The sequence below is a fragment of the Canis aureus genome, chromosome 11, assembly GCF_053574225.1.
Source record: "Canis aureus isolate CA01 chromosome 11, VMU_Caureus_v.1.0, whole genome shotgun sequence".
NCBI lineage: Eukaryota > Metazoa > Chordata > Mammalia > Carnivora > Canidae > Canis > Canis aureus.
The window spans coordinates 4,512,644-4,634,539 of NC_135621.1; the positions used below are offsets into that span (position 1 = coordinate 4,512,644).

The 121,896-nt window shown below is 38.5% G+C and overlaps 1 long non-coding RNA gene across 1 annotated transcript; it reads left to right on the plus strand.

Annotated features, from left to right (window-relative positions):
- The first annotated feature begins 57,364 nt into the window (after window positions 1–57,364).
- Window positions 57,365–117,017, plus strand: LOC144323297 (uncharacterized). The gene is made up of 4 exons (XR_013388711.1): window positions 57,365–57,541; window positions 97,012–97,120; window positions 112,415–112,595; window positions 116,666–117,017. It is a non-coding gene; the product is annotated as an uncharacterized LOC144323297 (long non-coding RNA).
- Window positions 117,018–121,896: the final 4,879 nt, after the last annotated feature.

A 121,896-nucleotide genomic window follows, 5' to 3' on the forward strand; every position in this document is an offset into this window, starting at 1 on the left:
ATGCACCCAAGATCATTATAGTTTTAATATTTTATTCATGACTTAGGGTCATCATTATTAACATTATTTGTTAGGTTGTCTTATAATACATAGACAGTGTTCACCCCTCACAAATGGAGGTGTTTTTCTAGAAGGTTTTCCAGCTATCTTTTTCAATTAGTTGTCACTTTTTACTGCTGTTTTTTTTAGTTCTTTGATCATTCTTGTTGCCTCTAATCTTATGTCTGCTGTATGATAGGAAAAGAATGAGGGTCACTAAGGCTAATCATGCTTTATAAGCTGATAACCTCAATTTCACACACAATATTAAATCAGTTGTCACCCAAGAGTGACTTAAGAACTATTATATAACATGGATGGCCACTGAAGTTGTTTTCACTGATGTTTCTGAGTCTTTTTTCATTTGCTTCTGGTTTTTGGTCATATGACTAGGCTGACAGAGTAGAAAAAAGAAGATGCACAAGTATTAGTTCTTTTGTAATTTTTGGAAGTCATCTTAGAGTAAGTATTACTGAAACTCATTTGGAAACTAAAACAAAGGGGCAGCTCGGGTGGCTCAGTGGTTTAGCACTGCCTTTGGCCCCGGGGCCTGATCCTGGAACCCCCGGGAAGGAGTCCCACGTCGGGCTCCCTGCATGGAGCCTGCTTCTCCCTCTGCCTGTGTCTCTGCCTCTCTCTCTCTCTCTCTCCCTCTCTCTCTGTTTCTCTCATGAATAAATAAATAAAATCTTTAACAAAAAAAAAAAAAAAACTAAAACAAGTAAACTTGACTTAGAGGATGTATTTGGGAAATTGTGCTCTGGTTAACTGAATTTTCCAGCTTACTGAAAGGATAGTCTGGAAATCCTTCTTATTGTTGTTTCCTTATTATATTAGTCCATTTAATCTTCCTAACAGATCTACTGTGTGGGAGAAAATATTTTCCTGATCAATTCACATCTTGCAGTTTTTTATTCAGAGTAGCACTAAGTGAAGACATGAAGCGCAGTGGCTTTGAACCATACTGTAGCTTTGACACTATTGCTTAGTATATATGTCAGGTATGATTCCTGTCCACTGCTATCTTGTTCCCCTGGAAAGATTACACTTTCTACCACCTTAAGATGAGGCATGGCCATGTACTTCCTCTGGCCAAGGAAATAAAAAAACAGACGTGATGTGTGATATTCTGGGTGAAAGTCTTTAATTGCCATGCTTGAATGTTCTACTTTGGTTTTTTCCTTCCATAGAAATAATAGAAGCATGTGTCAAGGTGGAGACTGTGCAGCCTAAATAGGTAAGATATAAATCTTTGCTATTTTAAGCCACTGCAATTTGGGGATTTCTTGGTACCTCAACATATTTCAGCCCTGCTGGGTGATCCATGGTAGAAGTTGGCAGATTCTGAAGGTAATGCCCCCCTCCCACTCTCTATGCCTCCCCTCAACTGAAATAATTTCTCTTCTTTTTGTTTTATTAAAAAAACACTTCTATTGCTTAAAAAATGATTAAAAGCCATTGATGTAGGAGTTTGCCCTTAAAGTGCATGGAACCCTAGGACTTAATGGATTTTAAAATGTTCACTCTTTGAGTTTTTTTTTGTGATTGGCTTCTCCATAAAAGTAGAGTGCAGCCAATGTTTAGTTAATTGAGGGTTTCAATACATTCTGCTTTTCTCTAATGGGATACCCAAGCTGTGTTTATAAATTGATGTTTCTGAAGATTGTATGTGGTTTATGAAATGAGACTCATTGGCTGATGATATATATTATAAAGCATAGCCCTGACACATATTAAACACACAGTTGATAGGACCATTGAATGGGAGCTATTTTGATAACCACAGCTTATCATTTCGTATTGTTTTATCATTTAAAACCTCAATCAATGCTCACACTGTCTTCCATTTAAAGCCGACATTTAGTATGCTACCGGAATTTGGACTGAACAATGTTACTTGAGGGTATATGGAGATTCTTCAAAGATGGATTGAGTGGGACAGTCACATTTTTACAAAATAGACCCTGAAAGGAAATTATATCAGACTCAGAATTCATTATTGGAAAATACCTCTTAAGAGGCTTTTGTCTCTGGGACTCGAGTACAAAATTCCTGAGGACGGCGGAATCCATTCATGTGTTAACTGTTTATTTAAAATCATACAAGCTCATTTTCAGATGCAGACAATTTTTGATGACTTAAATGAAAGGGAAGAGACACGTGGGATATACCAAAAAATGGACAATTCCCTAACCACTTAAAAGTGATACAATGATCAATAAAAATGCAGAGGGAATGAACTCTTGGTTAATTAAAAATTTTAACAAGAGATTTAAAAAATACCCAGATGTTTTTACTTTGACAGTTTGAAAAATGCTTCTTGATTTAACAAGTAGAAATTCATGGCTAATATTGAATCTTTTCTTGAAGATTGAAGCTCTTACACCACATTAGGTGTCATTAATCTGGACATAAGTGGTCAATGCAAAAATAGAGAATGTGTAGAAGATTGGGCTAAAGGTGAATAGATCTGGAATGTACCCCCTGATGTGCTGGTTTAAAAAGGTGAATTCATGCTATGGGTGTGTTTACTGCCTTTGTGCTTGAAGCAATGGCTGAGGTGGAGGATGGAATCAGGAAGTAGAAAAAACTGGCAAGTGAGGAATCATTTAGTTGGGTTCGAGTTGATTGAAGTTTTATATTATGTGTCTCTGTGTTGCAGATGCAAAAGTCTCCACCACTCTTTCCTCATTTCTACCCCAAGTAGTGGTCAATTTGTCCCTTGTGCAGAAACTTGGGGCAGAGCGGTGGTGGGCAGGGAGAGTTTATTTGGAAGCAAACATTTTTTGTTTTTAAATATATGTATTCTAATTTCCAATTGAAATTCTCATGAGATGAGGAGGTCTGACTGCACTCCTCTAGCTCCAGCATCAGCAGGGCTGTTTGGGAAGAAGCTAGTCTTCTTGGGCATTTTCAGGGAAAGTAAGTTGGGCCAGATCTTATGATTCAGCTAGCTCCTCGAAGCGAACTCCATGAAGTGGTATGGTGAAGGACTCTAAAATAAATCATAAGAGTTTTTCGTTATGTTCAAGTTAAAGCTCATAGGATGGAACTATAATTATGACTTTCTTCCGTCATTATTGTGTCTCCACACATTTGGTTTTGAAGATCACCTGACAGAGTTATCCTGCAGTCATGCTGCCTTATTGAACCCAGTATAGACTGAATGTACACACTTCCCATCTATCAGATCTGTATCACTGTGACTATTGTCCCAGCCTCATGGTTTTGTGTATTACTAGCACGTCTCTTGACTGAATTAATTGGTTCTGACAGGATCCATATATTCGATCTATGTCCACATGGCATTAAATCTAACTGTGGGAAGTGTTATCATCACATTACAGTTATTATATTGACAGGCAAATTTTCCTGAGTAGTCAGTCATGGAAATGGAGAGATTGTTCATTTTCTGAAATGCAAGATAGTTATAAAGAGGGCAGTATAGACTAGTGGAGAGAGCACTAGATGGATGATCTTGATTCTTATTATGACAGAAATCCATGAATGAAATGTGTTTTCACATGTGTTACCTTGCTAACCTTCACAAAGAGGGAAATACTTAGAATTTTCTTTTCCTTTGTAGATATCCAAACTATGATCTACTGATACAAATACAAGTACTTATAGATATCAAGAAAAAAATGCTATTCATTCACATGTGGTACCTAAAAATACTATGATTGCAGAGGAGGAGCTCAAGGATTTATTTTGGGAAAGGTGAGAGATGATGAGCTAAGGAACAGAGAGAGATGAAGTCACAATATATTTTAGAAGGAAATTAAGAAAAGTAGCCATCAGGATTCTATGTCCCTGCTCGATAAGTTGTAGGAAAGCAGTGAGGCCTTTTTTTTGAGGCCTTTTTTGACTAATGCAGAACATTTAGATTTTTGAAATTTGTTAATGAAATAAAGGGTATAAAAGGAAACATATACTTCATACATTTTTTATGACTTATTTTCTGTTCTATTCCGCATTAGGTAAAATTGTTCAACTAGCAACCAGACTTGAATTCATTGGCACAAATAAAGAAACATGTCAGCAGTTCAGGTCTTCATAAATTGATGAGAGATAATGGGATCTGGAGTTAGAAGGAAGAGCCCAGAAGTTTCCAGTGAAAAGAGGTTGCTTTCTTCAGTTTAGAGCAGGTGAAAGGAGCAGAACAGAAAATATGTTTTTAAATGATTGAATAGAGAGCATCAGTGCAGGGCTGGGCACCATTCTAGGCAATGACTAGGCACATGTTGTTAGAAAATTAATAAAAGTACCCCCGGGTGGCTTGTGACATGGGTTGAAGAGGTCTGCCTAGAACTTCAGGGGTCAGCCTCGGTGAACACAGAAGTGCCTCCACATTGAAGTGAGCACGTAACTGAGGTCTTTGTTCTTCAGAAAAGATGAAATCAAGATTGGATTAAGTTTAGGGGCACCTGGGTGGCTCAGTGGTTGAGAGTCTTTCTTTGGCTCAAAGAGTTATCCTGGGGTTCTGGGATCGAGTCCCGCATCTGGCTCCCCACAGGGAGCCTGCTTCCCCCTTTGCTTGTGTCATTGCTTCTCTCTCTCTGTGCCTCTCATGAATAAATAAATAAAATCTTTAAAAAAGATTGGATTAAGTTTCAACAGAGATTAAAATTAATTTCTATTAATATGCTAAGCATATGAGTTATAACTTGGTTGTAATGTTTCTTTAAATCTTCCTTCAAATATTGTGCTCTCATGATGTCAATAAGCAGGATAATTATCATTATCTATCAATATAGATCTATCATTAGATCATGAATTAGGCTTAAATTAGTAATAGTAGAAGTGTCTTCCAGCTGACCCCGGGGCCCTGCAAATAGCCGCTTTGTCCTCGTTCTTGTTGAGGGGCTGCCAGCTGGAGATGCGGCCCAAGATTTCAGGAAGGCATGCATCCCAGAGAGGACAAGAGGAAAAGGAGGCCTTCAATGGTACTGCTTGCCTTTCTTGTTTTTAGAATGGATTGGTGGAATGGAATGGAGGGTATAGAGCCTCTTAGCTCAAGTGGAGGAATGGGATAGAAATTTGCAGACCTACCAGGGAAGGACAAAGATGTTTCCTCCTTGGTTTTAAATAAAATTCAGAAAAATAGGGCAGCCTCGGTGGCTTAGTTGTTTAGCACCTCCTGCAGCCCAGGGTGTGATCCTGGAGACCCAGGAATGGAGTCCCCTGTCAGGTTCCTTGCATGGAGCCTGCTTCTCCCTCTGCCTGTGTCTCTGCCTCCCTCTCTCTCCCTCTCATGAATAAATAAATAAAATCTTTAAAAAAATTTAGAAAAATATTTAAAAATCTCTTGTTTTCTGATTATCCTTTTAAGCAGGTCACACAATTTATTTTCCCCCGAAAAAGTAGCTGTGTTCCTAGCGAAATAGAGTTTACAAATATTCATGAAAGATGATTCTTTTGGGCTTACCTTTCTTAGGCATAAGAAATGTAAGATATGTCTTTGGTAAAACTCTATGTCATCTCTATGGCCATCTCTTCTCCTTCCCTGTCCTTAATGGGGCTGCCTTCACCATGCTCTGAGTCATGGATATCTGGAATCAAACTTAAAATCACCGTAGGGAAGTAATCTGCAGGTTGGGAATCATCTCAGGGTAGTATCTATTTTATTTTGTTTTGTTTGTTTATTTAGTTAGAATGAGCGTGAGCTGTTGGGGCAGAGGAAGAAGGAAAGGGAGAGGGAAAATCTTTTCTTTTCTTTTTTTTTTTTTTTAAGATTTTATTTATTTACTCATGAGACACACACACACACACAGAGGCAGAGACACAGCGGAGGGAGAAGCAGGCTCCCTGCGGGGAACCTGGTGCGGGGCTTGCCTCCAGGACCCTGGGATCCCGACCTGAGCCCAAGGCAGATGCTCAACCACTGAGCCACCTGGGCGCGCTGAAGATGGAGAATCTTAAGCAGGCTCCATGCCCAGCACTGAGCCCCAGGTAGGGCTCATTTCACCCCCTGAGACCATGACCTGAGCTGAAATCAAGAGTTGGATGCTTGACCAACTGAGCCACCCAGGCTCCCATAGGGTGGAATCTTGGCAAACCAATAGCTGTCAGAAGATTGGGGCTGAGGCTGCTGCTGCCCACCTACCATCTCCCCATCTCATCCAACTCCCACTTCGATGTTGGCCATTATTTCCTCAGACTCAATTCACCCTTACTTAACTCTGGTGAGGGTTTAAGAGGGCTCCAAGTGGCTATCCCAAAGCAGCAGAGTGCCAGGAATGTGGTCCTTGTTTTGCCTTTGCCAACTCATCGCCTTGTCCAAACATGGTAACAGAATCTCACCATCTCCATTGTTCTTCCACTCTCCTCAGTCAGTCCATCTCCTCAGGACTTGGTCCCATGTTCATCCTGGCAGGCTTATTTATCATTTGGCTCATCCTTTTCTGGTTTCTTTGTGCTGCTTCTGTCCCTTCCTCATAGTGGCTTTCCTTTCTCACAGGATAACATAATCTTGTCTCCGGCTTCTTTGGCGTCCTATACATTCTATCTCCATAAGTTCAGATGGGATAGAAATGAAATCTTTGATTATGCCTTTATTACTATTATAATTTTTGGTTATTGTTGCTCCACAGAGAAGAGAAGGAACTCCAGGCTTGCAGTTGAGGTGGATAAGATGCAGTTAGTGCTTTAACTCCAGTTAACTCTTCACCCATGATATGGCAGGTTTTTATTTATCTAACATTAAATACATAACACAGTGAGAATTAATTTTCTTCTGAAGACTACAGTCTGGTCTATGTAAGGACTTAATATTCCTCCTATGTTTTTGACCCTTCTTGCTAAATAATAAATCTGACTCTATTAAATTAAAAAGTATTTGCCCCTTGCTGACCTGGTTTTCATTAGAAAGTCTCCCCTTAGGTTTTACAGAAAATGTCAGAGCTGGAGTCATACATGATGATGGGTGGCTCACAAATCAAGTTTCTCTCTGACACTCAAGTTTCTACTCTCTTCCAAGGGAAGGGGATTTTTTTTTGGGGGGGGAAGGGGATTTTATTCTAGCCCACCAATTGTGGGCTAGAGCCCACAGTCATGGAGTGATCAGATTTTTTTCGACTTGTTCATATGTATTCTGATTGCATATTTAACACATATTTTTAGGACATTTTGTCCTTTTCTGACAAAGGGTAATTGAGCCACAAGCAATGACATAGACTGTCAAGATCAAAGGAAGAACTTGTACGAATTTCTTCAACTTCTTATTTCTTTTTAGCTAGCTATATCTGATCTGGGAGGAAATGGGCATGATGGGATACTAGATTGGACTTACAAATTATTTAATTAATTTTACAGAATGAGATTGATATTATGGATATACATTTATCAAAAATGTTAGGCAGCCAAAGATTAAGAAAAACGTGAACACATTTATGACCAGATCTTTAATAACCTAAAGGCCTGCGTTATAGCTTCCATCTCTGTAGCTCTCTTATGTATGTTTCATTTCAAAACTAACACGTTGTTCAGATCAGCTCCATAGGCCCCAAGGAGCAAGAGCATGCATGCACGTGCTCACGTGTGCACACTCACACACCCTCATAAGATAATAGTAAAATGTTTTCTTCTGTGTCCAAACTGCTTTCTTTCCTTTGAGTTCTTATTTCATACATTTCATCTTGCTTATGCAATCCAAAGGGAAGTAGGCTATATAGGAACAAATGCTGAGATGACTAAAATCTGACTTCACAAACATATGCAAAGTTATTTTGATGACAACTGCAATAGAAGCCCTATTGATGGGACTAAATTGACTTTAATTTTTGTATGATGAATGAATCTTAAACTGGGCTATGTAGTCAATTTGGTTAAATTCTATTGCTTTAGTCAAATTTTCAAAGAGGAAAACTTAAGCATGCAGATCACTGAAGAGGCTTTGAATTTGTGTATATATCAGAGAGTAGGAATTTATTTCTCCCTGCCTGTAGAGGCAGAAGAATCATCAATTACTCCTGGTGTATATTTATAAAATAAGAGAACTGGTTACTGGCCAAGGTTTCTTTTCAAAAACTGCAGAGAAGGCTTGTGATAAAAGCCAAAACCCTTTTGAAAAGGGGCCTTGGATAGGCTTCTTTCTATGAATAAGAATAAAAGATGATTTCCCCCTAAGTCTGTGTGACTAAGGATAACAGATCTCATTTCAATAACAGGGTTTCTTTCTTTCTTTCTTTTTCTTTCTTCTTTCTTTCTTCTCTTTCTTTCTTTCCTTATTCTTTTTTTCTTCTTTCCTTTTTTTTCCTTCCTTCCTTCCTTCCTTCCTTCCTTCCTTCCTTCCTTCCTTCCTCTCTCTGGTATTACAGAAACATATAAACAACGATACCCAGTTTGAGAGAGCTTAACCTCAAATATTATTAACCACAAGTAAGTTGATTTTGTGCCTCTCTTTAACACAGCTAAATTTGACTGTTATTAAAAAAATGATTTTAATTGCTCAGCCATTAGAAACGACAAATACCCACCATTTGCTTCAACGTGGATAGAACTGGAGGGTATTATGCTGAGTGAAGTAAGTCAATTAGAGAAGGACAAACGTTATAGGTTTCATTCATTTGGGGAATATAAAAAATAGTGAAAGGGAATAAAGAGGAAAGGAGAGATAATGAGTGGGAAATGTCAGTGAGGATGGGCACACGAGAGGCACCTAACTCTGGGAAACGAACAAGGGTTAGTGACAAGGGAGGTGGGCGGGGGGTTGGGGTGACTGGGTGATGGGCACTGAGGGGGGCACTTGACGGGATGAGCACTGGGTGTTATGCTATATGTTGGCAAATTGGACTCCAATAATAAATAAATAAATTAATTAATTAATTAAAAAATAAAAAATGATTTTAGAGTATTTTTATTCAATAACTGTTTATTGACCACATTCGATAACTTATGCACTGCTTGATATTTGGTGGCATCAAACACAATGTCTAAAGCAAGGAGTTCAAGGAAGAAGGGAGGATTGTATGGTATAAAAATAATTACAAAAGGGACATGACAGTTTTTATGATTGAGACATGGATAAGGTGCCACTAGGCTCCAGAAGAAGGAAAGCCCAGGAATTAGGCAGTATGGTAGAGACAGTGTAGACTCTAAAGTTAATGGGCCTTGAATACTCGTGTTCTTTATTCACCTTGAGAGTTCTGATTCCATTTTCCTCTTTGTAATGCAGATTAAAACAACTACATTTGAGGGTTGATAAGATTATTGGAAGTGTGCTTAATGTGCCTAAAATAGTCCCTGGGATATGATAGGTGTTCAGCAGCTGTTGTATCATCATAATCGTTATTAATATTGTTGGTAGTTTTATTGAGGGGCTGGTACTTAAGGAAATCTTCTTCAGTGTTTGAGTTCAAGGTCATTTTAGATAGAGGGACCAGGTTAGCAAAAGCACTTTGAGGTAAAACATAGGGTATGTATATGGACAACAAACCTCTCAAATGGAAGCTGGTAGTTGATGATGAATTTTGCTTCATTTATTTTTGGTTTTGCCCTAATCTATTTGCCTGTAGAAAACCAAGCCAGAACACCCTCATTAAGCATTCTGGTTCCAATCTACACTATGTCCCACTACTTTTTACAAAGCCTATATCATTATTGGTTCAACTTTTGTTTAAAATGTCTTCTCTCCAAATTCTATCGATCCCATTAAGTCTGTTATGAGTTGCCAAGCTTTCTATAATCCTCCCAGAAAAAATAATCTATTGTTTCTTTGATTCCCATAGCCCTTCGTCTCTGACCCCATGTTAATTTACCACCACTGGTGCATTAGGTTCTCTGCTAGGCACTGGGAAATGCTGACTGGAATAAGCCCCTAATTTCAAAGGTCTTATGATGTACTCTGGGTCACAAACAAGTGAACAGATAACTGTAACAAAGTGACACAAAAGAGCTAAAAACATGTGCCATGGTATCACTTGGGAGGGGCACTGAGCTTCGTCAAGAATGGCTTTCTAGAAGTGTTGACCAGTTTGAGACCTGAAAGGTGAGTGGTTAACCAGCCCAAATCAAGTGCAGCACAGTGCACAAAGGAGAGCTATTCGAGGCAGAAAGGGAGGGCATAGCGAGGAGGAACACAGCTCCTCTAGCACAGCATCTTCCATATATTAAGCACTCAGTAGACATCTGTTGAATGAATAGGTTCTTATGGAGAGGAACTAAGGCTGGTAGCTAGCTGTCAGAGGGCACTTTTTCCTTTGTTATAGTAAGTGGTTGTTATAAGGATGCAAAGATGGCAGGCGGGGAGTAAAAGAAACTTTCGATTAACTTCACTTCCTTCGCAGAATCTCGCAGACATATAACCAAAGTGAATTCATAGCTTTACATAAAAGTATGTATGTAAGTAAGTAAGTAAGTAGAAAGAGTAATGAACACATAAATATCGTATCTATTTTAAAACATTATTTCATGGCCCATTATCAACTAAACATAATTCCTATAAAAAAAGGAATAAAACTTCTCTTTTGGGTCTTGACTTTGATACCTAGGGCTATCTTTGTGAAACTATTAGAGAAAAGAAGAGAGAAGACAGAAAATGCTGAAGCTTGAAGAGGAAATAATATAATATATTTTAGGGAAGGAAAAAAATTAGAAGAAAATTCTCTGCCAAAGTTATAAATACAAACATAAAAAATTGTACTTATTTTAGGAATATGCATTTTTAGAATTGAAAAAAACATTCTCAGATGACAAAGCTGTCTTCAATATACAATGCTAATTATTTAATGTAATTTTATTATTCATTAAATTAATATTATAAAATAGGTAGAATTCATCAAAATAATATTGCCTACCTTCTGGATTCTCTGTGTCTGAAAAGAAGTAAAATATGTAAATGGTGCATTTAGGAATATCTGTAGGGGAAAAAGCAGTTAAGAGTTTTTGTTAGTATATGACAAGGACAGTAACAAAGAATAATCAATCTAATACATTTGACAAAATGTTTAGCTATATCTTTCACACTCCCAAGGATTGTAAATCATTAAAACAATTTCATTATGCCCTTAGGAGCCACTGGCATTCTAACTGATAATACCTTAAGTCAAAGCAAATTAGAACATCAAAGTAGCTTTTCCCACCAAATAATATGAAGAATATTACTCTTTCTGAAATGAGAACAGAAAGTCTATGACATGATTTCCACTAAGTGACAAGGAAGGTTTTGTGGAATCTTCATTTCCTTTGTTCCTTTGAGCCAGGTGTATCAGGAGTGACTGAATAATTACGTGTTTGCAGGGCTTAAAAATATAGTTGAAATAGCTTTAGTACTAAAGAAATCACCTTTTTAATGCATTAATTACCAGCGGAGAGAGTTCTCACTTAAAATTGCATCTAGTACTTTGTCAGTCACTTTTAAAATATTCTTTGCAAAACATATACACATTTTTCATTATTTTTGATAAAATAAATGTTTCTGTACCCATGAATTTTCAGTATCACCAGTTTGTGCAGCTGAATGATTTTTTCAATGACCACAAGGCAAGAATGAAATAGAAAAATGGTTAGATTGATTCAGGTTTGGAGATTTGCCAAGTATTTGCAATGGAAGAAAAATGGAACAGATTGTTGAGAATATTGGCAAAAAAGTGGATGGAGCATGGATTCCAAGTTGAATATGGAAGGTTTATACCTAGGAGAAAGTTAGTACACAGACAAAGAAGAAGGGCAGCAGGGTTTAGAGGATTCTATGAAATCAAGCAACTGAGAGACAGAGTTGGAAGAGTGGGAGGTTTCAGTATAAGGCATTTGGTTTGAAGATTCCAGAGGAAAACATATGTTCTAGTTTCCTTGCATTGCAATTTAACACAAACTCAATGACTTAAAACAACACACATTTATTGTCTTACAATTTCTGTGAATTAGGAGTCTGGACATGGTTTAGCTGGGTCCATTCCTCAGGGTCCCACAAGGCTGTAATGAAGGCATCAAGCAGGCTGCCTTTTCGTCTGGAGGCATGACGGGAAGAAAACACTTCCAAGCTCACTCTGATTGTTGGTAGAAAATAATTTCCTTGAAGTTGTGGGACTGAAGGCCCAGCTTTTTAATGGCTGTCAGCTAGAGTTCATCTTTAGTTCCTAGGAGCTCGCCATAGTTCCCAGAGGTCCTTGCCAGGAGGGTTTTCCAATGTGGCCACTTATTTCATCAAAGGAGCAAGGAAAATTTTCAGAATGTGTGCTGACAAGATGAAATCTTATATAACTTAATGTAAATCTAAGGAGTAGCATATCATCATCTTTGCAATATTCTACTGATTAGAACCAAATCACAGTTCCCACCCACATTTAACGGGGAGGAGATTACACAAAAGCACGAACATTAGGAGATGGGAATCATGGGGGGCCATCTTCGAGTCTGTCAACTTCCATATATAATGCCAAAAGATCGACTAATTTCTTTGTTCTTGTGCAGAGGCAAGAAATGATTGATCCTTATGGGCTGGTGTATCATGGGAATTGGCAAGATTTTAGGAGACAGAAGAGAATGAAGAAAGCTGAAGAAAAAATAGGAGGAAAGAATGCTAGTAATTTGGAAGTCTGTTAGGAATTACTGTTGTTGGAGTGGAGTTATTCTAAATAATTTTGTTGAAAAGGAGAATAAATACACAAGTCCTTAACCCTATAATTGGCTTGCTATTTTAGGTAAGCTCCATTAAAAAAAAAAAAGGTGTGTGTGTGTGAAGTTTTCTCTTCATTTACTGAGAGGATTAACTGGAAAATTTGATTTGAATAGAACATAAAATGTTTATTTTTACAATCCTGTTTTTAACTGCATAATAAAAGACATGCATAGTAATACGGCAAGCTTTTAGAATCTAACTCTGTTAAGTGAATTTTACGGTTGAAAGGAGTGATGTAGATTTGAAAAAACACATAAGAAAGTTTGAAATGCAGATTCTTTGTTCATAACATTCTTTTATTCCCAAAGGCAGAAATACTCTCGAATCTATTTACAAGCTATTTGCCCAAAAGAGTGGTTGTCTCTTACAAAAGTGGGCCACTTAATTGTTAGCTCTTCCTTTTTTGTGCAGTATTAAATTACAACTTGGTAGGCAGAACCTGAAAAATAGAGCTTTAATTCATGTTATTGAATATTATTTTTATTTATTAATTTTTAAAAGGATTTTATTTGTTTATTCATGAGAGACACACACAGAGAGGCAGAAACATAGACAGAGGGAGAAACAGGCCCCCTGTGGGGGACTCGATCCCTGGGACCCGGAATCACACCCTGAGCCAAAGGCAGACACTCAACCACTGAGCCACCCAGGTGTCCCCTTGTTATTGAATATTTTTTATTAAGAATCCAATAAATCTGATAAAACTTCTCAGAGTTTATCCTTCTGCTGCTTCCCTCTGTTATACTTCTAGACAGTGATTCCTCCACCTTGGATACGATCCTTGCTCCTCCTAAAATGAGAAGAAACATCGAAATGTGATTAAAGCAACGACTGGTCAGACCTACTGACTTCTTACTGGCTGGGTGATGCTAAACGAGCTACTTAAACCCCCTGGGCCTCAGGTTCCTCATTTGTAAAATAGGTTTTTGTGAATATAAAATGTGATTATAAATGTTAACAGAGCTTGGTTTATAATAAATAATGCAATTAATGTTAGTTATCTATAGGGTTAATCTCTGGCCTTTTACTTGCTATTGACTAATTTTCTAATCATTCCTTATATCTAGTGAAAATGTTGGCACTCTGGTTCTCAAGCCTTCAGGCTTGGACTGAACTTTACCACTGGCTTTCCTGGGTCTTCAGCTTGCAGAAGGCAGACTGTGGGACTTCGCAGCCTCCATAATTGTAGGAGTCAGTTCCTCCTAATATAATAGATCTCCGTCTATGTGTCTATGTATCTGTCTCTATGGAGAACCCTGACTAATACATGCTGCTGACTTGAAAACTACGTTTCTACATTTCACACATACCCTTATTGCAACTGGATACATTCATCCAAAACTAATCAATTGTTGGGGTCTTTAAATTGCTCCATACCTCCACCCTGTTTATTATCTTAGCTTCTATTTGTTTGAGAAATAAGCTGGAAATTTGATTATCTCAAATAATGAGACTTACAGTCTGGAATATGATGCTCAGAGAAAGTAATTGGCTTTTAATGCTCTTCCTCATGATCCCTAAGGCTCTATTTGGATTCAATGGATATGCCAGAAGCACTTGGAAATTTGTCTCTTAAAAGCTTTAATAATGATTGACTTTATTTAGAAAAATCATTCACTAACCCCCACTTTATTTCCTATGTTGAATATTGAAATATAAAGTTATTTCCTGTTAGTCATATAGCAAACTGGGCCATGTACGCCTGTTTCAGCTACAGCAATTTACTTCTGCAGGGTCAAATAGTTTTAAATGAAATTGAATAAACATGGGGTATTCAGACACTATGGATTATATTTAAATCATAGGCCTTACATTTACATGGATTTGAGACATCATTTATTGAAAATAACATAGCAGGAAGGCTTTCTCCTTCGATACCCTCGAAGTTAATATTTTAGAATCTCATGATACAGGGCTGACTAGTTTCTGAAAAGAAAAGAAAGAATAAACCTGTAACAGTAATTTATCATTCTTGACATTTTCCTTTCAGTTTAATTACTGCTGAGCAGCAGAATTGACACTTAATAAAAGGAAGAAGCATTTTTAAACCCTCCTAGAAAATCTTCACCTTACAGGAGCATTGGAAAGCTGTGAGATACACCTGACCACACCCATCATTTTATTTTGTCACTGAATTTCGAAGGACACCATTACAAAGCTTTCAAGAGCCTGGGACGTGGGGAACCAGAATATACTGATAGTCAATAAGACACCGGCTTCAGAGACTCCAACATGTCTTTAATTCTTTTGAGATATTTTTTATCCTGTTCTTTCTCATTAAGGTGATATGGAACCCTGTGGCCAAAATTTAGAGGGAAGCTGCACTGTTCCCAAGTGCCTCATCTAATTTCAAATATCCTGAAAAACTCAACTTTTTGTTCTTTTTTTTTTTTTTGCCTGAGTGTTAAAGTTAGGACAAGGGAAAGACCCTTGGGTGATGACAGAAGCTATAGCCCCCAAAACAATGTAGTATAATGGGACCTGGAGGTTCTTTTGGACCCAAAATTCTTCCCTATCACCTCCCCTGATGCCTCAAATTCATTTCTTTTGAACACTGATTTATTTTCAGGCTTTCAGTATTAAAAGTCCCTATTAAAGGATCATTAGCTACTCTGACAGCAAGGCCCTTAGGGTATAGAACAGGAATTGGAAGGAGACTCTCCAGGAAGATGATTAGGGAAGATGCTGAACCCTTATTTAGCTCCCTGTTATGTAGTAGGCACTGTTCCTGGAACTTTCCCAGACATTTTCTTATATAAATCTTCCAACAACTCTGTGACTCAGGTACAGATAAGAAAACAAAAGCTCAGGGAGGTACAGTGACTTGCCCAAGTTCACCCAGATGGTTAGTACCAGGTAAGACTTATCAAAGACAAGCATAACCAAGGTACCCTCTGTACTCACTGAGTGGTACGAAGGTCTATTTTATATAATGAACGATTCCTAGATCATTGTAACAAATGGTAAGAGCAGCAAGTCACTCCCAAAGACCTGAAGCGTAAGGGGCATTTGAATGTTCAAGGAGTTGATCTCGTTGAAATTTCTGCTTTAAAAAAGTAAAAATTCTCCTAGAATGGAAAATAACCATATAGATTAAACACCCCCAGAGAGATAACAAAGCAATATTCTTCAAGTTTAAGAAACATTGTATAATTTATAAATTTAACACCAGGAATAACTGCATCAAAACCTATGAGTTAGTAGCAAGAGATGTAGGTTAGATGTGGCAAAAAATGACACTTAGGGGAAAGAAATCAATTTCCATTAGTCAAATTCATGGATTAAAAGACTGAGCATGCTAGATTAAAAGTAAAAGTTAATGGAATTTTGAAGTAATTCAATAACTATTTTAAAACACTAGAGCTACACAGTGGCAAAACAGTTGCAAGATTTTGGAGGAAAATGATGAAAAGCATAATTATTTTTTGAATTGAATGTTGTTGATGTCATGGAATTAAACATCAATTAAACAAGGAAAAATATTTAGTGAGCTCTAATTAAATGTTCAACATCTCAGTTCTCTTTGACAATTATTTCCCTCAAAAAAAAAAAAAAATCAAGAGACAAACAAACAATGCACCAGATAGCTGGGTGTTGTGCAGATACTAGGGTGGAAAGAATGGTCCTCATTCCCCCTCTAGGAGTTCACAACCAGTTGTGGTGGTAGATAATGTGTATATATATATTACGTATTGAATACCACGTAAAGTATTGTAACTGCTTGAGACTTTTAGATCTTATGCTACGGCCAGTTTGTGAAGGGCCAGATTGACATTCATTGGTGCTGTTAGTTGTGTTATTTGAAGCAGGGAAGAGTGTGGGTTTATGATCCCACGTCCTCTGATTACCTACAGCCTGGTTAGGACAAGGCTAACACACTGGGATGTAGGTTTTGATTCAGCCAGACTTGTTCTGTCTATGGGGAGACAGACTAGAATCTAAAGCAAACAATTCACTTAATGCTTTTTCCTCATTTCTTTTTACTGTTCAGGTTCTCCTAACATTACAGTATCCACGGTTGTCCCCTCCTTATCCATGCTTTCACTTCCTGCGGTCTCAGTTATCCATGGTCAAACCTCAGTCCAGAAGCAGATGATCTTCCTTCTGATGAACTGTCAAAGGATGAATAGTGGCCTAATGCCATGTTGTAGGCCCGTCATTGATCTCACTTCATCCCATCACGTAAGCACTTTATCATCTCACATCATCCCAAGAAGGGGGAGTACAGTACAATCAGATATTTTGGGAGAGAAAGAGGGAGAACACATATTCGCATAACTTCTATTACAATGTATTCTTCTATGCGGCTTATCTTAGTAGTAGTTATTGCTGTTAATCTCTTCCTGAGCCTTATTTATAAATTAAACTTTGCCAAAAATATGTATGTGGGGGAAAAATGGTATAATTGGGTTCAGTACTATCCGCAGTTTCACACATCTTCTGAGGAGTGTGGAAAGTATTTCCCATGGATAAGAAGGAAATGCTATACTTTAGTTTTAATGACAAAAGTCTGCGATGATTTGTCTGGGAACTACAATCCTTTCTAGTAAGCTTATTCCTCTTTAAAGTTAAGGTGGTAGGGGTGCCTGGGTGGCTCAGTCTTTTGAGTGTCTGCCTTCAGCTGAGGTTGTAGTCCCAGGGGCCTGGGATTGAGCTCCTTGTTGGGCTCCCTGCTCAACCTGGGGTCTGCTTCTCCCTCTCCCTCTGTCTCACTCCTACTCGCGCTCTTTCCCTCTCTCGAATAAATAAATAAAATCCTTAAAAAAAAAAAAAGTCATGGTGGTAGTTGAATCTGTACCAGATGTTTAAAATTGCCTCAGACAAAATGGAACCCATCAGAAGAAGAAAATAATGTAGGAATACTTGTAAACAAAACAAAACAAAACAAAACAATCCTTCTCCCAAATCTATAAAGAAACACACAGACACAATGATTTACAGCATACACTGTGATGCTTCTGACCCTTCACTAATTAATCTATTAATGAGCTGTTTGCCTGGTTGTGGAGCTGTACTGATTCCTTGGCATTCTCTTCCGTCTCCACTTTCTTAGCAGCAGAGTGAGTCTAGATATCTGAGCTGGAGAAAAATCTGCCCAGTAGGTTCTAAGAGAGAGCACAAAGCCACTGATCTACATCTGCTTTTATTTATTTATTTTTAAAGATTTTATTTATTTATTCATGAGAGACACACACAGAGAGAGGCAGAGACACAGGCAGAGGGAGAAGGAGGCTCCATGCAGGAAGCCTGACGTGGGACTCGATCCCAGGACCCCAGGATTACACCCTGAGCCGAAGGCAGACACCCAGCCCCTGAGCTACCCAGGCATCCCTGTACCTGCTTTCACACACCTCACTCATTCATTCTTAAACTCACACTACCAGGCACAGTGACGGGCATGGGGAATGCACCTATGACAAGGCCAACATTGTGGTTGCCCTCATGGAGTTTACTGGGGAATGTGGAAAGGGGGAGAGTGTGTTATCAAAGGCAAGTGAGAATTATATCTGGTTGTGTGTATAATAAGGGCTTGATGAGGAAATAGAATGAATAGCACAGTGGTAAAGCATCCAGCCCAGAAGGGGTGTCCAGGTTGCACCCTAAAGAACCAGTGAGAATAAGCCAGGATAGGGCAGGAAAGAGGAGGAGTGGCTCAGGCAGGGGAGCAAGACGCATAAAGCAAAGAGGTCAGAGAGAGCATGACTTGGTGTGGAAATGGAGTACAAGGTGGCGGGCAGAGGGAGGTGAGCCTGGAGACGTGGGTGGGACGAGATCCTGAAGGCCCCAGGTTTTTCGCTGAAATCTTCTAGTTTGTTAGCTCAGGGAGATGGGCATTTGATGGTTACCTTCTTGTTCTATGATCTGACTACACCCCTGTTAGGGACTCGGCTGGGAGTGAGGCTCAAGGTCTCTAGGCTCTATGCCCTCTTCTCTAAGTAAAGTAGCCATTTCTACTGGTCTTGAGAATCAGCTTGAAATTTGGATGAAGGAGGAGGGTTAACTGAGGGTGTTGTTTGGTTCCTGCTTTAATACAGTGAAAGGAGTAATTATTTATGCTTTGGGGGAGTTGAGAGTTCATGGGTTATGGGTTTGGAAATTTTCATTGAGAGTGGACTCACTCCTTAAGAATTTAGAGAGCTGGGAATGTTGGTGGGGGTTGTATTTTGGTGTACTGCTACTGCAAGTGATGTCTGAAGCCATCTTTTGGTTCTTTGGTTCCTGGAAGATTACAGAGGCTGTTCTAGAGGTTGTTCCAAACTGACCTGTGAGATAAACTACCTCTGTGAGATAAAAATTTTCTCTGTAGTCATCAGGATGATGTATGTTTGGGAGGAGGGGGGGGACTCAAACATCACTCTAGGAGACTCTTTCGCTGGGAAGCACTGTAGGTGTGGTGAGGCTTCCCATATGGACTCTACTGTGCAGAAGGGCAAGGCTCAATGACTGTCTTGCTTTGGAAGGTAATGAAAAATATTGATCTTGTTTATTCTATTGGTTTGAAGATGCCTTCCTAGGAGGGGGGAGAGGCAGCTTTTCTTGGCTGAGGATGAGACTGACTGTACCGGTATATTGAAAGCATCTTATTCTAAAGTGAATGACCGTTACTGATTTGGTAGCAGGGCTAGCTCTCCGGATCCAGAGGCTGACAGATAGTCAGGCTTTGGGCAGCCATTGAAAGACTTTATATTTTTATAACAGCTTGGTAGAGGAGGTAATTAAAGATGAAGAGTTCAGTGAGAAACGTTGACTGTCATTCATCCCAAGTTTTAGGAAGTGAGCAATACTGAGGCAGAGCCTTCTGGCTGCTTACCTCATCTTCATTTTCCATTCTGTTTTACTCAGAGTTTTTTCAGGGCGGCAATATGTCTAGCTGGAAAAAAATCCATGCATTTCCAAATCTCTCCTGTACCTAGGGGAGGCCACGTGATAGAATTTTGGCCCATGATATGTAAAACTGAAGTGTAGGATTTCTGGAAACACTTTTGTTTTCCTGCTACAGATGCTGTGCTTTCTGGCTTTTCCATTCACTTTTTCTTCAATGCCTGGAACACACACTTCATAGTTGGACACTGCAGACAATGAGGAAAAGGCCAAGAGAATCATAGAGACCGTGGCTGCTGAACCAGGGATAGCAGCCACTGCCCTTAGACTTCCTGTTATGTCAATAAACCCTTATGTATCTAAACCACTGTAATCAGATCTCTGTAACTTGCAGACAAACTCAGGTCTTAACTGACACAAACATCTCCAGGGTTGAGAGGGACACCTGACAGAGGCTCTATCTTGGGCATAGGAGTCCCAGAACATTCCTCCAGGACACAGCTCGGCAGGAGTCTGCGGATCTTGGAAGCCATTGCTCAGGACCAGTGAAAGAGCATCGCACAGGTTGACTCTAACAATCTGGCCACCTGGCCAAGACGTACCTCAAACATTGTCCCTTACCCTACTTTGAACCTGATTGTAAGTCTCCCCAAAACTAGTTTTGTTTCCGCTATGACTGACTGTTCCAGGTTTATTAAATAGCAATATCATGTCTGCCAGACTTTACTTGGCATTGCTCTTTTTCTTGTTATAAGGGACCAGGTGGGAGAAGAGGGAAGCTGAATAAACCCATGCTTTTAATTAATGAATGAGATAATTAATTAATTCATTAAGTAATTTTTCAGTGCCCACTATGTTCTAGGCACTGTGTTAAATGTTAAGGATATAATGATGAAGTGACAGACATTACCCCTGTCTTATTGTCCCGACTCAAGATAACATGGCTACTCTATTAAATGCCTGCTATGAGCCAGGTACTGTATTAAGAGCACCATACATGCCGTCTTAAATAATATTCATGGCAAAGCTGTGAAATAAATATTACTAGTCTTTTTTAGACATTTAAAAATAAAAATGAGTATCAGAGATTTTTTTATAATAAATGTTACTACCACTGGTGAGTGGGGGGGTGGGGGGTCAGGGTTCTATCTGACTTCAAGGGTCATAGTCCTAACCAACTTGGAAATCCTCAGTGGCTCTGTTTCTGTAACGGAATATGTACATGCCCTGGTACTGCCTTAATGAGAGCTAAGAATAGAGAAGCTGGGTCTGGTATTTTTAGAGCTAAGCATATGTTTGAAACTGCATTATTTCCAGGGCAGAAACAGATTTTAGGGATGGTCTAAGGGATCAATCATCTGAAAAGATCAATGTCTACTAGAATTTGGGAAAGTAACGCTATCAAAAATATAAGCTCTTAGGGCCCCTGGGTGGTTCAGTTGGTTGAGCGTCTGCCTTCGGCTCAGGTCATGATCTCAAAGTCCTGGGACTGAGACCCATATGGAGCGCCCTGCTCAGGAAGGAGCCTGCTTCTTCCTCTCCCTCCCACCTCCCCCCTGCTCATGCTCATGCTCTGTTTCTCTCTCAAATGAATGAGTAAAAAAAACAAAACAAAACAAACAAACATATATATATGCTCTGAAGGTTAAGGGTCTCATCTCTGTATTCTCAGTATCTAATACAATGATTGATTACGTGTGAGGGACTCAGTACATATTGAACTGAATGGAGGAACTCCAGACTAGAAGCCTAGAAGTAGGAAGTTCCAGGTTCCTATTGTATCAAATATTTGTTGAATGACTTTTAGTCCATATGGGTAGTAGGTGCTGAATCTATGGGAGATCCGATTTCTGCCTTTAAGGAGTTCATTACCTCATCATATTTTTTTAGTCTCAGAACTAGAGGATTAGATATTGTGTTATAACAGATAATGCATATAGTAAGCATTATTCGAGGTTGATGGTCATTGATAATTCCCACACAACAGATCCCCACGCCAGATGAAATCCATAGGTTGGCTTTAGACAAGGATATGTGCCTGGATCTCAGAACCTTAGATCATGGATGCTCTTTCAGGCTGCATAAGTGATGATGATCTGGATCCTTGATAGAGGAAGGGTGTATAATGACAATAATAATAACCTGTTGTTATTGGTTGTTCACTAAATGCTATATACTGAAGAGTTACCTCATTTAATTCTTAATCATATGAGGACGTTTCATCCTCATTTTAGGGATAGGAAATCAGGCTTAGATGGGTTAAAAGCATTTTCCCAAAATCATACTGAGGCTAAAGGGTAGAGCTGATTCAAGCTTAGATCTGCTTGACTTCAAAGCTGATGATTTTAGCTGCCTCCTTCAGTTGACTCCCTCATGTTGATATCCTAATTCAGCCAGGGTGCAAAGTGGACCTGCTCACAACATTTTAGTCTTTCCCTGGAAGAAGAGTCCGAGTAGGGGCTGAGGTGGCATTTGCCCCCTGCAGAGGGTTTGCTCAAAGTCTTCTTCAATTTTAAGACCTGAGTAGATTTTTCTATGAAGTGTTATTAGAGCAGGATCACTGATAACTTTCTGGAATCAGTTCTCCAGGGTGACCCCTTTAAGAGTATAGACCCCCAGGACTCAATGTGAACACACTGATGCAGTTAAGAGAGTCCCTGTATGTTTGCTTAAACTTCAAGCTCTGGTGGTTGGGATGCCCCTTCCCTTATTGTTAACATTTAAAAGATTCACTTGTATTCGGTAAGGAGGTTTCTCCATTGCCTGGTAGGAGGTAAGAGTGGTCCATTTAAGAATGTCCCCATAGTGGGTGGCAGGTCAGAGCCTTCAAAAGTACAGGTCAGCTGTATTAAGAGGGGAAGTTGTTGATGACTGGATGGCCACAGCTTCCTTGAGAGCAGATATTTGGTAAAGAAATTGCTTGCTGATTTCAGTCTCCTCTGAACTTATCTTATACCTACTTGGCGAAAAGAAAATATACTTGGTCCAACATGGTGACATTTCCTAGTCATCTCGAAGTTCTGATCTGGAAAGCCACATTTATATATTTAAGAAAATAGATTAAACATCTACAGTAGGTCAAGTCCTATGCTAAATGCTAAGGTAGCACATAAGAAAGGAAAGGAACATCTTCAGCTTTTAATCAGTCACAGTATGGTAGAGACAGAAGTTGAAAAATTAGCTGTGATTAAATATGAAAACTGCTATCATGGAGAGATATATGTACCAAGTACTTGGAGAACCTACTGCCTGAGAAGGCTTCCTGGAGGAGGTGACATCTGATATGGATCCTGAAAAACAGTGAAGGTGGAGGTGGGCACTGAGAGGGAAGTTGATGGAAAGGGGCTTCCTCTGCAAAAAAGATATGAAGGAAAATACCAGGGCATTCAGGGTGGGAGGTGTGCTCAGAGTGATGTGATGGATGTGTACCCTCTCTGTTCCCCAGGCTGCAGCTCAGGTAACTTCTTGCTGGGCCAAATGGAGCAAAGGTTCCATTTTGTTTCTGTAGCTTCTGCTAGTTTCTGCTGGAGATAGGAGCCAGCAGGCTGGGGTGGTTGGAAGCATGGCATGGGAGGACCTAAGAGATGGACAAAGATCAAGATAAGGATTGTAAGGCCAAAGCAAGAACAGATGTGGAAAACTGGCACCAGATACCAATGGGTTATGGGATCAGATACCAAGAAAAGATGTCTATTCCAAACTAGCTCAGGCTTGGTAATCAGACTGAGGTCAGCCAGCACAGACTATGGTTCAGTGACCTGCGGGAACATACGGGATCTTACTGGCTTATCTAGGGCAGCAGAAGTCATTCCCAGGCAGCCTCATTTCTGAGGTAGCTTGATCTAGACTTTAAAGGGGTGAATCTCTTAGGGTCTGTGCTGCCGTCCTAGAAGGGGGCCTGCATTCTTTATAGTCAGTCAGATACTCTCATTTTACATGTCCTTTTAACACATTTAGGACTTAGGACAAATTGGAGCCCAGTTGGCTGGTTTGGCCTCTACGCTGGTAGAGACTCATTCATCAGAGTCGCTGGAAACCTTTTTAAAAGAAAGCTTTCCAAGGCTAAAAGTAAACGGTATCCCTCCCTCTCTATTCAAGGATCTTGACTCAGATTCTTATAACCAATGACATTGATTTGTGAATCTGGTGACCACAAAGAAGGACCTTCTGTGGCTATAGAACTGTCTTTCTTTGAGCACAGCTCATTGCCCTGGATGGGGGTTACATCTGTAGCCTTGATCCCAGGGGATTTTTCTCTAATTGAGCTTAATCTTTTTAGTATGGGCAGCACAGCAAAATCAAAAGGGAGGGTTAAAGGATGTTGCCTTCTACACAGGCACAAATGTTCTCTTCTCTTCTTTGTGATTGGCTCATCAGAGGGTATTGTTTTCCTTTGACTTTTCCAGGTATAAGCCTATCCACCATGATGTTTTTATGATATAGGGTATCTTTGAGAAAACCAGCTGTTTACTTCCCAAGGGATATATCAAAGAATAATTACACATTTCCTGGGATCCTTTGAAAAATGGATCTATTTTTTAAATAAAGCTAAACTTTTAAAAACTCAAATAGAGAAATCAGATGTAAAATCCTTTCTCTTCCAGAGACCCTAGAGAACACTCTCCTAGGGAATAGCCTGTTATATCTTTATCTGTTAGTCATCTATCTTCTGTTTTACAGATAATCTCTGTAGGGAACTAAGAAAAATCTCCTAGCTTTTCTTTTTTTTATGTAGGCTATCATTGAGATAATATTTCTCCTAGGTTTTCATCCTATTTGGAAGTGATTATCATTCATCTCCAGATGTTTTGAGATAATGTCTTTCCTTTTCCCATTTTCTATTCTTTCAAAAAATATTTCCTCTTATTCTTGTGTAATTTAACAAATTATATCACATCTTTCCTTATACTTCCTTTTTTTCCAATTTAAGGCTTTGCTATCTCTTTTCAAATCTCTTTTGAATGCCTTCTTAATGATATTGAAATTTTAGAGGTAATTCACATTACTTTCTCTTATAACATCGAAGCATACACACATATTTCAAGGACACAGGAAGTTCTTGTGGACTATTTTTAAATAAGCTCTCACTTTCCTGATTTCTACTTAAAAAGTATTTAAATTATAATCTTCTCCTTTAAAGTCTCAGAAAATGCTGATTTAACACTACTTAAAATGTTTACTTATATTGGCAGTAAAACACCAAGTAATTCCTTTTTAATTTTAAGGTAAAATTAAGGTAAAATCCACTTCTTATATTTTCAGCCTGAGTCTGTTTGGTTTTAATTTGTCTTATTGTATAATATTAGAGGTGCTATATTAATGTTTATTGAAAAAAAGGGTTGTATTTCTAATCTACGAGCCTATTGTTTCTCTTATAAGATGATAATAGTTTTGGTGGAACATTTCTGAGGAAAGGCTCCCCAGAGGAAGATTTTATTAAATTCATCAAACATTTACTAAACACAGACTATGTTCCTGGCTTTGAGTAAGAGCATCAAAGATGAGTAAGACTCCATTATTTTTCTCAAGATGCTTATTAAGAGATACATAACCAGAGTAAGATACAAGACATGAGAAGATATGAATTGGAAAGGTTAATTTTAATTGAGGAAGTCAAGGAAGGTGGCATTTAAGGGAACTATGGTGGTACGGAAGGAAAGGAAGGACATTTCAGGGAGACAAAGTTAGAGCATAAGTTTGGGGATTTATACATAAGACCAGGGGATAGAATAGCCATGTGAATAAAACTGTTGGAGCACAGGGGACAGTGGAAGATAAGTTTGGGAGGCTAGATGGCCCAAACTCTGGGAGGCCTTGGATGTCATGCTAAAGAGATTATATTTCAATCTGCATTCAAATCCTGAGAAGGATTTGAGCAGGAAAATGATCTGGCCATTCTGATAGTATTATAGAAAATGGATTAAATGAAGCTGAGGCCAGAGCCTTGGATATCATATAAAAAGCTATTAAGGAAAAAGAGGGAGGAAAGTAGCATTTACCGATAGCCTACTGTGTTCCCCAAACTATACTGAGTACTTTCACATACATCATCTTAATTTTAAGAAGGCAAATAGAAGGGAGCAGTTTGAAAGCAGGCAGTGTTTACTAATCTCCTATCTCTATGGACATGAGCATTAGACTTCCCAGGCTGTCATTTCTAGGTGGAAGCACTTAAACACTGGTTCATGTTTCTCCATGTTTTCTTTCCCTACTATAGTGGTTATGGGAGTGAATGGGGATTCAGAAGGGCCACAAAACCAACATAGCCTATAATATTGAGTTATCACATGGAAGGTACTACCTTGACTTGTAGCAGATTTTTAGTGCATGGAAATAAACTTTTGTTTTGTTCAGCCTCTGAGATTTGGAGATTGTTTGTTACTACAGCATAGCCTATATCAAACATGTCTAACAAAACTTTCCGAGGTGATGGAAATGTTCTATATCTATGTTTCCAAGATGGCATCCACTAGCCATATATGGCTGTTGAGTATGTAGAGGCTGAAGGCAGGCTACATCAAGATGGGCCACTCTGGCATGAAGATTATTTTGAGCTGAAGGCAATTGAGACCCTGCAGGCTCAAGAGAAATTTTGCCCCTCCTTTAACTACATAGAAGAATCTAAATTTGGGGTCTTTCCCAGAATAAGAGTTATTAGCAGAGATAATTTTATCTCAGTGGCCCATCTGTGAGGCAGAGTAAACATCTGCTCTTCTTATTGCCCTGTGAATTGCATTCCTTACCTCTGAAGTCCCAGATCCCTGCCCTTCTTCTCCTTATTTCATTCAGAGTGGCATATATATCTCATTTTGCCTATCTTTGGAATTTTCACATCTGTATGGATGCCCTGTATACATGTGCTATTATTAAATTTGATTTGCTCCTGTTAATCTGTCTCATGTTAATCTGATTCTTAGTTCAGCTAGAAGGATCTTTGAGGCGACAATAATTCTTGCACCCTCCGCCCCCAACAAGTACTTGAAATGTGGCTGGTGTGACTGAGGAACTGAGTTCTAAGTTTTATTTAGATTTAATTAATTTAAATTTAAATGGACTTCTTGTCTGCTACTTTAAAAAAAGTTTCTTTAACTGCCAGAGAAAAACCTGGCAAAAACCTTTCTGACTGGACAGAAAGTAGTGGAGGTGAAGGAACCTTGAATAAAAGTGAATTAGAAAGAAATGGAGATTTCCTTTATAAATGTCTCTCATAAGAGAGTAACTTCTATTCAGTTTTCAGAGCTTCACCCGTGTCTATTGTCTCTTAAAAATAACCAGCTCAAAATAATCAACAATCTGGAGAGATATATTTTGGGGTAGTAGATTTTTGATCCCCACCTGGGTTAAAGGACAAGGCTAGTCTACTTGAGGGAAGTTATATGTAGGACAGGCTTCACAGAGGTAGTCAATGGAGCTAAGCCCTGAAGGAAGAGTGGGTGTCTTCAAGTAGACAAAGGATGGGTGAAATTATTCTATCTACAGTCAACATTATGGGCAGAAACATAGCTCGGTGTGGGGACAGGGTAGAGACACAGGCAGGAGCCAGATAGTGGAGTATGCTGTGGTATGGTGTCCAGTGCATAAGGAATATGACTCTATTAGAAATATTTAGACTGTGCTAAAGGAAGGGCAAGAGAGGACTCTGAAATATGAAATTTTAGCATATTGGTTATTTGTGTATTTATTTATGGAGAGAGAGAGTGTGAGTCGGAGGATGGGGGAGGGCAGAGGAAGAGAGAGAGAGAGAGAATCCCAAGCAGGCTCCATGTCAAGTGTGGAGCCCAAAGTGGAATTTGATCTCATGACCCTGAGATTATGACCTGAGCTAAAAATGAGTTGGATGTTCGACCAACTGAGCCACCCAGGCTCTCTCATATTGGTTATTTTTAATTAAAGTTACTTAAGATACAGCCAGTGCAGGAAAGACACTCTGAGCCTCCTTTGTCTCCTTGAAGGCAGTAAATAAATCTCCCATGTGAAAGGTATTGCTTAGGGAGGGAGGGAGGGTGAATTTCTTTTATCCATCAAGGTCCTTCTCGCTGGACAACGAATCAAATTGACATGAGACAGATTAACAGGAGAAAATAAAATTTAATACTGTACATACAGGCAATCTACTCAGACATGGAAATTCCAAAGACTCTGAGGCAATATAATACTTCTATGGGCTAAAGAGAGGGGCAGGGGCCTGAGGATACAAAAAGGAGAAAGATCTTAGCAGGAAGGTGAAAGGAGATGTTTGGTAAACCAAGGTTGCCCTATTATGAAGATAAATTTCTTAGGTAAAGGGGAATCTCTGTTAATAGCTCTCTTTCTGGTATAAGCAAGCAGTCAAGGGGGAAATAAAGAGCTTCTCTTGAATTTATTGGGTTTTGATTGCTTTAAACTCAAAATAATGTTCAGTCCAAAGTGTCTCATCTTGCAGCAGCCTCCCCTCATCCCCTACAATACCCTCCCCATACCAGGATTTAGAAGGCATTCTCTCTCTTTTTTTTTTCTTAAAGATCTTATTTATTTATTCATGAGAGAGACACACACACAAAGAGAGAGAGGCAGAGACACAGGCAGAGGGAGAAGCAGGCTCCTTGCAGGGAGCCTGATGTGGGACTTGATTCCAGGTCCTCAGCTAAAGGGCTGAGCCTCCCAGGCTGCCCCTAACTCTGGGAAGGGAACAAGGGTAGGGGAAAGGGAGGTGGGTTGGGGGATGGGGTGACGGGGTGATGGGCACTGAGTGGGACACTTGACGGGATGAGCACTGGGTTTTATGCTATATGTTGGCAAATCGAACTCCAATAAAAAAATATACAAAAAAAGAGAAGTTATTCTCATCACCAGAAAAAGGGAATTTAGTGCTGCAGGGAAGCACCAGGAAGAGAACTATCACCAAAGATGACTTTGTTTTGCATAAGAAAGACTTCTCCAAGTGGCATGTGAAACATTTGTTTACCATGTATTTGCTCTTCTTGTTGCCTTGTGAATTATCTTCCTCCCTTTTGAAGAACTAAACCTCTATCCCCTTCTTTTTAGCTCAGGGTAACATAGAAGTCTCATTTATCTGACTGCCTGTGGTCTCATATTCTTATGGGGACTCCATGTGCACATAATTAATTTTTTTCTTGTTAATCTGTCTCATGTGAATTTGATTATTAGACAAACCAGAAGAATCTAGAAGGGTAAAGGAAATTTTTTTTCACCATGATGGGCTGAGGTACTTCCTCACTAATTTACTACCCCAAGTCCAAACTGCTTTGTCTTATCAATTCTTCACAAATTTATTGTTTCTTTGTGTAAAAGGCATTAATGCTGCCAGCTTTGATCACTTTTTGGAGTTCTATATGTACCAAATTAATTTTTTTCTCCTGTTAATCTGTCTTATGCCAATTTAATTATTAGACCAGCCAAATAAACTAGAAGGGAAAAAGGGAAATGTTTTTTGCTCCTACATGGCCATTTCCCTACCAGATTAGAATAGACAGTTATTACTGAAAAGAATTCAACAGGCAAAAGCTGAGGCTGTTAGTATTGAATTTGTACCTTTGATGACATTGATGTTGCCAGATGGAAAACTTGTTAGATGGAGTCTCAGCATGTGTGAATATTGTGAAGGTTGCCTTGAATGGTGACATTTTAAAAGCCTATTAAGTGTGTGTGGCTAACAAAGTTTTAACAGAAGGGGGTACTTTGGAAGTGGGGAAAAATGCCCAGAAAGGAGTCAAGAGCTGGTGGTTATAGAGCATGAAGAGGAAGAAGTCAGTGTGCCTTGGCTTGCTTGCAGAGCAGTCCTACAGCTTTGGGCAGGTCCTTTGTGTGGCTTAAACGTAGATAATGACAATACTGGCCTCACTGAGTTGTCCTGATGATTAAATAGGAAAGCACTCTGTAAACTATTCAGTATCCTTTTATCTTTTTATCAAAAAGGCGCATAATAAAATTGTTTTCTTAAAAAGTCACATAACCTTGGATTGGTCAGAGAATTTACTGACACCATCTTAACCATGGGTAAAACAAAACAAAACAAAACAAAACAAAACAAAACAAAACAAAACATGAGCAGCACCAGTGAAGACTTTTAACTTAAACTTCCAGTGGCTGGCTGAATAATACCTGCCAAAGACATTCATGTCCTAATCACTAGAACCTATGAAATACTACCTAATATGGCAAAATATGTGATTAAGTTAAGGATTTTGAGATGAAGAGATTACCCAAGTGGGTTTGAAATGTCATCACATATCCTTAAAGGGGAAGATAGAGGGAGAGTCTCTGCAGAGGAGAAGATTGTATAACAGAGATAGAGATTTGAAGATGCTACCTTGGCCATGGTTGGCCATGAAGGGGGAGAAAGGGGCCATGAGCCATGAGATGCAAAGAGTGCAGCTCTGGAAATGGCAAAAGGCAAGGAAATGGATTTTGTTCTAGAGCCTCTGCAGGAAGCATTGCCCTTTTCATTTTAGTGAAACTGATTTTGGGCTTCTGGTCTCCAGAATTGTAAGAGAACAAGTTTGCTTTATTTTAAGCCATTGTGTTTGTGGTGATTTGTTACAGCAGCCATAGGAACCTAATACATTCACTGAATACTTATTGAGGACCTATAATGTTCAGGACACTGTGTTGGTCTGGCTGAGACTATAGCAAAGAATTGAAATAATCAGTTTTTTCCCCTCTTGATATTTACCCTTATGTAGAAGAATGGTAAGGCAAGAAATTCTAATAAAAGTGAAAATATCAGACCCGCAGAGAGAAACAAATTATATATTATGTTAATACAGGGGATGGGGAGATTCATGAGCCACCTGGGTAATATCAAGAAAGACCATGAGGAAGAGATGATAATTACAATTTGGTTAAAAGCAAGTAAAAATAATGACAGGGAGAGGCGGGATAGGTGGTGGAAGTGGATTAGGTAGGTGGGGCTTGTACCAGGGAAGAGAATGAGTGTAATCATGAGGATGGGAAAGTAAAAGATACACTTGAGGAATAAGAAATAGTTCATTTTTGCTGTAATGTAAGGTACTTGGATTTGGCTAGAAGGAAAGATCAGGGCCATATAATGGAAAACTTTAGATGCTAACCTACAGGATTTGTAGTTTTTTGTTTGTTTTGTTTTGTTTTGTTTTTTGTTTTTTTTTTACTAGACAATGGAACACCAATAAGATATTTCACAGAATAGGGGATCCCTGGGTGGCTCGGCGGTTTAGCATCTGCCTTCAGCCCGGGGTGTGATCCTGGAGACCCGGGATCCAGTCCCACATCAGGCTCCCTGCATGGAGCCTGATTCTCCCTCTGCCTGTGTCTCTGCTTCTCTCTCTCTCTTTCTCTCTCTCTCTCTCCCCCCATGTCTCTCGTGAATAAATAAATAAAATCTTAAAAAAAGATATTTCACAGAATAGTGACATGCATGAGGCCTATTTTATTTTGAATATATTTGTTTAGTCATAGATTTAGGGGAAAATTATGACTGTTACATATGAAAATAATGGTGGTAAATAAAAGATTTGTAGTTAATTCTTCTGTTGTGAAGAATTTTCTTATATATTATGTGACTCTAGTTATATTTTAGATTTTCAAGATGTGCTCCTACAATCAGAAAACAAAGATGAAATAAGCCTATTAAAGGAAGATAGCTTTTTTTTTTGGAGGGGGGGATTAAAAAGTAGGTTCCTGAGATTGTACTTTGAGGAGAAAGTCTAATTGGGGAGGTAGCCAGTGATAAACAATATATTAACTCATGGATTGGGTAGCCATTCTCATTCTGACAAGCATAAAAGTTTCTAATGTCATGAAATTATTCAAAATGATATAATGAGCAAAGAAAAGGCTGACAGGTGCATAGGTAGAGTCAGAGAACTGTAGGAGAAACTGGAATTGAAATAAAGTAGAAGTGATTGGAGTTAAACATGAGGAAGTCCATCTTTAAGCACTGAAATGTAGAAGTAGTAGAATGTACTTTTGAAGAAGATTTTACTTCTTTTTTCTTTTTTCCTTTTTTTTAGATTTTACTTCTTTAAGACAAGAAACCTCCACCAGTTTTTGTTCATGTCATTTGTTCGTGGCAGGCAAGATTTAGGAAACATTTTCTGTTTCCAAATATGTATTTGGTGCCTTGCACTAGACTAATGCAAGGGACTCTACAGTAAAGAGAAGAGACACTTTCTTATACCTGGTAGAGGATGATCCTTTAAGCAGAAAATGGTACTTTTATATGACAAAATTCTGTTATCTAAATAATCTGAACATGCTTTTAAGGGAGCATTACATTCACTGGCTCATTGACCAAATGCTGGAGTTCCTCCAGTGAATCTTGCCAGTGAATGTGGAGAAAAGCAGGGAAGATATGCTGGTGTATAGAGTATCAGACCAGGAAGAGAGCCTTTCCAATGCTCAGTATTTTACTTTTCACATTTTATGAAATTGGGTATTTTGTGAATCTGACTGTATAAAGAAGCTCAAAATGGAAAAGAAAACAGAAATGATCCACAATAAAATATATTTTCTAGACAAATAATGTATTATTGTTCTCTGGATAACTCTAATGGAAAATAGAAGAGGTGTTTTAAAAGCATTCATTACAAAAGCATGTATTGCCTTGGAAACCACATGAAAGAAATTAGTGACAAAAAAAAAATAAACAGATGAAAAAGTGACAAAAAGAAGTAAATCATACAGTAAAATCAAAATTTTGAGAAATTCACTTTTAAAGATGGAGTACAAGATAAAAGGGGAAAAGAAAAGCAGGCATTAGAAAGGAGGATCATTCCTCCTTCCCAAGGTAACCTCACATGAGAATTTACCCGACAATACTGAATGTTCATTTGTATCATTAAATGCTTTTGAGATTAAAAGACAATCTTTCAGGAGAAGCCAAGTTCTTTGACATAATTCTTTAACCTGAATTCATATCTGTCATCTAAAGATTCCTCAGGTCGGTGATGTCTGGGTGGCTCAGTTTTTTGAGCATCTGACTCTTGGCTTTGGCTCAGGTCATATCAGGATCCTGATCTCAGGGTCATGATCTCTGGGTCCTGAAACTGAGCCCTGGGTCAGGCTCTATACTCAGTAGGAGTCTGTTTCAGATTCTTTCCCACCGCCCCTTCCTCTACACACGTGCTCTCTCTCTCCCTCTCTCTCTCAAATAGGTAGATAAAATCTTTAAAAAACAACAACAACAACAAAAAAACATTCCTCACATCAGGATATGGTCCACATCTTCCCTCTGCTGCAGAAAACACCCTGTTACTGATTGTGCCAAAGCTCTCCATGATACTTTAACAATTTCCATCAAGGGCAAATAGTCCAGTGAAAAGATTGCCTCAAAATAGGACAATTGTAGTAAAGAGATTATGACTCCTTTAAATGAGAGTTTGTGTTAAATATTCATAAGTGTATTCATAATTCATATTAAAAATTATCGATTTCTAATTATCCAATTATTCCCTTTCCTTTTCCCTTGTACATTATTCAGAACAGGTTGTTGCAGATACAATAAATCCAGGGAAGGACTGCAACCCTCTCAGCATCTGAACCCTGAGTCTAAGATGCATCCACATATTATGAGCTGGCCATTTGTTTTCATCTCTTCTATAGGTACTTCAGTTAACATGAATATTACATCACGTAGACTCTGCTAACTTATTGACTGGTGTCAAGGAAAAGAGTGATTCATTCTTAATACTCAAAAGTGGTAAGGGAGACTTATTCAGCACTATCATAGGTGTAGAGACAATTGCAATGGGATTTTGTAGTGGGAGAAAGAGATTGTGCTCAACTCTGAATACATGGAAAAGTGAAAATTTATAACCCAAGAGCAGTGTGTGTGGGGGTAGGGGGTGGGGGTGGGGTCAGTGGATGGAAAATTACTGAGAGGAAATGTAAGGGGTAAGGGGAGATTCTAGCTAAACTGACCTAACAGGCTTCTTGAATTTAGATGGAGGACCTGCTGTATGAAGGGAACTATCACCATATATAGTATAATATAAACTAGGTTTGGTACACAGGGGGAAATTTAGCAAAATTTGTTAAAAATTTCTCTGTCCCATTGTTTCTATATGGCCCAGCAAACCTTTATTTACCAAACATTTACTCTTTTTCATCTTCCTGTGAATTGTTTTCCTTCCATTTGAAGTCCCAGACCCCTACTCCCCTTCTCTTTGGCTCTGGATGGCTGGCATATAAACCTCAATTGTCTGACAAGCCTGTGGGCCTCATATTCTTATGGAGCCCCTATTAGGTACATAATTGTATTTGATTTTCTTCTGTTAATCTGTCTCATGTCAATTCAATTCTTAGATCATACAAAAGAACTTCGAAAGGGTGGAGGAAAAATTTTGTTCCTTAACATTGAGCATACTTAAAATAGAAAACCCAGCAATCACTATATATTAGGTGCTGGTTTCACTGCAGCAGATAAAATAACAGTGGTTTAAATAAAACAGAAGTTTACTCCTCTCTCATGTAATGTTAGGGGACAGCTGGAGGCCAGGCCTGACAGGCAGGACAATTAGCAGTCTTTGCTATAGGCATCAATACTCCACTTAAAGGCAATGTTCATTCATTGTGCTTCAGGATCACAAGATTTTAAACTATCCGTGTCTTGGATTCCTATGTTAATGGTGGTATGACTTAAGTTTAGTAAAAAAAAAAAAAAAAAAAAAAAAGGAAGCATGGTGACAAGTTAATTAATGAAGCTCAATAAGACATGGGGCCAACTTAGTACTTTTAGGCTAAATGGGGTTCAAAAGCACTAATTACTAGAATTTTTGAGTTGTGCTGAAACCACTCACATGTATAAATCTTTAAATTGTATTATTATTATTTTAAAAAATATTTTATTTATTTATTCATGAGAGACAGAGAGAAAGAGAGAGAGAGAGAGGGGCAGAGACACAGGCAGAGGGAGAAGCAGGCTCCATGCAGGGAGCCTGATGTGGGACTTGATCCCAGGACTCCAGGATCACACCCGGAGCCGAAGGCAGATGCTAAACTGCTGAGCCACTCAGGGATCCCCTAAATTGTATTATTAATCATATAACATGATAATATTAGAAACCTACAGATTCTATCTTAAGTAGAGCAAATAATGGGAAAAGTTTTGTTTTTAAGTACCAAATTAAAATTTTGATAACCAGATACGCATTTCAAGATTAGTTATTCAAGACATAAGGCAAGCACAGTTTCAATCTGAAATGTTTGATTTGGTTTACAGGTTTTGTTGTATCTTTCCTTAAGGAACTCGAATGCCACCTATGGCCAGTGATTTCCAATCATCGCTATGACTTGTGGGGCATTAGAAAAAGTAAAGATTCAAGATTTTGTGGGTCCCAGGTGAGGCTTAGGAACTTGCATTTTTAAGAAGATTTCCAGATGCTAGAGGTCTCTGGTTCAGGTAATTTACTTGGAAGCACAGGTTTATGTAAGAATACTGTCTGGCATATTTGAAATGTTAGATGACCTGGGAGGTGCTTTTAGATTGTTTTCTTTGTATTAAAAAAAAGTTCTAATACTGCTGCTATTTTGGCAAAAGAGGCTCTACGGGCTTTTTCATGACCTTTCTGACTAATGACCTGATGGCTAAAAACAGATCCCCTAAAAGTCTACCCAACACCGGTGACGTGATTTTTTTCCCCCCCATCTCTGAATTTTTAAATATGTTTAAAAAGAAGCTCTTCCAGGCTTTTGATGCCAGCTATACTGTTGTTCACTGGCTGTGTCATTTTCTTGCAATTCAAAATTTTAAGGACTGTTAAATTGATTAAACAAGGAGGCCATCAGACCGAGGCGGCTCTAATGCCCTGGTGGCCTACCTAAACAACCCAAAACCTAAGGCTGTAAATGCCTCAAGGATAGGAAATCCAGAGGCTAAGAACAGCCAATCACAAACAGCCGGCTAGGCTTCAAGCTATAGCCATTCAAATAGTTTGTTTTCTTTGCTCCTGCAAGTTCTAAGTTCTTCCCCTGAAGAGGTCACTCACTGATGGGTCCTCACTGATGTTTGGTGCTGCCCAATTCTAACAGGTTTTTGCTCAAATAGGATTAACATGTTTAATATCCTTCAGTGTATCTTTAACAAAACATCACCTAACGGGGGCTCTGCTTAAGGAACGAGGAGTAAAGAGTCATTAACTTTTTCTGAAAGCTGGTATTTCCTGTACAGCAGAGTTAATCTTCATGAGTGTGGTGGTGAGCAGTCAGTGCAGGACCCCGGCCCTGTCTCTGCCAGTCATGGCAAAATAGAGTCTGGGCAGGTTTCCAAGTGTGGCTGACATTCCTAAACCAATAAGAAGTGTCCAAAATGGTTTCCAGCTTTCTCTCCAGGGGTAAGAGTTGGACTTGTTGTCATGGAGACCGACCTTTACCAGCTTGAACACATTTGCCATTTGACACAGAGGAATAAATCAGGGGCCTGACAGTGGGCATGGGCTGAAGGCTGATTCTCCTGGAGCATTACCATCAGCTTGCTCAACGATTCTGTTGACTTTCTTCTTGAAACTTTGCCATGGCATCCAGAAGAGCAGAACTCAACTATGCCAGCAGTTTCAGTGAGCCCGAAGTGGCCTCCACTTGAGGATTTATGGCTTTAGCAAACACAAAGCACATTTCTTTGTTTCCTTCCAGAAACTGAGGAGTGATTCATTTTCAGTAAACAAAGAGAGGATTACCGACCGACGTGTTTACTAGTCTGGAATTCAACGCCCTCTGAATGCAATGCCTTCAGTTCCCGGGGAAGACACTGTGCATTTCAAACAGTTCTCTCCTTTAATCCACTTTCTTTCTTCCTACTTGGAAAAGATATATAATTTAGCCCTCACTCAAATCCAAATGAGATGACTTTCAAAGGCCATTTAGGCCCTAATGTTTGTCCTTTGCAAGAACAAGCAACTGTGATTCTGAAGAATTCAAATGCAGATACTGTTGGCAGCCAGAGATGTTTTCTGCTGTTGAAATGCAAAAGAAAATTTCACTTTACAACTGCGGTGTGCCACTCCTGACATTGATGGGTCCTATGGTTACCAGAGGGGGGAAAATTAAAATATTTTCCCTGTCTGCACAGTATCTTTGGTGGTTATACAACAATAAAATATTCAGCAGTCCGATACATTCACTGTTAAAACTGCCAGACCAGGTTGAGACTGCTTGAGAACGTGTGCGGTGCATCATGTCCCTACTTTCTTTAGGTTCACTTACTATCATAACAGCTGCATTCAGTAGGCCTCAGATGGTCTCAATCATAAAGTCAACCCAAAGACATTAGCAATATCCTGATTGCTTCAGCAAACCTGAAATATTTGTAACTGTTGACAAAAGGTTCAGTTTCATTATAGTGAACTCCAGAGTAAAACTATGGTAATGTAATCACTTTCTCAGAGTTTCATCATTTATGGCCCCAGAAAATCATTATAGCTTTCTAGAATTATCTCAAAATGGTCCAAAGTAAGCAGTTTTCAAGTCAGTGGGAATTGCAGAGGCAGCTGATATTCACCTATCCATTTATTTATTAGAAATAGGTCACAGATAGCTAATTTTTGACATGAATCTTGTCCTTTCAAAAGAATGATAGAAATAGCTCAGCTAATGTACCATAAAAGTTCAATTCAAGTTTTGATAACGAATCTAAAAAGCATATTAACAAATGAAATTACTGCTTCATGTGCCCCAAACTGAAAGTTTTGGTTTCTCTCTTTTTTTTTTCCACTCCCAGGGTATAAACAAATTCTGATAGAAACTCAGCATCAACTCAGAAAAATTCTTTTTCATTAAATATTTTTAGTCAAATGTCGCTGTTCAATGCTATCTTCTGGAGTTTAGAGATGTCCTTAGCAGAGGAGGGGAGCTTTTTACCTAATGATTCTGGATTTTTAAACCACTAGCTTCACTAGACTAATAGGGTGTGTGGGGAGTGAAATCCTTTATTTTAAAATCCAGGAGTTTCCACTGGTAAGAAGGAGACAACAGGCTCAAAATAGTCACCTGTGCTGAGGCCACATCACCAGACAGTCTTAATACCCAGCTTTATTCAGTTGCAACCTCCCCCAGGAGTGTAGTCTTACAGCACAGGTTATTCTCCTGATAGACTCCTTCTGTCCCTCCACACAAAGATGAGGTAATTCACTCTTTTTTTGTCCCTGTCCCTTCTGCCTGTAAAAGTCTCCCATTTTGCACAGCTCTTCAGAGATCCTTTCTATTTGCTAGATGGGATGCTGCCCAATTCGTGAGTTGTTTAATAAAACTAGTTGGATCTTTAAATTTACTCAGCTGAATTTTGTTTTTAACACCATCTATTGACAGAAGGTCCAATTTCATTATACTGAATAATGGAATAGCTCTGTAGCCATGTAATAAAAATGGGGTTAAACATGCTTTTCCTTCCTTCTAGCAAGATCTCTGTGCTCTGAAAATAGCCACAGAGTCAGATGAGTTTTATTTCTCTTTATTTAGTAAGGATTAGGTATCTTGACTTTCTTTTATCATGTTTCAAATTGTATGCTTTGGTGAATTTACCCACATACCTTTCTTTTATATCTTAACCAGGGATGTGAGTGTTAGAACAAATATCTCTATATTGATATTTTAGTCATTAGCATTTCTTGAGTTTTGGTAATGGATTTTAGCATATGTTAAAATTTTAATTGTTAGATGCATTCAATGGCCCAGAGAGTTTGAGAGTTCAGAATTATTCTGATCTAGTATGTAGTGCAAGTTTAATCCTATTTCCCAGACAACTTTTTCTATCATAATTATTTGATTTCTCATGAACTGAAAATTACCACTCTGGTTCACTTAATAAACGTTAAAATTGGAAATCTACTCACAGCTTACGCTTTAATACAATTTAATATTAAAATCAAGACTATATTTCCAGTTTGTGTAAAGACTAATTCAACTCAATTTCCTTTGCATTTGGGAAAAGCAAGAAGCAAATTGCATTCAGGGAAAGCAAGAATCTAAATGTTTTAACCCTGGTAATCATCTGTCATTTCTACTTGCTAGAAAAATGTCATTTCATCTAGAACTCTCTAAAGGGAAACAATTTGAAAATATTCGTTGAGCTATTTGGTCCCAAGTTCCTTCCCGGTTGTCAGCTCAGAGAAATGATGGTCTAAGTCTTAAAAGATAGCACACAGCTCACTGAGTAGCAGTTCCCACTGTGGGTCATTCAGGACTCCCAGCAAATGGTGATAAGCTTAAAAATAGTGGGAGGAAGAAGAGTTACATATTTAAGTTAAAAGTTTTATGTTTTAGGCCATTATAAACTAATGAAATAGAATTACTCTGTTTAAGATAACAACAATAAAATATCATCATTCTTTGATTTGGATATTGCATTGCAACACTTATATATATAGAAACTCATTTGGATCTTTCAATATCTCCTAGATATAGAAGCTAGCTGCTACTATCTATTTATAGGTAAGAATTTAAAGGCTCAAAGAGATTGAGTTACTAAAGTTTGTGCCACTAATAATGGACAACCAAAATTCAAATCCACTTCTCCAATGTTTTAGAATGTAATACAGATAAGATAGTTTTATAAGCATTTAGAATGATGTCTGGTGTATATTAGCTATTTATTAAAGAATAGTTTCTATTCCCTTATGTTTCTTTCTTGTCATGTTACTCAAAATATCAGCCATCAGGTCAGTTTTACATAAAAGGAAATGCTTTTTCCTTGTCTCTATGTGAATTAAGTGCCAAATCAAAATAAAGTGGGTGCAAATAGACCAATCAGATAGTATATAGCAGTAAGGACCTACTATGTGCTAAGGGTACAGGGGTGAGTAAGTGAAGGTTTCTGCTCCACGATGGTACAGCTTTTGGACTCAGGTAGACTTGTCTTCAAATTCAGGCTCTGTAATTGACCATCCTTGAGACATGTTAATTACCCTCTAGATCCTCAGTTTCTCTTCTGTAGAACTGGATGGAAAAAATCCCAAGTTCTGCATTCAAAATAGGTTTACATATGATTGTCTTAGTAATGATAATTTTGTATATGTGTGGATTGGTTTCTGGGCTTTCTGTGCTTTCCATTGGTCAGTTTATCTGTATTTGCTTCAATATTTCACTGTCTTAATTATTATAACTTTAAATAAGAATTTACATCTGGTAGGGTAACTATTTCTAACTTCTTTCTCTTCTTTGGCAGTGTTTTGGTTTTTCCTGGCCCTTGTTTTTCCTTGTACAGTTTTTCAATTTGAATCTAAAGGGATATTTAGAACACTTGGCATCTTTTTGGTATTGAATTTTACTATCCATGAACATGGTACAGAATATTTCTCAGTTTTGGAGATCTTTAATGTTTTTAAGAAAACTATGAACCTTATTAACCTTTTTCTAGATTTGTTGGTAAGATCTTTAGGATCTTTAAGAGTTTTTGTTGCTTTTGGAAATGGTGTTGTTTAAAATTTATGTTTTGTAACTGTTGCTGGCATATAAAAATGTTATTGGCTTTTATATGTTGATCTAATAATGACTGACTACCTTGCTAAACTCTCACATTCTTCCAAATGTATTTTAAAAGTTTTTCTGTGTAGAAAATCATATCATTTGTGAAGAATGCTGATTTTGTATCTTCCTTTTAAATCTTTATATATTTAATTTTCCCTTTTCATGCTAACTAGGACCCCAAACACAATATTGAATAGGAGCAAGGGCAGTGGCCATCCTTGTCTTGATCTTAACAAACTACTTCTAATGTTTTCATAATATGAATAATGCTTTCTCTGGGTCACTTAGTAGAATTAAAAAAAGATCAATATGTTTTGATTTTTCTTTCTTTTTTTTTAAATTATTTATTTATGATAGTCACACAGAGAGAGAGAGAGAGAGAGAGAGAGGCAGAGACATAGGCAGAGGGAGAAGCAGGCTCCATGCACTGGGAGCCTGACGTGGGATTCCATCCCGGGTCTCCAGGATGGCGCCCTGGGCCAAAGGCAGGCGCTAAACCGCTGCACCACCCAGGGATCCCTGTTTTGATTTTTCTAATGTTAGACCGTTTTTGTGTCCCTGGATTAAGTTTTCTATTGTTTTACTTAGAATTTTTGCGTTTATATTCATAATTTATATTGACCTATTATTTCCTTTTTTTTGTTTTCTCCTTATCTGGTTTTCGTGTCAGTGTGATACTGGTCCAATGGAATGAGTTGGGAGCATTCCTTCTTTTTCTATTTTTTCAGAGTCTTTGTTCAATTTTTTAAAGGTTATTTATTTATTTGACATAGAGAGAGAGAGAGAGAAAGAGAGAGAGTACAAGCAGGAGGAGCAGCAGGAGAGGGAGATGCAGAGGAAGAAGCAGACTTCCTGCTGAGCAGAGAGCCGGACATGGGGCTTGATCCCAAGACCCTAGAATCATGACCTGAGCCAAAGGCAGACACTTAACTGACTGAGTCACCCAAGCACCCTTAGAGAATTATGACTGAAATGTTCAGTTCCTAGGAGGTTGGACATATTTCTTTCTGAATTATCTAGGCTTAGTGTTTTTCTCATGGGAAAAATTTAAACTATTACTTTGATTTCTTTAATAGTTATAGAACAATTCCATTTTCTTAAGTCAATTTGGGTAAAGTATGTTTTTCTACGGATTTGTCCATTTTGTATAAGTTTTCAAATAAAGAGTATTAGGAAGGACTAAATGGGACAAAACTACAGATGCAGAAGACATTTTAAGACATTTCTCTTTTTTCTTGATCTGTTTTGCCTGAGGCTTGCCTGTTTTATTAATCAGTCTATTTAAAGAACAAACTTTTGACTTTATTGATTCTCTCATTTATAAATATTTTAATTTCATGAATTTCTGCTGTTATCTCCTTTCCTTCTCTTCTTTGTATTGGTTTTATTGTTTTTTTTTTTTTTTTTTTTTTTTTTTTTTTTTTAATATGCTTAACTGGATACCTAAATCACAGGCCAGTCTTTCATAGTATATGAACATAACTACCACTTTTACTGCATCCCACAAATTTTACTATATAGTATTTCCATTACTTTTTTGTTCTAAAAATTTTTAATTTCCATTATGATTTCTTCTTGAACCCATATTTACAGTGTGATTTTAAAATCCCCATGATAGATCCCTGGGAGCCTCAGCGGTTTAGCGCCTACAGCCCAGGACGTGATCCTGGAGTCCTGGGATCGAGTCCCACGTCAGGCTTCCTGCATGGAGCCTGTTTCTCCCTCTGCCTGTGTCCCTGCCTCTCTCCCTCTCTCTCTCTCTGTGTCTATGATGAATAAATAAATAAATTCTTAAAAAAAATAAAAGCCCCAAGATATGGGCACATCCTGTTATTAATTTCTAACTTGATTGTAGTATTTTTAGAAAACATGCTTTATATAATATTGATGTTTTGAAAATCAGTGATGTCTGGTCTAGTATTCAATCAATCATTGTAAGTGTTCACATGCATTTGAGAATAATGATTATTGTCTAGTTCTTGAGTACCAAGTGTAAAATATCATTTGGATCAAGGTTATTAGTTGTGTTAAAATATTTTATATATTTTTGAGTTTTTGACTCAGTTATTAATAATTGAGTAATGTTTTTAAGTCTCTGTGATGATGAATTTTTCAATTTATTTCTAGAATTCTTTTCTTTTTTTCTATAATTCTTTTCAATTTCACTTTACATATTTTAGGCTATTTTATTAGGTGTATAAATATTAGACTATTCCTATCTTCCTTGTGAATTAAATCTTATCATTACATATCAATATTCTTATCATTTAATTTTTTTTTGTTTTAAAATCTGTTTTGTCTGATATTCATGTAGCCATACATTTGTCCAATATACACTCTTCTCTTTTTTTACTTTCAAACTTGCCATGCATTAAGGGTTTCTCTCCCAAAATACATAAACACACACACCTATGTATATGTACAATCTGACAACCTTTGTTTTTTAACTGGCAAGTTAGTCCATTAATATTTACTATGATTCATATATTTAGGATTTTAAACTGTTTTACACATAGATATTTACTTGTTGCATTTTTCCTATTTTCCTTTTTTTTAAAGAGATTGAGTTATGTATGTTCTGTGCGTTCCACTTTTTTCTCTCTGTGGGTCTGAAATTTATTAATAGATCTCTATTATTTTGTTGATTATCCTTGAAATTTTGATGTAAAATTTAACTCCAAGTTTAAGTTCCTAGATTGGAGAAATGTCAAAAGAAATCTTTATGATAGTGTTGACTTTAGATTTTCCAAGGAAAAATAGCTACAACACAGAGAATATTTTAATTGTTTTCCCTCCATCTGTAGCACCAGATCCTTTTCACTGAGGAACGGGAAGAAACTGGACAGAGAAAAAAGACCATTGATACTTAAGAGGAGTTGTAAGATCTGTAGGACATAAGGAAGGACTGGAGGAATAAGAGTTAATTACTTTTGTAAAGGGGAGTGAAGCAGCCTAGGGAAAGGTGGAGAGCTTGTAGACACTGGATACAAAATACATTAAAGGGAGAGTACTTCAGAGTTTGAAGAGAGCGGGGAAGAATTGGGGAACAAGGGATCATCCAAGTGGAGATATTAAAATCTTAGGAAATGAGAACTTTCTCCTTGTATATGAGTGAAGGATTAAAACTAGGATGACAAAGCATAGTCCTCTATCCCACCACCCCAACCCATCTCTGTCTTTGCAAAACTGCCTAAACACTACAGGAAAGAACTCCTTGATCTTTCATTAAAGTGTCTGGTAATAAAGTGATATAAGGAGCAGATAAGAAGAAGCTTCTCCCTTCATGGTCACCAGTGGACACAATTAGGACTTTTGGTGTGAGTTGCAGAGAAGTGAGGGGCATATACCACAAAGTATGATTCAATAGAGAATAGTTTCCTGAGTTTCTGTTCCCCTTTGCTCCTACAAAGGAATACCCTGTAGCATAGCATAGGGAGAAACATATCACATGGTTTAAGTACAGTAGTGTGCAACAGCACATTATGAGTATTATGATGGGGGACATGCAATGTGCAATGGAATAAACAGAGACCCAGGAAAGCACTTAACTGAGGAACTAATGTTCAAGCTGAGTCTTGTGGAGGTGGAGGTGATGGCGCTGCCTTAGTTGAGGCAAATGTTATAGGCACAGAGAACACATTATGAGGTCTTAAAGGTGAGAGAGAGTATGCTATGTGTGAAAGACTGAAAAAAGTTTCATATGGGTCATTGTGAACAAGGAAGGGAGTGGCATGAAAAGAGTCTGAAAAGGTAGACAGAGACCAAATGCCTTGGAAACCATGTCATATATTTGGATTTAATCCCACAGGCAATAAAAAGTTACTACAGTTTCTTGTTTTGTTTTAACAGATAAGTGACATGATCTAGCCTGCATTTTCAAAATGCATTCTGGCTGTAGACTGGAAATGAGCAGGGCAGGGAGAATGGTTACAATGCCCACTGTAATAATCTAAGTGAACAATGATGGTGGCCTGGACAAGAGTGACATGAAGGGGGAAATTAACAAATTTGAGAGATATTTAAAAGGTAGATTAAGTGTGTTGATGACTATATAAGGAAAGAGAGAAAGAAGTCAAGAGTGTCACCTGCATTTCTGAATTGATTAGCTGTGACATCATTTATCAAACCATGGAACCTGGGAGGAGGAGTAAGTTTGACAGGTGGGGTAGAGGAGGAAGATAATGAGGCCAGTTTTGTAAAGCGAAGTTGAAAAGAGGGAGCCAAATAGAAATGTTGAGGTGTGCTCCTACCTCAGGACTTTTTCTCTTGCTTCTACCTCCCACAAATATCCACAGATCTCACTTTCCCTCCTTTGACAGGTGTCACTTTTTTAGTGAGGCTCTCCCTAACTCCTTTATTTTAAAAAGTAATAGCTCCTTCCCTCTACTTCACATTCTCTCTCTTCTCTGCATGTTTTATTTTGTTTCATAGTTCTTACATTTTTGACTTTTCCTGTATTCTCTCAATCTGGAAGGCATCCTCACTGCCTCAAAAACTGCAAGGAACAGCTCAAATCTTAGCTCCCCTCGGAAGCTTCTCTGAGGTCCTCCTCCTGAGTCATGAGCACTCTACTCAGGGTCTTATTCTTCATTTTGAACATTTCTATTATACTACATTGTAATGTCTGCTTAACCAGGAATCTCTTCCACTGGCCTGCGAGCTCCAGGAAGGCATTATATATAGGCATATATAATATCTATATTTTTAGATCCTTGACACTTAGGACAATGCCTGGCACAGAGTAGATATTCAGTAAATATTTGATGGATGGAAGACAAAATTTTCAATAACCATCATGGAGCACATTAATGGACATCTTTCTTCTCTGCCATTAAATGAATGTTTAGTTGTTTGTTGGATTCTTGATGTGTTTTCCTTCCAGGATGTATTTCTCCTTCTTCAAAATAATACCACTTCTATTACCTTTGAAGAATTATTTCTTCTCCATCACCTATAGTAGTAGTTGAACTCTCAGTCAAGATGTCTTGTCTCACCAAGGGAAGGAAGAACACATGATGCAAGACAAGACAAGCAGTGCCTCTAACCTTAGAATTCATATCTTGAATAGAAGATGAAAAGTGGTTAGGACCAAATAATCACATCAGTGTCTCCCTGACTATTTCATTCTGTAGGTCCTACTCTCAGGTTATTGGAAATTTCCTACTTCCTGTCATTTTTTAGAGCCTGGTTGTTCAAGTTTTTCTTTGATTTGGTGAGTACTCCACTTCCTTCTAATCAATTCCTTTTTGGGGTTAAGTTCGCAAGAGTTGTATGCATCCAAAAATCTTGATATCAACTGAAATTAGTACTAATAGTTGATAAAATAATAAAAAACTCTACTAATGTAGTAGATATTAAAAAAATGACATACTCAAATCTTAAACATTTTATTCGGTCACCATGCCTTGGATACACCTTTGCCAATATTTTGGTTTAAGTCCAGGCCATTTATTTAAGCATAGTTTTATTTTCTTTTATAATACGCAAACCCATAATGCATGTCTTATGCTTTCCAATTTTAGTTTTTTAAATATTGGAGAAAATTTGTGTATGGAATTCTTCTAAGTTTTTACAAAATTTTTCTGGTCATTTATAATTATTTTATTAGACTTAATTGGACAGGAATTATTTTCATTCTTTTTTTTTTTTTTTTTTATTTTATTTTTTTATTTTTTTATTTATTTATGATAGTCACAGAGAGAGAGAGAGAGAGAGAGAGAGGCAGACACATAGGCAGAGGGAGAAGCAGGCTCCATGCACCGGGAGCCCGACGTGGGATTCGATCCCGGGTCTCCAGGATCGCGCCCTGGGCCAAAGGCAGGCGCCAAACCGCTGCGCCACCCAGGGATCCCTGAATTATTTTCATTCTTTATTGATCTCTAAACTTTCTACTTAATTTTTACATAAACAAAATCATTTTTCCCTAATTCGTATTTCATATATTTACCAAATCTTTAATTAAATTGACAATTACAATAACAAAGAACTGGCAAAACAAATACATTGGACTATTGTCAATAGTAAGCACAGAACTCCATTGGTGGGGAAAATGCAAGGGGCATATCAGAGACAACCTGCCAATTGAGAACATTGAACTCGTTTTGGGTATCCATCAGGGAATTAAAGGACTTCAGTCATTCCTTAGATAAGGGTGCCATTAAAACGCACTTTTATTGAACTCATTTTTAACTTTAGAGCCTTTCAAGGAAAAAATACCTTTTTTTTGTTTGTTTTGTATTGCATAATGCCTCTTTTCGAGTTTCATTACCTAACACTGTGGTGTAATCAAATTCCAAATATAAGTGAATCAAATCAACATATTGTATGCCTTAAACTTATACAATGCTATATGTCAATTATATCTCAGTAAAGTTGGAAGAAAGAAGATAGTGGATTATTTTGGAATGAGATAAAAATATTTCTTTTGGAAGCATTAATATTCACCATAATGAGCTCCTGGTTGGGAAAATGTGGTTCAACAAATGCTTTAGCACTTCTTTTTTTTTTTTTTTTAAAGATTTTATTTAGTTATTCATAGAGACACAGCTAGAGAGAGAGGCAGAGACACAGGCAGAGGGAGAAGCAGGCTCCATGCAGGGAGCCCGACGTGGGACTTGATCCCGGGTCTCCAGGATCACACCCTAGGCTGCAGGCGGCGCTAAACCGCTGCACCACCAGGGCTGCCCTGCTTTAGCACTTCTAATGTGATTGACTCTTGTTGAATGCGGGGCCTACACAGATGAATCAGAAGTGGTTTGTGTCTACACAACACTCACAATATAGAAAGGGAAATTGTTATGTAAACATTTAGGCTAAATGAGACATTAGAGGATCAGACATCGCCTATGTCCCTGAGGTGCCCACAGGTTAGTTGTTTAGAGGCAGGAGAAGGACACAGGAAACCAGCTAGCTTATTATCCAAGGCAGTTGGTGATTCATGTTGGAGTGATGGTGGCAGTGAGTGGGTGCTCCAGAAGGGAGGGATCCGGGATGCCTACTGCAGAAGGTCTCAAAGTGTTGACCCTAAAAAACGTTCGTTTATCGTTTATGTAAATTTTACTGTGCACTACTCTGTGCCAGGCAGCATTCCAGATATTGAGGTTATGAAGGTGAACAAGACAGAAGAGTTTCCTGCCTTCAGAGAACTTAGTTGGAAGCGTGTAAATGTGTGGAGCAGACAATGAAGGCAGTGACATATAAATGATTGGACACATGCTACTGGAAAAAGAAAACCAGAGTAATGAGTGGGATTAGTGTTGCAAAAAAAGCTACTCTACAGAGATGACATCTCTGCTGAATGAAGAGAGGGAGATAGTCATGTGAAGATTTGGGGGAAGGATGTTTCAGGTGAAGGGATCAGCTGTTGTAGCTGTCCTCATGCGGGATCACTCTTGGCATGTTTAGGGCAGAAAAGGGATGACTTTTAGGAGGTGGTGGGTTTCTATTTCTGTAGGACTAATAGAATTAGTAAGCTTCTCCTGCTGTGTGTAAGTAGAGGACAACTATGGCCTTTTCCAAGCTCCACTGGGGAGTCACAGACATTAATGCAGGGAGCCGAACTTACAACATTAGAATTCAATTTAACACACCTTTGAGAGGCTGTGTCAAGGGGGCATACTCTTGCTTCCCTCATTCCTCAGGCTGTGCTTTGATCCATGTCAATTTTCAGAATAATATAGAGGAAACTGCAAACTCAAATAGGAAACTTCAAGTCTATCATTTTATTTTTCCGTTTTATAGTTTTCCCTTCTGTTCAGGTTCTGTTCTGACAAGCCAAGGCTTTTTTGGCAAATCAGCTGAGAAGTAAACTTAAACAAATGAATATGATTATAGAGATCCAGCCTACCAGGATTACTCTATTAGAGAACTTGTTTAAACAAAGCTACTTTCTCATTCCTGCGACTGACAAAACTGTAGGAAAATCACTCATGTTTGAAAGCAAAGTGTAGTAAAGTGCTATATTATACCTCTGGCTTGTCAAAGTGAAAATAAACAAACAAACCACAAGCAACAATACATTGCTGAAAATGATAGGTCAGAGGTTTATTTAAAAAAGGAGAAAATCCAAAAAATCAGACAGACAATTTGATTCCAAAGGTTGATAATAATTGTGAAATAAAAGCTTTATAAAGAACAGTATGCCATGATTTTCTAATCTTGACTGTACGATCGGGTCAATATATTAACAAATAATAGCTTTGGGGAAAAATTACCATCCTGATTTCTCAATGGAAGAATCAAAATCAATCTACATTAAAAAATTTTTTTATTGGAGTTCAATTTGCCAACATATAGCATAAGACCCAGTGCTCATCCTGCCAAGTGTCCCCCTCATTGCCCATCACCCGGTCACCCCCAACCCCCCCGCCCACTTCCCCTTCCACTACCCCTTGTTCGTTTCCCAGAGTTAGGTGTCTCTCATGTTTTGTCATCCTCGCTGATATTTTCACTCATTTTCTCTCCTTTCCCTTTATTCCCTTTCACTAATTTTTATATTCCCCAAATAAATGAGACCATATAATGTTTGTCCTTTTCTGATTGACTTATTTCATTCAGCATAATACCCTCCAGGTCCCTCCATGTCAAAGTAAATAGTGGGTATTCGTCATTTCTAATGGCTGAGGAATATTCCATTGTATACATAGACCACAGCTTCTTTATCCATTCACCTGTCGATGGACACCGAGGCTCCTTCCAGAGTTTGGCTATTGTGGACATTGCTGCTAGAAACATCGGGGTGCAGGTGCCTTGGTGTTTCACTGCATCTGTATCTTTGGGGTAAATCCCCAGCAGTGTAATTCCTGGGTTGTAGGGCAGATCTATTTTTACCTCTTTGAGGAACCTCCACACAGTTTTCCAGAGTGGCTGCACCAGTTCACACCCACTGTTCCCACCTACCGTGCAGGAGGGCTCTCCTTTCTCCACATCTTCTCCAACATTTGTTGTTTCCAGTCTTGTTAATTTCCCCCATTCTCACTGGTGTGAGGTGAGATCTCATTGTTGTTTGGATTTGTATTTCCCTGATGGCAAGTGATGCAGAGCATTTTCTCATGTGCTTGTTGGCCATGTCTATGTCTTCCTGTGTGAGATTTCTGTTCATGTCTTTTGCCCATTTCCTGATTGGATTGTTTGTTTCTTTTGCTGTTGAGTTTAATAAGTTCTTTATAGATCTTGGAAACTAGCCCTTTATCTGATACGTCATTTGCAAATATCTTCTCCCATTCTGTAGGTTGTCTTTTAGTTTTTTTGACTGTTTCCTTTGCTGTGTAGAAGATTTTATCTTGATGAAGTCCCAATAATTCAGTTTTGCTTTGGTTTCCCTTGCCTTCATAGATGTATCTTGCAAGAAGTTGCTGTGGGCAAGTTCAAAAAGGGTGTTGCCTGTGTTCTCCTCTAGGATTTTGATAGAATCTTGTCTCACATTTAGATCTTTCATCTATTTTGAGTTTATCTTTGTGTCTGGTGTATGAGAGTGGTCTAGTTTCATTCTTCTGCATGTGGCTGTCCAATTTTCCCAGCACCATTTATTGAAGAGACTGTTTTTTTTTTTTTCTTCCAGTGGATAGTCTTTCCTGCTTTGTTGAATATTAGTTGACCATAAAGCTGAGGGTCCACTTCTGGATTCTCTCTTCTGTTCCATTGATCTATGTGTCTGTTTTTGTGCCAGTGCCACACTGTCTTGATGACCACAGCTTTGTAGTACAACCTGAAATCTGGCATTGTGATGCCCCCGGCTCTGGTTTTCTTTTTTAATATTCCCCTGGCTATTCGGGGTCTTTTCTGATTCCACACAAATCTTACGATGATTTGTTCCAACTCTCTGAAGAAAGTCCATGGTATTTTGATAGGGATTGCATTAAATGTGTACATTGCTCTGGGTAGCATTGACATTTTCACAATATTTAAATTCTGCCATCATGAAGTCTTTTGAATCCTTTATGCTTTTTTCTAGAGCCACCAGTAGCTTTATAACTGTACTTCTGAATTGGTTTTCTGACATTGAATTGTAATCCAAAGTTTGTAACTCTGTGGGAGAGAGGACTGTTTCTGATTCTTTCTTTTGAGGTGAGTTCTTCCTTCTAATCATTTTGTTCAGTGCAGAGTGGCCAAAAACAAGTAGTACTTGATAGAAGCACAAACTCTTCTCACTGTAGCATTCCAGCTGTTCTCTCTTTAAATCTCAGGCCGAATTCATAGGTTTTCAGGATGATTTGAAAATTATCTAGGTAAGTTTGTGGGGACAGGTGACTTGGGGACCCTACTCTTCTGCCATCTTGCCCCGCTTTCCTCAATCTACATTTTTAATGCACATGTTAATCTCTGAATGGACACCTGATCTCAATGGTAGTTTGATTTTTAAAACAATGTCAATAAAAAGTTAGTCATCAGAAGTGTTCATGGCGAATATGGAACCAATGAACAGTGGATAGAGTTGATGGTGTGGAAAGATTGAATAAAAACTAAATTCAGGGCAACCATGTGTTCCAGGCACCCAAGATAGTCCCAGTTCATACCTGTTATCCCAACATAATCATTAATAGCAGCTCTCTTTCACTCTCAAAAATGTTTTGTTGGCTAGAGCACAATCTAAAAGTAACAGTCCTCCTCAAGATGGAGTCTATCTGCCTAGCAACTTTGCCTTTCACAAGAATTTCATCCACATCCAATTTCAATGGATGTGCTTCATCCATTCATTCACAAATATTTCTGAAAAGTCCAACACCAGATATTTTTCCAGTCACTGAAAATGACAAAAAAAAAAAAAAAAAAAGTAAGAAACAAGTATACCCCTCAGGGGCCTCAGAATATGTAAGGATCAGTACAGGTTGGACATAAATTGTTTTTCTCAATTCAGTGCAATGAGCATTAATGAGAAGACACTATGTGTTAAGCACTGACCAGGTCCCCAAGGAAAGAGGTGAGCAAGACAAGGTCTGCATCTTTAAGGAGTCATGCTTGATCTACTTGTCTCTATTTATTAATCTGGTGATTAAAAGCCTCCAACGGCTTCCCATTTCACTTGGAATAAAATCTGAGCTCTTTATCATGGTCTGGAGGCACTGATCTGGCCTCTGCCTGCCTCTGTGACCTTATTTCACATGACTTCCCCCTGGTTCACTAAACTCCAGACACATTGTTCTTCTCTGTGTTCCTGGCATGGTCTGAGCATGTCTCTGCCTCTGGGAGCCTGCACATGCCATTTTCTCTATTTATAAACACTTCCCCCCAGTTATCCTGTGGCTGGTTCCTTTGAATCTGTTGTGCCTGGGCTCAAATGTCATGTCTCCCCTCTCTATGCCCCGTTTTACCTTTATCATCCTCTGAAAGTGATTTTGAAATATGTGTTGCTTTTTTGGGATATTGTCTTATGAAATGTAAGCAGACTCTTGTCTGTTTTAGTTACCCTCAAATCCTTGTACCTAGAGCAGTATTTGGGCATAGGAGGCTCTCAGCAAATGTTTTTGAGTGAACGAATAAGTAAACTTAAAGTCTTTTTCCTCGAGTTTACGCTAATGTCTCACAATTCAATAAACATTCTTAAAAGCCTTTGTCTTTCTCCTTTTACATGATCCTTTTTGCACTTTGAGTTCTTGGGCTTGTTATTCTCAGTCCATTCTCTTGACAAAAGAGTTATTTTATGTAGCTTGCCCAATACACCAGTGTTGACTTTTGAAGCTCACACAGGTACAGAACTGCTCTGGTTGTTGTCTTCTGTGCCTCCCTGTTCTAATAAAATACAAACCTGAGAAGATTTTCAGTTATTTCTCTTGCCTCCTTTCATACCTGGGGAGTGAATACCAATTCATTTCAGTCTGAAGGGTCAGTAAGAGAGATCTGTGACCTGATCCTCGCAGTGGCGGGAATGTGTTTGGAATTAGAAGACAATACTCCTAGTCCAGTGTAAACAGGATAAATATTTTGAATATTTAATCCTGTAACGGTGACAGTTTGTTCTCTTTGGAAAAGGGGCTACTGACATAGTTGAGCAATGCCTCATTTGTCCTTATTTCACAATCAGTTGGTCAGTGAGGGAGTTAAACTTGCAGTGTAGGCTACATTACCTCCATACCTCAAATAAGGACGATAGCCAGACCAACTTATTTGAATTATGCATAAGCTTTGCCATCCTTTTACATGGAATGATCTTGTATTTCCTCTAAAATCAACAATTCAACTTCTCAATGAAATGCTGTGGATCTGACTGGGGATAAAAAGAGGTGCAATTATTTAAATGTGGTGCCAAATACAGTGTCTTGCATGCCACGAGCACACTTACTCATAGTTCTCTCAACAGTCCTTTGAGGTAGGCAAAGCAGGATTAACCCATTCCTGAGTTTAAAGAGTTGACGTTTATTGGACCAGAAAATGGCAAAGGGAGAGCTTATTTCAGATCTTCTGAGGCTGGTCCACTGTGATTTCCATTATATCATACTTTGTCCCTCTTTTCCACCTTACAGTATATTTGACTTGAGTATATCACTTTATTTTTAGTTAATTTTTTTCTCTTGAATGAGACCAATGTTGCAATTTGTACTTCATGTCTCATGTCTCATTTTATTCATCATTTACACAGAATCCGCTGGCAGCCAATCAGATTTGAAATAAACACAAAGGAATACCAGTTGTGTTTTCGGAGTAGAAGATACCAACAGGGAATTGATGTGCAAGAAATCTCATTGGCTGAAATGCCCATGAAGAATAAAGGAAGAACAAGGAGGAGGAGGCAGGGAGAGTAGGAGTAGACAGGACTGACACCCTTGAAAGGAGAGAAAGATGGAAAGACTGGGTAGGAAGAGGTCCCGCAGTATCACAGGTCTGAGACATTCTGAGCAGGTCAGTGAAGAGTCCCTGAGCTAAGTCCTCCCTACCCCTTAGAGTAGGGATTGGCAAACTATGGCTCATGGGACAAATCCAGCCTGCCTCCAGGTTTTGTAAATAAAGTTTTATTGGAATAGAGTTGCACTCATTCTTTTAAATATAATTTATGGCTAATTTCATAATAAAATGGCAGATTTGAGGTGTTGCAACAGAGTTTATGGCTGGAAAAATTAAAAATATTTATTACTTGACTCTTTAGAGAAAAACATTTACTGATTCTTGTTTTCAAGTAATATTATGAGGGAATGGCCCATTATGGTACCCTCATCATGTTTAGTTACTGCCTGAGAATAGCCCTAAGAAAAGGTGGTCTTGGTGCAAATGCTGCCTCTGGGTAGACGCAAAAGTGTTGGAGTTGGAAGCTTTTAATAAGATATGTTTCTCATAACAGGTTCTTATATAGGGAGATTTTTGTGGGGCATCTCTGTGACTGCCACATAAGGAGATCCTAAGTAGCCATTAATTAAATACTTTGGTTAGAAAGGGATTGCCAACACATTGTATTGGAAGTGGCAATACAGAAACCATATGGCTACAAATCCTAAAGCATTTACTATGTGACTCTTTACCAAAAAAGTTTATCAACTCTTGGTATAGATGAAAAGTATGATTTATCCCACAAGGGAGGTGGTTCTTTCCAATAAATGGGCAAATTACAATTGGCCCTTGAACAATTCCCTTTGCAGTAGAAAACCCATACATAACTTTGACTTCCCAAAAACTTAATTACTAATACCCTACTGTTGACCAGATGCCTTACCAATAACATAAATAGTTGATTAATACATATTTTGTGTTATGTGTATTATAGACTGTATTCTTACAACAAATAAGCTAAAATAAAGAAAATGTTATTAAGGATATAATAAGGAAGAGAACATACATTAATAGTACTGTCTGTATTCATTGGAAAAAGCACTGCATATGAGCGGGTCCATGTAGTTCAAACCCATGTCGTTCAAGAGTCAATTGTAATAATCTGCTTCCTAAAGCAATTTCTTATAAGACTGCACAGCAAGAATCATTTTTCTAGGATTGGGCTTGATCAACTCTGTTTTAGTTGATAAAGCTGAGTTGCAGAGGGAGGCACAGGTATTGGAAGGAATAATGCATGGTTGGAAGACTGGGGACCTTGTCCAGTATTGGCAACTACTTACCTTTGTGACCTGAGTGTACCATGTCCCCTTCAGGCTTCAGCAGGCCCATTTGTAAAATACGAGGTTTAGACTAGAGGGCTGTTAATTCTTTCTTCTTCTAACTGCAGCAAGAGTGTAATACAGAGAAGTACTAATCAAAGAGGTTGGCCTGAGCCAGCAGCCTGGGCCTTTGGTAGACTAACCAGGTGAAGATGATCCAGCAGGGATGGGAGGTATTCTCTACCCAGTGTGGAAAAAACTGTAGCGAGGGAAGATTTGAAATCTTGCCATAACACAAATTGTTCCATTTTTAAGTTTCAGAATAATCCAGATGTTATTTATGGAGATGTTCAATTACATGATACTGTGGTCCATCAAGTAGAATCATTCAGTAAGGCAGCTAATGTGGGGCAGCCTTGCGGAGCCTGGTTGGTGGTTGCAGCAGGGCTCTGGTGCTGGGACACAGAAGTTTTCTTCTCGCTTGCATGATCTGCTCCATCTTGTTGGAGGAAAGCGAGACGAACATGTGCTTATTACCTGTGTGTGTGTGTGTGTGTGTGTGTGTGTGCATGCACACGCGTGCATATGGGAGGAGATAAACACCAAGGCAGTTCAGAAAACACCACTGTCTTTGAAACCCAGACACTAAACATTTTGTACATGTGTAATATAGACTGTACTTGTTTGGTCTTCAGCTATAGCTCTGCGGTAATAGTACTAGTGTCAAATTCCCAGCAGGGCTGAGACGAGTTCCTAAGAAGGGAGAACAGTTCTCCCAGTAATACTACACGTAGGGTTATTAGAAAATAAACATAGAGGATGCCTAGTTAAATTTGATTTCAGATAAACAATAAATTTTTTAGTGTCAACATTTGTACTGTATTTGACAACCCTAATTTAATGAGATCCATTTCCAGGAACAGTTAATAAATAGAGTGGATTTTAATACGATGTAAAAGAATTGGAAGGAATGAGTGCACCCTAAAATAGGGGGAGCCATGGTCATTTTAATGCCTGTCCTTACCATCTTTTCCCATCCTCTAGCCAAGTATGTGATATATTTTTAAAGTGATAACATAAGAAATAAGCTTTAACTCTATCCTTTGGATGATCAGAATTTGAGGAATCTACTAGAGTCCAATGGTAACTACAGAGCTGACCCAGACCCATATCAAACATTGTGATAATTGAGTTTTTTGAGTCAAAGCAAGGGTGAGATGGAAAACTATATTATAGTTGAGCTAAGAATATATCCTATCATTTTATGGGAAATAAACTGTCCTGGAAATATAAACATCTCTTTTTGGACCTTATCTGAATCCCACTGAACTTATAAAATGTGAAACTTCTTAGTTGATTCAAAGCAACAATGAGAAATGTCACCCCTAGACCCTTCCCCAGTAGGCAAAAAACATTGATAATACTGTCACTTGGAGAATTGTGGAGAACTAAAGTGATTTCCTAAGAAAAAGAAAAGAAGGCTACAGTGAAAAAGTGAAAAAAACTTGCCACCATGAGCAGAATGACATTATAAACTTTCCTTTGCAATATCTTTCTCTATGATTGTTCATTGTAAGTCTGTGCTTATGCCAGTATAATTTTGACAAGCCTCAAAATACCTGCAACTATAATTGCAGGATTCCTTTTTTGACAAAATTTGATCTACATCGGGGGGTAGGGAGTTGCTAGACCTAAAGAATCATCATGAACGTGTTAACAAAAGCAGACCAATTTAACTTGAGTTTCATCCCTTAAGTTGCACAGCGATATTTAGAAAGTTAACCTTCACAAGGTTAGAAGCTGCTGGCAAAGTTCCTAAACACTGAAACCTTTTGAGATCTTTAGCTCCTTTTTCCACACAATGTTTCTCTTCCTTTCATCCAATAACTCTTGTCCCAGGGCACAATCTCCCTCCAATTCCCTATTGCCTTATTGGCATGCAATTAGCCTCATAATTGACCCACACTGTGCTTAACATGGGGACTCTAATTTCTCATTTCTCATCATATATTGCTTTAAAAAATTTACAGTCTCAGCTCATCTTACCTTCTTCCCAACTTAAAATCTGGCTGGCTTTTTGAGATCATGCTCAGGACATGTCTGTTTATATTGTCGTGTTAGTCTGCTGTCTTCCAGTCTCTGTCACAGCCGGCCAGTGTTTCGGTTATCCACTGCTGCATAACAAATGACCCCAAATTTTGTGGTGTCAAAACACAACTGTTTTATTATGCTCATCGACTCTTGGGTCAGGAATTCAGACAGGATTTAGGGGAGATGGTTTGTCTCTGCTTTTAGGTGTCTGAGACTCAGTTGGGAAGGCTCGAACAATGGGGGGCGGGGAGTGACTTGACTAGCTGACGGCTGGAATCAACCAGAGACTTCTTCATACATATCTGGTGCCTGGGCTGGGGCGCCTCAAATGTTGGGCTTAGCTGGAACTCTCAACCAGAATAAATACACGTGGCTCTCCATGTGGCTGGAGCTTCCTCAGAGCATGGTGACCTCAGGGTAGTTGTACAACTTACATGGCAGTTTGGGACTGCGAGAGCAGATGTTCCAGCAGCAAAAGGCAGATGCTGCATTTTATGACTTGGCTTCAGAAGTCACAGAGCGTTACTTCCTGTGTACTTTATTGATTAAGGTGATCACAAGCCTGCTGAAATTCAAGGACAAGAAGCATAGACTTCACCCCTTGATGTGAGGAATGTTCAAGAATTTGTAGCCTTGTGTTAGGATTGCCATGCAATAGCCGATGTTAGGCAGATTTCTTATCTATTTGAAAAGCAGAGTCAGCTACAGTGGGCAACCTAGACATTGCTCACCCCAGATGTTGCTCATATGGAGATAGTAAGCATAAAGATGCATTGAATTTGTAACCAACAGGGAGTGAAACATATGCAGAGAGAGAGAGAGAAAGAGAGAGAGGTTTAAGAGTACCGGAGATAGAGAGACAGACATGCTTAAAAAGGAGGTTCAAGACCTCTGGAAGATGTGCTTCAGGGATGTATGTACCCCTGAAATTGGTTGAAATATTTTGTATGTGGGTTTTGAGAGCATTTTTTATTGTATATGAGAAGGCTTTCACCTCCAAAAATTTAAGAAATACCAATTTGAGGCAAGCCAATGTAAGCTAGAGTTGTGTGAGGAAAGAGGCCATGCATGTTTCATATCAAGGAAGCAGTTTGTGAGATGTTGAAACTAAAACAGGTAAATCAGCCAGGATGGGTGGAGTCCTGATGTGTTGGTCCACAGACTCAGGTATGCAAGAAATTGTGTATTTAAATTTTTCTATGCATCAGTTTAAATCTGGTGCTAAATCCTTCTTCTACTGAGCTCCCCAACCTCACATCCACCCTGGGGATGCGCCAATGACTTGCAGTTCTAAATATAGCCAGACGCCAGGGCACTGTCGATTACTAACCGGGCACTGTGATCTCACACCATGTGGTTTCCCTCAGGTTCAGACATCGCTCCTACACCAAGTATCCTTGGGATTTTAGGAATTTGCTGCTCAGGAGTCAGTGAACTGTGTGGTTTTTCCTTAGTGTTTTGCCATTTCCATAAAGGGAATCTAGTGACCCATCAGCCTTCATGTCCTGTCTGCTTTGAGGTAAGCTCACTATTTTCTCCCTCGACCTGTCTCTTCTTTCCTCCCCCTTCTGTTCACCTGGACAATCTCTTCCATGGTCTGGGGCTTTTCTAAAAACAGAAAGAATAGATGACTTCAAGGGACTTTTGTTTTCTCTTCTGTGAATCTCCTATGGTAACGAGATGCAAGTCTATTACCTGTTAGAAATGGGGATGGAAGAAAGATTAGAGAGGACAAAATATAGATTATCATCTCAAAAATACATCCTGCTCCTTGAGTCTTATTTCACTAGTAGGTGGATCTCAGTATTGATCAGCAGTTAGTGAAAATCTTTTGGCCTTTTCTCTATGCTTATTGTCTTATGCCCTCGAAATGGCTTCAGCCACTAGAGACATAGTGCCTACATTCCAACAATTTATATATTGCCCATCTTTTTTTTTTTTAAGAGAGCAAGTGGGCAAGAGAGTGTGAGCAGGGGTGAGGGTGGGGGAGCAGAAACAGAGTGAGAGGGAGAGAGAGAATCTCAAGCAAACTCCATGCTCAGGGCAGAGCCTCACACAGGGCTCAATCTTGCAATCCTGAGATCACGACCTGAGCTGAAACTAAGAGTCTGTTGTTGCTTAACTGACTGAGCCACCTGGGTGTCCCAATGTATTGTCCATCCCAACCTTAGGTCATCTTCTAGGTTGACCCCAGGTTTACTCACATAAAGCACTATAATTTGGTAACCCTAGTGCCATCATATCACTGTAGAATCTCAGAATTTGAAATCAGAATATAATCTTACCTTGTACTTCATGTCTCAGGGTAAGAAAAAGAATGTCTTCATACCCTGAGATAAACCAAGCAAGCAAAACCAGGGTTACTCTATCTAGTGTTATTTCCCAAAGTGTCTGAGATTTCGATTGCTTTTATGTAAGTCATTAATGCTTTACTTCTGAGTTTTTCTTTCCTAAAAGAAGACAAAGGTCCGATCACTCTTTTGCACGAACTTTCCTTCTAGCATTCCTAATGATGGACATCCAGCCTTGCCACTTCCGGAGTGGAGAATTCACCACTGCTAAAAAAAGCCTCTAACAAGTTTGGTCCACTCCAATCACTAGAAAATAATTTCTTATACTGAGCCAAATTTATCTTTTTGCAACTTCCATACATTATCTTTTTTTTTTTTTTAAATTTTTATTTATTTATGATAGTCACACAGAGAGAGAGAGAGAGAGGCAGAGAGACATAGGCAGAGGGAGAAGCAGGCTCCCTGCACCGGGAGCCTGACGTGGGATTCGATCCCGGGTCTCCAGCATCGCGCCCTGGGCCAAAGGCAGGCGCCAAACCGCTACGCCACCCAGGGATCCCCATACATTATCTTGATTTTGTCTTGATTATATACTATAATCAAACCTAGTCCTGCTTATTGATTTGTTCCTTTTAGTATTTGAGGATGGTTATGGGATTTCTCTTTAGTTTTCTCTTCTGCCAATGAAACAGTTACTTCCTTCATCTATCTTATTTCTCAAATAACATGATTTCCACACCTGTGATTGTCTTGGGCATTCTGTTACTGATAAAACTGCCAGGTCACAGATTTGTCTCTCCCACGCCCCTGTTCCCTGAGGTCAAGGACTATGCCTCTTGTTTACCACTATGTCACTGGTTTCTAACATGATTCCTGTTAGAATCATAGGCGTATTGTAAGTACTCAATAAATATGAATTGAAGTAATGAAGTTAGAAAGTGTAGTACCTGGAAATAATTTATAGTGGTTACCAGTAAACAGTTTCAGCATTCTATCTTAAGCTTTTCTATACTTTCCCATTTTAAAAAAAATAATGCATTTTTTATTATAATAAAATATAATATATTTTATATATATATTATATTTTATATATATTATATATATTACTTTTATAATCTGAAAAGCAAAACAGCACAGCTTTATCTTTTAACCTGTTGTACAAGACTGGATATGATATTTCAGATGTAACAGACTAATGCAGACCCTTGTGGAATTATTACTTTCCTTGTACTCATGCTGTAATACTTCTGTTGCAGTTTAATGGTACATTTACCTTTTTAAGTATTGCTCATTCAAAACATTTGTTCTGTGCCTGTTTTGTACAAGCCACCCTGACATGTCTCAGGTAGCTTGGTCTACTCCTATCTTGAATTGAGTTTGCAGTTGCCGTACCTCCGGGTATTTTTCATATGAAGGAAGGAAAGAAGGAAGGAGTGGTGAAAATGCAATAATCTCTCTCTATTGGTCAAGTTAGCTTCATCCTCAGATTGTGAGTTTCTTGAAGCGGAGCTCTTTTTTCTTGGTCATCTTTACACTCTGTGCTTGTCATAAAGTCTTCAAAAGATGACTGGGTCTTGAACATCAAATAATCCTCTCAATCAGTTTTCTGTTCTTTGAAAATAGAATATGCTTCTTGACAAATAAAACGGAGTTCAGCATTCTTTTCTCACATCTATGAACATTGTACATCTTCCTATATCAGGGAGCTGATCACGAACTTGTTTTCTTTTTTCTATTGTACACAGTATTTAAAAATACAAAAAAAAAAAAAAAAAACAAAAAACAAACCTTCCCCACCTTAAAAGTATACAATGAAAGCTTCAAGAGGGCAAATATCATTTTCTTGGAATTTGGCATGCGGTCTAGAACTGTGCCCAGTATTTATCGAGTGCAGAATAATAGCTAATATCTATAGCAAGGCATATATACAGAGTGCTTTACTTGCATTTTTCATTGGATATTCTCAGTAACATAAGAGAGATTATTTTCTCAATAGTGGTTCTATTATTTGATCCATTTTATTGATGAGGAAACACGCTTAGAGAGATTAAGTAGGTTATCCACATCAGATGGCCAGTGAGTAGTCAAGCCAAGATTTGAATCCAGAATACTCAAGATCAGGAGCTGACTTTTTACCCATCATGCTTCAGTACTATCTTAGATGATTGAATGACTAAAAAACATCCTATCATTCTGGACTGTGGCCTCCTAGTACCATTCATGCATTCCATCTCTGTTTATTTACCTTCTAACTTTTTTACCTTTGGGAATGAATTCGGTACATTAAATGAATGTGGCTAGAGCATGAGGAACAAAAAGAAGATGAATAGGATATGGATTTGGAGATAAATGTGAGGGCCAGAGCACACAAGCTTTGGAGAACTTTGAATTTTATGCAAGTGAAATTGAAAGTCATGGAAGGTTTAAAAATTTTTTTTAAAAATTAGCTCTAATTGGATTTAAGCATTTTGTTTGCTGTTGTAGATAGAAGTAGTTGGGGCAAGAGAAGAGGGAATTTAGACTGATTTGGCCATAGTGTTGATGGAAGTGTATGGAACTGGGATGAGTTTTATAGAGGTCCTTAATAGATATTTGTAGAATTAATGAACATATAATAGGTATAAAATACTCAGCATAGTTATTGGCTTGTAGCAAGTACTCAGTAAGTGGTGGTTATTATTATAATAATCATTATCCCTCTACTTCCAAGAAATGAAATGACAGTTATTAGCAGTCATGACTGATCAACTTCCTACTGTGCACTTTATCTTGGTCCCTTTAGCCCTTGCTACTTACTTTATAGAAGCTACTCTCTTAAAGTGACCTCTAAGCTGCTGAAATCAGTGTAATTTTATTTTTCATCCTCTGATACCTCTCTGAGCCTTTGACTTCCTGCTCCTTGACATGCCTTGACACCTGGAATGATATACTCTTCTAATTCTTCTTGCACATCTCTTGGGGCTCTTTCTCTGTGCCTCCTTTTCCTCCTCCTGCCCTCTCTGAATAGAGGTTACTCAAGAATCTGACCTTGAGACCTTCATTCTTATATGCCAGGTCCACAAGGCCAAGTCCTCATCTCTGACCCTATTTCAAGGTTAGTTCTTCCTTTCCAACTGCTACCTTTTTCTTCCAAAGTCATGACCTAAAACTAGAAGAAGGGAGGGAACTCTATCTGTATCCTTCAGTTTCCTACTGAAGATTATAAAGATATATATAATTGGAAATCTAGGGAGGCACACAAAACATAATTTATCAAGGATAGGGTTCTTATAGAGAACTAAATTTCTGTTGAGGGAATTAGGAAGAGTTTTGAATTTGGCCTCAAATATCCATTCCTAAAATTAATCCTACATGTGCTTTTTGGGGCCAACCTATATGATATTCATTTTTACATTTTGAATAATTCATGTACCACCGACCAGCCCAGTAACATATTTCATTTTAAGGGTATATCTATATTTCCTAACTCAGCTCTCAATTCTAATTACTACACTCAATTTCTGTTTCTCGATGGGAAGAGGAATTCTACATAGAACTGAACAACAGATAATGAACTCCATTAAATGGGGTGGACTGAGTAGGGCTTACTGAGAAGATTTAAGCACAAATTGGATTCTCTTTCTTCAGTTAGAAGTTTCATCAACTCTTAAATAGGTAAAAATTTATCAGCAGGTTTGGCACACTTTGAGGTGGGGGCATACCCTACTGTCTTCCTTTCTAGTCTCAAGAGTTCTTTGTGACCCTTTCTGTTAGATCCTGACATACACCTGTTTTCTTAACAAGTTTTTCTTATTATTAAGATGAATTTTGGAAAAGGGGAAAGGGAAGGACTGGTTGGGTGGCTTCCTTAACTTCCTGTATCCTAGAAAATACAAGATCCTTGTTCTTCTAGTACCATGGAGAAAAAATTCTGCTGTTTTAGGAGGTCCGGAGATTTTATGAGATTTCTGAGAGACTTTTAGGTAATATAAAATATGGAGCTTTGCTGGGGAAGCAAGGAAAAGGAAAGCTATTCATGTAGTTTATTCTTCAGATTTCTGCCTTTGGCACAAGTTTCAGGGCCCAAGCTTCTGACCTTGCAGAAGATGAGGGGGTCAGGCAGCTTTTGGGTTTCTTCGAAAGTGTATAGTCTCTACACAGCGCAGGCCTGAAAAGAAGTATCCTCCATGGCACCTTACACATAATGAAGACTTAATAATGGTTAAATAAGTGAGAAAATAGGAAGAAATGGCTCTTTTTACTTTGATTTTCAGAAACATCGAGGATGTCAGTGCTTACTGGTCTGAGTTGATTTGTATTATAGTCAACATGAAAGGAACAAGACTGCACTTTTTTTCTTCCATTTCAATGTCCTTTCTGGCTGGATTTTCAAAATGCTCCAATGTAAAAATTTCTAGCTTCTAAGGTTCTCTATATTAGATTCTTCCATAAGAGAAAGTAACCTTTTAATGTGGTTGTTTTCTTTTTATCCCCATTGCCTATTCCTATCCTCCACTTGCTCTTCAATTTATAACCATGTTCATGTTTTTTGTGACCTTTTGCTTCTATATTTTGTAAAATATGAGTTATTATATTGTGTGTATTAATTATATGGTATTGGGTTACAGATCTTCTATTATTGTTTTAACTTTTTTTCTGTGAATACTATGATCTACTGGGTAGCTGGGTGAATTTCCAACCCATAACCTTTAGTGCTGTGTGGTCCTCCATGGGGCCCATCTGTAACGTGATCTACTTACTCTTCAGGTGTTGAATATCCAGATTGCCTATGATTTCTCACTCCAAAAGTGGTATTGGGGCAAACGTGCTGGTACCTATCACTCTACTGATGTAGATGATTTTTCAGAGCATATATACCCAGGAGTGGGATTAAGGAGGCATATGTGCAAAATTGTTTTACTTAACTGCAGCCACTTTCTCTGTAGAATGACTTCCTAGTCTGCCTTCCTCCCAGCAGTTATGAAATCTCCTACGTTTTGTGTTCTTGCCAGCTTGGCATTATCCAGATCTCTACTTTTTGCTGGTCCAGTGGATATAAAGTGGTATCCCATTATTGCTTTTTTACTTACATTTTAAAAACTAATACATTTTTACTGTTTCTTTTCATATGTTGACTTTTTGTGTTTCATCTTCCCTAAATTGTTTTCTTTGCTTATTCTCAGTTGGAGTTCCTGTCTTTTCCTTGTTGATTGCAGGAATCCCTGTCAACTTCAGACATTGCAAATACCTTTTCCAAATCTGTCATGTCTCTGTCAACTTGGTCCATGACATGTTCTGTTGAAAAAATCCTTAAATTATCCTAGTAATGCAGAAGCCTAGTGTTATTAGAAGAGATTCATGTTCAACTGGGCAGAAATGTTGTTTGACATAAAACTCCCCAAAAATATTTCCTCTGTCCTTTCTTAATGTCATAAAAATATTATTTTAATAACACGTTAATAAAGATCTTTGCCCTTAACAATATAAGATGTAAGACCAAAAACATTAACTTGATTTTATAAAAATTAAAGTTTCTGTAGACCTAACTAGAGAATGAGGTTTGCTTGTGGCATGTGTGTTAAAGAGCTTTCCTATCTAAGTGGAGAAGACTTTTTGAAGAATAATCTTATTCCCGGCAAAGTCTATTTGGCTCAGGGTTGCCTGGAAAAAAAGCACAGACCTGCCCAGGGGCTGAAGAATTTAAATGCCAGTGTGTCTTCCATCCATCCTCCAACGAGCAACTTTTCATCAAGTCTTATTAAATATGAATGAAGAGAGAAAGACTCCACTGTGAAGCCACAATGGTTTATACTTATTTGGTTTCTGTTTTCCTTTTTGACCCATTATCATGGACTGAATGTTTGCATCCCCCTCCAAATCCATATGTTGAAATTCTAATCCCCAATGTGATAGTATTAGGAGGTAGGGACTTTGGGAGGTGGTAAATCCAAAAGGTGGAGCCCTCATGAATGAGATTAGTTCCTTAAGAAAAAGACCCTAGAAACCTCTCTCTTGCCCTCTCTACCTTATAAGAATATAACCAGAAAACCATTCTAGAATTCAGAGAGAGTTTTCACCAGAACCTATGCTGGCAACCTCCCTGATTTTGGATTTATAGTTCCCCAATCTTTAATAAGCCTGAACTAAGTAAGATGCCAGTCATTACTGACTAAAAATTAGTGAGAAAAATGTACCTTGGTTCCAAATAAGCTAGGTAGTGAACAAGTTCAAGCTTTATTCATAGTTGAATTTGGTGGTATAGTAATTTGAGTCATGACCTCTCAAAGTTTGTATCCACTTGGAACCTCAGAGTGCAACTTGATTTGAAAATCAGACCTTTGCAGATGTAATTAGTTCAGGTTCTTCATATGAAATCCTCCTAGATTTAGGATGGGCCCTAAATTCTGTTATTTGAAGAGAGGAGAGGACACAGAGCTACAGGTAAGGAAGGAGGCCATTTGAAGATGGAGGTAGAGATTGGAGGTACATGGCCACAAGTCAAGGAAGGCCAGGAATCACCAAATGTGGGGAAAAGAAGAGAAAAGATTCTCCCCTTGAGCCTTCAGAAGGAGCATGCGCCTTCTGAAATCTTGATTCTGAACACCTGGACTGTAGAGCTGTGAGGGAATAAATTTCTATTGTTGTAAGCCTCCAAATCTGTGATGATTTGTAACATCAGCGTGAGGAGGTTAGTACAGGTGGAGTGATGAAATGTCTGCTTTTCAGGCACAGATGTCCAGTGGTTACTGGTACCTGGAAAATCAGACCAGAATGAGGAGATTCTAAAATCTCCTGAGGAACTCACCTGCTAAGAAAGCTATTTGTATTAGTTACTGCTACTCAGAAAGTTGCCTGGTTTTGATGTAAAGACTCTGACACTACAGGTCAGTCCAAGTAATGGTCTAATTTTCCTGACACTTTTGACACAACTTAACTCAAGTCTTACCTCATGTTCTAGGCATTTTAACTGGCAGATAATCCCCAATATCCTTCCTTCATAGAAATGCTGCCTTTCCCCTTCATCTTAGGGGCATTTAAATGGCAGTGAAGATGGGGATGGAAAGAGTTAGGGGGATAAGCCTCATGTGAGTTTTGATGAGAGGGCTTATCCAACAGAAGGTCCATGAACACCATCAATTTATACAGTAATTCTTTGTTGAGAGGTTTGTATATGCCAGGCACTGGAGAGGTACTGGAGAGGGCTGGCTTCTGGTTTGATGTCCTTCTCAGATATTTTCTTCAGATCTGTGTGATCCATGTGAGTGATTGCCAAGCATCTCTGAGGCTGTCTGTCTTTTTCATGAGGTACCTCTTTGTACAAAATGATGCCCTGGGCTTTGACAAGAGCCTGATGCTTCCTCTCTGTGACCTCAACAAACTATCCTCTGACTCTAATCCTTTGACTCCTTTTTGTGTCCTCCTGGGGGTGTATGATCCATCCCTCCCCCTGGCATAGAGCTTTCTAGCTCTTATGTCACGACCTCAGGTGACGTGAACTCACAGAGCTTTGAAAGCCAGCCAAATTTTACTACTCCCTATCCAGTGTCTAGGTCAGGTACACTCTATCTCCTAGATTCCTCTATGATGCCCAGATTCTCTTGGAACCTGACAAGAATGTCTCAGGATTCTAAACTCTATATTACTGCATACTTTAGGAGTTTCTTCTTGGCCACCACTCTCAAGGTTATTTCTAACTCTGGCAAAGATGCAGACACTATAAGAATATTGCTGATACTGAGAGACAAATGTGCCAAGAAGTAGAAACCATAGCATTATGAGAGACAAAGCAGATTATGACTTAATTAGATACATATAAGGAAAGAGATAACATGGAGATATTCACTGCCTAGGAGATGAAATTCAGAGTGGGGGATCAGTGAATGTGAGGAAAATGTTTTATTACTGGAAGAAGTATCTCAGTTGAGAAAGTCTGGGTGGCACTGAGTTGGCTTGGATACCTCCAGGCCTGGGTGAGCCAAAAGCCAGAGATGTTACAGAGATGTTCAGGCGTGCAGTCTGGGTCTCCAAATAGGTCATTCAGGGTCACATTTCCTTTGTGGAGAGTAGAACTTGGGTCCTGCCAGGGTCCATCCCCTGTCAGGTCCGTTAGATGCAGTGGGAAGACGAGTTGGTCAGTATTCTGAGGGGCTGCATGGATGCTTAGGAAGACTTATTCTCAGGCCTCATGGTGGCATTGGAGGCTCAGTAACCTTTGCCTGGTAACTGCATCTGTCGGAATCTTGCATTGCAGAGTCTTGGCTCTTGGAGCTACCTTTATTTCAGCTTATTGGAAAGCCTGCTATTGATTAAGATTACCAAACTCTGCCTGACATTTAGAGCTCTTCACAATTTGACCTTTCTCTTTTTTTCATGTTTAATTCTCAGTGCATTTCTCCATTCACCTGTCATCAGTCACAATCATCCCCTCATCATTTCTCATATGTGGCCTTCTGTCAACTAATGCTCAGCCATTGCTCAAGCTATTCCCTTTGCTTAGAATACCTTCTCTTGCTTAATGCCTATGGAAGTTCTACACATTCTTTATGTCTCAGCTTAAATTGCCACCCTCCCCAGACTTCCCGAGGAGGATTTAATGTTTTCTTCTTCCCCTTCCCTCTCCTTTCTAAACTTTGAATGTCTGCTATATAATGTACCACATTTTTGTCCTGTGCTGAAGTTATTTTATATACATTTCTGGTTTCTTATCGAGTTTGGAAGTACCATTTTTGGGGGGTGAAGTCTATATAACTCTGTTATACCTAAGACAATGTTTTGCATTTAGAGACACCTGTTAAGTTGGTTGAATTGAACTCTCTAAAGTTGAGGTAAATCACAGATGTTATTGCATATTGAACGTAGAAGACTGAATGGATTTTCAACATTAAAAATATTTCATTAACATCTGGTACAACATCCCACAAGTCTTTAGATTCTTTTTCTGGGCTCTGCTCCACTTCCTCACCATAGTTCTGAACTGCTTTTGGCTTTAGCCCTTGCTTAGTCTCCAGAAGGACTAAGGCATGCTCTTCATTGGATCTGGGTAGAGCTTGTTGTCCTGGCAGCTGCCTGGTTCACTTGCCAGACCAGAAGGTATCCAAACCCCTCCTGCTCCTAACTGCTCCTCTGTTAATGCTATTAGACTTTTCCTTTCAAGCTGATTCCTCTGTCTCTGGTCTCCTTACCAACGTACCCTAGAATACCAGAGCCAGGAATGTATAATAGTTACACATGAACTCTGGAATACTGTTGCCTAGGGTTGAATTCCAAATCTTACCACCTACTATGTGTTGTTTTGAGACAGATACTAAACACTGCCAAAGAAACTTTCAATGGTAAAATAGAAATAATATCAGATCAACTCATAGAATTCTCCTGAGGATTAAATGAGATGCAGGCAAGCACTTAGCAGAGCCTGGAACATAGAAAGATACTTAAATAAATAGTGGCTCCTATTCTTTGTCTCTCTTCTACATATTTTGTTACAAGTATTGTTTGGTACTCTTATTTGTATTATGCCCTATAAATACAATTTATCTTATTCCTCTAAAGTATCCCCATCAGAGATACAGAACGTATTTGCAAGATAAAGGCAACCCTCCATCTTCCTCTGAGCAATCCCTAATCTCCCTCTACCCTCCACAGCTTTTTTCAATATGCTAATATCTGAGGCCATTCATTTTTATTTTCACCTGGAAACTAATGCCCTCACTGTGGAGCTATTCCCTTAATTTCACACTAATTTTTATGGAGAAAGATGTTTTATTATTGTTCTCTAGTATAAAAGAGCAGAGATATAAATAAAGCATCAAGAACAACCCTGTTTCCAAAGCACACCAAAACAAACAAACAAATCATAAACCTGTAACACACTTGGGCTGGTAAAGACAAGGCTCTAAACTTAAATTCCCCTTATGTTTAAAAACCTTCACAAATGTTAAATGAGTAAACTCTTAGAGCAGCTCTTTCAGATAAACCCTTAGGTAGACACACTTTCTATCACAATTTTTGAGTCCATGTCAATATTACAGGCTCCCTGGCCAGCCTATTGTCCTGTCCCTGAATTATGCATCTCATCTGCCAGTAAGGCCTGAAGTGATGCAGGAGGTAATCGATCGAAGGGCTTAATCAATGTTCAATAGAGGAAGGAAAGTCTAATGAACAAAATATAGGACTGGGAGCTAAGTCAGGTGTGAATTCCAATCTTTTCTTAGCCTGTAAGCAGAAGCCTAACTAGATGATTTCATTCCTAGAGCCCTTTCATCCAACTGCTTTTTGTCTCCCCACAGATGCTGCTCTCAGCTCCAAATCTACTCACGTGGGCAAGTGGTTGATGAGATCAAGAGAAAAAGATACGTAGCAGCAGCATGAGGGCAGGACCTGTGTTTTTCATCATTGTTTATCATAGGTCCCAGTGCGTGCTTGCCTGTGTATGTGTGTGTGTGTGTGTGCAAGTGCGTAGGTGCACACTTGTGTGCATTTCTTTTCCTTGGTATCTCTGTTTATTGATTCTGTTTCTGACCTTTAACCCTCCAACATTCATTCAATCAATCTCTATATACTGAGTACTGCTCTCTGGGGGGGAACGTGCTGGTGACCAGGAATTCAGATAAAATATAAGAATTCTCACCCTCAATTCTTAGTGATTTATTAGAAGAGAATGTTTGGCTTTATTTTGTTGCTTTTTTTTTATTATGGACATTTTCAGGCATGCAAAAACAAAACAAAACAAAAGGAAAACTGTGAAACAAATCTCAATGTACTTACTATCCAACTGCAAAAATTATTAGTAAATGGCCAATTTTGTTTCCTATCCTCTTTTATCCACTAATTTTCCATCCTACACACAGACTAGATGATTATGAGGCCAATCCCAGTGTTTGCAACCTCCCCAGACGCTTCCTGGGTGTCATCTGAAACCAGGCAGGCCCCCAACACAAATGACAGGGAGAGATGGATGAAAGATGGAGGCCATTCCAGATTGACAGATGGCACGTTTAACAAGCAAGGGAACTTACATATGAGGCTTGTTTTGGTGACTGCAAGATCAACAGATCTTAGCATTTGCCCGCCAGAATCTTGAAAGTTTGTATGGAAACCTTAACTGAGGTCACTCACATATATACCAACCAAATGGTTTCAACACTCAATTCTATCTCAAGGCTACATCCTTGGGGCAGCTTCCGGGAACAGGGAAGGCAAGTGGAATGTGCATTCCAAGGATAGGGAAGAAGGTGAGGAGCCTCTCATTGCAGAAGTCCAACTCATGGGTTAACTGGCAGTCATGTCTGCTCAATAACCAACTCCAACAGCCTACTTGGGCAGGACGGTTTTGATTTCCCTAGATGGAGAATGAAGAGAAGACTCCTGTCTTACCAGTGTTCCTTCTTTCAGTAGCCCTTCTCACCTTCACGGGCTGCTTTCCACACTGCAGAGGCCTGTTGAGAGAACCTCAGTCAGACCAGGCCCCTAGAAGAGCCCACTCACCCCTAATGCTTTTCTTTTCTTTCTTTTTTTTTTTAAGATTTTATTTATGAGAGAGAGAGAGAGAGAGAGAGAGAGAGAGGCAGAGACACAGGCAGAGGGAGAAGCAGGTTCCATGCAGGGAGCCCGACGTGGGACTCGATCCCGGGACTCCAGGATCACACCTTGGGCTGAAGGCAGGTGCTAAACCGCTGAGCCACCCAGGGATCCCTGCTTTTGTTTTCATAGAACCCCTCACCTCTGGCAAATTTTAAGAAAAGGGCAAGGACATTGGGTTTGAGTGTGGGACAGGACAGGGCTAATGACCCTGCCCTAGAAAGTAGATGTGAACCCACGGGCTGCTCTGCATGGTCCAATGCCAATGGCTGATCCTGAACTTCCTTCCAGCAGCTTCCAAGGCTCCTTAGGCCCAAACTTGACTAAAGGTGTCAGGTCTGCTGTGGGCTGGATTCTAGGTCATTGCCATTTGTGAGCTTTTTCTTGCTCTATTTTAGGATTTGGTGCTTGGGTTTGACATCAAACTGGCAGGGAGGGAGCTTGAGAAATAAGAGTATGAGAATAAGAGGAGTAGTAACAATGGCAAAAATAGGAGCAAGAAAACCAATACTTACTGAATTTACTCTAGGTAGGCACTCTTCTGAGTCTCTTACACGCACTTACCTGACAGGACAATTCTATAAAGTAGGCAGTATTATTGTCCCCAAGGCACAAAGAATTTAGATAACTTGACCATGGTCACGTGGCAGTGAGAAGCAGAGCTGGAATACAAGCCCCTGCAGCCTCATTCCAGAGTTCGCCCTCTTAACTGCTGTTTTTTTAGTGTTTCACGAACAACCACTAGCCTCTAGGGGAAAAGACGATGGCAAATAAAAGTGAAGGACAAGGGTGAGAGAAAGCCATCTAAAGAAATGAATAAACCAGGGGGTCTGGTTGTACATTTGTAATGTAACAAATATATCATACTAATGCGGGATATTAATAATGGAAGTAACTATGTGTGGGAAGGGACGGGATTAAATAAGAACTCTATACTGTCTGTGCTGTTTCCCCATAAACCTAAAACTACTCTAAAAATAAAATCTTTACAAAGTGGGGTCTCCCCAAGATAATATTGAATAATAAATTCGGATGACTGGCATGGTTGAAAGTAGAAGTTGGAGAAATTAAAACTTTCATGGTTAAAGACCATCAGGGGAGATTCCTCAAAAACTTGATTCCTTATGACTTTAATACATTGTAAGAATCGAATGAGATTCATATGTGTTAAAGCACTGAGTTAATGGAAAAGCTTCATATTTCTGATTTATATTTGCCTTCTTCTTGGGGCTGCATCTCTTCTCTTGTGGTTTCTGTTTCCTGCAAGTATGTCCTGCCAAGTCAATCTCTGTGCTGCTGGAAACTGGTTCCTTGTGTTCTGTGTTGTACCTGTATTTTCTCTTCTTTCTTTCTTTCTTTCTTCTTTCTTTCTTTCTTTCTTTCTTTCTTTCTTTCTTTCTTTCTTTCTTTCTTTCTTTCTTTCTTTTCCCCTTCCTTCCTTCCTTCCTTCCTTCCTTCCTTCCTTCCTTCCTTTTTCTTTCTTTCTTTCTTTCTTCTTTTTTTAATTTTTATTTTTGTTTCTAAATTGTCCTTGTCCAAAGCACCTTTGCCCCAGAGTGACCCTAAAGACCACTCTGGTCCCACCATAGCCAATACTGGGGATGGAAATGAAGCCCAGGTGCACCTGCGTTAGTGTGAATGGTATGGATTTCCAAGCAAGATCCTGCTTCCCATGCATTTTCATGACTATGGCCCCAGCCATGTGCCCCATAATTATTGACTTATACATTTCCATTTTTCTTATAAATAAAGTGGATTGGGTAACTTCTGTTCCTGGGGGCTAATAGAACTAAGAGCTGAGATGTTTAGCGTGCTACAAGTAACAAAACAAATATTCCCCAGACCAGCTAGATACGGTCTAATTTTGCTTATCTGCATGATCCAAGAGGAGATCATGAAGGACCCTGAATAGGTACATCAAAGTTTTTAACTTAGCTAAATGGTTCAACTTTTATGAGTAGATTATAAAACCACAGGGCAGAGCTTTGACATCTTCATTAGGTTTTATAGCTCTGTGTAGACAGTGCTTAATAAATAATAGAGGCAATACTGCTCAATTGATAAAAATAGATCTTACTACTCAGAGAGCATTTGGGAATTAAGTCAGTTTATTCTATATATTGTAATTCAATCATACTTCAGAAGTTTTAGCCATGGGAAATTGCTAGAACTATAAAAGCGACAAGCCTTCCTTCTTTCCTTTACCAGTTTTTAGGAACCTGTAAAATAATCTAAGAATAAAATCAAAACAGGGAAAAATTAAGCTCACATGTTTGCTAAAAGAAAAACAACAACCAGAGGTATTATTTAGGAGAAACAAAAGCATGATGTTTGAGAGTATACAAATTTTGAGAATTGTTTCCAGGTGCTACAAGTGAGATTAAAAGCTATTTCTGAATGTTAACCCACAAAAGTTGTTTTACCCGTGAGCAAGATGTTTGGGTAGGCACGCCACCGTTGTGTGAATGTGCAGTTGCCCCTACATGAAGACTCTCAGATACTTCAGAGTATCTATTTTCAGTGCTCTGTTTCCCACCCAAAGGTCAACACTTCCTTTGGTGTTTTCCTTTGGGAAACACCAAAATCTGAATATCTATCCTAGACACTCAGGTTTTCCAGTTGTGGCTCCTCCCCAAACTAGAGTTAGGATTGCTTAGACTCTGTCCGTTGCTACCCTTTGCTTTGTCTATGAACATTGTTCCCTCTCAAAATGGAACCCTGTCTAGAGGCTCTAGGGTATCTGGTCATAGCTTCAGTTCTTGGCTTTACTCCCCATTATCACAGATGTAGTATTTTCTCAGGCCCTATGTTCTTTGTTCAGCATGTGACACGTAATGGGACAGCCCTATTTTTATTAATGGCTGTTGCACTCTGTGGCCATTTACAATGTACAAGTCACTTTTGCATATTTGTGAGCATACAGGACACAAAAATAAATTAGAGCCTAGTAATTCCATTGTTCTTGTATACCCAACCTCGTGTGAATAATTTCCATTGCATATGAGGGTTAGATAAGATGTGCTCTTTTTATCTTCTTATACTGTATACTAGCTATTGGATTTTAGCCTTTGCCTTATGAGGCATGTCTTGGTTGTTATTTATTTTCTTTCTTTGAATGGTCAACATGAAGAACCATTACCATCAAGACAAAACGCTTCTCACATGGTACCACCCTGCACTCCATAGGTTTTGTTCTGTTGGGAAAATGAAACCCCAGCCTTGGACTTCCTTCCATCATATGTGAAAACACTAGCTGACACTTATATAGTGCTTATTATTTCTAGGCATTCACTTAATCTTCACAACAATCCAGTGATGAAAAAACTGTAAATTTCCCTCACTTTATAGATGAGAAATGGAGTGACGAGATGGTTGATGAACTGGCCTGATGTCACACAACCCGTAAGTGATTCAAACCAGATTGCCCGGCGCTAGCAACCATGCTCTTGACTCCTCACTGCCCTGTTTCTGAAGTGGTTGATGTGGCTTATACAGTAATATGAAGGCTAGAAGTCTGTGAGGCTTAGATATGAAGTGTGATGCACGGGGAAGGTTTGCACCTTGCATTATAGAAAATGAACCAGGATAATTAATGGAGATGCCAAGGGGAAGGGAGTTTTGAGTTTCTCATAATCCTTATCAATCTCTGCCTCTTCCAACCTATACCAAATGAATATACAATCCAAAGAAAAAGAATGTGCTTGCCATGAAATATATCATCAAAAGAATTTCTAGTATTCCATTCCAACAGACTGCTGCCTGAGGCCCTCCTTTATAGAAATTCCAGAGCCCCCTCTGTTTGTTTTATAACAGCTTCAAAGGTTACAGATGGTCTCATTGCTCTAAAAATAAATATCTTGTAGATCTTTGAAACTCGAAACCCAGCCATCTCTTGGTACACTCTTGATTAATGGATTCATGAAAGTCACATAAAAATCAGCTTCTAAAGGGTTAGCATCTTTGATTAATATTGAATTTAGGTACTTACCTATTTCTTCATTTGTATGACAAATTTTTAACTTCTGAGGAAAACTTCTAAAAACTTTTTGTGTTAGTTTCTTTGTGAAAAGTTCAAAGCTAAAGCAGGTAGTAGCAGCATTAGACTACAGTAATGAAAAAAATCCACATAATTAATCATTGCTTCAACAAACACACTGGCATTCATCCAAGAAAAGGGAAACTTTAGGAGAGAGTTTGATATCACAACTTATGTTTACCTTGATTAATAGCCTCTTTGGGAAACCCAAAGCAGAAAAGATTATTAGTGGAATGCTCTGACTCTTTCTTTGCCAGATGCAAATGACAGACTGAATTCTCCAGGTATGGAGATTGAATTTTCAGAGTGGGTTTTCTGGGTCCTGAGATTATTTGCTTTCACATGCCCAATTTTTTTATTCATGCATTATTTATGAACTTTCATATTTCACACAACTCTCAGGGACCCGGTAAGCCTCCAACTCATTGATTGATTCCATATCATGTCAAATATTACAACTACTATGTCTGCTTCATAATTCTAAATAAAAATGTTCTCTTGTGCAATTTGCACTTGGAAATGTAGGATGATATTTTCAATTGTATAGAAAAGAGTGTGCTTATATGTACACACACACACACACACACACACACACACGTAGCCAACTTCTTACATGTTTTTGCAGTGGGTCCAAAGTCTGTGGAAAAGCAAAAGATAAACCAAGCAAGAGACTGGCCCTGTTTACTAGTATAAAGGTCATTTCTTTTCCTCATTAAGTATTACTAGCCTATCAAAGTGTGATAAAATTATTACTAATGATTCCTGGAGGAAAACTGATGAAAAGTCATCAGTTTTCCTCTAGCAATGAATAGCATGTAGTATATTAGCATTCATAAGAAAAGTAGCAGGCACTCATTAAATGAACTAATAATAAAGTTGAAAGTGGAAATATCCATAGGCCCATTCTACTGAAGTTGTAGATCTGGGTTAACCGGGACATTGAGATCTACACATCTGACAGGCTGTACCTGAATCTTTTTTTTTCTATGAAGACCAAGTTGACAAGAAAGTCTTAGAATATATAGAAACTTAATAACTAAAAGAATTGCATTCACTGGGAGAAGATAATTGATAACAGCAACCCAAATGAAAAAATTATGTCCATGTTGAATATCCACCTCTAGATATCTGTAAATGTCATGACGAATGCATAGATGAAAATATCATAGTCAAGTTGTAAATATCATAAACAAATTATACATTGACAAGATTAATACAAAAGACTGATTAGGAAATATACGGAAAATATTAACTGATGAAGTTAAACTCATTTTAAAATACGGCATGCTACCAAGAATGGTTTCAGGAGAGCTTTGTTTTCCTTTTTAAATGATGATATTCAAACATGCTTATTAACCACCCTGGCAGGTTACAAAATTCAGGAGATTAAATGAAGAGAAGTTGTGCATTAGCGGTGATTTATTTTTTATTTTTTATTTTTGTAATCAGTGAATGTGAACATTTCTTAGCCACCAAAACTTCCTCTGGATTTCTGGATTACTAGAGGTCAAAACACTGACTCATATTTCACAACTCCTTTAGCTTTAATTCATAAATCTTAAATTTCTCTAATTGCTATTGGGTAAAGATAGCTGTAGAGAGCCATTTTCTTAATGATAGAAAAATTTCCTGATAAATTACATGTCAAAACTCTGTGAGAATTCTTGTATTATCATGGAAGATAGAGGTAGGGAATTTAAATAAATGTGTTCATGGAGAAGTAAAAAGATCTTCATGTATGCTCTAGACTTCAGGGATTGATGTTTTGAGGTAAAGCCATTCTTGAAAAGATAAGAGTACTTGAAATAAGCTGTATTTTATTTTTAAATCTCAAAACCAGAAGCTGCTTGCACAAAGACTCTACAGAGTCCTTGGTGAACAGACACAGTGAGAGGGAGTGGTATTTCTATGAGTGGTGCCATTGTGAAGTATCATCATGCCTCTTTGTCTAACATTTACTCAGTACTTAAGTAGCCACATAATTTGTTACTGCTTTGTGTGCAGAAGGTCTGTTCTCATGAAATATGCGTAAAGAGAGGCAAATAGGTAACAGAAGAAAATACAGAGTTCTCCATTATCATTATCTGATATTATAAAAACCCTTTGATGTCTATAAAGAACTACATGGCTAGAAACCATCTCCTAGGGGAATAAAAGGCAACTGAGTCCATTGGAATTCTGTGAGAGCTTCAGGAATGCCCCTCAATTTGTACCCTTTATGTCTTCCACTATTCCTGGGTTTTGACCTGGTCGCTTTTATTCACTGCCACCGTCATGGGCCATTCTTGGTTTTACTCTTTCTGGTTTTCCAGCTTCTGTGGTTGAATTCCTCTTTCCTCAAAAACTCTCATTCCAGAATTTACTTCTTGGATGTCACTTTTTAATTCATCTTCACTCTTTGTTTTGACTTTTCCATGAGTTTAAAATGCAGCGGTATTGGTGACCACACGCTCCCTCCTCCCTGCCTGTTTCTGGGGAGTACACAAGGACTATGATTGTGGTGGAAGATGCGTTCCCATGTACTAGAGGGGATGACAGTTAAAGAAATATTTTCCAATATTTACAAAACATAAAGAGAAACACATAATCTTCCTCTTCATTGACAGATTCTCAAACAAGTTTCTCAGAAATATATTTATATTTTTCTCTAAGCAAGATTTGCTTCTTTTTTTTTTAAAAAGAGAGAATGAGAGTGAGTGAGACAGCATCCAAGTGGGAGGAAAGGGCAGAGAGAGAGAGAGAGAGGGAGAAAGAAACCTAAGTAGGCTCCAAGCCCAGTGCAGAGCCCATTGGGGGGCTTGATTTTACAACCCTGAAATCATGACCTGAGCCAAAATCAAGAGTCAGTGGCATAACCTACCAGCCACCCAGGCATCCCAAGAGTTGCTTCTAAGAATTGTTAACGTAAGGTGCTTTGACAAAGTGATATGCTGACTTAAATGCGCACTAGGTGGAAAACTATTATAGGGCATAGGGAAAGAATAGTGTCAAACTTTCATTGATGTTAAAACCAGCCACAAAGGAAGTCCTTCCTTCATTTTTCGCTTATTTAAGGCAAAGTTTTGTTCTCCAATGAACAGATATTTACTAAGTTTCTATTAGAAAAAAAAAAAAGTTGTCCTAGATGCTTTACATTTGACAGGATGCTAAAAATGGTAAGATATGTTTTCCACCTTCAAGGAGCTTATTTTTTTTTTTTTTTGGAGAGATAAGATATAGGCTAGGTGAATTATAAACCAGAAGTGAAATATAAGATTTAAATCATATGTAACTAGTATGAAATTTGGCATGCTATATTTCAGATTTATTATTTTGTAAGGGTAAGTAATATCTCCTTTTATCTTCTTTCACTTAGTCATAAAATTGTGCCACTAATTTTTTTTACTTTTGGGAGGGTGATGATTAAACTGCATATAAAGTGCTTATTATTAATTTTTGAAATCTGAGCTAGTGAGTTAGTTAACTCACTTTTCCAACTTGGAATTTTATGACTGCTTTATGTATAAGAATGACTAATACATAGGTATAAAATCAAGAACCATATATATTACATAGTTGTTTTAATAATATTTATTATGCCATTTTTACCTTTATTGTGTAATTATAATAGGGAGATTTTAGACACTACTTATGACTATGGTTTCCAGGTAAGACTTAAGAAAGAGGTTCAGGAGTTGTGAACCAGAAACAAAAATCAAAGGAGAGCTATAGAACATGAGGGTTCCTGGTCAAGAAAATGATGTCATTGTAATCCACAAAGTTAAGAAGTCGAACAAGATTGTCAAGGTTCTTGGTGACAAATTGATTCTGTGACTCTAAGGGGGAGTGAAAGAAAGATTGAGATATATCAGCAGGTTACAAGGGGACTTCAAGGGAAAACTGACACTGATGCCATAGGAGGCATCTGCTGGTCCTGTTCATTTCACTGCACATCATTTTGTGCACCTGTCATGGATAGTAATAATGAAAATGAACTCATTTAGGAAATGATTCTCTTTCTCTCTGCATGGATATATCTCAAAACTATCCAAAGAGCAGTATCTTAAATAAGTCACTTAAAATTACAATGTCAAACAAAGAGTATCTTATATGCCAAACAAGTTTGCCTTTTAATAAAACCAAAATGTTTACTAAACCAAGAATTGGTATCGCCATCTTATTTTTAGAGTACACATTGCTATATCCTTTTTTCCTTTTCTTTCTTAAAGAAAGTCAGGACATTTTAAAATGACAGGTTAGAAGATGTTTTGATCTGTCCTCTTCCCCACTTTCCCAATTCCTAGGAAATATGAAAGACTTTTTATGTAGTAACACTAATATCTATTCATTTCCCCTTATGTCAAATGTATTCACAACTCTGCTGCACAAAACAGCATATAAATTACAAAGAAAATAGTGTGCTTTCTCATTTATATTCTTATCTTCAAATTCTGACTATCAGCCCAAGTTTAAATGTAGAATTTAAAACTGAACAGGACTATAAGATCACCTCATCCTAGGCTTCTTATTTTACAGATGAAGAAACAAGCTTGAGAGTGACCTGTCCAAGGTCACAGGCACTGTGAACAGAGCTCTGACTGAGGACTTTTGACTGTCAGCTTAATATTCTCTTTATATCACATAACCTCTTAGGCTAAACCATGGAAGGGAAAACTTCCCCAGAATGTCATGCAGAGCAGAGTTATTTTCTCAGTTATTTTTCTCTGGCCACAAACATATTTGTAATCTATATTAGAGGCCTAATATAAAACTGTGCTAGCAGAAATGTTAATATATTCCAAGACTTAAACATTGTTCTTCCTGCCAATATGCAAGAACATACCAACTACTTACTTAGAAAGGAAATTCTACATTTAATTATACAAAGGTGCCCTCATAATTGGCCCTCAGGAGGTCATGTGCCTTATAACACCATGGGGCATAATCATAGACCTCAGAGTTGGAAGAGGCCTCCAAGAGCATCTTATCCAAGTTCACATTTTTATATAAACAAAATGTGCCTCAGAGATGCTAAGTGCCAGGCAGAGGTAGAGCTGTGTTGACTTCTCCATCCTCTTGTTTAAATGTTCCCTTGTGAACAAGGACCCATATGTATGGGATAGCTATTCAAGGACAAGAGCACATATGGCCATGAAGCAAAACAGATTTTCTACCCACATGAGAATCAAACTAATTTCTAGTTCTCAGAAGCGGTGTTGAACTTTTAGTACGTCTTACCACAAGACATAGGTCCAAGTCCAAAACAGAATGGAGACTCAAGGAGGGTTCAAATAAGTCTTGGGGGGCAGCCTGGGTGGCTCAGCTGTTTAGGGCCGCCTTCAGCCCAGGGTGTGATCCTGGAGACCTGGGATCGAGTCCCACATCAGGCTCCCTGCATGGAGCCTGCTTCTCCCTCTGCCTGGATCTCTGCCACTCTCTCTCTCTCTCTCTCTCTCTCTGTCTCTCATGAATAAATAAATAAAATCTTTTAAAAAAATAAGTCTTGGATATCAGCTTCTTTTAGGAGATGTTAGACATGTTTTGAGGTATGACAATAATATTTTGACAAAATGTGATAATTAAGAACACAGATACTAACTAACCTAGACCGTCTGGATTAAAATGCTGGTTCTGACACTTTCTAATGATGTGAACTAACTTTTCTGATTCAAAACAGGGATAAGGCTACTTAAATTTCATGGATTTGGTATGAGGATTCAATGCGTTAATATACACAAAGTACTCAGTGCTGTGCCTGGCGCGTAAGCATTCAACAAACGTTAGTTATTACTATTATTGATGCCATGGAAAGTAATCAAGCACTCTCCTAAGATATCTGCTGGGAAGATAGTGTGACTTAGTAGCAAGGAGGTTGAATTTAGTTCCTGAAGTTTTCAAGTTTAGCTCCATGACTTACTAGCTATGTGTTGGGCAAGCCATTCACTTCTCTGAGATTCTATCCCTCTGCTGAACATGTGGTAATACAGTTGTTTTTTTTTTCTGTTCACCTCTTGTGTGTAGTTGTAAAACTCAAGTGAATGAATGAATGTGAATATGCTTTCTGAAGGGTAAAGGTATTGACAAATGGCCACTATTATTTTTATTCTTTTTTGCTATCTGTGTGTTGACTGATACAACATGACTGGACAAAAGTTCTAACTCAGTGTGAGAATTTAAGGATCCTACACATCCAAAATTTCCTTATAGACTCACAACAGCCGAAAGTGGGCGATGGAGGCCTGGTTAATTAGCAAGACTTATTAAATGCTTACTCTCAATAGAACACTCTGGACAAAGAAAATACACATAAGTTCTAAGGTCTCTCATTAAAGCAAAAGCTTTATTTAAAGGTGGTATTCAGAGCACCTGGCTGGCACAGTCAGTAGAGCATGCAACTTTTGATCTCAGGGCTGTGAGTTCAAGCCCCACATTGGGTGTGGAGCCTACTTAAAATCAAAACTAAAAAAATTCTTAAAAAAGTGGTTTTCAAGCATGTTCCATGATAAAGGACACCAGCTTTTACTGCAATTTCTAAGTATGAGGCTGTAAAACATAGCCTCCGAGATAGCTGCCACTGCCATCACTTCTTTCTCTCCCTGTTCATGCTTTCTGCTTTATGCATCATGAGATGGTGTTCAGTTCCCCTCTGCTTGAATGTGGACTGGCCTTACTGACTTTCTGGACCAAGAGAATGTAGCAGAAGTTACTGGTACTTTTGCAGCTCACTCGTAAGAAGGCTTTCAGCTTCTGCATGGACCTCTTGGAACACTCGCTCTTGGGGCACCCCCTCTCAGAGCCCGTGTGCAGAGGTCAACTGCAGGAGTGGTCATTGACTGCTCTAGCTGACCTCACGCTAGTAGCCAGCAGCAGCTGCCAGGCCTATGAAGGAGCATCGTGCATGTCCAGCTCAGTCAAGCTTGCACATGACTTCAGCCCCAGCTGCCATCTGGTTGCAACTACATGAGAGATTACAAGTGAGAACTGCCCCAGATGAGCCTAGACAACATGCAGAACCTGGGAAAGGGCAATAAATTACTGTTTGAAGCCACTAAGTTTTAGGGTTGCTTCCTTTCCAGCAATAGATAGTTGAAACATGCACTACTTTCTTTGGAGGGAATTTGTGAATTGTGAACATTGGCAAGAAGTGGTTAATAAAAGTCTTTGTGGGGATCCCTGGGTGGCGCAGAGGTTTAGCGCCTGCGTTTGGCCCAGGGCGCGATCCTGGAGACCCGGGATCGAATCCCACATCGGGCTCCCGGTGCATGGAGCCTGCTTCTCCCTCTGCCTGTGTCTCTGCCTCTCTCTCTCTCTCTCTCTCTGTGTGTAAAAAAAAATAAATAAATAAAAGTCTTTGTGTGCACATTTCAAGTTTGATTTACCTGGTACCTAAAAAGCATCTGGAATAGGAAATGTTTCACTCTCGCTTAAAATAATGATAAAAACAATTACTATCATGTGTATGTCAGTCACTCACTGAACATATGCTTTTCTCAGAGCTGGGGTTTAAACCAGATTTATGTAAAAATCCCCACTTCTTATTATATCACAGAGCCCGCTATAAATTTTATCTCCTTCAGACTATGAGGAATTTTATACTTTCTAAGTAGGAAGCTCTAAACCCTATCAGAAAGCAGTGCAGTATACACTGGATTTTTTTTTTTTTTGGCAGTTGGCATAGAATCTGATACAAATGGGTGCTTAATAAATGGCTGTTAACCTAAATATTTATTACTCAACTGGTTTTTCTCTAAAGGTATCACGTACCACTTTACTTCGAGACTTTGGACAATTTGAGGCCTTTTCTTCTTCATAGCTTTGTCATCAAAATTTCATTGCCATACTCACAATTCAAATTCAACTTAAAAGTGAGCAGTATTCCTACTGTCCTCCTTCAAATATTTTCATGATCATATAGCCTGCAAGAGCCCCACTTCCTTTCCGGCCTATTCAGGAGCCATATTGTTCCTTGTTCGCTCTGCTTTGGCCACACTGGTCTCCCTGCTATTCCACTCAATCACTAGGCATGCTTCTGTCTCCAAGCCTCTGTGGGAGAGGTTCTCTTTGCTCCCTTCAGGTTTCTGCTCAGGTGTTATATTATCAGTGAAGTCTTTTCTAACCACCTTTTTAAAATCCCCTCACCCCCTGCTTTATTTTTCCTCCTTGTATCAAAGTACATGTTTGCTCTTTAATCCCTTTATTAGAGTGTAATCTCATGGGTAGAGACTTGGTTTTAGTCTCTGTTATATTTTCAGCATCAAAAACAGTGCCCGTATAGCAGGGGCTGAATGAGTGGATGCTCTCGAATGAATGGTTATCTATGACCCAGTAGTTGGACCCCCAAAATGCCAACACCAGGACAGTCTTCCCATTGTATTTTAGTCAAGAGGCAACGAGTCACATTTTGGACTTCTGCTGTAAAAAAGCCAAAGCTGAAAGTGTTGAGAATTTTTTTAGTGGCATATTCTAGAAAAAAAACCAAAACAAAATCATCAGGTTGATGTTGGCTGACACAAAGTGGTTGCAAAGATCTTTGCTGATGGGTTGGCCAGGAGCTCTGGAGCCCCACATCTCCCTTGTGAGGAGTACTGAAACAGGTAAGAGAGGAAACTCAAATCAGGGGACCAGACTAAAGTCAAAATCAGCTGCAACCAATAACAGTCAATACTTTGTGTAATGAGGCTAAATCCTACTCAGGTTTTTGTATGGAACTTTGGCTTCATAAACACTATGTGTGTTTAAAAAATATTTCACAGCTGTTTTAATGAAGGACTGATTTTTATAAAAATAATTCAAACCTATGCTTCTTACAAGCAACTGTGTTTATAGCTATGCCTGATTATTTGAATCAAGCTACTACACAAAGATACCACTGCTTCTTAAAAGAAGAATCTAAAATAGAAGAGAAAATTCTCCTAGAGTAAAAATGCTCTGTATATAGAGTTAGAAATATCAATAAACCCATAAAGCGAAAGAAAATTAAAGCCTGGATCTCTGTGCATGGCAGTGAGGCGGCAACAGAAGCTGCTCACCTGGCTTTCCCAGAATCAGTCCATTTTTTAAGTCGTAAGTATCATATTTTGGGAGAATGCTTGTTGCTATAATGTTAGGACCCCAGGCAGAGATTAACTTTGTTAAGATGACATTACCTGGGTTTTCTAGCCCTGGGCTTTGGAACCTTGATTGTAATCGAGAGAACTCAGCCTTACGCTGCTCAGGTCTGCCTCTCTCTGTGTTCTGCATTTGAGTCTCTAATTACTAAGTTCTCCTTCATTGCATCTTAAAAGTCTTGAAGTTTAGGGGCGCCTGGGTGGCTCAGTCAATTAAACATGCCACTCTTCATTTCGGCTCAGGTCATAATCTCATGGGTCTTGAGATGAAGCTCTGCATCTGGCTCTGCGCTCCATGGGGAGTCTGCTTGAGGACTCTCTCTCCCTTTCTCTCTGCCCCTCCCGCTTGTGCTCACTCTCTCTCTCTCTCAAATAAATAAATGAATCTTAAGAAAAAAGTTTTAAAGTTCAACCAAATAGTTCATTTTTGCTTTTGTTTCTTTTGCCTTTGTGGATGTATCTTGCAAGAAGTTACTATGGCCGAGTTCAAAAAGGGTGTTGCCTGTGTTCTTCTCTAGGATTTTGATGGAATCTTGTCTCACATTTAGATCTTTCATCCATTTTGAGTTTATCTTTGTGTATGGTGAAAGAGAGTGGTCTAGTTTCATTCTTCTGCATGTGGATGTCCAATTTTCCCAGCACCATTTGTTGAAGAGACTGTCTTTCTTCCAATGGATAGTCTTTCCTCCTTTATCGAATATTAGTTGCCCATAAAGTTCAGGGTCCACTTCTGGATTCTCTATTCTGTTCCACTGATCTATGTGTCTGTTTTGGTGCCAGTACCACACTGTCTTGATGACCAGTCGGAGAAGGACAAACATTATATGTTCTCATTCATTTGGGGAATATAAATAATAGTGAAAGGGAAAATAAGGGAAGGGAGAAGAAATGTGTGGGAAATATCAGAAAGGGAGACAGAACGTAAAGACTGCTAACTCTGGGAAACGAACTAGGGGTGGTAGAAGGGGAGGAGGGCGGGGGGTGGGAGTGAATGGGTGACGGGCACTGGGTGTTATTCTGTATGTTAGTAAGTTGAACACCAATAAAAAAATAAAAAAAAAAATAAAAAAAAAAAAAATAAAGTTCAACCAAAATACTCACAAATTGGGCTCTAAGGAGATAGTTTTCTTAAATATGGTCTACAAAATGCTGACCACTTCACTTCACTGGTCTAGAAACCTGGTGTGGTAGTGAAGAGCATGGATTTTGTAGAGAGTGATCTGGATTTCTACACTAGCTCTGCCACTTGAGTGAGTTACTTTACCTCTCAGCTCCTCAGTTCCCTCATCAGCAAAATTGGGGCATAAATATCTTCCTCAAAAGGGATTTTGTGTGGATTAAATGAGATAATATATGATGATTGCTTAGTTCATTGCTTGGCATGGATCACTCAACATACAGTAAAAAAAGGTGGGGGGAGGGAGTTTCCTGGAGTGGATGCAGTCTTTTTTTTTTTTTTTTCCCTAATTGAAATGTACTTGGCATATAATGTTATATTAGTTTCAACAACATAGTGATTAAACAATTCCGTATATTATGCTGTGCCTACCATGGAAGGTATAGTCATCATCTGTTGCCTTAGGACGTTATTACCCCATATTGACTGTATTCCCTATGACATGCTGTTCATGGATGCTGACCTTGTGATGACCTTTCCTGACTGTTGTAAAAAGTTACCTCTGTCATAATGTGCTTCTTTCTAGGCAATCACTAGCCTTTTCTCTAGCGGTGATAACTTAGGGATTTTATTGTTTCCTTACTTCATGGTCAGTTTGCTTCACCTGGACAGGTGGTCGAGCCTGTAATAGTGTCTTCGTATGGAGTTCCTTGCTCTGCCCTCCCCTCATCTGGTTTATTTGCTTCCGTCTGTAAACGTTGTCAATTCAGGAGGCTATGTCTAATTGACAGAGAGGGCGATTTAATATACCAACTCTGTTTTGCTTGCCTCTAATTTTTAAAATCCCATGTGAACTCTGGGAAATGAACTAGGGGTGGTAGAAGGGGAGGAGGGCGGGTGGTGGGAGTGAATGGGTGACGGGCACTGGGGGTTATTGTGTATGTTGGTAAATTGAACACCAATAAAAAAACAAATAAAATCCCATGTGAATTTAATTCTGTGGGTCTAATTTTGTGCTTTTTGGGCATAATAATTTATAGTTGCTGTCATTTATCATTCCCTCACTTGGCAGGCACAGTGCTCAGCATACAGAGATAACCTAATATTATTAACGATATTTAAACCTATAAGGGGCTAACAAATGCTCCCCAAGAAACCAGAGCCAAACCTCAAATGTAATATGGCAAATCCTAGCACCTATCCACCAGAATGCAGAGGCAAATGTATTTAGGAAATTCACTTTGGGTTATGGATAATGAGAATTCTAGTAAGATATGGGACTGCAGAGATGTGAAGGAAGCATGTGATCCACTCAGCGCCCGTGAAAAGTACCTTATGTCATTAGGGGGACAAAACAAAGCTCCCACACAAAGAGTAAGCTAGAAGTAAATTGAACATTCTAAATTATTAAAAGGACTTGACGGGGAGAGTTTGATCCTGGCTAAGCTTTCAGAATATGCAAACAAACAAAACCAGATAAGAAGGTGTAAATGACCTAGTCAATCAAATATCAGATAGCATCACTAAATGAACCGAGCTGATCATCCCTCAGAGAACCTCTGAGTTCCAGGGAAAGGTTGGTGAGAATTTTATGCATGCCTAGCACACAGTCACTTACATAGACCCACACTTAACTGGGCTAATAATTTCATTCTACCTGACAGATAACAAGGAAAACCTTTAAAAAAAAAAAAAGAGTCATTATTGTAAAAACTGCTAACAATAATATTGAAAAACAAGAGTGAGGCAAGATTTGGAGCAGAAACTTGAGATGTCAGTGTAGGGGAGCCTTATCCTTTGAATCATAATGGAAAGAAAAATGAAAACCAGGTTATAGAGATACAGAGAATGAACACTTGTGTCAATACCATTACATTGAACTCTGTTATCTTTTGTAGCAAATGCACTAAGAATGCTGCAACTTGAGAAATTTGTGATAATCAAGAGATTGATTCATTAATTCACCGTGAACTTGCTGTGTGCCCAGCAATGTAATAGGCATAGAGATAAACAGAGGTCCTTGCTTTTAAAGGAACTCATAGTTTATTTGAGAAAGCAATATAAACAGATAAATTATAATACAGTGCTGTAAGTGCTGTGCTATATATAAGAAAAGTGAAGAGAGGTCCCGTAAGGTTTGGAAGGAACTTCTGAATTTTGAAAAAATCAGAATAATTTTTTAGAAGAGTTTTAGCTCGAGTACTTTGTTATTTGGAATATATAATAATTCCTCTTTATCCATGTCCTAACTAGCTAAGTAAAAGCTTGCAGTATTTGAATGCAATACTCCTCTTCCGGTCCTTTGGGCTGGGAGTGGGGGGAGGGGAGGAAAGAGGGAATGAGGTCTTTTCATTTCTGCACAGAACAAAGAATTAATTGGCCGGTGATAGAATCAGGGGTTGGAAAGACAGTTCATGTAGGTTGAACTCCTATCCCACACAGAAATGTCCTCTTTAACATACTGACACATGTCTCTCTGGTTCTTTCTGAACAAATCTAGGGGCAAGCAGTCCCTCATTGCTACTCAGCTCCTGTAGAAGGATTATCCTGAGCAGAGTCCATTGTCTGGTCATTTCCTTGTTGCTACTAATTCCATCCTCTAGAAAAATGATAGTAAACACTATATATCACCCACAGGATACCCTTACAGTAGAAGAATGCCTCTACCCAGGCTTTCTCTTAGAAAGACAGACTTCCTTGTTTCTTCCAAATATTTCTTTCAGATTCCACATCCAGGTAAAACTTGAGTTTTCTGTAGTCTCTCAAACCCTTGAAGCTAGCTAGGTACATGGTGCTTACTCACTGTGCAGAAAATATCTACACTTGTTGTCTTTGCCTGATTGACTTCTCTTCTCCTAGAAGTCTTATCCCTTGTTGCTTCTTCCTTGACTCTCCACTAGAACTGGGTACCCCTTCTCAGTGTTCATTTCCTTCCTTGTGTAGATCTCTTAGATACTTTGACTTTAAGCTGCAACACACAACTTTAATAGATTTGATTGACTAAATACCAAAGTCTTTTTTTCTAAGCAAATTGTGCTTAAAGAACTTCAGATTAGAGCAGATCATGAGGTTCATCAGATTCTTCACCACCTAAAACCTAATGGTTGTTAACATTAGACGATAAGGAAGTGCCTGCTTAATACCCACTCACTAGTGTCAGAGGACAAAACACAAAGGACAGTACATTTGTCTACAAAGAGTACTGTTGAGCTGTCTTAAGATGTGGCCTGGCTAATGTTTCCATCCTGGCAGTCACAGGGGAAGAAGACAAAGTGTCCAGAGAAAGAAACAATAGCTGGACATGCCTCTTGTCCATTTATTAATTTACCTTTTTGTAGGCTTGGGTGCAAGAGGAAAATATACCAAATATACCATATTTGAAAGCTGTATTCCTGGAAAATATGGTCCCCAGATGTCATAGAATCCGGCCAACTCTGTGCAAGAGTTCTTCATCTTGGGGGAAGGGCAGATTCCTTTTTTGAGAGGAGAGTGTAGAGGATAGAACTCTATTTTAATCACCTGCTTAACTGTCTTCCTCCCTGACACACATTGAGTTTCTCCAGGTATTTGAACCCTGAGCATTTTGAAGAAAAATGCTTAGTATCTTCAAAGAGCTAGTACAGTAGTAGTATTTGGCAGAAACACAGTGATATTTGATAAATGAAATGCCCTCTCATCGTCTTCTAGTCTGTTAAAGTCACTGTGAGTATGTTGCATCTGGAATTAAGTAAAACACCTCATGGGGAACATACTCCACAATGGGACCCCCCCCCACTACCACCACCACACACAGTGGCTTCCAGGTCTGGTTTCTCTGACTCCCTGTGAGAATTTGTTATTTCTGTACTCAGGACCTAGTCTAGCTCTGACCAGCAATTTATCATTGAGTATTTTATTGTTTTGAATGGACATTGAAATGGAGACACAGCCCTATGCCAGTAGACTCCACAATCATCTCCTCCATCAAACTTTCTTCTCTTCTATAAATACTTCAAAATGTGTATTTAATAGAAGTATTTTATAAACTTTACAGTGTCCTATAATGACTTAGTGTTTTTTTTAATGATTTTTAAAATACTAAACAGCTATTGCTTATCACCTATCATAGTTCATTTATCCCATCAACAATTCTCGAATGACAGAGATATATTTGACGTACAAGATTAGAAGAAAGTACCTGGCATAGAATTTGACACATGGTATTTAATAAATATTGCTTTATATTATATATTCAGTCTTCATAATTCTATTACAGACAACCAAATGGAAACTCAAACGAATTTAGGTAATAAAGTTGGATACATTTAGAGACAGGATATGTGAGATATGGCTCTGGTTTCAGTGCTTATTCCATTATATAACAATTACCATTTCCCTTGAAATGAATTAAATAGCAGGCTAGTGGGCCTTGAGTGCTAGGCTAAGGGGGCTTGGATTTTATTTAATATTCATTGTTTCATTCATGTCGGACTCCCCGCTGATGATCTAAAACAGTGTTTCCTATTTTTGCTTGAACTTAAGATGCACTGAAGATCTGATAAAAGTACCAATCAGCAGACTCTGCCTTGTAGCTTCTGCTTCAATGTGTCTTAGGTTTGACATGGAATTCTTTATGCACAATGGGCTTTCCCTAATAAACTTTCATTTTGCAAATCTGGAAAACTTGGCAATCTTGAGCAAAGAAATCTTGAGCAAAGATTTTCTTGCTCATTATGATCTTGTCACCATTTTTCTTGACTAGATTTACGTATCATCAGATGTTACCAAAAGGAAGCATATTGTTGAACAAACAGATCTTCTATGAAAGTCCACAGAAGGGGTCTGATTGCCAGTGGGTTCTGGATGCCTTGTGTTACCTGCAGCAGATAAGACTGCCTGTGTTGTAAACACTCTAGGCCTCTTGATTGGAGGGATGACTGTGGTCGCTGCGGCTCACAGTGAATCTCACAGGGAATTCTCTTTGAAGTACCAGCTTTGGAAAAGTCTCCACCTGCAAGTGCACTTGATGATGTCTGACACAGGAGATGAGGTATTGATGATGACACATCACAAGCTCATTTTTAAAAGGGCACTTCTAAAGAGCTCTTCACAAAAAGATAATTCTCCCTGCAGTTGGGAAAAATGCAGAATAAGCAGATGTTCCTCTTTGAAGAATCTGATTATTCTAATACATTGGTGTAAAATAACACTGTGTTTAATGTGCAAGAAATCTCTTGGGTTGGGGGATATTATATGTTTAAATGAGGGGGCAGCAATAGAACATGTCTGAAATTTTCTGTGTTTTGTTCAGCAGAGCCTGGGATGAGTAGAGGAAATTACATTTGCCGTTTGGCCAGTGTCAAAGAAAACAATTTTTATAACACTTGTTAAGATCATAAGGTGGGCATTATTCAAGATCTAGCCACTGGATGGCTCAGTTGGTTAAGTGCTTTCGGCTCAGATCATGATCCTAGCGTCCTGGGATCAAGTTCTGCGTTGGCTCCCTACTCAGTGGGGAGTCTGCTTCTCCCTCTACCTCTCCTCCCTCCTCATGCTCTCTTTTTCTCTCTTGCACACTCTCTCTTTCAGGTAAATAAATACAATCTTTAAAAAAAGATTATGTCAATAGGCTAGGGACCACTGCAATGGAATTTTGCAGTGGGGGAGAAGGGTTGGGCTCAACTCTAAACCCAGCTTGTGCAAGTGGGAGTTTTTAACCAAGGAGCTGGGTGAGAGTCAGAGGTGAAAGTATCAAGAGGAAACATCAAGGATAGAAGGAGATCCTGGCTAAACCAACATAACAGCATTTATGCTAAAGAAAGGCCAGAGTGACCAGAAGTTACCTGGGGGGTGATGGAGGATGAGGAACCTAATTAGATAGGAGGGTAAATGGGGAAATGGTTCTTTAAACTGACTAAGCAGCGTTCTTGCTAAAACTAGATTCTACAAAGAAGTATACAGATGTGCCTAGGAGAAGGTTCAGGAGCTGGACTAAAGTTTGGTTAAGCAAAGAATCTCTGTCACTAGCATTCTTGAAAAGAGCAAAGAGTCTTTTTTACCTTCTGCATGAATTCTTCCTTGAATTCTTTGAATTCCTCCTTAAATGCTATGGCTTATGGGGCTACTGGCACCAGAAGCCAATTCCAGAAAGTTAGTGGGATCCATGTATGATGTGCAGGAAAGGATTAATGTTTTTCTCTGCTGGTCTCAAGCCAAATCCTGCAGTTCCGGAGTGGTATGGCCAGAAGATTTTTGACGTGAAAAATGAAGAGATAGTGTCTTCCTGGCTTTAGAAGCTGCAGAACTTTCAAATTCATGAGTTGGAGGCAAGTAGCTTCTCCTTGAAGAGAAAAATTTATTGTTCTCATGGAAATAAAATGATCTCCTACTTAGAGTCAGAATTTGGCATTGCGTTTAGAAACTCAGAGAATCAACCAAGAAGCATGCCTGCATGTTTCAGGTATAAATACCTGTATAGACACAAATGTGTTTTTAAATTAGTTGTTTCCCAATTACATATTTTTAAAATCCATAATATTTTGTCTCCTTTCAACAAATTTCTTTGCTTCTAGCCTTTCCTGTATTTAAGAACATTTCTAGAAGCAGGAAAACCCCAATCAGGGAGGAATTAGTCAATCTTAGAGAGGTCACTATTATGGAATCCAAGTAGTCTTGGATGTCCATGCTACTTGTTCCTTGAATCGACCCACCCCAGAATTGGGTATAAACACGAACTCTTCCTATGTGGAAAGTGACAGGAGACAAAGAGTAACATGAGAGTTCAAGCACTCTTTTATTTCTGAATCCACATGTTTTTGCTTCACCAAAAACATTGTAAACTTCCTATTTTTCATTTTTTTTTGCATACAGTTGATATTATAGCCTACATAACGTTTTGAGATTGAGACATTATCTTTGCATGTTTTCTCCATCTTTGCATATCCCAGTGCGGAGTAAGAAACATAACTGCTACTTAATAAACATTGAAAAATGGTTAATTCTGGGGAAACTATTTATTTTTGGATCATGCACAGCTAAAGAAGGATGCAAAACCTAAATTGGATTCACTAGCACCAGAACACATTATCTTTTGCTGCTGTCGTATCTGAGGGGTAAAATGATCCCTCGGAGTTTTCTATTATCAGACAGATTCCTCAAATAGTTTATATTTGTAGAGATCAAAAAGACTCTATAGATCTCTGAAAAGGCATCACCCAAATAGTCAGCGATTTCTTCTTCTGTGGATGGAGTCATACATAATGAATGTTCTCTGATGGCTGCAGGAGTTGTGCAGCTATAATTAATGTTATAGAACCCAGTGGAGTTCATTTAATCAAGTCTGTAATGGTGGTATTGACTGTAAAATCTAATGAAGTGATACTAAACATAGTTGATTTGAGATTGGAGTGGGAGTGTTCAAAGACATGTTTGATGCCATTTGTAGCCTAAAATACTGTTAAGGACGAAAGCACAAAGAGTTAGGACAGTGGAGAACCTCCTTGTTTTCGTTTTGAAAGTCATTTCTACTATTTTTGATTTGGGCAAATCCAAAAAGCCACCACCATTCAAAACCTGTTTGCTCTCACTGTAAACAGGGAGATCTCAAGCCTTGAAGAATTAAAAACACACTTGCATCTTCAGGGGCTCACCTGAGATTTGAAAAACCAGCTCTTATAAAATATGTCTGCTATTACTGGACATTTAGTCGTAAAATGAAAATAAATGACTGGATACTGTTAATGCGAAGGCTAAGAGTCGAGATGAGTGCATGCATCATGTTGAGAGGAGAGGAAAAGGAAATGATCAAGAGGAATTTAACAGAAGACTTAGGAAACATGCAGAAATTTCTCCAGCAGCAAGATAAAGTGCAAAACAAAAATGTTTTAAAAAGGCAGCATGTGCATGCTGTAGATGTAATGGGAAAAAATATTTGGTGTATTAGTTCAGGAGTCAAGATGAAAGTCTTCTGTCTTGTAGGAGTGCCTGTTTGAACTTTTAAGAGTAAATGACCTTGGCAGAAATTATGAACAATAAACTCGATCTCTGTGGAAAGAAAATGCTGAGACTAAAATCAACATAATAGAATGAGAGGCATGGGAAAATGACTCAATACATTGAAATATAAAGCAGTTATCTGCAAATATTAGTATATGAAAGAGCTGAAAGTTTCATTGAAGGAGAGAAGAAATTTGGGAGGTAGTATCAGTACGGAATGTAACAGCTTATTTCCACGTTATTAAAGGATCCTCATAACCTTCACATCCAAGTCCATTAATATAAATAAAATCGCACAAGCGTTTGCAGAGGCTACAAAAGGGCAAAGGAGGAATAAAGAGCTTGGACACAAGATGTCTCCATCTTCTCAAGACAAAATTTCTCTGGTAAAAAAAAAAAAAAAAAAAAAAAAAAGAAAAAAAAAGCTTTCTTCATTTAGAATATCCTGAATTAAAATCAAGATACAGGTACGTCTGATTGTTCTTGGAAATAGCCAAATATCCAAAATCAACCATCCTGGTCTTATTTATATTTATATCGGGAAAGATCATATTTTTTAAAGTAAAAGTAAAATCTTACCCCTTGATTAGATGGTCAGTATGTGTTCACATCGCTGAGCCAGACAGAGCTGACCTGGGGCATCAGAAGCAATAGCAAACGCATCCTTAGGAAATTTCTTGGGATTGCCTTATTCCCTCTCTCTGTCTCTGTCTGTCTGTCTGTTTCTCTCCCTCCCTCCCTCCCCTCTCTTCCCTTTTTCTTTCTTTCTTTCTTTCTTTCTTTCTTTCTTTCTTTCTTTCTTTCTTTCTTTCTTCTTTCTTTCTTTCTTTCTTTCTTTCTTTCTTTCTTTCTTTCTTTCTTTCTTTCTCTCCCTTTCTCTCTCTTTCTTTCCTTCGTTCTTTCTTTTTCTTTCTACCTTCTTATTTTTTTAAGGATTGTCAGATAAAATACAGGACATCCAGTTAAACTCCAAATAACAAAAAATTTTGGAATATAAGTACATCACATGCAATATTTGGGACATACACTACAAAACCATTTGGCTATCCCTCTGAAATTCAAATTCAAGTGCATTTTTTCCAAATTGTTATTGTGGAAAGTGCATATAACATAAGCCTTACCATCTTAACTACTTTTAAATGTAGATTCAGTGCTGTTAAGCATATTTGTACTGTTGTGCAACCTTCACCATCCATCTCCAGAGCTCTTATCATCTTGCGAACCTGAAACTCTTTACCCATTAAACAAAGAACTCTTTATTCCTTCCCTTCCCCCTAGCCCTGATGACCACCCATTCTAACTTTCTGTTCCTTTGATTTTGACCACTTTAAGTACCTCATATACATGTAATCATACAGTATTTGTGTTTTTGTGACTGGATTGTTTCATTTAGCATAATGTCCTCAAGATTCATCTACAGTGTAGCATATGCTGGAATTTCTTTTCAAGGCTGAATAATATTCCATTGCGTGTATGTAGGCCTTGCTGTTTATCGATTCATCCATTGATGAATACTTGTGTTACTTCCACATTTTAGCTATCTTGAATAATGCTGCTATGAACATGGGTGTACAAACATTTCTTCAAAAATCTGTTTTTGGTCTGCCTGGGTGGCTCGGCAGTTGGGCATCTGCCTTTGGCTCAGAGTGTGACACTGGAAACCCAGGATCGAGTTCCACGTCCGGTTCCCTGCATGGAGCCTGCTTCTCTCTCTGCCTGTGTCTCTGCCTCTGTCTCTCTTTGTCTCTCATGAATAAATAAATAAAATCTTTAAAAACAAAACAAAACAAAACTCTGCTTTTATTTCTGTTTGGTGTATACCAAGAAGCGGAATTACTAGATTATGTTGTTTATAATTAAATTTGTTTAAATTTAACATTTTTTATTTTTTATTTTATTTTTTTAAATTTAACATTTTTTAAAAAGTAGGATTCATGCCCAGCATGGGGCCCAATATGAGGCTTGAAGTCAAGACCCTGAGATCAAGACCTGAGCTGAGATCAAGAGTTGGATGCTAAACCAACTGAACCACTGAGACACCCCAGCTTAAATTTACATTTTTAAACAGTTTTTAATTTTTTTAAAAGATTTTAATTTTTTAATTGTTTGAGGAATCACCTCTCAATACTATTACCCACTGTGGTTATAACATTTTATATTCCCACCAATAGTGTACAAGGGTTCCAATCTCTCTACATCCTTATCAATACTTGTTATTTTCTGTTTTTTTTTTTTTTTTTTTATAATGGCCATCCTAATGGGTATCTTTATTTCTTCTACTTGACTCATTGTTTTGGTTAGAACTATTCAAGTTCTATGTTGAATATAAGTAGTGAAAGGAACCATCTTTGCCTTATTCTTGATCTCAGAGAAAAAGTTTCTGTCTCTTATTGTTGAGTATGATGTTCACTGTGAGTTTTTAATGTCTTTTAGTATTTTGAGGTAGTTTCCTTCTATTCCTAGTTTGCCAAGTGTTTTTATCATGAAAATGTGTTGGATTTTGTCAATTTTTTTCTGCATTAATTGATATAATCAATGTTTATTTTCCTTTCATCTTATTAGTGTGATATATCACGTTGATTGATTTTTTATATGTTGAACCATCCTTGGCCTTATTATCTCATTGTGTAATGTCTTTTCTTTGCATTTTTAATATGTTTGCTTGCTTTTATTTATGTGGCATCAAAGTCACTCTGAAGACAAAACATTGCCTATTACCTGTGGTGGGAAGAACACTGAATGCTAACTTGCACTCGGCTTTGGCACGAAGTTAAGTATCTATTAGCTTTGAGCAATGAACAAATACAAAAAATAATTTGGGGAGGAGTTAATCTTTAATTTTATTGATCTTTTATATTTTATTTGAAATTTTATCTATTTTACATTTGAAACTTGTAATTTTTTATTTTTTGCATTCTACTTATTTTTCACCTTTTTTAATCTTATCTTCCTTTAGCTCTTTTACCATTGCATCTCCTAATACTTTTGCTACAATGAAAATATTTTTTCTACCTCATTCTTAGTCTTTCATATATTTTATGGATTTCTGATTTGCTTTTATAATAGCCAGCAAGAAGCACAGGTGGCAGAGGCAACAGAAGGCAAACTTTCCCCGTAAATCAGAAGGATCAGATCCTTTTCCCTCAGTGGAAGCTTCACATGCCTCCTATGTTTCTCCCAGACTTTTCAAGCATGGCTATTCAAAAAGCCTCATCCCAGAAGACTGGGGAGACTCATGGCCTACTTCTTCGCAGGGTTGTAATTCTTGTGCAGGTCATATAATCAACATTTTACACTAGTCTCACCTTATGTGATTATTTGCTGGTTTAAAATTTCTAGATTCCTCCTTTTTGATTCATCTCACTGGATGTGAATGTGTGTACACACACACACACACACACACACACACACACACACACAGTCAGATTTACTGTCCTCAGAAGGCACCACTTCTCTTGCGTCCCTCTCAAGCACTGGCTGTTTTTCTCCTACAGTCCTTAAAGAATTGGACCCGGATGTGAGAAAGGCATTTCTTTGCACTCTTCTCTTTCTCTTTCCTAACTCCACTTTGATGTTCATGCCATCAGATTACATTAACCACTATTCCTTCTTCGCTGTCATTTACCGACCCTGGTGTCAGTTTCCCTCATATCTAGATGATTTTTGCCCCTGGCTTACTGTCACTCTCTCTAATATAATCATTGTCTTAATTCTTTATTGCAGTACCAGTTACATAATTGTGAGCTCAATAGAAAATGAAAATATGAGTCTCTGTACAAAGATTGCTAAGAATTTCAAGGCAGCAATAGCAGAGCATTAAGCCAAATGCAGAGTTCTTCAGAGCATAGGTCTGCCTGTGTGATTGCACTGGTCACACAGCCATGAAGCCTTGCCTGGTTGGGAACTCTTATCCACCTTCCCTCTCATTGTAATGGATGAAGGAGCTTGTGACATTTCTCTATGAATGAAGAGTGTTAGAGTAAATGCTTCCAGCCTCTCCATCTATATTTGGGCTTTGTCTTCTCTGGGAAGGCGAGAATAGGAAAACTGGTTAGTAAGAGTGTATATCCCTGGACCATACTCATCAATGGGAGGGGGGGTGGTTGATGGGTTGAAGGCAACCACTCTTGCCTCTTCATTGACCTTTTGGATTGTTTCTGCTCAGGCTCAGGGAAGTCACCTTTCACTTCCAGTTTTCAGGCAGTGAACCAGATTTTTCCTCATTGTGTCAACATTTCCAGCCTATAATTTGGGCCCTACATCCCCAATTAAATTACTCCACCTTTGTCCTCAGGTTCAAGCCCTGTTTGTCAGCACAGTTTACTCAACAAGCCTGTATATTGATAGCTGTTGAGAACCTGCTTAGCCCCCAAGTAAAGTTAACACTCTGATCTCCATGTGGCTTTTACTTGTGGATATTTTCTATTAATATTAGAATATTCAAGCTTGTAATATGTTACTTTCAATCTAGACCTCAATAATGAAGTATCATCCTGAAACACGGTCACATGGTTCCCCAACAGCCGTGGGCTATTTTTTCCCCCTACTATTATTCTCTTTTAATAGACTGGAATTTGAAAAAACAAAAAACAAAAAACAAAACAACCAGAACATGTCTGCCCACACTTATGGTTTTAAGCCTCCCTATCTCTGACTGACAGGAAAAACAATTTTGGCAGGGGTGAGCATCATTTGACTCCTTTGTTTGTGACAACCTCAGGGAAGGAAAAACATGACTGATAATAAGAGGTGATTGCATTAGGGCCAGGCCAGCTGACAGTCTCAGTCAAGCAATGACTTTGGTCTTTTTTGACCAGTAATATTCTCTGAGTAATCAGGAAGGACAACACCAGAAGTTTGTATTTTTAGAAAGTAAAGAAATTTTCTCTTTGTCATTCCCTAAAACTCCATTGTATTCCTTCTATTTAGATTGAGGAACTTTCAAGAATCTACACTGTGAAATGTGTGTATTTACCTGCAGGATATTGTCGAGATGGTGGCTCATTATATTACAGACAGTCTATTTATGTGGGTGCAGGTGAGTGATTTCTTTCTCATATTAGAATGAGAATAATTGTGCTTCTTATAAACATCACATTTACTTTTATGTTATGGACACTGATCTCTGCATTGGCCACAAGAAAGCAAAGCTCCAGAATCCGTATACCCCCTCTCACAAGCATAAGGTTCCTACACTGCAAAACCTAATTTAATTCTGACTTTATCTTACTTTTTCTCCTCATTTCCACTCCCCTTTCTCATCTTTAGCTTCTGGTTTTAGATTTTATGCATTTGTTGTTGCATTTCAACATGTCACTTTAAGTCCTTTCTAGAATAAGGAAAGGTATGTATAAATACACAGAAAACGTATTATGGAAACATAGCACAAGATCATTTGATCTTGACACATGGAATTAAGCCACAGGAATTTGAAATCATGTGGCTATGAGATGCGGCCCTGGAAATTTAAATTTTTAATCCCAAGTTCCATCACTTGTCATTTATGTGGCCTTGTAAATGTCTCATAAATAGAGATTTCTGCTCTGAAAAAAATTTAGGAATCTGACCTGATGTTCAGAGGTAATGTGGGGACTAATTTGTTCATGTGCAGTATAAATTTTAAAGCTTAGTTTCATGGAAAGGAAATTAGTATTGTTAAGTATGTCTTTGGGAGACGCGCAGGCTGGAGCTCCATGCAAAGTCCACAAGTTGAATATTAACTCTGCCCCAGTAAGGGTCCCTTAACTCTAATACACATCATTCACCACCAGCAAAAGCGTGTTACAGTTCCTAGTAACATCAGGACTGGGGCTTTTCTGATCTAATTAAAAATTTACAATGACTTTCAGTAAAGTATTTCCTTCTTAATTTTTATCTCGACTTCAAAAGTATTATTTAACAACATAACAATGCACCCGTTGATTCTAACCATCTTAGTTAAATATACAGAGGATTTCACCAACATTTTGTCTGAAACCACTTCTTTTTCGATTAGCTGTCAACAAGAGACCATCTCTGTTCCTAGTGAAACTAAGTCATTATCATTGATGCTTCAGCTTTTCTTTCATCTTATGGGCTCCAGGGCATTAGGATAATGATTCCGCTTCTCCTTCCCGAAGAGTAGTGATGTCCACTCTGTTTCACTTAACGTTTAAATTTTTGATGGCATAAATTGTTTAACCTGTTCAAATCCTTGTAGCTTCGTACAGCAGGGGTAAGTCAGGCCCATGTAAAATGTAACATGCAGAACCAAAACATTAGATGTCATACGTGTGGTAGGTTATTTCCCTTAGTGGAATCAATACCCATTTCCTCATACTAATTTACTGTGTTTTATGTAAGTTCCTGCAAGGTGGATTAAGGATCGGATCTTCTCATTTATCAGACCCACCAAGGGGCTTAGGTGGGGACAGGAAGTCCCAGAACAGTCAAGGAAGGTAACTCCATTTTGCTTGCATGTGCAGGAAATCAGCCAAGTGAAGACAGCCTCATGGGCAGCATCTGGTTTTCTGGGACAGTGCCCTGCAAACAGTGGTCTTTTAACATATAGGTTTTATAATATTTAGTAAACTAGGAATACCAAATATATATATATATATATATATATATATATATACTCATTTTTTCAATCAAAAGATATTCAGTACTCCACTGGTAAATACAGCATTTTGTCTTTAGTTTTGTAAGGACTGAAATAAACTTCCATAAATAATTATCCTACTTAATTATTTGTTAAATTTAAACAGTGACTAAAAATTCTTTTGGTATTGAATCTCACGATATACTCTGGTGTGATGCTTAATTTGGATTAGATATAGCTGATTTATTTTAGCCATCCTCCCTTAATAATCTCAATTAATATGTGTTTCAATGAGTTTAAAGATACAAGTAATAGGAGGCAATTTACCATGTTGGAGTTCAAAGCTGTGTTGGTTTGGGGGAAAGTTTCTTCGTTCTTACTTCATCTTTCTTATCCATAAAACGTAGATAATTATCCTTATATTCCAAAGCTGTAGCAAAGCTTAAAGAAGATACTGTACGTATAGAGCATAATATTTGACATATTACATGGACTCAATAAGAGGTGACTATTATTGATTATCTTAGTTTAGTAAAGAAACAATGTTATAGGGGCACCTCGGTGGCTCAGTCAGTTAAACGTCCGACTCTTGGTTTCAGCTCAAGTCATGATCTCGTGGGTCGTGGGACTGAGCCCAGAGTCAGGCTAGTCGCTCAAGTGGAGAGTCTACTTGGGATTTTCTCCCTCTCTTCCTGCTCCTCCTCCTGCTTTCTTGCTCTCTCAAATAAATAAATCTTTAAGAAAAAGAAACAGTTATTTAATGATATAGTAATTAATCTCTGTTTTGAATTCTACATGCCATTTAAATGTTATGGTTACTGTTTAAATATTATTATGGAAATGTATGATGGTTACTGTAATTGGGATATAGCAGTTATAATCAAAGTTCCTGCTCTTCAGGAGTTAATCAGAATTACCATCAATGATGAAGTGACTATCTTGTTTCTTGTTTCCTGTGTACACCAGTGACAGTTTCTATATAGTATATGTAAATATATGGAATTTCTAGGTCACAGGGTACATATGTATGTCTAGCTCTAGTAAGCACTACCAAAATGTTTTGAAAGCATCTATTCTGTTTTATACTCCTACTAGCAGTGTGTGAGAATTTCAGCTGCATTGTATCTTTGCTAACACTTAATCTTGTAAGACTTTTAAATTTTAGCCATTCTAGTGTGCAATGGTATGTTATTGGGGTTTTCTTTTTTTTTGTCTCTCAAAACAGTATCTTTTATGTAACAAGAGTTCTTAATTTTAATGAAGATCAAGTTATTAGTCTTTTATTATATGGCAAGTATTTGTTTTCAGAGGGATCCATATAATCTGCCTAAATCATGGTCATGAAAATATTATTTTTATATATTATTGCCTCTCCCAAATGTATTCTTTTATCCTTTACATTTAGATCTATAATTCATATGGAATGGTACAGGTGTCAGATGAGGGGTCAAGATTCACATTTTCCTCACATGGGTGTAAAATTGACCCAGCATCAGTTTACTTAAATATCTATTCTTTAAAAAAAAAAATCTATTCTTTCCCCACTGATGTGCATTGCTACATTTCTTATAAATGTCTATTTATATACTGGTCTACCTCTAGACTCTCTCTTTCGGTTTATGTATTTATCTTTCTACAGACTGTCCTATACTGTCTTAATTATTATAGCTTTTTTAAAATTTATTTTTTTAAGATTTATTTATTTGTTTATTCATGGAGACAGAGAGAGAGAGAGGGGCAGAGACACAGGCAGAGGGAGAAGCAAGCTCCATGCTGGGAGCCTGATGCGGGATTCCATGCCAGGTCTCCAGGATCATGCCCTGGACCGAAGGTGGCCCCAAACTGCTGAACCACCCGGGCTGCCCAATTATTATAGCTTTATAATAAGTCATGATATTGGGGAATATAACCTTCTAAAAAGGAAGATTGTTTTGAATATTTCTGGCCTTTGGCTTTTCCAAGTAAATTCTAAAATCAACTTCCACAAAAATATCTGCTGAAATTTTGGTTTGAATTGTATGAATTCTGTATATAAGTTTGAAGAGAATTGACATTATGACAATATTAAATATTCAAATCCATGAACATGATATATTCCTCTATTTTGTCTTTTATAGTTTTCCTAACAGCATTTTATGGTTATTTGTATAAAGGTCTTGTGCATTACATTTACTAACTTTTATTCATAAATATTTGATATTACTTTAAGTAATATTTTAAAATGGCATTGTATGTTTATTTGTTGCTTGTATTTAGAAATAAAATTGATTTTTATATATTAATTGAATTTCCAGTGACCTTAGTAAATTCATTTTTTAAATCTAATAATTTATCTGAAGATCTTTTGAATTTTCTATGTATACAATCATTTTATCTGTAAGATGGCAGTTATATTTCTTCCTTTTCAGTTCCTAACCCTTCTTTTTCCCTGTCCTAATGCCTAATGCCTCCTTTCAATGCTCAATAGAAGTGGGGATAGCAGACAACTTTGTTTCATTCTTACGCCAAGTTTCTATGTGTCACTGTTAAATATATTTACCGTATGCCTTTTGTAGCTACTCTTTATTAAATTATGGATATTCTTTTTGACTCTTAATTTGCCAAGAGCTTTTATCATGAATAGATATTAAATTTGTCAAACGCTTTCTCTTCATATGTGAAGACAATCATACAATTTTTCTCCTATAGCCAGTCTGTTAATGTGTTGAATTACATTGATTGACTGCCTAAAGTACAACATAACCTCTTATGCTTGGAGCAAATCCAACTTGATCATGATGTATTATCATTTTTATTACTATATTCATTTTGCTAACATTTTGTCTGGGATTTTTACATTTTTGTTGATGAGTGAAACTACGCTCTGGCTTGCTTTCTTATACATCCTTGTCAGGTTTTGTTGTCACAGTCCTTCCAAATTCAAAGTAGGAGTTGGAAAGTATTCTCTTTTCTTATGATCTAGAAAAATTAGTGAAGATTGGTGTTATTTTTCTTTTAATGCTTGGGAAAATTTGTTGGTCCCTCCTTTGTTGGGGCTTCCTTTGGAGTATATCATTTTTAGAATGTATTTTCTTATTTGTTTTTATTTTTTACATAGATTAATTAACAATTTAAAAAAGCAGAGGATTTATAAACATAGCAGGTGCTCAAAATTAAGGTAAAAATGAGTGGAGATATTTCTAGAACTTTCTTGTGAATATATTTACTTATTCATGTATTTAAGATATTCAATCTAAATTTGAGCATTCACTGTATATGAAGGCTCTAAAGAATCACTGATTATTTTTGATCAAAGATATGAAGTTATCAAAGTGATATTTTATGTAGATTGATTTGGTGGTGATGTGCCTGCCAAATTGGATAAGGCAGAAATGAAAGTTAGGGGGATAGGAGGGGGACCGTTGCAATAATCCAGACATAAAGTACAAAGAACTTGAGTTTAGATAACAATTATAGAAAATTAGGCAGAGGGGGTTGGTAAAAGAAGAAGCAATCGGATTTGTTGGCTGATTGAAAGTCAGGGGTAAGAAAGAACAGCTTTCAACTGGACAAGAAGTCTTGAGTCTGGTGATAAGAACAAAGCAAGTTAAACGGAGTCTCCAAGATATGAGAGAAAGCAAGCTCTTTAATGGGAACATGAAGTTCTTTATTCCCATAAAGTGGATGATATTTATCGAACTCCAATCTCTGAATTTTCTTTGCTGTTTATTTTTATTTCAGGGCTTTGGTATCAGGCCTGGAATTTCAGTCTTAGGATCTGGGTCACTGTGATGTACAGCAGGAAGACTTTTAGCCGAAAGCAGGTGGACAAGACTGAATTAGAATACGACTATCCTTTTAACTGTCATCTTCCCTACTCTGATGGTATTTAATTCGGAGCCTCCCAGGCAGAAATCATTAATAGCTTTTCTTTCTTATGTGTCTATAAAAAGGGGAAAGAGGGGATCCCTGGGTGGCGCAGCGGTTTGGCGCCTGCCTTTGGCCCAGGGCGCGATGCTGGAGACCCGGGATCGATTCCCACGTCGGGCTCCCGGTGCATGGAGCCTGCTTCTCCCTCTGCCTATGTCTCTGCCTCTGCCTCACTCTCTCTCTGTGTGTGACTATCATAAATAAATAAATAAAAAAAATTTAAAAAAAAAGGGGAAAGAAACCTGATAAAAATTTAAAATTGTGGTGGGTTAAATATTGTAACCAAGTTTGGAGTTGACAATTAAAATTCACATACCAGAACAAACATCAAAATGTAATTGGATGGGCAGCCCGGGTGGCTCAGCAGTTTAGCGCTGCCTTCAGCCTAGGGCCTAATCCTGGAGACCTGGGATGGAGTCCCAAGTCAGGCTCCCTGCATGGAGCTTGCTTCTCCCTCTGCCTGTGTCTCTGCCTCTCTCTCTCTCGCTCTCTGTGTCTCTCATGAATAAATAAAATCTTGAAAAAAAAAACACCAAAATGTAGTTGGAAATGGGGGTGATTACATTGAAAAGAAATCTATTCATCTGGAACATAGTATTATCATGAGAAAAAATAATTATGAGTAGTTGATTTAGGCTACATTCAGTATCTAAATTTGTTTACCCGAGGCCTAAATATTGACCAATTATAAACATGTCAGTATTTTGTATTGTTCACTGTATAATACATTTTGATAAACTAAAGGAGTAGTGTATCATTGCATTCTATACCCTGTCTTTTTGAGAAGGTGATACCAATATGCAAAGAGAAATTGGTCTATGGATGTTATTTTGCCACCTGTACAATAATAAACATTTTTTGGCTCTCTGGCCCACAGATTTACAGGTGGTGAACCCTTCCATTATCCTTGTTCTAAATGATGGCTAGTCTCCCTTTAGTGATGGGATTTAGATTTTTCAACCTAGAAGACACCATAAGTGTCTGCCCTACTCCACAAGAAGTTTTCATGAATTCACTTTAGTGAAAAATAATAAAAGTTTCTGTTTATCCAATGCTTACTACCTTCCTTTTTTTTTTTTTTTTTTTTTTTTTTGCTTACTACCTTCCTAGTGCCCTACCCAGGCATTTCATTTAGTCCTCAAAGACATCTGATTTTTCAGGTGAGGAAGCTGAGACTTGGCAGGCCCCCATTGCTTGCTCATGATCCTAGTGTTGGAATGCACAAAGGAAGGATGTAATTAGAATCTTCTCGACTCTGAGCTTGCCTGCCTACTATTGCTATTTACATCCCATCCCATCCTTTTGTATGGTCCATTTGTTAAAATTAACATTTATTTTTCTCATCGTTATAGTAAGGTTGTAGGCTTCCTGAGAGCAGGACAATGGCTTATTCATCTATGTAAAGTAGAGGTGTCAGTAAAGACTATTAGTTAATGTCCAATCTGTATGCCTTCTGTGACTTCAGAAATGTCTGACATATCTAGAGGAATAGGGGAGTAGGCTATGACTTATGAGGGGGCTGTGTATGAGCTGAGGGGCCAAGAAGATTTGGGAAGGTTTTCTTCCTCTTAAGAAGGAAAGATGAAGGTTTGTAAACTCACTTGGCCCAAGAACATTAGCAGTGGAGAGACTATTTTGAATGTCAAGGACCGTGTTACTCAGATTGCTTCTCACTTAGCACTGCATAGTGTTGGCCATTTACCTCTTTCCAGAAGGTTCTGAGCAGAGTGTTGCAACAAGGTAGAGAGCTGAATTCTTCGAATGTCTGAGAAACATGAGGGTGTCAGGTTTGGTGATAGTGATAGTAGTAGTGGCAGTAGCACTTGTTAGTTTTCCTCCCTCATAAATGGGATTATCTTGTTTTAACAGAATTTAAGGTATGTAAATGTTTTTGTTTTACTGCTGAGTGAACTGAGGCTCAGAGAAGTTAAATCTCACAACCATCAATTGGCAGGTGAGGGAGGAGTTTTTTTCTCTCCCCTGGAGAGTGAAATGAAGGAGAAGCCACTTCTTGTGGATGGCAGTGGATGGCACAACTCCACTCTGGTACTTTCTCCGTTTTTAACCTGTGTTGGGAACAGCAAGGCTGCTTTCATGTGGTCAGGACTGATCACGGGATGGAGAAAGCTGCTGATGGTTAACAGGGAGTTGCATTTGGAAGCACAAGTGAAACAGCCCCTTGAACTCTCTTGAATTGTGAGGGATTTGAAAAGGGTCAGGGATTCCCAAATTCTGCAAATGGGTTAACTCTCAACAGATCTAGTTACTATGCATTATTGTATATTTACATTCGTGCCAGGGACCTAATCCAGTGTCTTACATACCAAAGATGAGTGCTCAGGAAATATTTTGTTGAATCAAAAGGCACTAGAAGGAGAATTTAGTTTTCATGATATAATCTGTGGCCCTGTCTATCAGTTACAGAATAAAAATAGAAGCCACTTTAGATATTTTAAGTACAGAGGCACTTAATATACAAAAGTAGAGGCTTGCAAAATTGTTGGAAGGACAAAGGAGTATGTTATAAACTGGCTTCCAGTTCTGATTCTGAGCACCAAGCAGAACTGCCCCACTGTAGAAGTTCTAGAAGCTGCTACCTCTGAGGCCACACTAGAACCAGGTGGGATCAAGACCTTGGTGTAGCCATTTCTGTTTTCCTCCTTCAAGTGCCTCTTCTGCCCAGGGAGCTAAAGAATGACGTCATGTGACCCAGGGCTTAGGAAACCAAACTGGGAAGCCTTGCTGCTGCTATGATCTCCTATGATCTCCAACATGCTTTCTCAACAACCAGAAAACTGGAGAAGTGACACCAGAATGCTCTTACAGAACCATGCAGGCCAGCAGAAACAGACAAAAATGCAGAAGGATGGTCCTCTCCTCACTCCTGCTTGCAATCTCTTTGGGAATTCAACTTGAACTGCAAGGGAGTCTAGGGAATGTAGTTTTTATTTTCCCAAAATCTCCAAATAGCAGGAGGCACATATGGAGGTTGGGTGAACCAACTCACCTTGTGGCCAAAAAGCAAGCCACTCAATTCTCAGGGTGAAATTTCTTCAACTAAAAATGAGAATAATAATAACAATACCTGTCACCAAAAGTTGTTGGGATAAAGCAAGGCAAGAAAATGATGCATCATTTACGAAATACTAAGTTAAACTTGGCAGCACTTGCTCAGCTGTGATTTGCAAATCATTAATTCAACAAATATTTATGTTTCAAGCATGGTTCTAGGCACATGGGATGGATCACCTGACAAAATGGGCAAAGATCCTTGCCATGAAGAGCTCAACCTTTAATGGGGACAGAGAGTTAACAAAACTTAGCATTATCAAGTACATCACATAGCGTTTCGGACGGATAAAAGTTATGGGGATGAAGGGGAAGCGCACATATGGGGAAGGCCAGTAGTTGGGGAGGCTCCCTGGAAAGGTGGGATTTGAGCAAAGGCTTAGAGAAGTACAGAACTGAGGCAAATTAATGCTGAGAAACTTGAGGGGAGAATTCTAGCAGATGCACTGATGAGGCTGCATGCCTAGTATGTCAAAAGGAAAAAACAAAAAGCAGCAAGAAATCACTGGGCTACAGAGGAAAGTAGAAGTGATGGGGCCAGAGAGGTCTTGGGAGCTGGATGACATGGTCTGGGACTGCAGGGAGGTGTTACTCTGCGTGAGATGAAAAGCTTACAGAAAGTTCTGATCAGAGGGACAGGATCGTACATAGGTTTTCTTTTCTTTTCTTTCTTTCTTTTCTTTTTTTTCTACATAGGTTTTCAAGTATCACCCTGGGCTGCTGAGGTGAGAGCACACAGACACGCACCCTTATCCGCTGATATGTAACAACATACTCATCCCTGCATAATTTGTTCCACAAATACTTATTAAGAACCTACTGTGTGCCAGACATCCTACTGTGTGGAGGGGCACCAGGGTCGGCAAGAGCAATGCTGGCTCCTGCAGGGAGGTTAGTCTAGGACAGGGAAGCAGAGTCCTGAGGGTGTAACACAGAAGGCCTCGAGCCTGAGTGGGCTTTGAGGATGTGCAGGGAAAGGGGGAGAAAGGTGGGCACTGCTCGGGCAAGGTGCACAGGGGTAAGTCAAGTACAGCCATAAAGCTATTACAATTTTCTGGAAAAAAAAATCCCCTGTATATATATGATCGATAGGTTAATGAACACTGAAGCTGTTAAGCAACAGGTTGTGAAAAGTGTCAAATTTGAATAATCACTGATGTTCAACGGAGTGAACTGGAAAACTTAGGGACATCTCACATGGTTGTCGTCGGGCAATTACGGCACAGCATTAGGCACAGAGTAGAAATGAAGTATTATATCTGTTATCCCATCGGGTGGCACAGAGACATTTCCACAGCATCCACATCTGCCAGTAATATCATTCAGGTGGGCTCTGCAATTACCTAATTGTGTGATTTCTACTCTTTCAGTAATCCTATCTTGTGAGATTTTATCATCCACGTTCACCCGGTCTGGGCCACTGAGATCATTCTCATGTCTCGACGCGCAGACTTGGGGCACAGCAGACTCTCAACACCCTCCTCCTGCTGTGGGAGTTGCTTCTAGACCTGTCCTTTTAATCTCTCTTCTGTAAAACCTTTATTTTTAGTCGTAAGAATAAAGAGCTTCATTAGCTTTTTTTTTTTTTTTAGATTTTGTATCCAATCACCCTCTTTCTGCAGACAACTTAATTTAGGACATCTAGATATAAATAGCTCTTTAGGTGTAAAGGAGATATTAGATGACTACAAAACATCACATGTCGAATGACTGGGGTTCTGGGTGTTTCAAAGTTGGCCTCATTTCCTAATGTGAGCTCCTCTGATCAGGTCAGAGGAGGTCAGGCACAAGCTTTATTGCTGAGGGAGGTGTAAGAATTGTTTACGCAATTGATCACCTCTGGGCCTAAATAAATCAATAAATACGTGGAAGAGTCTAGCATTGCCCTGTTGATGTATAGTTCCTGTTGACACACACACACACATTCTTATATATATCCAGGCTGGGGTTAGGGTGAGGCAAGGGAAGTGCCTAGGGGTGCAAAATTTAAGGTGGCACTTCCCCTCCAGCTGGTGTGAGTGGGGTGGCTCTTCTGAAGGCCTCTGGGCAACCCTGTATGTGCGGTGCCTTCTTAAGTCCTGTACTCAGGTGCCTTGCTTGCCTTACCCTAGTCTTGTCTTTTGAATTCCAACTAATCATGTTGGGTCAAAGATAGGAGACCTTAATACTTTTGTGTACACGCCTCGGTCTAGGAAGCAAGTTCTGGGCTGGATTCTCCAATATGCCCCGTAAACATTTACATACTTATTTTCCATTAAAGGCCCTGCTCATGGGTTTCCTCCTGAGGACCCACTCCCCCTCTGCCGACCTCACAGCACTTGGCACAGACACCTGATTGTTTGATGCCTGCCTCTCTCCAAATTTCAAAATCTTCGCAGAAAGGGATGATGTCATATTTGCGTTTGTGTCCCTAGCACCTAGCGCTGGGCCCTCCACATAGCAGGACCTCCATGAATGTTTGGTGAATAAGTGAAAAAGGACTGCAATCAAAAAACACTGTTTAAGTGTAGAAGCTGTCATTTTGAACTCAGCCACATTTAAAAAAGCGGATCTCCTCCCAGATGCAAATGAATCCTGATTGTGTTCCACATAGGGATGATTTGCCATTATCATCTGTTGACTGTGTAAGTGAAAGAAAGTATTAAAAAAAAAAAAAAGATCTCTAGAAAAGAGATACCTAAAATGTCAGGCACATTATTATCCAAGGCTTAGCCAGCTGCCAGCTAATTACCTTAGCCACAGGTTCTAAGGTAAACACAGATGCAGCAGAAGTAATTACCACCAGAAACTGCTGCAGCCGGGAAGGCAACCTGGGGTGGCTCTCTTTGTAGAGAACCACTGGCAGGCTGGAGAAGGCCCAGAGATGGGTGGAGCAGGGAGGGACCCAGACGTCTTGATGGGAGGCTGGGAGGGGGAACGATTCAAGAAAGAAGAATTGTTTGATGGTAAAAAAGTGATGGGAGGGCTCTAGAGCTTCCCAGCCGCATTTGAAGGACTGCCATGTGAAAGGGGGTTTAGGGTTGTTCTGGGTTATCCCAGAGACCACTACTTGCAGTTATAAAACAAAACCAAAAACCACTGGCAAAACAAACTAACATTTACTCAACATCAGCCTGTTGTCTGGATAATCACACATTTCTTGTACTAGCCCCTGCCCAGCTCTGGCACCTATGCCTGATTGCACAAAAGAGGAGACCAAGGGTAGAGGGAGCATATTATTTGTGCAAGGCCATGCAGGGACTGAATGCAGATTCACATTATTCGTTGGCCAAGCCTGTGCTCCATTCTCTATGTTAGTTGGACATCACTGTCCGCGTGACAGGACTGCCCACGAGGAAATGGAGCTCTCAGTTCACGCTTGCATCAGTGGAGTAACTTATAGATTATGTGGCACTTCTGTACATGTTAAGACAAATCTCTGAAACAGGTATAAAAAGGGAGCTAGATCCTACTGCAAGGACTGACCACTTCGGAGTCAAACAGCCAGGTGTCAGTGGAGCTGGAACTCTGGCTTTAAGTGAAGGGCACTTTCCAGAAGGGACTTTTAGGACATGTTGGAGAGGCTATTTCTTTACCAAGAGGGAGTCTCGATTTGGAGGTAAGCAAACAACCCCAAGTGGCTATGATCCTCAATTGCTTATACTTAACTCCCCTTTTTATAACACTCACGACAAAAAGGAAATAAAGGAAGAGTTATTTTAGTGCAGTATAATAGTGTTGAGTATAGGTAGGCTTCCAGATGGAATCTTGTATGGGCAGTAGCAGTGGGTCTATAAAAAGGATAGAGAGCACAGGCAATATAAATTTGTCTAAAATAGTAAACAACACAAAGCTAAGAACAAGTTATGTGAAAAATTTTGTGAAATATGATTCCCTGCAAAATGGAATGTGAAACAAAGCTAAATGCTAGGGCATAGTTTTCAATAAATTTTGGAGACCATGAGGGTTTTATGGTAAAAGGAATATTAGCTAATATAAATGGATTTTTAGTTAATGGGCATTGTCAGTCAGATATAGGTATATATTCTCTTCATTCTAGAGATATTTTCTATTGCTTTTAAGTTTTGCAAATAAAATTTAGTGGAATTTTTTTTTTTTTGGTGATGTTTTGGTAAGAGGTTAGGCTTATTAGAAATGTAGATTTCAAAACATCTAAAAGATGTCAAGAGGAAGATTGGCTATTGAAGTAATGTCCCTCTGGGCAGCACTGACTTTTTGAGATCAAAACCATCCAGATTAGGCCCACAGGTTTACTGTCTAGAAATGTGCAGGTTGGTTACCCTGGAGGTGGCTGGGCTCTGGAGGACTGATGCACAAGCACTGAAAATGTGAGACTAATTGGTAAGCTTCTTTACTATGATGGAGAAAAGCAGAATGGAATATTTATGCAAATGGTTAATGAATTTCGATCTCAGTAAAGGAGTCAACCTACGGATCAAAATTGCACCCTGAAGACTGTTCAGAATGACTGAAGAAACAGATTGGGGCTCTCACTGATCATAATTTGTAATTATACATTTTATTGTGTGATTACCAGTTTATTTTTTGCCCTCTTTTTTAGATTATATTACTTGCCAGAGTCTGTCCAATGTCTAGCACATGGACTGACATGTTGTAGGAATTTGCTAAACATTCTTTCAAGTGAATGAATGGTGTCTTTAAACAATAATGCCATGTACGTAATCACCCACCCTGGAGACTAGATTTCTCTTGAGCACTGGTCACCATGCTGTCTACTGTGGGCAATATAGGAAACAGACATATATACTCTTTTTTTTTTACTACAATCACCTTTACCTCCTATCTAGCAAATTATTATTATATAACTATTATAATAAAATTGGGTAAATTACAACTGTTTTCACATCATTTACTTCCCAGGTCTCTGGGATTCCTGAGGGTAGGAGCTATATGTTCATTATCTTCATGTTCTGTCCCCTGGTGCTCAGCAACAGTGCCAGACACATGAAGGATATTTGTTGAGTGAGTAAATGATTACCTTACTGAGAATATACCTAGTTCAGGGACAGAAAAAAATGACGCTGTCACTCTTGCCTCTTGTGTCATGGCAAATGTCTCTTTCACATTGAGGTTAGAAAGGATCATGGCCTCCTTCCTCACCAAAGCTCCAGGCAGTGTAAGCAATTTACTGGAGTTGATAAGTTGGAATCTGTTTCCTATCCCTGTCTTACTATCTTAGCTGGGCCCTGGGGGTCACCCAGTTAGGGGTGTTATACTGGTTAGGATTCAACAATAAACATTTATCTACTATTTATTAGTCATTGTGCTGCATGTTAGGGGTGTGAAAATGTATAAGATAAGAATATATTCATCTTTATTTTTTAAAAGACTTATTTATTTACTTATTTTAAGAAGGCAGTGGGGGTGAGGGGAAGGGGCTGGGGGGGGGGAGAGAAAGAGAGAGAGAGAGAGAGAGAGAGAGAGAGAGAGAGAATCTCCAGCAACTCCTTGCTGAGTGCAGAGCTGAATACAGGGCTCATTTCCATGGCCCTGAGATCATGATCTGAGCTGAAATCAAGAGTTGGACACTCAACCGACTAAGCCATCCAGGTGCCCCTATGTTTCCATCTTTAAAAAAGCTTATTCCACAGTGAAGAAGAAAGATCCCCAAACTCAAAATAATAGTGTAGTATGATATTTGCTAATTTAGAAGCACATATAGAAGATATAGGAACCTAGGAAGGGTGAAATATGTTATCTCAGGGAAAGTGTGTGTGTGTGTGTATGTGTGTGTATGTGTGTGTGTTGGGCAGGCACACGGGGGAAGTTCAAGGAAATATGTGGAAGGAAGTGACAATTGAACTGTCTTTGAAAAATGAGATAAATTACATGGGGAATGTTATTTCAGACAGGAAAGAGTAGGAATAAAGGCATCTAAATATGAATGCACGTCCCCGCCATAATACATGCATTAGCACTGTGGCATGTTTGTAGGGTGATAGTGTTTGGGCCAAATAAATGGATCCGTTCATGTTGAAATTTTAGCCTCTGGAGAAGATAATTTGAGTAGATTCCCTTCTTGGTGTTTCTGAGCTCATACCAATGAACTCATCTACCCAGTCAGCCGGCCCCGCCTGTAAGCCTTGCCAGAAGTAGCTTTAGGGTGTTTTTATGTTATGAGGAAGAAAGATGTTTGCACACTATATGGCAAACCATAATTTTGCACAGCCAATTAAAAAACTGCAATCCAATAAAATAAATAGTTCAAACAATCTGCTGTTTGACGTCATGTAAATCAGACGCCCAATTACAGATTCCTCCTTCCCATCTGTGGTTTTGGTGTTTCCAGGACCTCGGCTTACACATCCAGGTCCGGTTCCCTGATGCCCCACACACTCTGATCACACTCCCCACCTTCCCAAAGTTCTGGGGTCAAGAACAGTAAAGGTAAAAAGTAAATAGGAGGGAAAGGGTAGCTTTTAAGATTAGGGTAGTTTAATTAAATACCTAAAGAAGTTCTGGAGGTCCCTTTAAATTTAACAGATTTGGAAGTGAGCTCCTTTTCTTCCAAATCAAACCTGTTCCTCCTTCAATCCTGTCTGTTCTGCTCAATCTCTCCTCCACACTGGAAACCTCAGGGATTCCTTTCACTTTTTCTCCTTCTATCTCATATCTATGTACCTAATTAATTGTTAGTTCTAAGTCCAAAATGTACCCCAGTTCTAACCTTTCTTCTACACCTCTCATTACTGTCTTATTAACCCCTCATCTTCTTCTTCTTATTTTTTTAAATCTCGGTTACCATTACCACAGATCTCTAATTGATCTACGAGTCCCTGGAAAATCTCAAGCTCCAACTGTTTGAGTAATGATCCAATAAAGTCTAATAAGCCATCCCCATAGACGATCAAGTTCAAACAATGACATACATGGATCACAAGCTCCCTGAGGGCAGGACCTGTAACTGTCTTGATCATCTGGCACAGTGTGCGCGGTAGGTATTTTTCATAATATTTTTTTAAAGATTTTTTTTTATTTATTCATGAGAGACACAGAGAGAGAGGCAGAGACACAGGCAGAGGGAGAAGCAGGCTCCCTGCAGGGAGCCCGACGTGGGACTCAATCGCAGGTCTCCAGGATCACACCCCTGGGCCGAAGGTGGTGCTAAACCACTGAGCCACCAGGGCTGCCCTCATAATATTTTTGAATGAATGAATCAGCACAAAATTCTTCACAATCTAGTCTGAATATATCCTGTCAGAATCATTACTCTCACGACTGCCTATCATATATACCAAACTCTAGCCATGTTAAATTTCTCTAAAGATGATATGCCCTTCCACAGTCCCATGTCTTCTCTTTGGCTCGGTTTCCCTTTGTTTCTTCTCCTTCTAGAAACTGGCACTCCTTTAGACAAAATACAAGTCTCTAAATAAAGTAAAACGATAAGCCAGCCCACTGTATTACTGCCTTATGGTTGTCTCTCATTCACACAAACGTAATCTATTCTAATAAAAGGTTTACATATTTGCTCTCCACACCGGCTTTTACTCTCTCACTTTCTTCTTTCTATTTCACACTGTTTATAAATATTTTGTGTAGATGAAGAGTGTAAGAAAGTTGTTCATCTAACAAGTTCTAGAGGAGACAAATAACCCAGCAAAGACAGGTTAGAGAAAATAATTCGACCAAACTCAGTCATTATGTGTCTATATAGTTCTAGAGCTGAGCAAATCTGAATAAACTATCCAAAAAGACCCCTCTAATATTAGCTACCAAATAGTAATGGGTAGAGGGTGCAGCCTCTCCCCTGGTCCCACCCTGTATATCTTTGCCATCCTTTTCACTCTTGTATTTTCTAGGAGAAATCATTACTGTTAATACTCCTAAACCTGAGTTATCAGTAATTCTCACTTACTTTTCTCCCACTTTTTCTCTTTCTCAAATATTTGAAACAGAGCAGTCAACTGTTAATGATGAAAAATAAATACTGAATGCTATATTAGGAAGTGCAATGAACAAATACATATATAGAAGGTAAAACCATCCAACCATCTATATGCCAACTCTATTATAGACCATAGAAAATGTGAGAAAAAATATATTGCAGTGGGCATTTGGGGAACATTGAAATTCTAAAGGATGCAGAAATGTACATTCAAGTAGAAGATAATAAACCTAGCTGGCTGGGCAGATATGAGCAAACCTTAAGCCAAACTTTATTGAAAGAGGGCAGTGACACTACATATATATGTCTACCCTGCCCATAGGATAGTCAAAGGAAAAATAGAAAAAAGAGGAGACTCAATGATTTTGTGTCCCTGTATTTAGGAATGTATTTAGAAGCCATGAGAGTGGTATGGCCATGTCTCTTCTTTGTTAGTTCCTTTTTCTATAACCCCTTGCAACTTGTCTGTTGTACCTCTATGTTCCTTTGCAGCTGTGGTTAGTTCCAGATAAAGCTCTTCCCCAAAGCAGAGAGTAAGATCCTAGGAGGCTAGAACCATTGACAGAAGGAAATAAATACAATGCGACGTAATTTTACTGAGGGCTTCCTGTGTGCCACCATTGGGTTAGGTATCAAAAGCATGATAAAGGAAAAAGAAACAATTGAAGGAATGTGCAGTTGAAATAACTGGAAGCTGATAAAAACAATACTGTATTTTATTTTAAGGAGCTACCTTATAAGTACAGTTGAAGAGAAGGGAGGGGCTAGTGCCAACAGAAAGAGTAGGAAAAAATATCAGGAAAGAGGTGAAAATAGAAAGTAGCTAGAAAAAAAAATCTAGAGTTGCACAGATAGTAAAAGATCAGTAAAGTGAATCAATGTAGAATGAATGGATCAGTAAAAAAAATTAGAAATGAGTTGATATAAAAGGGAGTATGATTTTTAATCTTGGAGGAATAGGTATAGATAATGTTTAATTATTTTTTATAGTAGGGAGTTTATTTAGAAGAACTAATTGTGCTTTCAACTTATGCTTGAACTCTGTAAATAAAAGAATGAAAGTACTAACCATCTTCATATTTTCTCATAAAACTATTACATTGCAACTGAAAAAAGGGAATGAGATTAAAATGGGTTCTAACACAACTGTCAAGCTTCTGCTATTGTAGTAGAGCAATTTTTTTCAACAAAATATTGAAAACAATTCTATCACTTGTGCTCAGAGTGAAATTCACATGGGAAAAAGAATGTTTTACAGATATTAAAATTATATTATTTCCACAGATACACACGTAAATCTATTTTGGCCCCCTAAATACATGATCTATAAATTATAAATATAATATACTGTAAATGGATGATAATTTGTAGACAAAAAGTCTTAGGATAATGGCAATTTAGACTTCACATGGGTGACCTATCCATTGTTATATAACAAATTACCCCCAGACTCAGTGGCTGAAAACAACACATTTTTATTATCTCACAGTTTCTGTGGTTCAAACGTGTGGGAGAAGCTTAGCTGGTTGATTCTGACTCAGGGTCTTTCCTGTTATAGTCAGTTGCAAAAATAGCCTCAGCAGGGATTGCAGTCATCTGAAGGCTTGGCCAGAGCTGGGGGACCTATGTCTACTATGATGAACCCTCACATGGCTGTTGACAGGGGCCCTCAGCTCATTGCTGGTTGTTGGGAGGAAGCTTCAGTTCCTCACTACGCAGACCTCTCCATGGTGCTGCTTCTGAGCCCCCATGATATTATGGCTGGCTTTTTCCAGAGACAGCAATCCAAGGCAGAGGAAGGTGGAAGCCACACTATCTTTTCTGACCTAATCTCGGAAGCTGTATACCACCAATTCTGCTGTATACTATTTGTTAGAAGTGAGTCACTGGATGTAGCCCACACTCAAGGGGAGGGGGATTAAACTCTACCTCTTGAAGGGGGAAGTAGGAAAGAGTTTGTGGATATACTTTAAAACTACCCCTACATGATCTTAAATATATGTCCATTTGTATGGATTTACTTAATAAATGGATGACAAACTTGTTTTATTTCCATTGGTATCGAATGCTCATGGAATACCGAACAAAATGGATCATTACATTTGTGTGATTGAAGAAAGGTCCTCCCCAGTGTCTCATATCCTTTAGAAAACAAGTTACAATACCCAAAATTTTCACTATATGTTGGCCTAAGTGATTTAATTGTCTAAATAAACATTAAATTTAATTAGACTTTAAGGTTTATTGTATTACTTATCTCTGTGAGTTTTGCTCTTGCATTTTAGAGAATATGATAACTTCAATATCGAGATCGAAACATTGGAAGAGCCAATAAATGTCACTGAGGATCTTGTTAAATGTAAAGCAACTTCTTCACTGAACTGATAACCTTTTAATAGGTAAACAAAAGCATACTGCTTTTGATATGCTTTGATAATAAGTGCAGTATTTTTTGAATATCTGAATTGCTTTTCTTTTAACTTTCAAATGTGAGAATTAACTCTTAACAGAAATGTGAATTAAAAGAGTACAGTCATCAGGTTAGGTGAAATGATACTTAATTTTATGTGTCCAATCTGATGGGACCTATTACAGAAGGCCTATTTGAAGAAAAAAGATGACCTTCCCCTGAATAAGAGAGAATTCCTCCTTAACGGACTGCCCTCAAATTCGTACATTGGTTTTTTTTCCTGCCTTAGAATTGAACTGAAACATAGGATCTCCTGGGTCTCAAGCCCAGTAGCCCATGATGTAGACTGGAACCAGAGCAGTGGCTCTCCTGGATCTCCAGCTGGCTGACCCATTTTGTAGATCTTGGAATTTGTCAGCTTCCATAATCACATGAGTTAATTCCTTTTAATAAATCTCTTTTTTTTTCCCCTCTTTCTCTTCATCTCCATCTTTCTCTTTCTGTTGGTTTTGTTTCCTTGGAGAATTCTGACTAATCCAGGTGATATTAAAATAAAAAATTCTGTCTCCAGTTAAAGCCTCCGGGAGTCTCAAGACACATGTGGTCTAGTTGGCCCTTGCTCTAATTCAGACAAGTTTGCACCTGTCTCTTCATCTCTTTGTGAATAAAATTTTGGACTTCTGCTGACCTCTACGTTTCCTTCCAGCTCTGAAAATGACATGCCAGTGACATGCCATGACTCTGAAATGACGTCCTCCCTGGGTCTGGATATCACTGTTCAGCTTCACCCAGGGAAGATGACCTTGTTGTAGAGGATCTAGTGCTCTCCATTTGGTGCTTATTCAAGAGGTGAATGAAAAAGGAATTATTTTAAAAAGTGAGCAAGACATTCGTGGTCCTTCAATTAATATGTGTGACAGCTCTATGAAAGGATAAGCCTCAGAGTGCCCAGTCTCTCTAATTCATGCTCAGGGGATTTGTTCTTATAAGTCCTATTAAGTAGGTAAATCCCCTGCATATCTGAGAAAGCACAGACTAACAAACATCAATTTACTTGTTGCTGGTTGCATGCTATATCCTTGGCAGGTACCTATGTAATTCTTCTGGAAAATATACTTGTTGAAACTCAGATTTATATGCTGTCTTTCATTTGTTGGTTTATGTAAACTGCACACAATAGTTTATTTAGAAAATAGATTGTTAAGATACAAGCACAAGTTTGAAACATTTCTAGCATGACCCCCCAAATTATAAAGTATAGTTCTTTGTTCAGCCCTCTATGTTAGGGTTATTACACTTCTACCAGATTTAAACATTCATGAAGAGAAGAATTACAGGCAATTAAATGGAATTAGGGTCACATCTCACTATTAGAGAGGCACAGCACATGAAATTTGGGGTCATGAAGACCGGAGTTTAAATCTCAGGTAGCTAAGCTGCAAGACCATTGGCTTAAGACTTAATGGCCCTTCAAGCTTCAGCTTCCTCAGCTGTTAAAAAAAAAGGAAGAGTGTGGAAGGGTGTTGGGGTGGTGCCATTGGTTAAATGTCCTACTATTGGCTTCAGCTCAGGTCATGATCTCAGGGTCATGAGATCAAGTCCCGGGTCAGGCTCCACCCTCAAGTATGGAGTCTGCTTGAGATTCTCTCACCTTCTCCCTATGCTCCTCCTGCTTGTTCTCTCTCTCTCTAAAATAAATGAATAAATATTTCTTTTTTTAAAGGAAGAGTGTGGACAGGACAATAAGACGTTCCTTGTAGGTGAGTTGTAAGAGCACAGAGCATAGTAATTACTCAATAAATGGTAGCTTCTTATGATAACAAAGCAGCATTTTGAAGGAGAATAAATCAGCCCCACATGCTCTTAAGAGTTAAATGAAAAATTTTGTCTGCTTTTTAGCTTTATTTTAACTATCACATGTGTGCCTTTTATTAATTTTGAGAGGAGTCTCTCATGAAGACATAGCTGTGCATGCTGGGAGTTTTTATTTACAATTACCAAAGGTGCCCCAGTCTTTTGATGGGCTGGGGCTATCTGTTCAAAGTGAAACAAGCACATGTGGCAGGAAAAGAGGCAAAGTTGCATCCCTTCCTTTTTTTTTCTGAAGGGCAGCCCAGGGATTTCCTGAAAAGAGATAGTGGCAGGACATGTGAAGAGTTCTCAGGTAAGATGTTGTGCCCTATGCATAGATCCCACCTGCTAAGACCAAAGCCAGGGGAAAGGTCTTTCAGAGTGGAGTTTACCATCACTCTGCAAACTCTCTCCTTGGAGGCAGCAGAAACTGCTCTCTATTACTTTATGTGCCCTGTTTCTCTTCTAGTACCACGTCTAAGGCCTAATGCTTTAGAACTAATAAGCATGTCCCATTGTATGGGTGTTCTTGATCCCAAAGCATTTAATCTAAGAACACTCAATTTTAGAACGAAAGCCACAACTTTGTTTTATAGCTTCTAGGCATTGCAAATTTCACTTTTCTTTAAGCCCTAAACTAATCTGCAAAATGTTTGTTGAAATCTTATGTACACAAGTTTATTGATACCTGGAAGAGTTAATTTCCTTGACCATTGATCCCTGCAGGCTCCCTTTCACATGGGCCCAAGAGTAGGCTGAGATGCTGCTTGTCTAGCATATAGAACGTGAAAGAAAATTGAAAAGAAGCCCTGTTGTTTTCCCCACCAACCTGAACTGTGGCTGCCATATAAAACCTGCTGAGGCATATATTTTACTCATCTTAATAAGCACATTATAAAATGGTACCGAATGTCTTCCTCTAGGAGACAAAGAATGCTCAGGGTATTAAAAACATCAAAAGCAAAAAAAAAAGTTAAGTAGTTGCAACAGGTACAGATCTAAGGCAAAGAACTACATCTAGCTGTGGATCTCAGATCAAATATGCCTGCTTTTTCCTTTCGCCCTTTGGGGTCGTTCCTCTGATAAATAATTCACAGACTGCAGTGCAAAGTAGTTTGCATACTGACAAGATTAAAAAGAATGCTTTGTCTGGGTTAAATTTACAATCTGAAACCTTCCTTTAAAATGTCAAGAAGGTAATTAATTTAAGAAGGTTTGCCAAGCAGAGTCTCCGACCCTGTCAGAAAAATTTCATTTCCTGAGGGTGAAGGGGATGTTGCATTTATCTTTCCCAAATGCCTGTTTTGGTTTCCATTTTAAGACCATTTTCTCCCTTCCTAATATTCTTTTTATAGCCCTTTTCTTTTTAAGCAAAAAATAAGCCAGGATTCTATCCTCTTGGATTTTTGGAAGATTATCTAAGAGAGTGTGCAAATTACTTCTGATTGGGGACTGGAGTACAGGTCAGACCTTTTGACACAAACAGAAGAGAACATTTTTCCACAGAGAGCACTCTCCCCTGCCCGAACATTCAGACAAGCCTTTTGAGTAGCAGCGGGAAATGCATAAATTCAACAGCATGAAAATTCGCTTTTGGCATAGCAAAACATCCTGTCCCACATATGCTCGGTAGTGTGCATTCTTATGAATGAATGCCTATGACAATCAGTGGGGTTTTTCACAGCAGCTCTTCAAGCCATGTTTACTGGTGTAAAATTTTATTAGCAATTGTGGCCCTTTAGCTAATCCCTAGAGGCATCACAGAAGAGATGAAACAGTGCATTGCTGTTTTGGAAACCAAATTCAAATTCTGTGATACAGGTGCACACACACGTACACACAACACACGTACACACATCTGGCAGAAACAGAAAACTATTAATTACCCACTAGAACTATGGTACTTCCCCTTAAAAGTCGGGTTTGCCAGAGTAGCAAAGCTAAATAGATGTCATATTATTAATGTTAAGCAGGAAAAAATAATTTTGTCTCTAATTTACTTCAAGAAACAAAGGTCAGCTGAATTGTGTTATAACACTAAGCGAGAAGAAAGCCCCAAATAAGTGAAATTCTAGGCAAGAATATCATGATTCTAATGCAAATCTAAATCAGAAATGTGTTCAATAGCGATGCGCTTGGACACTGAGCTGTCCTCCTTAGTCATAGCTGTTGAACATGGTGAATGAAGGGTTTGGTTGCTACAGTTCAGCTTTCTGAGATTTTCCTTCCACATCTTGTGTCATCTTGGTGGGGTCAGGATGTGCTATATCGGTTTGACAGCCGTGTTTTCTGAGGCTTTAGAAAAACAGCCACTGGACAAATCATTTTGCAAATCCCTCACTCACTACCATCACAGCTTGGAAGAGGGGTGTCTCATTTAGGGCGCATGTTGGGTTCCACCTGTCATGGAGTCAATGCTATGAACATATCGATACTCAATAGTAGTCTCTAATCCTTTCACTTGGGGACTTAATTGTCCTTTTATTTATTTATTTTTAAATATTTTATTTATTTATGACAGATACAGAGAGAGAGAGAGAGAGAGAGAGAGAGAGGCAGAGGCAGAGACACAGGCAGAGGGAGAAGCAGGCTCCATGCACCCGGAGCCCGATGTGGGATTCGATCCTGGGTCTCCAGGATCACGCCCTGGGCCAAGGGCAGGCGCCAAACCGCTGCGCCACCCAGGGATCCCTAATTGTCTTTTTAGAAAATTGTTTTAATTGCCTTCAAATCTTTTAAGAGGTTGTGATGGTATGAATTAAAAACAAAGAAGGTATGGCCTCGTATGAATTAGGATAAAAGCAAATAATCTCACAGCTAAAAATGCAATTTGAGTTGAGAAAACCTACATCTTTTATTACTCCAGTAGATTATTTTTAGAAATTCTATGCCCTCATCCCAGTCTTTTCAAAGAAAGGGATGGAGAAGTTCTCCAGAAATCAGTTTTGGAGGAATGCTTACTCTGGAGATGATAGTGTTGGACATAGGAAGAAATGTGTTGGGGAGACGTGTAAATTTGGTCCATAAGAAGGTTGGTCAAAGTGTCTTGAGTTTTAGGCAATTAAAGGCTGTATGTACTTAGTCAATAGAGTCTAGAACAGCATTGGTTAGATCCTTGGGTTTCAACAAGCTTGGCCTTTGAGCTCCATTGTTAGTGGAACCTCTCAGACACTGGAACCACCTCTCGAGGAAATAGAAAAATGTTCTCACTACATACACTGTGATTTCCCCTACCCTTCTCACTTGCAGAACTTCTCAGTCAGTACAATTCCTTCATTCTGCAGTAAGATACAAACTCAGTTGGCATCCCATTGAAGCACATAGTGGTTCAACCCAGCCAAATTTCTGGGCCAGTTACCTCTTGAGACCAACTAGTCATTGAATAGTTTTGTAGGACATTACTGATGAGACACATGTGAGATTTAGCAGAAGCAGGAAGGAGAATTATATGTATAGGGGATATCTGGACTCTGAGAAAATTTACCATTAAGCCTATTGAATTATCTATAAAATATCTGAACAAGAGAAAACATACTCAGAAAAAAATAAAATACTCGGTTTCAACAATCTCACTTTATGGGAATCTCTGGCAATGATTTTGTAATACTATCCAGAGGGAGAATAAAAAGGTAATTGGAACATTTGTCCAGCATGTTTAATCAAAATATTTTAAAATTAATATTTAATTAAATTAATTTAAATTAATTGGGATTTATAAGCCATGAAACTTCATTGACAGTCTCACTGTTTGTGGAACTGTCAAAAGTGTGTTTTAAAACTATAGGAATTATAAGAAATTCTATTCCGTGCAATGCCGAAGGGAAAAAGTAAAAAAAAAAAATGTTTTTCTAATTGTATTCACTAAATTATATTTCCTAACAGACAAGAACTTCCATTTTGATTAGACATCAATGAGAATCAAACTCTGCTTATAATTTAACCTGTTTTATGGTTGGAGGAATTTTCCACAGATTAGCTTCTGGTTTTGTACATTTTTACCCTTATGTCTTCCTCATTATGCACATATTTCTAGGGGCAGGTATGATAGGACTCATTCATATTAAGGTATGTCCTGTGTTCCAGCAC